The 144,179-nt window shown below is 37.2% G+C and overlaps 7 protein-coding genes across 10 annotated transcripts in view; 3 read left to right on the top strand and 4 right to left on the bottom strand.

Moving 5' to 3' along the window:
- The first annotated feature begins 43,138 nt into the window (after window positions 1–43,138).
- LOC121419914 (oocyte zinc finger protein XlCOF6-like) lies at window positions 43,139–48,862 on the top strand. The gene is made up of 4 exons (XM_041614404.1): window positions 43,139–43,335; window positions 44,472–45,127; window positions 45,514–45,640; window positions 46,492–48,862. The coding sequence occupies exons 1-4, from the start codon at window positions 43,320–43,322 to the stop codon at window positions 47,781–47,783; spliced, it is 2,091 nt and encodes a 696-aa protein (XP_041470338.1). The 5' UTR covers window positions 43,139–43,319; the 3' UTR covers window positions 47,784–48,862.
- A 9,504-nt stretch (window positions 48,863–58,366) lies between these two features.
- On the bottom strand, window positions 58,367–63,632 carry LOC121419913 (zinc finger protein 729-like). Of its 2 annotated transcripts, XR_005970656.1 has the most exons (3): window positions 63,580–63,632; window positions 59,444–62,469; window positions 58,367–58,396 (listed from the first exon to the last, which is right to left on the bottom strand). XR_005970656.1 is itself a non-coding variant. In XM_041614403.1 (2 exons), the coding sequence occupies exons 1-2, from the start codon at window positions 63,587–63,589 to the stop codon at window positions 59,723–59,725; spliced, it is 2,757 nt and encodes a 918-aa protein (XP_041470337.1). In that variant the 5' UTR covers window positions 63,590–63,632; the 3' UTR covers window positions 59,255–59,722. The 2 variants fall into 2 exon arrangements, 1 of the variants encoding a protein (XP_041470337.1); XM_041614403.1 differs by lacking the exon at window positions 58,367–58,396 and having other exon boundaries at window positions 59,255–62,469.
- A 5,496-nt stretch (window positions 63,633–69,128) lies between these two features.
- LOC121419912 (BUD13 homolog) lies at window positions 69,129–85,638 on the top strand. Its single transcript, XM_041614401.1, has 7 exons — window positions 69,129–69,271; window positions 77,970–78,160; window positions 80,011–80,901; window positions 82,616–82,732; window positions 83,748–83,868; window positions 84,354–84,544; window positions 85,080–85,638. Exons 1-7 carry the CDS (start codon window positions 69,144–69,146, stop codon window positions 85,253–85,255), a joined length of 1,815 nt encoding a protein of 604 aa, XP_041470335.1. The 5' UTR covers window positions 69,129–69,143; the 3' UTR covers window positions 85,256–85,638.
- Window positions 85,639–90,767: 5,129 nt separating this feature from the next.
- Window positions 90,768–96,115, bottom strand: LOC121419911 (coiled-coil domain-containing protein 153-like). The gene is made up of 6 exons (XM_041614400.1): window positions 95,975–96,115; window positions 94,758–94,829; window positions 94,033–94,152; window positions 93,424–93,516; window positions 92,483–92,613; window positions 90,768–91,351 (listed from the first exon to the last, which is right to left on the bottom strand). The coding sequence occupies exons 1-6, from the start codon at window positions 96,033–96,035 to the stop codon at window positions 91,223–91,225; spliced, it is 606 nt and encodes a 201-aa protein (XP_041470334.1). The 5' UTR covers window positions 96,036–96,115; the 3' UTR covers window positions 90,768–91,222.
- Window positions 96,116–97,415: 1,300 nt separating this feature from the next.
- On the bottom strand, window positions 97,416–107,185 carry LOC121419910 (electron transfer flavoprotein subunit beta-like). Of its 2 annotated transcripts, none has more exons than XM_041614399.1 (6): window positions 107,092–107,185; window positions 106,169–106,327; window positions 103,311–103,469; window positions 101,621–101,842; window positions 99,989–100,174; window positions 97,416–98,763 (listed from the first exon to the last, which is right to left on the bottom strand). In XM_041614399.1, exons 1-5 carry the CDS (start codon window positions 107,143–107,145, stop codon window positions 100,004–100,006), a joined length of 765 nt encoding a protein of 254 aa, XP_041470333.1. In that variant the 5' UTR covers window positions 107,146–107,185; the 3' UTR covers window positions 97,416–98,763; window positions 99,989–100,003. The 2 variants fall into 2 exon arrangements, with proteins under 2 accessions (XP_041470333.1, XP_041470331.1); XM_041614397.1 differs by having other exon boundaries at window positions 99,999–100,174.
- Window positions 107,186–117,453: 10,268 nt separating this feature from the next.
- LOC121420606 lies at window positions 117,454–132,675 on the bottom strand. The gene is made up of 8 exons (XM_041615269.1): window positions 132,619–132,675; window positions 131,104–131,264; window positions 128,926–129,157; window positions 125,991–126,314; window positions 123,666–123,905; window positions 121,838–121,978; window positions 120,306–120,415; window positions 117,454–118,548 (listed from the first exon to the last, which is right to left on the bottom strand). Exons 1-8 carry the CDS (start codon window positions 132,662–132,664, stop codon window positions 118,309–118,311), a joined length of 1,494 nt encoding a protein of 497 aa, XP_041471203.1. The 5' UTR covers window positions 132,665–132,675; the 3' UTR covers window positions 117,454–118,308.
- Window positions 132,676–138,560: 5,885 nt separating this feature from the next.
- Window positions 138,561–144,179, top strand: part of LOC121419909 — a 10,864-nt gene continuing 5,245 nt past the window's right edge. Inside the window, exons 1-2 of one of the 2 annotated variants that reach the window (XM_041614395.1) lie at window positions 138,561–138,720; window positions 141,885–141,949. In XM_041614395.1, the coding sequence (XP_041470329.1) occupies window positions 141,889–141,949 (61 nt within the window). In that variant the 5' untranslated portion in view covers window positions 138,561–138,720; window positions 141,885–141,888. The other variant, XM_041614396.1, reaches the window with a different exon arrangement.

Raw genomic sequence — 144,179 nt, 5'->3', positions numbered from 1 at the left:
CAAATACTAACTCTGCTAAAGATAAATCTCCCCAAGGCTTTGATGTGGCGAAAAACATTCGCCTTGTGCCAAAATTTGATGAAGAGGGAGTTGATACATATTTTGTGTCATTTGAAAAAGTGGCCAAGAGACTGAATTGGCCCGAGGAATACTGGACTCTTCTCCTTCAAAGTGTTTTCGTTGGAAAGGCTGCAAAAGTCTATTCTTCGCTCTCTGAAATGCAATCATGTGACTATGCTACAGTAAAAGAAACAATTCTCAATGCATATGAGTTGGTACCAGAAGCGTACAGACATAAATTTAGGAACATGCAAAGACAAACAGGCCAGACGTATGTTGAATTTGCTAGGGAACAAGAAATGATGTTCGATAAGTGGTACAGATCACTGAAAGTTGACAAAGATTTTGTTCACCTTAGGGAAGTTGTCCTCCTAGAAGAATTCAAAAAGAGTCTTCCTTTTGGCATTAAATCTCACTTAGATGACCATAGAGTTACTGAAGTCAGTAAAGCAGCCATAGTAGCTGATGAATTTGAGGTCACACATAAAGGTAGTGGAGATAGGCCTCCTTTCAAAAATTATTGGAAAAAGAAAGGTAAAGGGTCATTTGAATCCCACAATAAACCTAGTGAGGGAAAATATGCAAGCAAGGACAAAGACACTAACAAGAATCAGGCTAGTGGGGGCACAGAATCAACTAAAAGGTCTGAGAGTCGTAGTTCCAAAATTTGTACTCATTGTCATAAACCGGGACATTTGAAAGAATCATGTTGGAAATTGGTTGGAATGCCAACCAAAGTTAAGAAAGACATGGGTTTTGTCAAGCAAACAAGTGTTCCCTCGATGGAGTTTGTTCCATCAGAGCCCAATCGAGATGTTGAGAGTGTTTCTTTAGAATTTGCTGATAAAGTCAAACAGGTTGATGAAACTTTTAGAAGTTTTTTACATGATGGTGAAGTATCCCCTTTTTCGACTGGTGCTGCTGGTAGGTCAGTGGTGATCCTTAGGGATACAGGGGCTGCACAGTCCCTGATGGTGCCAGGTGATTCGGCTCTTCCTCCGGAGAGTTCAGAGATTTTGCATTGATTACCGAAAGGTAAATGCATTTACTAAGACTGACTCGTATCCAATTCCTAGGTTGGAAGATTGTATTGATAGGGTTGGAAATTCTGCCTATATCACAAAGATAGACTTGCTTAAAGGATATTGGCAAGTGCCACTGACTGACCGAGCCAAAGAGATATCAGCCTTTGTCACACCTGAAGGCTTATTTCAATGCAAAGTCATGCCTTTTGGAATGAAAAATGCACCAGCAACCTTCCAAAGGTTGACAAATCAAGTGATTGCCGGACTTGAAAATTGTGTCGTATACATTGACGACATCCTAGTATACAGTGATACTTGGAATGATCATCTGAATCATTTGCGAGCACTGTTTGACAGACTGGACAAAGCCAATCTAGTAGTGAATCTGATGAAGAGTGAATTTGCCAAGGCAAAAGTCACATATCTTGGTCATGTGGTTGGTCAAGGGCAAGTGCTACCAAGAGAAGCCAAGATACAAGCTATCTTAGACTTCCCAATTCCCACAACTAAGAAAGAATTGCTCAGATTCTTAGGTATGAGTGGCTTCTACAGGAAATTTGTTCCAAATTTCAGTACTGTGGTTAGTCCTCTGACAAACCTGCTGAAGGCAAAAGTGAAGTATGTTTGGTCTGACGAATGTCAAAGATCATTTGAGAAATTAAAGGCCATTTTGGTGAATGAGCCTATTTTGGCAGCACCAAACTTCACAAAGCCATTCAAAGTAGCAATTGATGCATGTGATGTTGGAGTAGGAGCAGTATTGCTCCAAGAAGATGAAGAAGGCATCGAAAAACCAGTGTGCTACTTCTCTAAGAAACTCAATCGGTTTCAAAAGAAATACTCAACTATTGAAAAAGAGGCCCTGAGTCTCGTACTAGCCCTTCAGCAGTTTGAGGTGTATCTAACCAATGGAGAGATTACAGTCTATACAGATCACAATCCTCTTGTGTTTTTGGAGAAATTCAAAACAAAGAATCAAAGACTGTATAGATGGAGCCTAATGCTCCAACCATTCCCTTTGAAAATTGTACACATAAAGGGAAAGAATAATGTAATTGCTGATGCTCTATCAAGAGTATAAAAAGTGAAAATTATTCATGATTTTGACCAAGTGTGTCATTTGAAGAAAACATCTTTGATGTTCATTTATTTTAACATGTTCGTTAAGTACTATATCTTTGTACACGATAAATGTAAATGATTTATCAAGATGACAGTTAAAAGAAAAGAGTAATCTTAAAGAAACCTTTACTACGGTAAAGCTTTCTTTTCCCCGGTGGGGGAGGTGTTACATATATGAATAATTGTAAAAGAATTTTAAAAGGCAATTACATTTATCTATTAGTTATTTCCCTTTAAGGATAGCCAAGAATTGTAAAGAACATTCCAGGATGTCTTTTTATTATGCAGGCCTTGCCTATTTAAAGGCCAAGGAGTTTTATTGTTGAATAAGGAAAAGCCAAACAATAGAATTGTATTGGTAGTGGAAATGAATAGGCTTAGGTATTTTGTTTACACTGTTGATTTCAATGAGGTCATTCAAGAGTGTTCTGGATTTTGACTGCTCCTGAAAGGAGAAAGTTCTTTTGGAAGACAATTCTAGAAGCTTGTAGATTAGTCGAAATTTGAGAATGATCTAGAACACTTGTAATTAGTATAAAGCTGCAGATTTTTCAAGATGATCATCACATCATATTAGATCACACCATCACATCATATTAGATCACACCATCACATCATATGAGAGCAGGAGATCACATCACATCATATGAGATCACTTCACCAGATCAGATCAGAGCAGTTTATGCATCAATGAACTGTTTGCAGTTATTTTGAGAAATTATCAGTTCTCATCGAGATCATCAACATCATCAACCTGTTCAATGAACACGCTTCAACCCATGGATTGCTGAAATTGACTGTTAATCATCATCAACATCGTCTTCACGGACATTTCAACTCGTTGCAGTGACTCTTATTATTCATCGGACTTCAACATCAGTTTCATCATCGCCATCATTGTGAATTTTCGCCAGTCAACTGGGATATTTATCATTTGGATTAATATTTGGATATAGCATCATCACGTCGGGATTTTACATCGGACACTTCAAGAGATTTATGTAAGATCATTATTTGTTTTATTTATGTATAATTATCTCCTGTAATAAAAAAAGAGAAAATTAAAAATCAAATTTACTTGTTATTTGTTGCAGTATCGTAACAGTACATTAATTAAAATATCAGGGTTAGGATGAGAGTAGAGTACATTTGAATCATCTGCAAAAAGGACATAAGATAATATTTCAGAGGAGTTCTGGATGTCATTTATATAGATTATAAATAAAAGAGGGCCCAGGAGGCTGCCTTGGGGAACACCCCAGTTAACATTTTGTAGAGAAGAATTTTGTTTATTTATGCTTACGAATTGTTTGCGATTTACGAGGTAGTTTCTGAACCACTCCAAGGCCTTCCCACGAACTCCATAATTTTCAAGTTTGTAGAGCAGTATCTCATGATTTATAGTGTCAAAGGCCTTGGAGAGGTCCAGAAAAACACCTATTGTATGTTCAAAGTTGTCAATAGCTTTTGTGATTTTGTCAGTAAATGAGAGAGTGGCATGAGATGTGCTATGTTTTTGGCGAAATCCAAATTGAAAATCGGAAATTATATTATATTTATTCAAAAAAATTAATAATCTTGTGTAGATCACCCTTTCCATAACTTTAGACAAAGTAGGTAATAAGGCTATAGGTCTATAGTTACATACATTAATCTTTTCTCCTTTGTGCACTGGTGTTATCTTTGATATTTTCATACTGTCAGGCACTACGCCATTACTTAAAGAAAGGTTGAATATGTATACTAATGGGTCAACGATGTATTCTATAACATTGTTTAATAAAATATTGTCAATACCATCGTGACCACAGCTTTTATTGTTTTTTATATATATTTATATATATATATTTTATATCTATTATTTCGTTTCTATGTACAGGTACTAAAAATAAAGAATTTGGATTTGGTTGGTGAATGAAATCCGTATATTTCTTTTGTGTTAAAGGTAAATGCTAGTTTTGGTAACGATATCAAAATGAGTTCGTACAGAATCCAATGAAATGACCACTAAAGTGTCTGTTTGTATAAATAAAACGCATGTGCCAAAGGATTCTGGAAGAAATTGTGTAATTGCTGAGAAATCAGCAAATAAGCACGGGATTCAGGTAGGGCGTCGGGCCCGACGCCCTAAGCAATAATTATACATTGTCCCACGTGCGCTTATCTGTGTTAGGGATTTTCGGAGTGAACATTTTTCAGCGTAGATTTCAAGATTTCACGAAGTCCAGTTTATGTAACTGTACCAGATCTAGATCCTCGATGATATACTGGCAATTAAGCCTTGTTTTACAGACTTTCTCATGAAATCAGTGTTAACTGCAACTACTGGAATTTCTCTTTAAAGGTATATTATCTGCAAGACTTTTTCCAATTTGTGTGAAGTATTGATTAAATATATCAGCTATACGAAAAGAATCGTGTATTTCAACATTATTGTGCTTTATTGTTTTTATGCGTTCTTTTGTGCTTTATTTATGGCAGTGTTTATTGTTTTCCATGTTTTATTGATGTCGTGTTTGAAACGAATTAATTGATTTGTGAAATATTTTCGTTTTTCACTCCGCAATAGTTTAGTGAGGATATTTTTATATGTAGTATATTTACGATGTGACTTTTCTGAGCGATTGATTTTATCAGCATAGTACAAGTTATTTTTGCGATTTATTGATCGTAGTATTGATTTCGATATTCAAGGAAGTCTTGGACTCTTTATAATTATTACATTTACTGACCAATGGTACATGTCTATCTAAGTGTGAAGTTAAAGTTTTCATAAATATATTATATGCTGCATTTGCATCTTGACCTTTAACGTCACCATCCGAAAGACGTGACCAGGGCTCGAACCTCGACCCTCTGCATCATTATTTGTAACTTCCCCACAGCTTGAATTACAGGCGCACGCCACAACGCCCAGTGCGATTTTTTTCAATGGGACAGACATGCAGGGAAAATAAAATGAAATCGAAATTCGAGTTTCGTTTTAAGCCGGCAATTAAGTGCCTTAAAATAAAATGTACTCGACTACTGTTCTAAGTACCAAGATCCGCCCCAGACAGCTGACAGCCGTCTGTTTCGAGGAGTTTTTTCAAACATTTTTTTTATTTTTTTGGCGTGCAATTGCCTACCGTAATTTAAGTGTAGGAATCATTTCACCTAATAAAAAAGTGAATGCTTCCAGATCGTTCGTGTTCCAACAACAATATTATCATCTTCGGCCTCAATCATGAATATCAATATGTCATTGAAGCCCTCGCTGGCACCCTCATGCATTGGATGATTTTCACCGACCAAAAATAAACAACAACACAGACATAAGAGATTCAGAGAAATTCAAGTTAGGTGTCAAGAGGCTAAGAGTGTCGAGGGAGCACGAAAAAGTAAAAACACGACTTGCACAAGAATATATTTGAGGATACTGTAGACAATTGGAAGTTCGTGTGTTTGCGACCAATAACTTGAGTACAGTGCCGGTACCAAATTGATCAGTGTGCAGAGAGAGAAGTACATGTTGGAGTAGGAAGATAACGATGTGGGAAGTACACAAAATCAACAGAAATCGGGTCAAATATGTGGAATGTGATTATGTTAAAACAGTAGTCAAAATTTGCTTGTTATCTTAGATCAATAGTCGATAACATTTTATCTAAGGCACTTGCAGGCTTAAAACGAAACTCGAATTTCAATTTCATTTTATTTTCCCAGTATATTTGTCCCATTGAAGACACCGTTAGAAAAAAAATCGCACCGAAATAAAAAAGAATCGCCAAAAATAAAGAAACGCGAGTGATTTCCAACGCGACGCGAGTGATTACGAACGCGAGTGAATATAATAAGCCCCATCATTTAGCCACTCCACACACAATTTTGATATCGTATGTTCATGGTTGAGTGAGCACAATATTGCAGGGGCCGCAGAAGCGGGGTAGGGGGGGGGGGAGGGCTGGGGCCCCCACTTTTTTTCCAAAAGCAGGTACAAAAATGTAAAAATGACAATACGAATGTGATTTTTTGCATGGTCAGCCCCCCCACTTTTGGCTAAGCCCCTCCCCCCACACTTTGAAAATCGTTCTGCGGCCCTTGTATTGTGACGTATCATCATAGGGGTTTTTGGTAGTATCCTCTACAACTTGCTAGGTCATATTAAAATTTGAAAATGTTGGTGGCTCTCCCGATTATAGGCCCCTCCCCAATTTTTTAAAGTCTGGATCCGCCCCTGATTTGTCCATAAATTAAACTGATCATGAGAAATTAATAGGAAAAGTATACATTTATGCAGTATAAAGAGTATTCATTCCTAAGTTTTCAAATGTGCTCGCTCAACCATGAAAATGTTAAAAGTTCGAAAAGTGTGTGTTGATAGAAATGATGGATGGTAAAAAAACAGCAATTAAAGTCACATTTGAAACCGAATTTGCCCCTAATATTCACATAAGTTCCCTTTTAAATGAGTCTGACATTGAAAATACACATTTTCCCACTTTGATCCGTGCTCACGCATGCATAAATAAACAAATCGATTTCATTTTTGCACAGAATTCTGCCCATAGGTTCATAAACATTACTGTCAAATGACATTGCTAAAGACAGCCTTAAAAATGTTCCACCTTATTGAATAAGGGTTACTTATTATATGTACCCAAAATGTACACAAGTCTATGAGAGAGGAGGTCAAAATTCTAACAAATGTGAAATAAGGGTTTGTTTCATGGACGGATTTTGTTACTTCTGCCATCATTTATTTCATGGAACTTCGCACATAGCTTCAGAGTAACACTATCCAAAATATAACAATTCGATAAGGCACAAAATTGGGCAAGGCCTTGAACTTTCTTATTTGCAAAATTTTCGAATATTGTGTGCTCACTGATGCATTAAACATCGGGATTTTCATAAAAATCAAATCAAATGAACCATGCAAGAAGGTTTGTGACAGATATCCATAGTTACAAATAATTGCATTTTTTCCAATACGTAAAATGGCGCTAATCACATTCCACATGTTCATTCAAGCATGACTGTTTAATTAAACACCTTTGAATCATTGAAGCCTGTTAATTGGTCAAAAACATCACGATAAAGTTTATAAAAGATCAGTGTCAGTTACCAAAATACTTGCCTATGATATTTGAAAATCGTATTTTTTGTTTTCTATAAATGTTCATTGAACCGTGAAACGATGAGTATTGTTGAAAATACTCTTCCCCAAAATAATTGTCATATTTCATAATTTGATTAAAATGTGTAAAAAATCAAATGACAGCAAATTTGGACTTATGTCTATTCAACCGTGAAATTTAGCCAAAAAAGTTGCATCGTATGTACCATATACATAGGCGGATCCAGGGGGGCCGAGGGGCCCTCCCCTTCTATTGGCGGAGCAAAAAAGGGTAATAAGGGGGTAAGAAAGAAAAAAAAGGGGAAAGAGAGGGGGAAAGAAGGGGAAATATAAAAGGAGGAAGACGAGTGAATAAAATAAGATGGGGGAAGACTTGGAAAATAATTTTTAAAATCTTTCATGTCGGGATATACAATTTTCGCTCGCGCTCGTGTTGCCTTTAAGTGATTTACATATCTTAATTGCTCAATATGGAGCTTAGAATATAGAATTTTGAAGTTATACGAAAAATATTTCAACTCTGAAATTGAACTTTCATTATTTTGTTTGGTTTACAATATTATTTTTAAAAAAGTGCTCCGTGAAAATCTTTGTTTTATGGTCTGAATATTATCATTATCTGAGTGCGCTGCAAAATTTGATTTGTCAGGTACCTATTATTTTCCTGTATTCCAAAAGTTATCAAATATCCCTTTAAAGTCAGATTGTCAAAACGTATCAGCTAGCGCTCCACGCTCGCATTTTGATTAGTGAGTTATGTATATCTCAATATCAGTTCTAAAACAAACTATTTAAAATCCCCATTTGATGACAACTGATCAAAATTTCGGCTCGCGATTTCTGCTCGCATTGATTTTTTGAAAGATATTATCTCATGCATCTTATTCATTATTACAAAAGGCTTTTTACTGTCCACTTTTCAGGCCATAATATTAACAGCTTTCGCGTTCTCATGCTTAAGAAGAGAAATAGGAAGATAGTTATCATTTCATATTATGACACAATTTCCTTATTCATGTAGAATATCCCGGTCCTATGTCTAAACTCAACGTAATAATAATGAAACGTATATCAGCTCTTTTTTTAACCGTGATCCATATCCATATGACCCCCTTTTCAGATCGGAATGTATATTTTTAGCTCAAGCTTTACGCTCACTTTATTGATTTTCATGACAAGAAGGGTATTTAAAATACCAAAATTCTAGGTAGAAATCTGAAACACAGGTTTATTCGGATACACAGCTTGTTCTTCATTTAAATTATTTTCCAGTTTCAAATCACAGTATCAAAAATTGTGCTCGCGCTTTGCACTCGCAATATTAATGTAAGAAAATTTCCAATTACTTATCCTTTTCATGATTTATAAGACATGAATAAAGTGTCCAGGAATTTTTTGCTCTTTTTCATAATTACAAAAAGCGCTTAGAATTTTCATTTTTCAGGTAGAAATGTCAACATTTTCAGCTCAAGCTTCGCGCCCCCATTATTCGATAGTTAAGATATGTAATATCTTCATGGCTAACAAGCAGCAGTTAAAAGATCCTTTTTTGATCAGATCAAAACGTTTATAAAAAATAAACAAAAATTTCTGCTCGCGCTTTGCGCTCGCATTATTAATATAGGAAGATTCCAATTACTCATCCTTTTCATGATTCACAAAATATGAATAGAGAGTTCCATTTTTAGGTTTAGATCACAAATTTTTCAGCTCGCGCTTTGCGCTCGCATCATTGTTTAGTTTATCCTTTTCCATTCTTCAGGTAAAAATGACAAAATTTTCAGCTCGCACTTCGCGCTCGCATTATTTGATAGTTGAAATATGTAACGTCTTCATAGTTAACAAGCTGCCGTTAACAGATCCCTATTTTAAATCAAAACGTGTATTAAAAATTTCGGCCAGCGCTTCGCGCTCGCAGCAATTATTTAGTTGGATACACATGTCGTTTGAGATCATAAGAATTGCCCAAATAGTTTAGATTTTAAGACAAAATACATAAATAAACAAAAAGCTCGCGCTTCGCACTCGCACTTTCTTAAAATAAGGCTTATGTTTAATGTCTATATATATATATATATAATATATATATATATATATACAGCTTAGAAGTGACTATTAGGACTAACCCATCTAAGAAACAAACAAAAATTAATTTCGAGTGCCCGATCGGGAAAATGTGGCTGAAAAAATTTTTCGAGCCCCCCCCCCCCCTTTCGAAGATTGGGTCCGCCCCAGCAAATATCACAATTCAGTTTAGCCTTAAAATAGTCCACATCAACGGTTCAGGTAGGCTTCGACCTATTGGTCATGTAAAAAGGGGAAAATGGATCCAAAGTAATAAAAAAATAGCAAAATAGTGGAGCAAAACAGAAGAGAAAACGATACAGCCGTATCCTTATCCGTAATGTGTAACATTAAGATTTTATTTTTTTTGTAATCTTGGATATAGGTAAGTTGATTTCCATCCAGAATTCAAGATCATGAGCAAGATCTAACACAATTTATGTAAATTCGTCATGTACTAATTTTTACCTACAAACCATTGCCTTTTGAGCTATTTAAATATAATACAGTAAATAATTGTATAAAAGACCGCTTTTGCATTCATGATTTATTGGTAGGTGGTTTGCAAGGAAAACAAATGCAAAGATCAACAATCTATCATGTTTTTATTAGATATATACATACCAAAATATCTGCTTCATATTAATGATTGTTCTATTATTTGCTACGTACTGTACATTGTCTGGAAGATTTGTTTTCTTCCCAGTCTTTTATGTTGTGCTGTGTATTTGTTGTCATCTTTGCTTTCAGAGTTGTCACCTTCGTTATATTATTTCTTTTATAAATGTGTTAATGCTTAATCTTTGGGGGATGTTGAATTGAATTGAACTATATGTATAGTATAATGAAAAAAATGGATGTCATAATTACATTTCGGTGTTTTTTTTAGGACTAGAACAGAGTGCAACAAGTTTAGAGACCAAACAGACGTCAAGTCAAAGAAGAGAGGGAACCTTAGGGTAAGTTACGATCATTTAATATACTTCTAATAATTTTATCATTGCTAAATAATTGCAGGTCATGCTGAAATATCAAAATCGAACCTCATAAAAATAATAAAAACATGTACATATAGCGCAGTTACTACGTGCATATACTCAACTGCGCTTTGATACTTTGTATCATATTATTACCCCGGCTGTGTATAGCTTATCCGCCATATTAATAGGCGCTAAACAGTTAAAGGAATAAATCCTACCGTGTACCCATTCACCTTACCTGGGTCGAGTGCAGCACAATGTGGATAAATATCTTACCAAAGGAAATTATGCCATGGCTGGGATTCGAACCCGCGAACCTCTGTTTCGAAGTCCGGAGACTAATCCACTGGACCACAACACTCCACACTGTATAACTATGAAAGAGGGATGGGGATTTTCTTTTCCATGTAAATTATTGGAAATGAAAATGGAAATGAATACGAATACAATTTAAGTAATTTATATCTTTCGGATGATCTTTAATTGCATTTATTCCCCTTTTAGATGACAAGAATGGTTCAATTATAAGACGAGCATAATCCGGAAAGACAAGAAAAAATATGAATTATCAATATTTTCGAGGGTAAAAACGTGAACTCACATAAAAAAGTTCACCCAGACAAAGAAGCTGATATAAATAAAGAAGAGAAAGAATCTCACAATCATGACGCATCCAAATCATTAAAAAGAAAGTTATGACATTTTAAAGTATCGCATAATTTTATAAAACAGTTATATGCACACACTGTTCGGTATGCAAATTAGGAAACTAATGACGTCACCCACTCACTCTTTATTTTGTTTTTCATTATATAAAGTACGTGACATTCCATTTTTTTCCTCATTTTTAAACTCCTCCTGAACATGTCCTATTACCATTGTTTAAATATTACATGGTTTAGTCCAGTTGGTCCCCATTGTGGAACTTGTAAAGAATGAAATATTGTACAATTCAAACATTAACAAACAAAAAATAAAGAATGATTTGGTGAGATATACAGCGTTATGCCTGTTTCTATTTTTCTCTATTGATTCAAATCAATATTTTCTTGGGTGGAATTGACTTTTAGAAAGTAAAAAAAAAATGATTGGAGATCATTTGGGAGTTGAAAGGCCGTAATAGAGGAAATCAGCAGAATTATAAGAATTTACACTCTGTAATAATTTATGAAATCAATAATCTAGGATCAATCCAGCTCGAGAGAGGGACTTTGATGACATTATGAAAACCGTTGCAAAAAAGGTTGTCTCACGGACGGAGATACATGATGTTGGAAGTGCTCTTGGCTTAGGACCAGAGGATATTGACCGTTACGTTGAGGTAAACAAGATAGAGGAAGGCGCATGGTCGTACATGGGAACTCTTTCAATGCTCCGTAGGTGGAGAAACAATCAAACAAAGAATACAGAGCTGAAAGACTTGCAGACTGCTCTAGAAAAGGCTGGTTTAATCCATCTCGCTGCTGAACTATTTGGTGAATGATTTAATGGATTTTTGTGAACTATGAACTATGTTTTTCAATGGAGGATTAGATAGAGGCAGTCAGTTGGCAGGTCCTCAAAAAGAGTAGCTAATTTTATCCTAGTGATATTCACGATCGGAGGGTGTTTGCACTATTTTCATGCAACCAAAGTTGTTGTTTTATACTCAATTTCTGTGCGAGCCTAGATGATCTTAAAATTATGATAAAGCTGAAGATCTAAGCTTTAATGTGATATAGGTTTCATAAGAAGAGGTGTTTTAGATGGGTCAGCAGTCAGCTTTTTATAGGCCAAGTTCATTTAGCAGCTCATAAACAAAGAATACTTCACTCTGATTGGTCAAAGAGACCACACACCCACGCAAATTCCAACGTTTCCACACTGGGAATCTGCAAGGTCACACTCACAATGTGGTTACCTCTTCGAATTGCCCGCGCCTGTTGTTTTGAAAACATTATTCACCCTATCAGAACTCTGGATTTTATGCTACTCTTGATGTAAAAAGATGGGTGCTGACCCATCTAAAACTGAATGAAATTTTCTTCCTCTCTTTATGTTGCACCTTTTAGTAAAAGGTGCAACATAAAGAGAGGAAGAAAATTTCATTTGAGGCATCAGATCAGACCTGAAAATCACTTATCAAATGATTTCATTAAAAAGAAACGACCCATATAAAGGAGTAACATTTACTCTTTCCTAAGGTACAAGAATAATCAACTATATTGGAGTAAAAAGTTGTTAAATTCTTTGATAGAAAGTCTGGATGAGGATGTGTCTGAGTGTGTGTAAGAATCAAATGTTATCATGGTTATTGATTAGTGGTGTTTATGGGAGTAGGGTAATGTGAGAGCGTGTGTGTGGGTTGTGTGAAAGGGCGTGCATATTCTAATTGACGCAGCTGATTTACAAGGTTTTTATTTGCATTTTATGCACTGTATCATGGGTCAATTCAGTTCACTAAAATAATCTGATATGAAGTTTATTAACATGTATTTGTTTATGTTAACGAAATTCTTGGAAACTCATTAATTCATAATTTATGTACTGTATTTGAGTTAATGAAATAAAAATTTGCTATTATTATCTGATTTGGATAAGTACTAAATTCGATAAAAGTAAGGAAATTGTGTTATTGATGTAAATGACTTGTTTTCATAAGTACTACGCAGAGAGGCATTGAAAGTTATAATAAATATTTTGTACTATATTTATTGATTTTTCTGTACCTAGTGAAATGTATCACAAAGCATGTCAATCCTGAAAATTGATAACAAAATAGAAAAGAGAACAAAATTTGAACTTTGCTCAATAGATCGAACTGCCTTTGTCCAAAAAGTACCTAAAACACAGAAATCCAAGAGAAGGATGAGAGGCAAGCTCTGAAACGTAGTTTCAATGTTATAATACGAAGTAAAGCAAAACAGGTATGTAAGCTGATGGAAATGACCGAAGACAATCTAAAAATGCAACACAAAATAATAACAGAGGGGCAAATAAAGAATAGAGGGAGAGAGAGAGATGGCAAGTGGTGCAGGTAAAAGTGGAAGTAAAGAGAGGGATAGGGTAGGCCTTTAACAAGTCATTAGGCATGTCAAATAATTAAAATATAATTACACACAAATTGAACAAATATACACATTGCTTTTATTTTAAAGTAAAAAAAGTGAAAGCCTATTATTTTATTTCATTCCAGTGGAGGGGGCATTACATTCTTATATCTATTTTTTTGCATTAAATGAAAGCAAATATCGTACATTTCCTATTAGGACATAATTTTTTTCCATTTCATTTTCAACAAAATATAAATCAAATAAATACAATCATAACAAGTCAAAATCATAAAAAATATACCAAGGTTATTAAATCAACTTGAAAAATACATATCAAAAGAAAGTTACATGCAAAATAATCATGTGTAAAGGATTTGTGATGTATGATTTTTGAAAATGGAGGATCCCACTGAAAAGCAAGGATGGAAGTGACTTTGATTTTGAGGCTCTTCATGAAATGCGAAACACGAATGGTCATGGAGAAAATAAGAAAAGCCTTTACCCATTGGATGTTCTGTTGGCAATATTTACATGTTGCAATAACTTTCTGAAGCAAACACTTGCTCAGAAGCTTTTTATTTACAAATTTGCAGTTCCTTTCTTGTACACTCTTGGATCAGAAAGGAAGATCGGGATGTCACTATGGGCCCTCCGAATGATAAATGTTTAGTTGCATACCAAGGCAAATGGAGCTTAAAAGACGCCAGTGACAGAAAGAATTTTCCCTGTGGTGATGTTCATCAAATAAGGCAGGCCACCATTGTCTAAGTCCAAGCTGATAAATGGTATCCTTAGGGATGATAGTCATGACACCTTCTTTCACCATGACTGCATGAATAGTACCATAGAAGAATTACTGATGGTTTTGTGGAGTGCTCCTGGTTTGATGGAAAAAAAGACCACCTACCAGGCACAACAATGATACTAAACCTAAGAGGCCACTGGTCAAGACCTGGAAAATATCAAAAACACCGACACAAGTGGGCAGGGCTCACAGACATCATCAGCATACCATGCTGATACAGGGAAATGGAGGATGGACCATCTCCGTGCAAGGCAGGAAGAAATATGCAAGAGCGGACTGACTTTCTGCACCACAGACTTCATGTCAAATCTGCAAAGATGTTGTTATGTATTTTCTAAAGAGGATGGACCTCTTATTGAATAATATGTCTAGAGCTAACTTACCAGAACTACGCAGGAAGTATCACAACGTATGGATCCAGTTTCAGGAGGTATCAGGAGAAAACAGACGTAAAATGCTTGAAATTGCAAGTGGATGATGCGGAAAATCTGCTTGCCAGCGCTTCGCTTGGACTAGGAAACCTTTTCAGAGAAATTTGGCATTTGGTCTAGGTAATGTAAACATGATTCACATCAAAGGAGACTCTCAGAAGAAATGACAGACGTCTTGCAGATTGTAGTGCATGCCTTCTTAAGGATGACTCTTGCAAGAAAACACACTCGAGGTGACAAAACCTGCATATTTCTTCATTAGAATATCCCAGAAGCTAATGCAGAGGAAAGGATGCACGGATGCCGGAAAGTGCAAGGTGCCTTAAACGATAGGACCAAAGAGGCAGCCCTCTGTGAGAACCTTAAAACATCTACCTATTCTCCCAGATTGTCAACTCAAACTTTGATATCCAAAAACATGTATGGTTCTTGCCTAATGTGTGGCATGGTAATCCACTCAAGGCCCATGCAAATCCAGTGTACTGTGAAAAGGTAGCCTTACGGTCGATCGTTTCGAATACATTCGTCATTCCGAAGGTTTGGATATTCCGAAGGTTTGTTATTTCGAAGGTTCGTTAGTCCGAAAATGATGTGAGGTTCGTAATTACGAAGGTTCGTTAATCCGAAAACGACATGAGGTTCGTAATTCCGAAGGTTCGTTAGTCCGAAAACGAAATGATAAACGAACCTTATTTCGTTTTCGGACTAGTGAACCTTCGGAACAACGAATCTTATTTTGTTTTCGGATTAACGAACCTTCGGAACAACGAACATTATTTTGTTTTCGGATTAACGAACCTTCGGCACATCGAACCTTATTTCATTTTCGGATTATCAAACCTTCGGAATAACGAACCTTAGGAATAACGCCACAAATGTTCGGATTAACGAACATCGAAGTATAGGCAATTTACGTGTTTCGGAATTACGAACCTTCGGAAATAAAAAACCTTCGGAATTACGAACCTTCAGAATTACGAAGTGTAACCGAACGTTTTGGGAGAGATTGCAAAAGGACAGAAAGCATTTCTGACATCTTAAGATTTGTCCGTTCACCTTGCTGATCTATGAAATAGGATCCTTTATGATGACTTTGTCTTGAGATTCCGCAACAGTCTTAAGATGAAATCCTACAATAGCTTGCAATCCAAATACTACACGTTGGAGATGAATTGAGATCTTGGTTATCCTCCATGAAGATCAAGACAATGTGTGAACAAGAACGCCGAGTGGAGATCTTCTAGTCGTAGAAGTGTGAAAAGAATGACGTAAATTAACAAAGCAGTTGAATTGGCAGAAAAAGTGAAAGGCAAAGCAACTTCTGTTGAACTGTAAAAACATTTGATATCATCTGGGTGTCAATAGTGCACGAGCTTGCAACAAAGACCACAAACGAGAAACTGAAGGAAAATGTGATGAAGGAGATTCTTCACCAACGATTTCATGTGCATAGAGCTATTTTTAGGAATGAGTTAATAAGTTGCCATCCTCTAAATATTCTACTTGAGGAGGCATTCTTGGAAAGCAGTATCTCTGAAGAAGATGTTGGAAAGGAACGCGTCAGTTTGAAAATATCCTCTCTGAATTACATGAAGAGCATCTATGGTTACAATAGCATACGTTACAGACAACTATACATTGGAAGTTGTACTGACAGCGAAATCCGTACTAATCTAAATGACATATTACTCCTCAGCATGTAGAATTTCAAAATTATCATGCCCAAGAGGTTATACAAAAGCTCATGCAGAAAATTGACACTTACAATGAGGTACGGACATGTGTCTGAAGATTGGAACTCCACGATTCGCCTTGAATATTTTGTTAAACTGGCTGTTGTAAGCCGTCAACTTATCCATGTATACAATTTGATGCAATCGGAGTATAATCAAAAGCGTGGCCTAAACATGCTAAAGGCAGGGTCTCAACACTCCAAGAACATCGCCTTCAGTCAGGTTGCATACTTTGCACACAATTGAAGAGCAATATATTCCCAAAGCAGTAAGGAAGGCGATTTGAAGAAAATGCAGAGATGATTTCTTTTTTTCAGAGATTTTCATATAACCAAATACTGCCTAATGGTGAAAATGATGGATGAATTGAAGAAATTAACCTCAAGGACTACGAACAGAAATCAGAAGATGATTTCGAGACAGGATGTAAGTGGCATGTTCAGGTGTACGGACTTAGTCAAGAGCCGTATTACAAGGATCATGCGATGTATTGCCAAATTGTTCAGTATGCAATAGCTGAGGTCGTGGGTTAATGGCATTGTGGATTGAAACATTCTGTCAGAGAGTCCCTGAGGAGATTGCTGTTCCAGTCAGTTCCCTGGCCTATGTGAGTGATCGATCAGTGGTGAATTTCAACAATTTGTAATTCAAGGTAGTCTGGATGAGGCTTTTGCCAATGGAACACGTTCACAATTACACTTCTGTTGGGATGGAACACCTCTACCACAAAGAATTCTGGATAAGATATAGGGATGTCCTGATGTGTGCTCATTCTGTAAGGAGCCCTGTGCAGAACACACCAAACCGCTATGAATTATCTCTCTGAGAAGTCACATGTGTGTTCAGCACAGACCGATGTGAATTGGTAGCACCAGCGGCTAGCTACAACGGCCATCTGAGACACGAGAGCTGTAACCGTGACTCCGTACAGTGGAACAGATCCATGGTTCAACTGCAGATACTGTAAATTCAAGTGTCGAGACTTTGAAAAAAAGAAAAACCGGCGTGAATAACGCCAACCTCAAATATACCGAATACAAGACTTACCTGCCTGACTGGGACAGTTCCTGATGCTACCAACAGCGTCTCCTAATGAACATGTTTTGAATAACTATATGATAATGGTATTTAGGATACATGTATGACCAACTACAGAGCCGAGGAAATACATGTGATAACTATGTATCCACTTATTTTGAAGAGTTGATATCGGAACAGAGTTCGCACATAAATTGACAGCTTTTCGTATTTTTTTATTCCCCCTTTTCCAAAGATTCAATTTTCTTGCTTGTGCACCTACAATATTGTCTATGTATGTGCATGACAGTGATTTATTGATAGTAAATTCATTAACAAATCCCTGCATAATCTAAGGCGTTCCTCAGGTAATTACAAAAGGATAAATTTATCAACTGATCCGATTAAGAAAAATAGATAAAATGTTAATCATTATTGTGCTCGTATTACTTTCTACAAGAAAGAATAATGGTGAATATTATTTGAATACATTACCCGACATGTGTACTTTTGTTCCATATATTTATACTGTCATCTTATTGCAAGTAATCAAATTAAGTCTGATACAAAAAAAAATGATATGGTGAAATGGAACCCCCATCGCCATAATGGTTGTAATTATAAAACTTCATATACCAGTTTGTTAGTTGGTGTCTAGGTGAAAATAATGATTGAACATTTATTTATTAAAGCGTACTGCCTTGTGCTTAAAATAATGTGTAAATGGAATTGTAGTTTTATATATTCTTTGCAGTGTCATTTCAAAGTTAAATTGTTTGCTGTGTCATTGCTGTGTTGATCTCACTTTACGCTTTTTTAATATTAGACTGCAACAAAAGACTGCAATATGGAAAACATTTAGGAAATGTTTACATGAAGCTATTCCCTAGATATTCATATCGTAGTATAAAAAGTCTTCTTGAACAAGAACAGAATATAGAGAGCAAAAATAAAATGTTAATTTGAATACAATACTCGCACCATTTTCTATTTTTACAGCAAAATTATAAAATGTAAATCTTGACTTGTAGAAAATAGACGCAAAACGAAATGAAGTGCATGGCATAATGAATCTGATATGAGATGTGATTTAGAGATTGATGAGGGTATAGAAATGTTCTCCTTGGCAGTCTATTCACCCATTTCGTATACTCTACATTTCATCTATTTTTTCATCTAAAGGCATGTAACTCAAAAACTTTTGTTCATGGCGTTTGTATTATATTTTATTCCCTCTGTTATTTGGGTGTTCAATCTGTATAGGTATGTATTAAAACATCATGTGCATTTATTCAATGGGCAATTTGCATTCATTTCTAGTTTCGTTTATATTTGTATTGTTATATTTTTGTTGATATTTATTTGTTTGGAGCTAGGGAGGGCTGTTGTACCCACAAATGTAATAACGCCCACAAATGTAATAACACTTTACCCACAAATATAATAACGCCCACAAACGTAATAACACAAATGTTATAGATTTGAAGGGATTTTTGGCTGGACTTATATTATAATTTTTGAAACAACCGGGTCTGGAAAAAAGACTTTGGACTTATATTATAATTTGTTAATTAACCGGGTCAGGAAAAGAGTTTTTGCACTTTTGTGTTATATGAACGCATTACTATATAGGATTTTAGTTTAGAACGGATTCGCCAAAAATCCCTTCAAATTTATAACATTTGTGGGTAAAGTCATTTTTACATTTGTGGGCGATCAAAAATTATTACATTTGTGGGTAAAGTGCATTACTACATTTGGGGTGAAATTATTACATTTGTGGGTAAAGTGTTATTACATTTGTGGGTGTTATCACATTTGTGGGCGATTATTACATTTCTGGGGGTAACAAGGGCTCCGACAATATATTCCGAATGTACGCGGATTGGAATAGCCATTATACAGTGCGTATCAAAAAAAGTTTACACTTTGAAAAAATTCTGTAAAATTATACATTTGTAATATCCTGAAGATTTTTCCACATTTTAACATTGGTACAGATCCATTTAAGCAAATGACGATATAACTGTCAAAAAATATTTCTGCTTGAGTGAGCACCACTTACTTTTGAAAAGTTAGTGAAAAATGATTTGCGCAGAACTTTGAAATAGTTATGCGAATAAAAGTAGACCTTAATCATGAAGAACACGTGGAATTTAGCTAGTTGAACTGATTTGAAGATATCTTTTACCTTTCTTGACTTGTTTCTTTGCCCAAAACACTTCTAAAAGTGCATTTCACCCCACCCCACTCCCCCATACACTGAGGCCATCGTGACGATATTTGCTTTACACTGAGCTGTGATTTACATGAAATGGCTTAGGCTTGATTTTCATTTTGTTAATCATTGTCAAGCTTGGGAAAAGTGTGGAGAAACAAGTATTAAGTGAAAATGAAATGTAAACCCACTTTAAATGATAAAAAACTTAGTGAAAAAATGCTGGAGATGTCTGATATAAACTTTTGTTCAGATTCAGTTATGTCCTCAGATCCAGCTGGCACAAAAAGTGTAAAGGTTGTGCTTACCAAGTGCTGAAATTTCAATTTGGGTGGCAAAATTGTTGCAAAATGCTTGAATGTATCCCTTTTATTTCAATTGACTTAAAGTGCAAGGGAAATGTATGAGAAATGTTTAGCAGGGAAAGTTTGATTTCACCCTTTCCCCTTGACACAGCGTGAAAACAAGCATTTCTGCGCAAACAGATTTCTGCGAGCTTTACAAAAATGGACAGTGCTCACTCAAGTGTAACATTCCGTCAAACCTTTTACTTTCATTAGATAAATGAGACCCAAACCCAAGATTATATGTGAAAAAAATTACCCACATATTGTATATTCTTTAATTCCCAATAGTCTGGTCAGTTAGCGGAATTATGTGGACACGGTGGACAAAAGCGTGATTTTTTCTCCAGACCTTTGTTTATGTATAAGAATTAAGAATGGGGTATGCTCCAAAAAATCTGGCTGCAGGAACAGTGAAAAAATGGGTGAAAATGTCAGAATTTATGAGTTCAGATTTGTCTGATATATAGACTAGCGCTAGTGCAAAACTCAATAGCAGTGCATTATTTTGCATTGGATTAGTTCTTGAATTCAGACCCTTTTTGAACAGATCTTCTGTTTGTCCTCGCATCTCAATCTGAATGAAGATGCTAACCAAGCCGAAGGGTGACGGTGGAGGGGGTTGAATGTTGGTGTGTGTGTACATATTTTGGTCTTGGGGTAAAGGTGTGCAAGACACATTTTTTGCATGTGTTGGAAATTGTGTTGCCATGGTAACAGTGTATTATTGCAAAAATAAGGTAAAAATCTTGCAGTTAGAACCACTTCCTCTATTTTTAACCGATTCTCATGAAATTTGGCACACACATTGGTCTTGAGGTGAAGATGTCTAAGACACACTTTTGTGTGTCTTTCAGAAATCTTGTTGCCATGGTAACAACATATTATATGGTGAAAATTGGGAAAAATCTTACAATTCAAACTGCTTCATCAGTTTTCAATCAATTCTAATGAAATTTGGCACACACATTGGTATTGAAGTAAAGATGTACTAGGCACTTTTTGTGTGTGTTTCAGAAACTGTGTTGTCATGGTAACAAATTAGCATATGGCAAAATTTAGGTAAAAAACTTGCAATTTGAACTACTTCATCAGTTTTGAACCAATTCTCGTGAAATTTGGCTCACACATTGGCCTTGGGGTAAAGATGTGCAAGAACCTTTTTTTTGCATTTGTCAGAGAGTGCATTACCAGGGTAGCCACATATGATAGCCAGAAATGTAGGAAAACTTATTGTGGATCAAACTCCTTCCCCTGTTTTTAGTCAGTGCTCATAAAAATTGGAAGAAATATTCATCTTAGGGTAAAGATTCATATTAAATTCTAAATGTCTTCTCTGCATTAAAATGTGGGGGTATTAATCACCTTCATTAATATTTCTGGGTTTGGGGGAAGGGGCAGGATTAGTCCTTTAAATCTGACATCAAAGAAGGTTAAAGGCAGTGGCCATTAGAAACATAAAAATGATAAACACTCTTAAAAAACGCATCCCCTTAAGGGCATATAGGCTGGAGGTACACTGGGTGAATATGAAACCTTCCGCTGAAGCAGAGGAGTTCCAACACTGGCAAGCAAAACAAAATGTGTACCCCTTCTACTTTCAACAGCTGATTTTCCAAACCTTAGTTCCACCTCCCCAAGATGTGCACCCCTCCCCATACCACTTTTAGTTCTACTTCCCCATGCTCAAACCAGTCTACACCTTTGTCCCTCAGGGGTCAATGCATTTTTAAAGCTAGACATTACTCTTTTTTTGGGGGTGGGGTCTTTAGAAAATGACCTCATTAAAATTACAGTTAAAGGATTATGACTAGGAACTTAACACTCCCCCCCCCCGAAAAATAGGGGGCTGATAATACTTTTTAGCAGAAAATCACCCCCCCCCCCCTTCAAAGGTAAGAGTCCTTTGCAGTTCAGACCATTCATTTGAAGCTTAATGCATTCTGATTTGATAAAAAAAAAATTATAGTACCCAATTAACCATTGTTTATTTATATTCTCCTACTCAGTCTTTTATTCATATTCATATTCCGTTCCTACTCTTTCTTTTTAACTTTCACATCACTCTTGATTTTGAGCTTCACCATGCCATCTCCTTCTGTTTCCTGTCTCTCTCTAAGTATATTTTTTCTGACATATTTTAAAGTGTACCTTTAATCATGCAACTAATTATTATAGAAATATAAATATATACAAAAATATCTGCACTTGTTTTAGAAATTCACTTGCAAATCCATGACTCAGTAACATACCATATCAAAAATATACCTATGTGCACAATAGATTTTAGCCTTATATTTTCTTTCATTTTTTCAGTATATTTCTGTGACAGCCCCTGCTTCATGCTTCAAATAAAACATTGATTAATTGGACACCGGAAACTTTTTTTTTTCAAAGCAGAATGTTTGAGGCTTTAAATTAATATGCTGAAGTGTAAAGGATTTCTCTTTTTTTTTTGGGGGGGGGGTTAAGTTCCTAGTCGTTATAATTTCATTTTAATCTTTATGTGGCAATTTTCTAAAGCCCCCCCCCCAAATAAAAAATGTAAGGGGTGTTATTTTAAGAGTGTTTAAGTTCCTCATGGTCATGGCCTTTAACCTTCTATATTTTTATGTTGTCAGTTTTTAAGGACCTTCTCCGCCCCCCCCCCAAAAAAAAGCCTATAAATATTATTGAAGGTGATTAATACCCTGCGCTATTATATGACAATATAAAGGGGAATCAAACCCAAATAAACACATGTTTTTAGAGGAAAATGAAAAATCAGACAAGTTTATAGGTCAAAGTTTGAACAATATCGGACAAACCATAACAAAGTTGTGAACATATTCAAGTTATAAACATTGGTAATCACTATACCCATGAAGACTTCAAATTGACCGCATATGTGATGTCACAGTGATTTAAGAAGGCAAGGACCACTCTTCCATGTACTGGAATAATTAATTAGCTAAAATTTCTTTTTTCAAAAGTTTTACTTCAAATTATATCTTTCTTTCATGAGGACACAAAACATACTACCAGGTTTATATTACGGCCCCAATGGAATAGGGATTTAGGAGAAAACCAAAAATCCTGATAACTACTAGTCTTATGGGAAAGTTGTCCTTGCGGCCCCACCCCTTGTCATAATTTACTTACCCAGTTGCCAATTTGAATTCTACATACTAGTAGCCTTAGGGATCTTAATTTTAAAGCAGCCATAACTTTATTTTGCTTGTCCGATTTCTTTAAAACTTTCACCATTCTTATTTTTCTCCTTTTCCATGCACAAAACATTATGACCAAGTCTTGATTCCCTTTTAATACTGAATATGAATCTTTACCCAAAATGAATATTTGTGTCAACTTTTATGAGCACAGGCTCAAAACTGAGAAGTAGACTGATCCACAATGAGTTTTCCCCATATTTCTGGCTAAATGTGGTTACCAAGGCAATGCACTCTCTGACAAAAGGTTCTTGCACATCTTTACCTCAAGGCCAATGTGTGAGTCATAATTATTTCATGAGAATTGGTTCAAAACAACAACAAAAAACTGATGAAGTAGTTTAAATTGCAAGGTTTTTACCTAAATTTTGCCATATAATATGTTGTTCCCATGGCAACACAATTTTGGAAACACACACAAAAAGTGCCTTGTACATCTTTACTTCAATACCAATGTGTGTGCCAAATTTCATGAAAATTGATTGAAAACTGATGAAACAGTTTGAATTGTAAGGTTTTTTTCCCCAATTTTCACCATATAATATGTTGTTACCATGGCAACAAGATTTCTGAAAGACACACAAAAGTATGTCTTAGACATCTTCACCTCAAGACCAATGTGTGTGCCAAATTTCATGAGAATCGGTTAAAAACAGAGGAAGTGGTTCTAACTGCAAGATTTTTACCTTATTTTTGCAATAATACACTGTTACCATGGCAACACAATTTCCAACACATGCAAAAAATGTGTCTTGCACACCTTTACCCCAAGACCAAAATATGTACACACACACCAACATTCAACCCCCTCCACCGTCACCCTTCGGCTTGGTTAGCATCTTCATTCAGATTGAGATGCGAGGACAAACAGAAGATCTGTTCAAAAAGGGTCTGAATTCAAGAACTAATCCAATGCAAAATAATGCACTGCTATTGAGTTTTGCACTAGCGCTAGTCTATATATCAGACAAATCTGAACTCATAAATTCTGACATTTTCACCCATTTTTTCACTGTTCCTGCAGCCAGATTTTTTGGAGCATACCCCATTCTTAATTCTTATACATAAACAAAGGTCTGGAGAAAAAAATCATGCTTTTGTCCACCGTGTCCACAAGTAGGGCATTTTTTACGCTAACAGACCAGACTACAAGGCTTTTTCAAAGTGTAAACTTTTTTGATACACACTGTATACAATATATATGAGTATTACCGACCAACTGACTAATGAGAATAACCCTTACAGGTCTACTGATAGTCCAGATTGGACCTTGTTGTTTGGAAGAGCCCTTTTCCAAAAGCTAACATAGAGGGCACATGTCTCCCAATCTCTAATCAGCGCCAATCTATTCATCTTGAGGAGTCAAGATGAATAGACTGGCGCTGATTAGAGATTGTGAGACATGTGCCCTCTATGTTAGCTTTTGGGAAAGGGCACTTCCAAACAACAAGGTCCAATCTGGACTAGTGTACTGATGATAAGTATCTTATTATAAACAAATTCTGCGAGTACATGGATAATAATATTCGAGGGATTGTTTTTTACAACGTTTTGTATTCAGAATGCATGATTTGGAAAACCCTGTTCCAATTTTGGTACGTGTATTAGGCCTTTATCTAAAACATGGTTTCGAGAAAATCATAAATCGCATTTTAGTATACCTGGGACCCGTTGCATAAAACTTTTTACTAAGGTTAGTCTGATTTCTGCCATTGACTTTAACACAGTGCAAAAACTCCGGTAAAAACAACCTGAGTTTTCTCAGGTAAAAAGTTTTATGCAACGGGCCCCAGATTTCTCCTAGTTATTAAAAAAAGAAGAAAAAACGTGATGGCTAAACAAGGGGTTGAGTTGGAATATGTCTAATATTTTTTTTAAGAATACCTGATCGATATTTTTTCAAAAAAATGTATTGGGTGTATCCGTAAGTCAAGTTCATCTGAAATCCGTATGTTTGATCATTTTCGTTCATGGACCTCACGCATGTTGTCTTGCGCAACATTTCCTTTACAACGAAGACCTCTTTGTGTGAAAAGCTTTGCATTTGTTCAGTAATTATGTTTGCATCAATATGATTTCTTCGTTCTCTCTTTCTTTCCTGTAATACACACATGTTCGCATATAAGAATAAGTCGACTATACTTTCTTCATTTCCAAGGGGATCCATATAGGAGCGCCTTGAGCACCTAACAAGGTGGATATGAGCGCAATATAAATACCCTATATTACTATTATTATCCACACTTTTACAAGCTTTGCTTTTTAGCGGATCCCCTCATTTTCATTTATGCTCTATATTATACTGTTTTTCATGTTTGCCCTTCTGTAAAATTGTACTTGATTTGTATTACTTTATATTACTTTGTATTATGTTTTGAATGGAAATGAAATAAAGAATTGAATTGAATTGAAAATACATTATTTGTCATTTCTGTTAAGCCCTGCTCGATTGATTTCACTGACCAATGCTGTATACTTTATTGTATTGCTTTGTTCATATATAAGAACAATGATAGATCGTGTAGATTGTGATTGATTAGTCAGGGGCCAACTGCAGAATGAGTTGCGTTTAAACGCAAGTCAAAATATCAAGCGCGAGTCTCGAATACGGGTGCTTCATTGGCTGAAAATCAAGTTGCGCAAGATTTTTTGAGCTGCGTTTAATCGCAATTCTTTCTGCAACGGCACCCAGATATAACATACTATTTCCTCATCTCTCTCCTATATTTCAGTTCTCTTTGTTATGAATTATATATTTTATGAATGTATATAATACTGCAGAGCCCTGTGGAAAACCAGTTTTTTTTATGAAATCTCAATTGTACATAGTGTGTAATCTGACATATTTTTATGTAAAGCTTGGCGGGGTACTTAGGATAAAGATTTGCAATATATAAATAGAATATTTTTCTTTTAATGTATTCTCTATTCCAATCTTTTAGGAAATAAAAACTGTATGACATTTACAGAGGCCTTTATTTGGTCAAAATACGTTTGCTACGTATATTTCCGTTATTGACTAAATCTATACAAAAAAAACAAATAAGTGACCGTTCTTTCGCTTTTTCTGATTCAAAGTTGTATTATAATGTCCACCCATGTTTTTTTTTATTCATAGTCCCATTACTATATTATTGTGAAAACAATATATGATAAAATGAAGAAAGGCTCATTCTATATTGTGATTGTTGACCATATCTTTAAAGAATTTATCGGAGTATCGAACATTTATCGTGCATTTCTTGATTGTGATACGTATCATTAAAGAGTAAACGAGCATCTGCATTCCAAGAAAAATAGTAATTTTGGTATGACTATGTTGTCTGGAAGTTATCTGCCTATGTGATCAATATGAATATATATGCATTTTACATCAGTATAAATGGATTCAGTTATTAAATACATGCCGGTGTAAATAATTCATATTTGAAACGAAGTCTTTATTTCTGTTTTAATTATTCATGAAACAATTAGAATTAATTCCGATGTTGTCTCGAATAATTGCATCCAAAAATAAACCTTCCAAAAAATGCTCATTCAGCTACACTCTCAAAACAGAGGGTAAAATTTACCTAATATTGGGTAGAAAGGGAACATGCATAATTGCTGGGTAATTTTTTCCTCACTGTTGGGCAAAATGCATGTTTAGAGGGCCAACTTCAACGCAAAATTGTGTAAAATGTACGAAATATTTGGTATCTTTTTACCCAACAAACATGCATGTTCCCATTTTACCCAATATTGTGTAAACTTTTTTTAGAGAGTAGCTCTTAACACCTTTGTTGCCCCTTTATATCGGTATCGATCCTCACCATCCTACTCACCCCTCTCCCTCTTTCTATTATCTTTATTTTCCTAATTCTGATTGTCTGACAAATTATTACAACCAGGAGGCTTCGTTTCAAATACAATTTTGGGGAAACAGTGATGGAGAGGGGGAGAGAATGGAGATTGAGAACGAGATGTATAGATTTTAACTTGAAGCAAAGATTTAGCTTCTGCTGTTATATGATTAAATTATAGCAACGCTTCCACTTCGGTTGCAATGATTAGTAAGACATTCAAAATTAGGAAAACAAATACATCACATAGAAAGGGGAAATAGAGAGAGTGGGGGGAGGGCAGAGATAAAGAGAGGCGGACGGTGGCTAGCTGCATTTTAGGCATGTTAGGGTTTTGTTTGAAATTAATCAGTGACACAATCAGAATTAAGAAAACAAAGAAATTAGAACGGGAATTGAAAGAGAAGTGTTGGGATCGATAACAAAATATGAAGGGGGGAAGGGAAAGTGAGGGGCAGAGAGAGTTTTATTTATGTTCTTGTATTTGAAACGAAGCCTCCCGGTTGTAATAATTTGTCAGACAATCAGAATTAGGAAAATAAAGATATTGGAAATTTCAAGGAGGGAGAGGGGTGAGTGGAATGGTGAGGATACCGACAGAAAATGGAACAAAGTTATTAAGAGCTACACTCTAAAAAAAAAAAGTTGACCCAATATTGGGTAAAATGGGAACATGTATGTTTGTTGGGTAAAAAAATACCAAATATTTCGTACATTTTACGCAATTTTTCGTTGAAATTCGCCCTTCAAACATGCATTTTTCCCATTATTGAGGAGAAACAAATACCTAGCAAACATGCATTGTCGCTTTCTACCCAATATTAGGTAAATTTTTACCCTCTGTATTGAGAGTGTAGCTGAATGTGCATTTTTTGGAAGGCTTATTTTTGGATGCAATTATTCGAGAAAAAAAATTGGCATTGGGTAATTAAGGAAATGGGGGAAAGGTTTTAGAGTAAGAGATTGAGTTATCTGTATCATGGATTTGTTAGATGAATTTTAAGTTTGGTTGCAATTATTCGTGACACAAACCTGATTAGGAAAACAAAGAAATTAGAAAGGTAAGTGGGGGCAGCTTAGAGCGAGAGGGGGCGTGAACGGCAACTATTCCCTATGATTAGTTTGAGTGTTGTGACAAAGCCTGCGAGTGATTGATCGCCGGGGCATAGTTCAAACTATAGCCCGGGTTGTCAGGGATTTGGCGTTCCCTAACAACCCACGCCGCATTTACTGTGGTATAGTACCCCTCCTCGCTTCAGTGTCTAACAATAGAAATGAGAATGCCTAATGGGACACCGCTATTACAGTCGGCCAAGAGTGTTATGACTTGGATTAGGCCGAATATACATGTAACTGTTCTATTTTGGCGACTCTGGATCAAAATGTACCGTCGTAGTTCATGATGAAAAAGGTCTATACTCAAGACAGGGAATCAATTTGAGCGAAATGAATATTGTGAACCAGTTGATCACTCAACGTCTTATCAGGTAGAGCCTGCAGCAATTAAAAGCTTTAAATTTGGACCATAAAACTTCCGTCTCTGAAATCTCTCCAGGCTCTTTCTTGCAACCATGGTAAGTATATACATTCAGTCTATAGATCTATATACCTTAAAGCAGCATGCATTATATATGTGACATAACTGACTCCTACTAGTGTAATAAATGTTAAGGTAAACCAGCTAGAAATTACTTTCGAAAAATTATTGTCATTCAGGGATCACGTGCTTAATTCAGGTTATTAGCGAAAATGGGTTCTTAATATAATCAAATCACATAAAATGGAAACCTATAAGATTATCGGATATATCACCTGAAATTTTACATGCAAAGTCTGATGGTGACGCTGTGTTTTCGTAAAATGAAAGAAAAGCCTTTGAAGTATTTAACATAAGAGTAGATAAATAGGCCTATGTTTTAGAGGATGGAGGGTGGAGCAGGGAAATTTCTAATTACCAGTCAAGGTTAGTCTCTTTTATCATGTTATAACTCCATTGACATATTTCAGGGGGGTTCTAATCACATACGATTTAATGTATCACATATCCACATGATTTATGACGCTAAACGTTATAGGCATGTCGTCTAATCTAAAAACACAATATATTTTATGCTAGTTGATCCAGAACTACAGTCCATTAGTTATCTTTTCTTTTTATGATCCATGGAAACATTATTGGCAGATCATACCCATATTTCCCCTGAACCACGACTCAATTCAGATATGCCTAACCGGAGAATTTAAACAGATTTTGTAGGGTTTTATTCCTCTCCTAATATTAATATATATATACATGAAAGAGAATGATACACTAACAAGATGTCACAAATATACAATATATTCAACTTGCAAAATATGTTTATTCTTTCGTTGGGATCAGCATAGAGAAGGTTGTATAGATCTTATTTCCTTTCATATGCTATGCAGGCAAACCTCAGACAATCTAAAACATTGCCAAGAGCAGTCATGAAAATTATGTCTGTGCTAACAAACATAATAACATGATTACATGATGACAAAAGTAGCAGTGGAATGATAGGCCTACTGTATCAAATTTCGAATTGGGCATCTGTTTGAGTGGATACATGTAGATAGTAGAAACGGGGAAATGGTAGGTGGGATTCGAGAAGTTCAAGTGAAAGTTTTCTGAAGTGATCTCCTGAAAAATAAGCTTGGGCTCAAAGTTGACCCCGGGTCATCATCGTCTATGATTGATTTTTCACAGTCACGAATTTGTCAAAAGTTACTTTAGTTACATTGGGTCTGCTGGGCATATCTTGATAAATAGTTATATTCACTATTTTCATTTGAAATGTCATGACTTTGTTTGACCATAGGCAGTTGGGGGTGCACCCTAGTGTGACTTTATTAAAACGTATAAAAGATGGCGTCTCCAAAGCTAGTTTAAAAGTCAGCAGTGATTAGAACATATTCAAACAAATCCTCACATTAAACTCATCTTTTTCAATACTTATATAGTCTTTTATGTTTATTCATGTATTTCTTTAATAAGTGGATTAATTGTTTACATTATAGTCAGCCGGCTTGTGCGCTTTGAAACCCCCGTATAAAGCGCTGTATAAATTCTATTGTTATTATTAAAATAGTAATCATTAAATAAGTTGTAATAAATTCGAAAAAAATGTGCACAAGCAGATTATACTTGTACTTTAATGAATAAGTTTGCAGAATTTCGTCGGATTTCTTGAACAATTCATTCGATGATCGCCTGCTATTGACAGATTTCAGTAATACGCTATTCAAATAGACGGTATCCTACACCAAAGAACATATCTTTGAATTTGGTAAAGGCCAAACTAGTAGTTATCTCGATTAGTCTGGATTTAATAGATAAAACAAATGAATCGTTTGTAGTCGTTTCTATTTTTGGCCACTTAAATGATAGTTTTCTTTCATTTCGTTAGTTAACAGTTAATAAGACATGTTAGAAGATGTGCCCACATGGATGGAGTTCACACAGTATTCCTTATAAAGTATGAAATATTGTTTGTATTCAAGAAAATAAATATTTGTTATTAAGATACATAGCCTTTGGCCCCATTAATGCCCATTAGCGTATGCTGCAGTCATTTGAATCGCTGGTGTTTGGGGTAGAAGAGGATTACTACGTATAGAGTTACAGAGAGTAGGTCTATATTGTTACATGAAAAGGGGGATGGCCGAATGGGTAAACGAGAGACTTTCTGGATGCGTGATGGTGCAAAACCAAAACAGAGACCCAAACATTTATTCTTGAAATATTTTTCACCGGTATCATTTTTTATTAGTTGTAAAGATTATAATATCAGCGGAAGTTTGCTATGATGTTTACTTTCCCCATATCCTCAGTACATTTATCTGAGTGTACTAGGCCTATTATATTAAAGGACAAGTCCACCAAAACATTTTTTTATATAAAAAAAATCCAATAACATAACACTGAAAATTTCATCAAAATCGGATGTAAAATAAGCTAGTTATGACATTTTAGAATTTCGCTTCATTTCATAAAACAGTTATACATGTATGCACATCATGATCGGTATGCAAATGAGGAGAGTGATGACGTCATCCACTCACTATTTCTTTTATATTTCATTACATGAAATATTCTAATTTTCTCATTGTCAAGTGAAACAAAGATGAATTCTTCCCAGAACAAGTGGAACTAGCATTGTTCAATACAATATAGTTCAGTCAAGTTGCCCCTTTTTGCCAAATCAGTCAAAAATGAAATAATGTATAATTCATACAATAATAAACATAACAAATAGTGAGTGAGTGAAATCATCGACTGTCACTGTTTCGTGAAAAATAAGTTAAACTTCAACATGTCCTAACTTTCTTATTTTACATCCGATTTTGATGAAATTTTCAGCGTTATGCTAGTTAAATTTTTCTCTATTTATTCAAATCAACATTTTTTGTGGGATGTACTTGACCTTTAATAATTTTACCAGGTCTAATTCCGGGGGTGGGTAAGGTTGGACATACAGCAGGAGAAAGACACATTAAAACCTGCCTTATGGTCACCTATCTATAGTGAAATCCTGTTTTTAGTGATCCCATAATAGTTGTCTACCATTTTTCTGCAGGATTTTCTGCATTTTATTCATAAATCGATAACAAATGAAATAAAACGGTACAATAACAATGACATAAATGAACACATTTTTGTGTGACAACAAAAAATATAAATGTATAAGACTGAAAACTACATAAATGAAGCATGTAAAATAGTAAAGTGGGTACAAAATGCAGGGGCCAGCTATAATAAGCAGGTAACTGCTTGAAACGATCATGAACAATAGCAGCCATTTGACAGGATATAACTTGTCTTTTAAGGGCACCTGTCTGTAGTGGTCACTTTTTTCTGTTACTTTGGATAAACTTAATACACAGGTCTGAACGTAGTTACAGAACTTAGCAATTTCCTTAATGGTGGGGATCTTTGACCCCCCCCCCTCCTTATTTGTATAAAAAAAATGAAGGCCATTGAAGATTTGGGTTGTTTTTAGAAGTACACGTAGAATTTTTTTTTCGTCCGCCAACTGCATGGCCAATCACCATTGATCTATCCCTATACCTTTCATGTGACTAATAACACAGTTTCTGAATCATAGATATTTTGGGCTGTTGTGTCTGACAACTTTAGGTGATCATTTTTTCCCCTTTTCTTTGAAGTATGCTTCTGTAATCCATTTCTTTTTTTTCCAGATTTTCTGAGCAATCGAAATGCTGCTGACTTCATATGCGGCACACCCCTAGACATCTCCAGACCTTTCTTTTACAGTTCAAGACGAAACTGAAGGAACAAACTTGTCGCCATGTCTCGTATGGAGAGAATCATGGGGATACCCCAGGAGAGCAAGAAACCTTCATCATTGAAGTACCCACGTGACCCGCCAGGCCCTCGACACATCAACAAGCAGGCCGCCATCGACATTGCCCGCAAACTCAAACTAACGACCATCGGGAAAGTCGGACTTCGGATCACCAACTCCACCAGCATCGACTCCGAGATGATGTCCAAGTACAACAACCAGGAACAGACCAAGGAAGTTTCCCAGAAGTCCTTGATGGATCGCAGGAAGGGCTTGGAGATGGCTAGGAATATCGTAGAGAGTCGCGTTGGTAAGTGCATCATGGAGACAAATGATTACGAGGTCAGACGCTTCAATCGCGAGTATGAGAAACTCTTGGAAAACGAGGATCAGACTAAACGACTGATGATCCAGAAGAAGCGAGAGTTTGTTCACCACAAGCAGAAGGTTGATCAGGCGATGAACGTGACCAGACGCGATGGTAGTCGATCGCCCATGGCCCCAACAAGCGATACTGATCGCCCACAGCTTCCTAATATCTATCCAGTAGGAGCGGTGCGTCAGCAGACGAGGGATGTTTCATCCAGAGAGGATCAAGTGGTAGAGTCTAGGAGAAGGTCACCAGGGTACATGCGCCCTCTGAGCTGCACCAGGGACAAATCGCACGATTCCGCAGTGGGTGAAACTGAACGATTCTTGAATAGCCCGTACATGAGAGCGTGCATCAGCAATATCAACGACGAGGAAGCAACGAACCGTGTTCTGGAAGGAATCGAAGAAGCGAATGAAGCGGAATCCCAAAGGGATTCGCATTCGCTGCCAAAATCGCGCGCAGCCTCGGCGAAGGGTGAACAAACAGCTCAGAATAGGTTAACTGATGCTCCTGATGATAAACCTGATACGCATTTTGAGACTAATAGATCACCCAGTCGAAATATGTCTTTCATGAAACATTTGTTGATTGAACAGGTTAATGAAATGAAAGAAACTCCCAGGAGCAAGCCATCATCTAGAGTCAATTCACCAGCACCTCCGCGACCAGAAGCTTCCGCAAATCGGGATCACGAATATCCAAGAGATTCTGTTGATAGCAGAGTGGCCCCAAATCCTGATCCTAATACAAGTCAGGAAGGTGGCGAACAGAAACCCCCCAGCCGTGGAAAGTTCTTAGTAGAACTAATCAAATCAGAGACTTTCACAAATCCCGAAAGTCCTGCAATATTAGTGGAAAGTTTCAGGGCAGAAGGAGACAGAAGCGCAACTCCCGGGGGCACCAAGATGGCATCCTTTTCGTCCATTGCAAAGAGACTCAAGGGCGAAAAAGATGGCGGTGCGGAATCTCCAGATGATGGTAGTAAGAAATCAAAGAAACAAGCCGCTAACTCGCTGACAGTTGCAGCTCAGATTGCGCTTCTGAGGACGCGGTCAACCTCGCGTAATAAGAAACGACGTGCCAAGAAGATTGCAAGCATGAACGCCCGCAACGTAAAACTATCGGATAGAACAGATTTAATGGCAGATCCGCGGTTTACCCGCCTAGCCGATTCACTCATTCCGGATTCCGGCGGATCTACTGACCTTTATCATTCCAAAGGAAAGTTTAGCTTACCTGACCATGTCGCTGCCGGTTTCAAATCGAATGCGTCGAGGACCAAAGACAGCAAGTTCAGACAATCAAGAAATTTGCATAATTTGAGGAGATTCGAAGAACTGTTAGATTCTCTTTGAAGGTAGTCGTTCCTTCGCGTTGATTCTGAGAATAGGGTTGCTGTCAACACAATGCTGTGTGACGATAACATCTGTCTCTTTCTAATCTTCAGACGGTTTGATGGAGATGTACGGCTGTGAATAACAGTCATTCTCACGGTCGCAAAGATCTCCCTAATCATCACCACCATCATTATCTTCGTCATAAACAGTCACCATCAAGATCACCACCATCATAACCATCATCCTAATTATACCCATTATCATCACCATCATCACCACCATCATCATCATCATCGTCAACACCAACATCATCATCATCGTTGTCATTCACCATTAACATCACCACCATCGTAACCATTACCATCATTCTTCATTACACCCATCATCATCACCATCAACAAAATCATCGTCACCATCATCATCATCATCCCCATCATTATCTCAAACATCTTTGCTTGTCTGAATCCTCTATCCATCTTTGCCTCACTCCTCCTCTCCTCAGAATATTAAACTACACGTATGACCAAGGGCATGAAGGGCATGCAAGAAATTTTAACGGCGATGACTGTCATTGAGGTAGAAATAATATTATGGAATTCATGCATGTTTGAGGCCGTTAACACAAATTTTGGTCATTTATCTTGCATATTTAAGATTGATTGTAAACAAGGGCCGTGGATTTAACGGGGAGATGGGGGGGGGGGTGTTCGGCCCCACGACTTTTAATGTGTAACCTACAAAACCTAAAATGACTAACTGATTGTGAACTCGTTGCATGCTTAGTCCTCCACTTTAAATCAAATCCATTCCGCAGCCCTGGTACATTATGTTCAATGTAATCAATCGTTAAAAAAAATAAGAACTCTTGGGCCCTGGCGGCAGACAGAATAGGAAGGTATGCTGAGACAATACCTAAAAGAAGGACTTATTGGGGGCATGGGTGAGAGTATAAGTGTGTCATATCGGACGCACGTTCCAGAGGTCTAAATTGGTGAGGAAAACAATTACGTTTGATTTGTTTGTTGTGTTTAATTGTGAAGGATACGGTCGTATATGCTACGATTTTTTTTTTAGATTTTAAATTAACTCAAATACGGTGCGGGAAGAATAGATATGAAAATTTTATTCGAAGAAAATGGAAAATAATAATGGTATATCGAAATTATTTAAAGGTAACCTGAAATGATGCATACATAGTTGGTTCTTAACTTCTTATGATCATAATCATAGTCGCCATCCGGAGTCACCATTCAACACGTTCAACGTCAAGCGAAAGAGGGGGAAATGCATTCGATTAAGCAGGAAGAATATTATAGAAAGGGGCAGTCTGCTAACGGTAACTCTGCTATAATAACGCCACCATCTAGGTAGTATAACACCCTTGCCGTTCCATTGTCAAAATATCCTTGGTCCTGTAAACTATGAATTTTGTATTGATTTGTAGTTTATGTGATCAATCGTATAAATCTGTGCTACAATCATTGCTAAGGTGTGTGTTACGGGATCCTGGTGTCGCCCTCATATTGTGTTGCTCGGAAATAAGCCAGTTCGTAGTTCATTTCTGCGCATGATCAAAAGTTTCTACGCATGATCAGAGGAAGGTCATTTGTACTAAAGGGACATGGTGGTTTAAAATCTAATGAGATAAGCACCAACTTTGATGTCTTGATTATTCATATATTCTTTTGAATAGTGGTTTTTCATTCACATCCACAAAAAAAAAACAATGCGTCCACGAACGACTAGTATTTCACAGTTTACCAAGTACATTGTGCAACTTGCTATGATATGCATTCAAAGTAGGAATGCAACAAATACCTTCATAAAGTGTTCATTTGTGTGCTATTCTAGTCACCTGGTCAATTTCTTCATCCTGCTATGTAGGGCAAGCTTACGTAATATCTTGCTTTGAAATCTGCCTATCATAATGAAAGAAATGAAAGGTCATTTGACCAAAATTGTCCATGAAGTAACTACCAACTGGTCTATTGCTTCAACAAGCTTTGTTCATGCCTTAAACTTGCTGACCAAAAAAAAATGTTTCATAATCGTCATTGAAATCAATTAAATAAGAATGACTATTTCATGTCTTGCATTTGTATGTCTTTAATAGAAATGGAAACGAGAGAGGGTCAGTTCGAGAGGGGTGGGGAATTGTAGCGAGGTGGGGGGTGGGAGATCGGGGGAGCGTGAGTAATGGGTGTGTTGAGTAAAGAGACATGATAAGGACAGAACGTGAGATAATATTTAACATGTTTAATTCAGAGTGAGAAGTTTCCCTGAAGAAATAGAGAATGTAGGTGGGAATGCTTTTGTGGATGTGACTGTTTAAACGTTCAAACGCTGTTTAAAATTTAAGCAGGTTGTTTAAGCGCGTCACTCTAAAATCAATAAATATTGGTTAAAGATAAAGAGTTGCAGCGGCGCTCGAAAGCTCGTGAACTTGTAAGCTAGTGAACACTTTTTGCGAGAGTGATCACGAATTTCCTAGAAAGCCAGTGAACACTTTTTGCGAAAGTGATCACGAATTTCCTTGTTGACCATATAGTAGATTGTGAGACAAGTTGTTTAATTTTTTTAACAAGATGTTGAAAACGTTTAAACAATAATTGTGTAAAGTTTAAACAATTTGTTGTTAGAGTGACGGGTTTAAACAGCGTAATGTTGTTTTTACTATGTGTATGCGTGCAAAGTGTGTGTGTGGAGATGTGCGTGTGTGAGAGGGTGTCTGTCTGTCTGAGAAGGAGAGAGGGAGCTGAGGAAAGTGTGTGGGAAGAAAAAAAAATATGTTTTTGCACGAGGAAGAAGTACGAGAGGTGAGTCGCAGAGAAATAGATTATCATTATTATAATAATGGAGCTTAACGGGGGGGGGGCGGATAGAAAGGAAAAGAGAATTATTATCATTATTATTGTTATTAATATTATCATTGTTATTATTATTATCATCATAATTATTATTATTATCATTATTTTGAAAGGGATCTAAATGAATGAAATAGGATAAAAAGCTAATCCGGGGGGTAAAAATTGAGACTGGGCGGAAAGAAAGGAGGACAAGAATGGATGTGATTGGTTCTCCATAGGCGGATATCAAAATAATATAAAGTGCATTTGAATAAAAGGAGGAAACTCAAACATCAATCAATGAATAGCATCAATGTGAAAATAAAGAAACGGCTGAATGGTTTGATCTTAAAACCAGTGTTTAAAGAATTTAGAGTAATTGAATTTAATTGAACAGGCCTAAAATTGATAAAGACAACACACTAGCATCCCCAGATCCCTCTGAAAAATAATTTAAGTTTGCGCAAACTAATTTGTCAAGAACATATCAATAATAGCCAATTCTATACTAATGAGCCTTCGCGCCATGCATGAGTAAGCAGGTATATACTCCATTTAACAAAATGTCACTTATTATTTTGTTTTACAGTGAGGGCCATTTAGGAGATTAGTAAGACATAATTTTGACTTATCCTGTTTAGGGGGAAGTTCTTCCTGACTAAAAAGTATATTGTCAAAATAGTAGAAAAGATTACGAAAATCATTGGTGAAGAATTGACGAAAATCCATCAAAGACTCAAAAAGTTACGATATATATATATATATATATATATATATATATATCAATATATATATAGTATATGCCCCATTATCTGATTATGTTGTCGTATAAGATGCATAAATTTCAACTTGTTAATGGTATACATTGTATATGCTGACTAATATTCTGATGGCAAAGACAATTGAATGAAAATAAGTTGTGGTCTGACAGGGGAAAATAAGGTGGAAAAATAGTTTTGAAGACCTCTTTAGTTTTCCTTTTGGAATAATGTAGAGAAGGGCTATTTCTATATTATTGCCGAGGGGGTTCCAAAATCTAGGACCATCGAACATAAATGTACTCTTGGCCAAAAAAGTTCTAAGACGGGGAAAATGGAATTCGTTAGATTGCCTAGTAGGGTTATTATGAAAAGACAGATTAAGAGGAAACGTAGAATCAAAGACACGTGGGAGGGTATTTTTTTCAAATTTAAACATAAATTGTATATATAGGTAGCTTAAATGAAGCAACCTGCGATAAAAATAGTGGGTCTGCATGTATGAACGAAAAGCTGAATTATGAACATTGATATTGATTGACTTTATTACAAAAAAGTGAAATCGAATATTTTTCTCTTAACAATCATGAAAACAGGCCTACATGTATATCTCCGTGTTGTATGAACAGAATCCTTATTCGAGAGGAGTGAGCACACTATATAAAAAATTAGTCAATAGGGTCAGCTGGGTGCAACCGTTATTCTAGTCATATTTCTGACTAGAATATAATTCAGAAGTGTGACTAGACCTATCGGTTGCCCCAGCTGACTACTTGTCTAGTCAATTTGTTTTCAGAGTATATTGTTGATGTCAGATGAAAGTTCCTACTATGTTTTCTTGTAATTCACAAAACCACAATTTTTGTGAGATTTAGAAAAAAATCAAACGTGATCATCTCGTTTAGCAAACATCCGAATAATTATTTTGTACTAGCTTGGATTCTAAAATATTGTAGGCCTACCTTAGCAAATTGAGCGTTTTTGGCAGATGATACTAGTAATCAATAATCCGTATGAGCCATTTCTCAATAGCGCCCTCTTCCGAATGAACTATCGAACGTGGTACAATAATTGATTGGCGAACTTTGTGCAGATGGCCGGGCCGACGCAAAGGTTCGGTTTGCAGGGATTTAACACAAAATTAATAAATAAACAAATCAACGAAAAGTCTGACAAAAAGTAGTAGATTATGTTGACATATAGCACTGGTGTCGATCCGTGACGTCATACTATTTTTTTTCAGATTCAGATTTTATTTCCAACAGAAATCACATAAATATTGAAACAAATAATTTTCATACAACAAAATATTTACGATAGAAATCAATCTATATACAACAATATCAATGATAATTAACATATAAAGATATATAAAAATATGGCACATTGTGTAGACAAATTTTAAATAGAAAAAGGGTATCTGTTGAACTTATGGGTTCCCCTTATTCAAGTGGGGGGGGGTCATGAAACAATAGATCACCCCCCCCCCTTGAACAATCAGAGATTCACAACACAAATCGACACCCATAGGATCACCCTAATGAGAGCCCAAAGTTTATAGTCTGCACCCCCCCCCCTTTCATATATAACAAGCGCCAAATAAAGAATAGAAAAAGACAATATGTAAGTTTTTTTTTAAAAAATAATGACATTTTCGCTGTTAAAAACGAAAGCATTGCCACCAATGAAAGTGTAATCGCTGTCAATTCCTTCCTTTAAAAAGTCTGATGACCTTGTTTTTTTATGAAAAATAAATGAAGCGTTTCCTTCCGGAGGGACGGTGCGGAGGTGCATTCATCGGGGTGAGTGGGAGGGGGGGGGGCGCAGCGGCCCTTTCCAGAAATGCTTTGGGATTAACTATATGCGCAGGACTATTGAATTAAGATATCGTGCCAAAGCATAAACCTATTATTTAACTCATTCAGAAAAAAAAATATATGTAATTGGTTAAAGCTACGACTGAACAGCGGCTTCTTGGAAAATACTTGTAGGACGGAGACACTTATAAGAAAATGTATTGTCTTTTTCATTAATTTTTTTTCTTTTGTATTAACGATATAGGCCTATGTTTTGTTTTGATCAAATATTAAAAGACATATACAGCCTTTAAATTATATGCTTAAACTAATCTAGAATAAATAATTTCCATGCATTTGACATATCATTTGCCGGGATTATTTTGACATTGATTAACGAATTTTAAGAAATAAAGATAACCAGGAGGAAGTATTTATTTTCAAATTTTTATTATTTTTTTTTTGTTCTTGTAAAAAATTAGATTCGCGTATTTAATTAATTCATTCTTATATTTCACTTTAATAATTGTTATCAGTTATGAAAATAAACTGGAGAGACACAAAAAAAATCAGCATTTCTTTTAGATTTAGTGTCATAAGCCGGGCCTACTATTATAGTAACAATAGCAATATTACTATAACAGAGGGGGCCGCGGAACGGTTTTCAAAGTAGGGGAGGGCGCTGAGCCAAAAGTGGGGGAGGCTGACCATGCTAAAAATCACAAACCTATGGTCATTTTTATATTTTTATACACGGTTTTGGAAAAAGTGGGGGTGAAGCCCCCCCCCCCCCCCCTTCTCGCCGTTTCCGCGGCCCCTGTATAATTATCATGTTATCATTGTTTTGTAGTAATGTAATTAATGCTAGTGATTGTTTGTTATGCTCATCACAAAATCAATGAAACATTTTATTATATGTATATGAAAACAGAGATTCGTAGTCTATTAGTTTTTTTTAACCTTATAATAAGCCTACCTACCTACTTTCGAATTTTAAATCATAATACTAATGTCTTTTCAGCCGATAGTTTCTGTTTGAATATCACTAAATATAGCTGTGCATAAACTGTACTTGTTTGTTTTTTTGTAAGTTTTCATTAAAAAACCTATGAAACTTAACTAGGTTTCTGTATATTAGTAAAGTAGAAGTATGGAAATTGAGACTATGGATTGTTGTCCTGATAAATAGGTCATAATCGATTATAATCATTCAAGCGCCGATAGTAATTCTCCTCGTTCACGCACACACTACATGTAAAAGGACGTTTATTCTGTACGGTAATTTTCCATCACGCACGTGTTGCTCGCTGTTGATCCAGACCTCCGGAATAGTTATTCTAATTATTTTGGTATCAATTATGTTTGAAAGACCAGTTTGTAAGAGTAATAACTGCAGAACATGAATCATCCTTGTGTATGAATATGATATTTCTTTAATAATTCACAATAATCTCGAATTAGATATAACTTGTAAACGAAAGCGTTGCTAGAAATATCAGTAAGGACTTCGTAAGAACTAGTAGGGTAAATATTGGGTTGTTTCAGCGTAGTCTTTGTTAGTCGAACACGTTTACGTTATGGGCGGGAGGGAGCAATGATGTTGAAGTGTGCGTTCCCCGTATGTCTCTGGAAATGATTTTGGCTTGAAAGAATAAAGACTACGAAGTAAGGCTACGTTATTATTCAACGTGACGTAGCGTTTGATGAACCAATAAGAGTGCAGTTTTACTTCGCGGCCCTGAAATCTATTATCGAGGGCTGGAGCTAACCAGTCATTATTTTTTTATCATCGGCCTTGGTGTCATATCCCATCTCAGAGCTAGAGGAGACCACATTTATTTTTTTAAATACTCTAATTCCAATGTTGTTCGGACCCTGGGCATAGTTGATGGTTGAATGATATTGCCCTGTCTAATCAGTAATCATTCAGATTGCTTCAATACCATGTCATAATATAAGTCATCCGTTTTATTTTTATTCCAATTTTGCAGGGATTATAAATCTCCTTTTCATGATTCCAGGCCTATTGTATGCATGTCAAGTAATATCCCAGATTTATTCGTTCAAATACATACAGGCCTATGTTTGTTTCTTTGTTTTTTTGTTCAGAATTACATTTTTCCCGGGTTAGATATCTACTTCTTATACTCAGATTCCTGTCCCATTAAAATTCTCTGCCTCAGTATTGTAAAGAATCCCCTGCTAATGTAAATATTTTCAAACACAAACTGAAAAAAAAAATGATTTTACAGTACTTACTAATGGGTCAATCTGATTAATTGATTTAACTTGACTCATTATTTTGCATACGTATGTATGATTGTATACATAGACCTATATATGTTTTTTATGTGTACATGTCATAGGCCTATGTACTGCTTCTTTTTAATACGAAATATGTAAGCGTATATTATATTTAGTCTTAAATGTAACTCGCCAAAGTACCTGCTCCTGCTGCTCGCCTTCACTGTAAAAACTGTGGTGTTACTAGAGGACCACACCCTGAGGTGTTAAAATAACACCCTAGAGATTGAACATAACACCAAAGAGTGTAAACCATAGGTGTTGTATACCTATAGGTGTGAAACTAACACCACCAATTTAACACCGGTGTAAAATAACTGGTGTGGTCCTCTATGTACACCGGTTAACACCACAGTTTTTGCTGTGTTCTTTTCCGTTATTATTCACACTGCGCTCGCCTCCCCCGCATCTCTCACACACACTCTCTCCTATTGTATTGTTATTAATATTCATTTTTTTTCAGATAATTTTAGCTTTGCGAAGTGTAGGCCTACATAGACAAATATGAATTCTATTGATACGAACTTATTCTTATTTCATTCTATTTTGGGGTTTGTGTGTGTAAATTAAACTAACCCGTTTAGCGGCTGCCTTTCATGCAAGCTTTGCTATTTTTGGCAAGCCCCTCCGTTTTACCCTAAGTTACAAAAGATCATCTGAGCAATCTAATTTTTGTAAATAGTGTTCACCAAATCTAGTTATGTTTTATAATGTCACCATGATCACTTTGAGTTACATTCACTCTTTTACAAAGTAATTGAATAGAGTGAAGTAAGAGGAACTTATTAAAAATGGCATATAGTGCAATCATAGGTTCCCAGTTAGATAAAGAATAATGATAAAAAACCGCTAACGCAATGGAGAAAGATGAATGAAAATAGAAAAATAAAATAAGAGGTCTATATGATAGAAATTACATATTGTAATATTCATGTTTACCTTATAATCTTCACGTAGCTTATAACATATTCATTCTTAAATATTTTACAATAGAGTCTCAATCATAATAGAACCTGGAAATCGAATTTGCTTGATCAAACTTTTGAACTAGAACAAAACTTGATGACAACCCAGCAGCCTTCCAAACCGGTCTCATCAAGCCTCGCTTCTACTCAGTCTACTATCCAGTACTAACCGGTTTTGAAAATGAATATACTGCCAAAGCTGAAGTCACCAATATATTACACTGAGTCTCGATTATCATATCACAAAGTTTCTGGACTGCATTACTGATGTTCTTGGTGATTACCTATGATAAATTATCTAAACGAACGTCGTAAAGGTGTAGATTTGTATGTTGTTTGTTACTTAGTTTATATATTTGATATTTTTGCGAGTAGTATATATAATAATTATATTCGCTTGTTATATTACACGTATTCCGTAATCGATGACATGCCTATTCGAGCGTACAGCTGACGGTGACGTCGGGGCCAGCTGAAAAGTTTGGGAAATTTCCGTCAGTCAGCTGTTTACGTGAGATTTCACAGTGTGTATTTCGCAATGTGAACGGTGGCCGGATGATCTATTTGTGTGTAGGAAATTATGGATTCCCGTGAAATTTGCCATTTTCTTTTGTTATGGATGTTGAAAATCGTGAGTCATGTATTTGATCTTCATTAAGGTTTGATTTATTTTGGATTATTTTCGGTATTTATGCCGCGATAGTGAAGGAAAGTGAGAAAGAGTGGGAAGTAAAACTGAGCAGCACTGGACGCTTGGCTGGACTCTGGAGTGGATGGAAGTGAGGTGGACCCCGCGCCCCGGGGCTCAGCTCAGCGAGCCTCGAGAGTCGAGGCTGAGGTGTGGCTGGCGGTGAGCAGTTCTCTGCTAGTGCTAGTTAGTTGCTTGCGAGAGGTGCATGTATAAGTGAACAAGAGTGCAGAGCTGAGTATGACTATATGAATTGCTGAAAATATTCATTTATGTAATCTTTTAAGTGTATGTTGCCTTGGTTGGGTGTTGAGTTTGTGTAGAATAGTGGCCCGTTGGCGTTGCAGAAAGACTTGTCATTTGTGACTGTGTGTGTAAACGCTAATCAATTCATGTCAATATCAATCGCAATTCAAAAATGCGCACTGTTGATTGGTTGAAAAACAAGTTGCTCTTGATTTTTAGAGTTGCGTTTGATTGCAACTCTTTCTGCAACGGGCCCTAGATCTAGTAGACCTAGGCTAGAATGTACCTAGAATCTAGAAGTAATATCATGATTGGCATGATTGGATAAAACGATTAACATTTCGTCTAATTTTTCTAACGTACATTTGTAGTTGTTCGACCGCCTAAGCGGCCTAGTAACCAAGGCTAGAGTCTGGACTCCGTGATGATATTTTTTAATGATTTTGATGTTGTCATATCACGGTGCATATGGGACTGTGCTTGGAGAAGATTGGAAATAATGTAGCAACCCTATTTTAGACTAAAATTTTATTAAATTGCATACCTTTTTATACCTAATGCGTATAAAAGTATGACAGTTTCCCCCTAAAAAATATAAGAAAAATGAGAGGTTTCTTGCCAGACCGATGTCCTGTATCCATTCGTAAACACTGCAAAGCTAGTCAATTGGCTTTAAAACCGCTTCGATAAGACGTAGTTTTGATGAGTCTGTTACGAAGTGCCGTTTTTATGAATAATTCATAGATTAAATTTATTTATTAATAATAGAATTTAGATATTGATTATAAATAATTATTATTGTTGCAATACTTATTTTTCTCTTATTCCTGCAGTAAATGATCACACACAGTCATCAGAGATTTCATCTTCCTGTAGCTCAAGTGACACTGACCCCAATTCTCCATACCCTGTGGAGAATCTTCAAAAGTCAGACCAATCCATAGACAAGACTTCGGAGCTTCAATCCTTGGATGTTGCCAGCACTCAGACTGTCCAGGACCAAGTAGGTGGTTGCGGGGCAAGCTCGCCCATCCGAGGGAATTCCCCTATCCCAGACAGAGGGAATTCCCCCATCCCAGACGGAAGGAATTCCCCCACCTTAGACGGAAGGAATTCCCCCACCTTAGACGGAGGGATATCCCCGACACCCAACAAGAAGACCCCTCCCCCTGACAGTTTCTTGGCAGATGGTTGTGAGTCACCACCTAATCAGTCATCCAAAGGTACAGCATCGTTGTCGTCTGAGTCCGACATCCCTTGTGTGGAGGAACCCAGAGAGACTGATCCAGAATTTGCAGCAGAGTCCACAGAGTCCCTGTCTCAAGACACGATGGTCCAGGGCCAGGCTGCTGCGTACTTCGGGAGGAAGTCTGTTACTTCAGAGGATGTGGTCAAGTACTTCGCCATGCCCTCTGTGAATAACATGAAGATGACCCTTGGCCTCAGCGGAGCTATCAATCTTGGATGCTCACCTGTCTTACCCAAAAAGGTAAGAGAAATTCATTGGTAATAACCTGATGTGAAATACTAATATGTGGGATTGGTTCCCAATATAACGTATTGCTCCCAGAATGACTCCCCCAAGTTACCCCCCACCCTTCAAAATATTACATGGGGAAACTTGAGCAAATTGAAAAGCCACCATATACTGATTTGCTCTGAAATTTCTTTCTCAGTGAGCTAATTTTCATTTGATTTAACTCTAGAAAGTAACCTCAAGACAGGAAAGATTATGGGGTTGTGACAATCTGAATAGAGGCTATATGTATCAAATAAAATAAATCTTGAGTTCCTGAATTTAATTAAATGTTGTTGTTATTTTTATGAACCTTTCCACTTCAACTTACCTGACAACATTTTTCTTTATCATTCTAGGGGAATACGTATGAGAGAGATTATAGCTGTGAGAATCACAATACGTCGCCCTCGGACAACTCTGACGATGAAGACGTTGATATTGTAGATGATATGGAGGAAGCAGACTGGAGCTTTGATGAAGAAGGTAAGGGAATAATGTAAAGCACAAATGTTTGCTCTGGCATTGATAAATCACTTACTACATTTTTCACAAATGACACAATATATGTCAAAATTGCTGTAATAAATCGTTGGAATATTTTAAATAGAATTAGAGAGAACTGAAGAAACTATGGAAGATAAAGATTGTGAGGCTATCTGTGTGTCTCTAACTTGGGCTGATTTTTTTTTATACCAAGTTAAATGGTTGACAGTGTTGTGAATAAATGTAACATGTTAAATGCATTCTTGATGGATGAAGCAATTGTCACTGACCTTGTGGCTTTTGATTTGATAATTCATGCCATGTACATTGTAGTTATAACTGTTCCATGCTAAAAGAGAGTTGACAAGAAATGCTGCCATGGTGCGTGTTGAATAATTTGATTATGTTCCAAAATGTTAGAGTCGAGGTCAGTTCACAATCAATTAGTGTCTTGGCTCATGCTTATATTCATAAACTTCTTTTACAGAAATGTGTTTTCTTCTGTGGGCCATTTCACAATGCTGTTTTGTAGGTTCCAAACGACTTTTAGCATGATTGGTGACCCCTTTTTGAATTCTTATGTTGCAGACTCTGCAGTGCACCAAAGACAGTGTTATAGTCTTTCAGGAAGTTGTGCATAACTTTATGAACAGCTTTATGACACCCCGCCCTCATACTAAAGGGTCAGGAATACATAAAGGACTTGTTCAGCTAAGAGTTGCTTTTGAATTATGTAATAACAGTGAATTGATGCAAATTCTCTCGAAATAAATCAAAGCTGTGCTGTTATTTACTTTACTGTGAGTGGGATTATTAATTGGTTCCCTTTTTCTCTTTCAAATCTTTTACAGATGATGGAGCAAAGCCAGGAAAGAAGTGTCCTTGTTTCTTCAAGACTCCTGCAGGTAGTGAGAGTGGCAACAAGACGCCTTTGCAGCGGCAGAACTCCAACCTAGATGCCCCTGGTTCTTCGTCTCTCCACTCCAATCCTTTCTACACTATGTCATCTCCTGTGCTTCACTGCCCTGACTGCGAACAAACCTTCAATTGCCTTGTGGATCTCAATCGCCATCGTTTAAAGCATGTCAAGGAGAAGTCCTTCAAGTGCACCCACTGTGACAAGTCCTTTGCCTTCAGCTTCAATCTGAAGAGCCATGAAAGACAACATACAGGAGAAAAGCCATATGTTTGTAATAAGTGTGGACTTTCTTTTGTTCATGCCTTTGACTTCCATGAGCACCAGAGGGTTCATAATGGACAGGGTCACTTTGTCTGCAGTATCTGCTTGAAGTGGTTCAGCCATGAGTCAAAGTTCTTGCTTCACATCCGGAAGCACAGCAGCATTAAGCCATTCAAGTGCAACATGTGCGGGAAGTCTTTCCACCGCGCCGCAGGGCTCCGTGCCCATGAACTCCTGCACTCTGTTCAGAAAGAAGACAAGCAGCTGTTCCCATGCCAATTCTGTGATCGCGTATTTGTCCGTCTGAGTCATAAACAGATGCACGAAAGAATCCACAGCGGAGAAAAAGTGTTCCCCTGCCTGCACTGTGGCAAGACCTTCACAGACTTATCAACCCTGAAGGGACATGCTTGCACCCAAACAAATGGAAACCAGTTCAAATGTAACGTTTGTAGAGAGGAGTTCCTCTCCCTTCCACTGCTTGCATCTCACTCCAAAGTCCACGCAACTCAGAAAGCATCAACGTCGAGGAACACGCAGTTCCCGTCCACAAAGTTCAACACGTTTAAGCGGAAGGGCCCCCTCGCTGACGCCAAGAGGAGATTTCCTTGCAAGCTTTGCAGCAGAGTGTTTTCCAACAAGCGACTGCTGGACGAGCACGGAAAGATTCATCAACGCGAGCACACACCGTTCATGTGCAGCGAGTGCTGCATGACCTTTACCCACGCGAACTATCTCAAACTTCATATGACAATGCACACGAAACAGGATTCTACACAGCGTGAGGGACAATCTGCCGAGAAAGCTCACGTAAATGGCAAGCCGTCCCCCTTGACGGTGAAATCTGGGAGTTCTTCCCCGCTCAACATGTGTCGATCAAGGCAGAGCAGTGGAGAGCAATCTGCCAGCCCCTCGCCTGTTTCTGTATGTCCCCCAATACAGATCAAAGCAGAACCCCAGTAACATTGTATAATCTTTAATATGTTAATTATAAAAATTATTGTACTCTGATTTAGTGATTTACTATTTAGACCTTCATTATGAGTGAGTTTTCTTTTCACAGTGCTACTGACCTGAAATTTATTTCTGGCCTTAATATGTAAAATGGTAGATAAATGTATTTCTACAGATAGAAACATTATGGCTTTACACTTGCATGATTTTTTTTTCCACAAACTCACAACATGGAGATAACTGAAGATATCATGCAAGATGGCAATACACCAGTATTGAAGAGAAACAAAGTTTCTCAGAAGCATTAATCATTTCATTATAGAATATCATAACTTGAAATCTTCACATTGCAACTCCCATGAACTTGTAATTCCATCAGAGATGGCTTCAAGAGTATTATGTGCTACATCTGTATGCTGCTTTTTGCACCAATTTGGTATTGTACTTATTTTTTTCTCTATTTAGTCACAGGGTTATCAAGTTGATATTCAGCATTTACAAATGTCCATTTGTAGCAGCTTCTTATCACCATTCAGCCCTGTCCCATTTTCTGTAATGTTTTTGTTCTTACAATACAATGCTATTTATGCTGCTGGTCGGCTAAAAGAAGGGAAGTTCCCTGTAAGTGAACTACATGTGTGATAATAGAAGATGAAAAATAATATGTTAATGGCAACTCATTTGTTTTGTAGAGTTTAGCATGATGACACCTTTTTATTTGTTGATAAATATCTTTTTTTTTATTTTTATTTTCTGGGGATACTTCTCACAGCTAAACTGCCTAAATCCCAAACATTGAATAATGCTTATTCAATAAGCATTTAACATTTATTACGATAAATCAGATTTTCCAGGGCTTTTTTTTTTTCTTCTGAGCATTTTGCACGCTAAATAGCCCCCCCCCACCCCCAGGCAATTTTTTCCCTCTTTTTGACCTCTCATTTATCATTGTTCAAGTTGAGAAACGAGGTTTCCATTGAAATTTTGAAGAGGGTCTCCATGCTGCCATGTCTACTGTATTTTTCAAAATGGAAAATCAAGAGTTGCCATGGAAACAAGTTGATTCAACTCTGAATATCGCTAAGTTATCCCCTTGTTATGGAACCCCCCCACTCCTTGAACTATCCACACTTTTTTGGGGTAGCATGCTCTGGCTGGTAAAATCTGAATATCTGAAATTTTCATTAGTGCTGAACTCTTAAATATGTCGTGGATGCCAGGTTCCTGTAGAAAGTGCTTGATCATATATCCATGAAAGTCAAAAGAGTCTGAAGATTTTAATAGCACATGAAATAATTTTATGCTTTAAATCCCTCCAATATGGAAGTCATGCCCATTACAATGCTGTCAAGGAAATTGATTTCTGAGGCTGACTGATTACCCAGTGTGATTTACATGTAGACATGTTTTGCATGGTTGGTTCTGTTTCCTATTTATACTGCCGGGAAGGAAATGGTTTATTATTAGCCAAAGAATGACTAAAATAAATGTGTTGCATGAATACTCGTCAATAGGCCATAGATTGTACCAGTGGCAATTCCTTGCATTGTACCAAATTGCATTGTGATAGTATAAATTGTTATGTACTTACTTAAATTGTTCTGGTGGGTGTTTCATAAAGCTGTTCGTAAGTTAAGAGCGACTTTAAGAACGACTGGTGATTCTTTCTTATGGTAAATGGTATATATTCATTGCCGATGGTTAAGCGCGTAAGAAAGGTTCACCAGTCGTTCTTAAAGTCGCTCTTTACTTACGAACAGCTTTATGAAACGGCCCCCTGGTATAATTTGCATGCAATTTCAAATTTTGTTTCAGACATGCACATTATCAACAAGTGCGATTCGTATCATAGAAAACTCCCTAATACCTACATGTAGCTCCCACTGTCGTGATTTGAGCCACAATTCAAGGGGCGCACTTAATAATCGTGGAGTAACCGGAGTGATCTTATCATACAAGATCAGTTGTGGCAATCATTGATCGTAGAAGAATTTTGAATGGTTAAAAAAAATTCGCGATCAGAATACGAAAGGCCAATCGTGGCTTTCGTAAAGGATCATTGGTGGGAAGGAGGTATAAGCAGTGGAGATGATACCTTGTTTAACTAATTGTGAAAATGTGTTCTAGGTTGGAGGATTGCCTGTAAGCACGGGGCCAGGGTAAGCTTTTTTAAATAATAGGCAAGGTTATATGCATGATTTCTGTACTTTACCAAGTTCTTAAGTGTTTCAAGAACATTTTTGTCAGTGGTTGTTGATGACAGATGTTATAAGCTACTGAAATCCTTGCATCTGATTGGCTGAGAGCTAATGACTCTGAAAAAATCACTGACAAAACTTTTCATGAAAAGCTCCCTCTAAGTCTACAAATTTCATCTGCATGTGCCACCTCTATTAGAAATATCTGCCCTGATGCACGAAAGATAAAATTAATACTATTATGATCAATTTTAGCCAAGTATATGTCAAGCCAAATGCAAAGTTATTGATCGTAAATATTCTTTGTATCTTATTATGTTACAAGGCCATCTGTGCTTTGAGATTGCAAATGATGGTAACTAAAGCAATTGCCAGGGAATTGATTGAATACTTATACATTTTTTTGCACATGGGGACATGCAATCTGCTACATGTATGTGTGATGTGCTATATGAGAACCAAGTATTAATACTACTTACAATTACAAACACATTTTCTGGTCTATCCAAATGAAGATTCTGTGGCGCATATATATCTTTCATCACTAATATCTACACTGTAGGCAATTCTTGAAATATTTTCTACTATTTTTAAAGGATGCACAGCATTTCGTTTTCTATTCCTATGTCAGGCTGCTATTACATGTACTTTATGTTTTGTATTACAAAGAGTTAAAAACTACATGGAAAAGGAAAAAAAGTTTGTGAATAAAAATGTCAAAATATATCAATATAATTTGTGTTTTTTTTTTTTTCTTTCGGAGTTAATGCGTTTTTTTCTATTATGATTTTTTTTTGGGGGGGAGGGGGATTTAGGTGTAATGACAAAGTAGGAGAGGGGGTGGGTTGGGAGGGATAGAGAGGGGGGGGGGGTTAGGAGTGAAAGGGAGAGGGCGACGAGGAGAAAAGAAAGTGTGAGAGACGATGTGAAAGCATGTGATGAGATATGGTGTGGCCGAATGGCCAGAAGAGGTATAAAACGTGTAAAAAAATATATCGTAGTACATAGGACCCAAGAAATTGAAAAGCAATTCACACGATTATTTTCACGAAATTCGTTATATCGGGTTTTGTTTGTAGGAGAGAGAGTGAGTGGGGTGGGATAATGAGATGAAGTTCTTGAAAACTCCATGTAGAATACATGTACATTGAGCTAACGATGAAGTCCACTGAGAAAGGGAAATGGGACGTTTACTTATCGAAAAATAATACAGAGAACCCGTCCTACCCCCCCCCCCCCCCTCATCCTCTCATTGATAGGTTTTATTGCCCGATGGTTTATATAGGCCGATATATTTTTTACAATGACGTCACACAAAAGTGTCAAAGTTCTAAAGGCCGGTATGGTCACACCGCCCGAGCGTTGTTGGAGCGGTATATAGGGAGAGAGGGTCGAATTTTGCTTACAAAATTGGGGGGGGGGGGAATCGAAAAAGAAAAAAAACAATAGAAATCGAAAATGGTGAACGGTAGCGAGCGGTGATGATTTTTTCTCTCCGCTCCACGACCGCTCCAACAACGCTCGGGCGGTGTGACGAGGCCTTCAGACAAGTCGGCTAATCCGCCGTACATTGAATGGGCAAAGAGTCTGCAAATCTTTGTGAGATTGTTTCGTTTTTCTTTTTAACTCTCATTATGTTGACCGTTGAATAGCCCTTTTGATAGTTTGCAACGAGCATGACGAAGTTGTCTTTTTTATGTAGGGCTAATAATTATCAATTGGACACCCTAAATTACTGTTGACAAAATAATCCCCATTGTCATGATGTATTCAATGGATTAAAGATGTTGTTTAGAAACAGTTCTAAACCGGTTCGACCAAGTTCAAAGCGGTTTCACGCTTTAGGCCTACATGCAACGATCACAAAATAAAATATACAAGCTAAGATGAACAAACGCACTAATTAGCAATTATATCAAGCAATTTTGTTTATTTATTTGCTTCTTTTTCGGGAGGTTCTTTTTCTTTTTCTTATTCTTCTTCTTTGCAAAGATTCCGACAGATTTAATGAGCCGTATAACTCTGATTTCTATTTTGCATAAAGATATTATATAAACGCATTTTAAAAAGGAAGAACAGACAGACAGCCGCTCAGGGAAGTCAGGCCAGGGGCTACCACCTCTATGTGCATTTTAAAAGTTGTCCTATATTGACACAAAAAAGAGGTGCAAGGAAAGGTACAAATCTAAATTAGAAACTGAAGAATTAAAAAAAAATATTAAAAAAATCGTCTTGCCCCCTCACTCAAATTTCCCTTGCATTGCCCTCCGGATCTCATTGCTTTCAATAATTAGTGAAAAAATCAAAGTTTAGTGATGAAAATCCCGATATTCAAGGATTACCATAAAAATATTAATTTAACATAAAAAATAACAATGATAACAACCAAAACTTTATATAATCTAAAGGCAACTCAATGTCTGAGCTAGTGAACTGAACTCCCACTCGAAGGAGCCAACAAGGACATTAATATTTGCATAAATCATAAATGCTATAGAAAAGAAATCATAAAACCCCATGCTATAACCGCTGGCCTGAGTGGCTATATAAACTTTTTTTTCGACTGAAGCAACTTAATTCAATGACATGATAATGCCACATGTCGAGCAAGTCACGTGTATGCAATTTTGGATTGTGAAATTTCATTTTAACATCAGATCGAGGGACTCTGTCTCATGATATGCTGTTCCAAAGTCCGCTGGTTTATTTTTATGAGGGCCGGGGGGGGGGTGTCTGCATCAGTACCCAATATTGCAAATAGAGCACATTTTGGGGTAGGAAAAGGAGCTATATAGGCCTACAGAAGATGTAAGCCATTTTTCTATTTTCTTTATCATTGTTGGAGAGTAGGCCTATCAGCCAGAAATTTTGAGGGTCGGGCACAATGTTATAGCATTTATCTTTAAGTCGCAAACGAGTGAAAATTTTTGGTCATTGATTTTATTTTCAAATGGAAGTATGATTCAATAGGGTTTGTCAGTATATCCAACACTTGTTAGTATATCACATTTTCCCTCTCCCTTTCGTTTTATTTCTTTTTCTTTTGTTTTCGTAGTCGTGCACTGTAAAATCTGTGGTGTTAAAACTGACACCATTTGGTGTTAATAGAGGACCACACCCTGAGGTGTTAAAATTACTTTTAGAGGGCGGGGCCGGGGCTTGTGTGGGCCGGGCCCTGTCTCACCCCCCCCCCCTGAAACCCATGCAGAGCAGACGGGGACCATCAAAACCCCGTCATCCCATCAATGTTAGATAAATGGTTCCTGTTTGCTAAAGTTCAGTACAATATTTTCACATTTATAGAGGGAAGGAAATGTTCAGAGTGCAATTTAAGGACAGAGTGATTCTGAGGGAGAGAGCTAGAGAGGGGGGGGGGGGCAGTGAAACCGGAAGATATAGTGAAGGGCATATTGTGGAGGTGAGGCAGGTATACGAACGAGAGAATGTTAACTTTTTCGGCTTTCTCACCACGTACCCTATCCGCGTTCAAATATTTCTCGGTCGTAGTTAATATATACATCCTTTGGCACATGCATTCAAGTCTTGCAGGAGTGAGCTAAAAGTGCACTTGACATCAATTATAAAGACTACAAACAAGAGTCAAGTCCAAAAACAAACAAGGACCTCGGACATTGTTGAGTTATTGATATGGGATGACTGCCAAGAAATTATTCATATCAATTTGTTTGCGCTCCTTTTTTGCAGTGCGTAGCGTGTTAAATTATTTCCCTATGGAGAATAATAAAAAAATACGCCTTTTTTGACGGATTTGTTAAGATATCTCCCAAACGCGTCAACAAGGTGATCTATCAAAACAGAATAGAATAGAGCAGATTCTCACCTTGAACATGATATGATTTTCATTTAATTTTAGTCAAATTAAGTTCTGTCACTTTTGAGGTTTTTGGAACCTTTCTTGATGATTTTGGAAATCCATTTGTACATGAGCCAATGGGCAAGTGCAGGAATCGAAACGTTTGGTGCGACTTCACATTGTTGTAAAAAAATATATACGTCACAATAGACCCTATCAAAAAAAGACATTTTTCAGAAAATGCTGTAGATTGCGAATACCTAAGAATTATTTTGATTGGATAAAAAAAACCTCTGTCACTTTTCACATTTGCAAAAGCTTTTGCAATAATTGGTCACTATAGTTTGGCGGGTTCAGCCGATGGCATTGTGTGTACACAGTACACACGCATAGCTAGGCAACGCAACGCGTGAAGAATTTTGCAAGTTTTCATTATTCGTACAGTGACGACTTACTTGAGTGTATGTTGGATAGGACCGTACCATTTTTGACTGGGGGTGTGCCAATGAATGCAAGTGATCAAGAAGAGTTACAAAACTGAAGGGAGTGAGAAAACAAGGAAAGTGAGAGGGAAATTTATGAAAACAAGTAATGCGAGGAAAAATGACAAGAAAAGGAGAGAAAGGAGAAGAAGTGAAAACACGCAGCTGAGTGCGCTCACGATATGTAAGTTGAACACCCCTGCACCGCAATGTAGCAGCCCGCCACTATACACGTAGATTGCCTGCACGATGCGAAGACAGCGGCGCGTATTAGTGACTGTGCGTTAAACGTCCCATTTCTATGCCTTATAAAAGGAGCGTTTTTTGTACACAACAAATTGATATGGAAGTTCAAACATGGGGAGTATTCTGGTAATTAAACCTGAAATGGTTTAACCGTAGTCTAGAAGCTAGAATTTTAAACCATACTTATGAAATTCTGCATGGTTTTATATTCGTGGCAATAATACACCGTCTTGTTATATATTTTTTCATTTTCTAACCATTTCACGACTCGATTAATTTTGTTGACAAAAATGATTGCCGAGGTAGGCCTAAAGTCTACACGAATATTTTTTTAATTTGTGAATAAAAATAAAGTTGACATGTAGCAGGTTCTCCATGACTGTAGTCTAAAAATCAAAGTTTACACAATATTGGGTAAAATAAGATGCATGTTGGTGGGTATTATAAAAAAGATAAATTTTACGCGATGTTGCGTTGAAATAGTCGATATGGGGTTAAAAAAATACCAAGCAAACATGCAAGTCCTATTTCTCCCGAATATTGGGTAAAATTTTGCTCAATGCTTTTACTTAGAGTGTTAACATATTTTATCTAAACCACATGGCTATCAGAAATAGATAGATTAACACCAATGGCTTTAAATCAGTAAGCCGAAACATAACAGGGGGCTAGACATTACGAAATTTCTACAAGGCTGTGATCGAGCGAGCTAAAACCCTTTTCACACAAAAGTCCAATTTCTAAATATCTCCATGATGGTATAGGGCCTCTACCCACTTTTTTTTTACTTCTTTCTTTTTTTTCTTCCCAATTTGAGAAAAGTTTGGGGGTCAAGGCACGCCATCTGTACGTATTTACCAAAATGAAATATTTAGTTGACCTTTTTCTTTTTATTTGTGGGGATCGACACGTTGATTATACTCATTTAGAAGAATGTAGTTCTGTGGGATATGCACGGCAAAAACTATGGTGTTAACTGGTGTACATAGATGACCACACCAGTTATTTTACATCGGTGTTAAATTGGTGGTGTTAGTTTTACACCTATAGGTGTTATTACAACACCTATGGTTGTTACATTTACACTCTTTGGTGTTATGTTCAATCTCTAGGGTGTTGTTTTAACACCTCAGGGTGTGGTCCTCTATTAACACCAATTGGTGTCAGATTTAACACCACAGTTTTTACAGTGTGTCCTTTTCAACTCCCGGCCGTTGAAATATTTTCATCTTCCCTCTCTGTTCATCACTTAAAATTCATGGGGGGGTCCTCCAAATATGTATATGCCCTATAAGGTCATTCATAGAAATATGGTGAAAAGTTGAGAGGGCAAAATCCAATCCAGTGTAATTTTATTGCCAGGCACTGCATGTCCGATTTAACATACAGAAGACTTACAGGCCTATCACGCAAAGTGTCACATTGCCACATAGCACCCCCCCCCCCAGAGATGGAGGGGGGGCAACCATATCATATTGGGAATTTTTTGACGGCGTTTAACCAACAAAACTACATTTCCTGTTGCCTGAGGGGGATTTGCGACCGAGCAAAAGGCAAAATTATGAAACGGTAATTTGATATTGGAATCATAGGCGGTGGAAGCAGGGTGGGGGAGGGGGACCCCCTAAATTTTATGTAGGAGGGACGGTCCCCCTAAATTGTTTTTTGATAATTTTTTTTTCTCTCAATTTTTTTTTCCTGCGTCCCCCCTAAATTCACGTGGACCGTCCCTGAAACGTGTGTTGCCCCCCCCCCTAAAATTCAGGTTGATAACCTTTTTTTTTGGGGGGGGGGCTTGTCCAATTTTTTACCGTGTCCATCCCCAAATTTCAGGTGGACTCCCCTAATCTTTTGGCTTCTGCCGCCAATGATTGGAATTGAGGGGCTTGTCAGCTCCCCCCCCTCCCCAGCATGAAAAATACTTTTAGAAATAGGGGCTTATCTATATACAATATCAACTGGATGTATATCTACTTATCTATCATAGAACTTAACATGACATAAGGTAATTGAAATAATTATACTTCATAACACAATTAAAGTTCCCTTTTTCACCTCGTGGGGGCATATACATGAGGCCTATATAATTCACATCAATTTTGATCAACTTATACACGGTGTGTGTGCATGCGTGCATATAGCTGGGACCGACCTCCCGCCGACCTCGGTCACCATCTGAAAGACGCGACAAGGGCTCGAACCTCGCATGAGCTTTGAAATATATTTCAGTGGTGCCACTTCATCGCCCAATATTACTTGATATTCCCAATAGAGGGCGATATACCAAATTCATCACTGCGAAAGAGAAAATTTATTTATTCATGATAATAAACGGGGGGGGGGACCCTTTTATCAGGCATTTAAGACTTAGCATGAGGAGGGTCAAACCAATTAATTAATATGTAATTGATAATGGAATTGTTTCTTCTGATCATCTGATGCCCGTTTTATTAAGACTTATAATAAAATTGTAGGCCTAAACTAAGCATGGAAACCTTGCTCGTTCGTGAGTTACAGGCGCGGATCCAGGAGGGGGCCGAGCCGGCCCCCCCCCTATTTTTTGACAACCTGCAGAAAAAATTGTACTCTTTACCTTGATAGAAACTACGAAAAACAGAAAGAAAGGTGAAAGAGGTATTTTACCCATGATGGGTAATTTACAGCCTCGTAACGACCGGCCCGACCCCGAAAGGATACCCCAAAAAAGGTGAGGGGACGAATTGGAAAATAGACTTTATATAAAAATTTTCGCTCACGCTTCGCGCTCGCATTGCCTGTGTAATGAATCCTATTCAAGAGGGTTAAATGACATTAATATATAACCAATATATATACAATATATCCGGTTCTAAATATCAATTTGCACACATTTTTTTAGCTCGCACATCAAGCTTTCATTATTTTGTTTGTTTTACACAAATTGTTAATGTGTATCAAAATGTTCAGCTTGCGCTGCTTGATTGATTTGTGAGAAACCTATGCTCTTTGGAAATTCTTACCAAAATTTGTCAAAATGCTCCTTTATCATGTCAGTATATCAAAAAATTAATCACTAAAACAGTCCTAATTGAGTCACTTTTCACGTTACTATATGATAAAATTTCGGCTCGCGCTTCGCGCTCGCATTGTTTAGTCGGATACTTATCTTTGTTCATGATTATAAAAACTGCTCTGAATCTTCAGTTCTAAGGACATAAAATATCAAAGATTTTTAGCTCGCGCTTCGCGCTCGCATTATATATTAAGACCACATGAGATACCTTATATTGTTTATAGCAATAAATACTAACATATACTTAAAACTTCAGTCTTTAGTTAGGACTACCCCCTAAAAAACCAACAAAAAAAGCTAGATTGTAGCGGCCAATCAAAAAAATGTTGATCAAAATATTTTTCGCCCCCCCCCCCCCTATTGGCGAAAACTGGATCCGCCCCTGAGTTAAGAGAGACTCTAAGAACGACTGGTGACCCTTTCTTATGCGCAAAACCGTCGCCAATGCATATACCATGTACAAGAAAGGATCACCAGTCGTTCTTAACTTATGAACAACTTTATTTAAACACCCACCTGGTTGCCAAATTCGGTGGCGTACGCAGGACTTTTGACAACTCCCCCCCCAAAAAAAAGTATTCAACATTTTTTAAGGGGTGGCGAGGTGGGGTATCAAATACATTTAAAGGGGTTTGAACACCTGTGTAACCAACCCCCCCCCCTCCTGTGTGGTACGCCACTGGCCAAATTTTTACCGTATATTTTTTCCCCATAAGCCTAGCTAGGCCCAAAATGTTCCGAGGAAAATAAAGTGCAGCCCAGTTACCATACGGTTATTGTCATATTAATGGTAAAGTTACAATTATTAACATTAATTTCCAACATAAAACCTTTAGTCTCATAGCCTGATTAGCTCTAGATTGAAATACAATCAGGAACAGAGATCAACCCCTATGACCGTTTGATTAGCGGAGAGAGAGAAAAAACATTGAGTCCAACTTCACAACATATATATGCGTAAAACAACAGGACACCACAATACTTGCCGTCTCTAAAGAAAAATCAGGCTAACAAACACTGAAAATTTGATCAAAATCGGACTTAGAATAACAAAGCAATGACATTCTAAAATTCTCGCATTATTCAATAAAATAGTTCTATGCACGTCATCATGAATTTTCAATGAAAAACTGCTGTTATATCCGACATTTATTTTGTTATTTATTATATGCAATTATGTGGTGGTCTTTTTTTCTTCAAGAATTGAAAAAAGTGGATTGAATTATCCAATAGATTTATAGAAATTGATTGCTGCAATTTTTACTATGAGGAAGACATAATACACACATGTATGAAAGTAAGAGATATTTATGATACTCATGTAATAAAATAAGAAAAAAGGAAAGTGGGGACATGATTTCATCAGCCCACCAAATGAATATTTATGATGATGAGCATAGAACTGTTTTCACAAAATATTGATAAAATTCATAATTCAACAACTTCAATATTTGTTATCAGATTTTGAAATTTACAGTATTTTGCTTTTATATTTAGAATTTATTTTAAATAAACAATTATCTTTAGCCTTGGTACCCCTTTAATTAATTTAGGGTTAAATCAGAAAGGGGTCTTTCATTAATTTGGGTTAAATCAGAGAGGGGTCTTAGATCATCAAGACCCCCTCCCCCATCTTCAATACAGCTCAAATATCAGTCCATTGAGGGTTGATCTTAATTACAATTGACATTAATCCCAATATTCATGAGTTTAAATGTCTAATAGAGTGGAAAAAATGATATTCTGTTATTAAATTTAGGTACCTTTTACATTCTTAAAGCACAACAGAATGAAAATTACCAGCATGGAAACACAAAATGGACATCTTTCTTTTATAATCATGTTCAATTCTTTTATTATTAACATTAATTTCTAACTTTAAGTCGCATAGCTCGTTTACTTCTGCATGTGGACTTGGAATACAATCAGGAGCAGGGATCTTCACCCTTATGACTTTTTGTTTAGCAGAGAGAAAAAAAACGAGAACGAAAGAAGACTAGAGCACTCAATCTAAGTAGACAGTAAGACAGGCCTTGCCTATCAGATTATAATATGTTTATAACTATCAGTGAGAAAAAAAAGCCTTCAAATTGTGAAGTCCCCTACCCCACCCACCATATGCAGAAATTTCAAAGGTCTGAAACTTTGACATTTCATTAATGCTCTCTTATATGGTTCACCATTTTACCGAGCCTATTAAAACTCTTCCCACAGCATCCACAGACAAACCCCGAGTCATTGATAATAAACTTATGCTCACTGAGTTCATGTTGGCGTCTCTTGCATTCATTCGCAAATCCAATGCCACAAACTCTGCATTTCCTGGCACTTTTTTTGGTGGTAGCCTGATGAAGATTGAAGCTGATTTGTCGCTTGAATGTCAACCCACAAAGAGAGCATTCTGATTCCTTGGCAGCTCTATGCAAGATGATGTGGCTCTGTAGGTCCGTCTTCAGAACAAACGACTTGGTGCAGTGCTGACATTGATAGTTCTTCTCTCCTTGATGCCTGGCCTGATGCCGCTGAAGGGCAGGCTTCTCAGAGAACAGCTGTCCACACTGGGGGCACTTATGTGTTCGCAACCCCTTATGACTGCGTTCATGCCTCCTGAGATTGCTGGAGTCCGCGAATCCTTTCTGACATTCTCGGCACTTGAAGGGTTTGTCTTGTGTGTGGGTACGGACATGCAATTCTAATCTGGTCGCATTGGGAAACGATTTCTCACAGAATGAACACTTGTGAACCTTGTACTGCTCACTGTGCGAGAACTGAATGTGCTCTCGTAAGAGTGGTCGTCGGCTATAGGACTTGTCACATAAATTGCACTTGTGGGGCTTGGAGATCAGGTGAGTTTGCTTGTGTCTCAGAAGGCATGAATTTGAGCTGTACATTCGTCCACATAATTCACACACAAAAGGTTTAACTGCAGAAGGTTTCTGATTGTCAATGGTTACATTATCAAGAGATACATGTAGCAGTGTTTTATTCTTATCTAGATCAGTTTCCATGCTTCTCCCTTCACCTGGGGAACCCGGAACATTCTCAATCTGGATCTGACACTCTTCAACGTCCCTTTGGGAAATCTCAGCCAGTTGCATGACATGGTCCAGGACATTCATTGTGTGGACGCATTCTTCATTGATTGGCACATCGCAAACATCCTGGAATGACACTATCACGCTTGTTCCCTCCATGATCTGCGAGCTTGGATGGTCAGGGGTATTCAGACTCTCCATCTGGTTATTCTCACAATCACTTTGTTTTCTCTGACCACCAAATTCATGTTTTTGTGTTAAGTCCTCCAGTTCATCTCTACACTTTCCTTCTTTCTCCTCTAGACTACTGAATGGTCTCTGATCATCAGACTCCATATCACTGCCACCACAATCCTCTAGTGATAACACACTATCTGGATCCTCATTCCACTTTTCAGCAGTTCCTGTCACGGACTGGGAGTCTGTAGCTTCCGAATTCTCTTTACAAGTATCATCACAAACTTTCAGTCTGCTGTCATCAACAGTGGAGTGAAGCTTGGAGACATGCCACTTCAAGTAGGACTTCTTGGTGAATGATTTATCACACATATCACAATGATACTGTTTGATACCTTTGTGGATTAAACCATGTCTCTTGCTGGATGCCAAGTGTCTGAATTGTTTCCCACATACATTACATTTAAATGGCTTTTCGCCTGTATGTCTCCTGTAGTGCGTTTGCAGCACTGCCTTTTGGGTGAACGCTTCCCCGCAGAGATCACACTCAAATCGTCTAGTTTGCACAGAATCCTTGACAGGTTCCCCATCAGTGTCAACAGTTTTGTGCAGCCTGGAATCCAACCAATGCTTCTTCTCATGACTCCGAAGTTCTTTTAACGTCCCAAAATGTTCCTCACATTTACTGCATCTGTGAACCTTCTCACGCTTGTGTAGCTTCTCATGTCCCCACAGTGTTGAACGCTGATGGAAACTTTTTCCACAGTAGCTACATTTATAAGATCTGGTGTCCTCATGTAATTTCATATGCTCAATTAATGTAAGCTTCTGAGCAAAAGCCTTTTCACATTTGTCACAGGAGAACGGCTTCTTGCCAGAATGGGTCTTGATATGTGCCTTCAGACTATGAAGTGTCAAGAAACTTTTTGTGCAGTGGAGACATATATGTGCCTTTTCAGAAGCATGTGAAAGCATATGTCGTCTTAATCCACTTTTGTAGAGAAAGGTTCGTTCACACTGCTTGCATTTGTGCGTTTTCTCCATAGGATGAGAACGAAAGTGAATACTTAATCTGAGTTTGTCAGGAAAATTCTTGTGGCAAAATTGACACTGATAGACACAGTCATGATTCTCAGTCTTCCTTTGTGTATGGCATTTTTCATGTTTCTTTAGACTCTCTTTATACTTAAAACCTTTCTGACAAAGGCTACAGAAGTAGAGAACACCTGTATGTGTGCGATAGTGCTTGTTCAGATTTGATGTGGTTGTGTAAGTCCGACCGCATATTTCACAACAGAAGTCCTTCAATCCTTTCTTGGGAACAGATTGTGAGTCTGAAGATTTTACAGAGATGGCTACTTGACTCGAACTCTCAACAGAATGGGTTTGACCGAGTCCTTGACATGTTTCCTCTGATACTAAATTCTCCTTGTACATGGAACACTTTCCAGGTGAAACATGGTGGTTAGAATCGGTCAAGCAACTGCTACCCTTGATGGTGTCACTTGCACTGTTGGCCATGGGGTGAGTGAGACCAAAGGCTGTTGTCTGGAGGAGGTGGTAGATTGATGCTTCCTGCTCTATGTGGTCCTCCTGGTGGTGGTCTTGCCAGTGTTGTGCCATCTGAATGCTGGATGAAAACACCTCTTCACAGAATTGGCACTGGAAAGAGTGAACAGCTTGCAGAGTGTCTGCAATAAGAAGTGATTTATTTTTTATAAACAACATTTAGTAAGTACAGTGCATGAAGACAATATTTAGGTAAATTTCTATTTGCACCTATGAATTATAAGGTTACACTAAAACCTCTCCCCTAAGGTTTGTACATTAACCTATAATCACCAATTCCCATCATCCAAGCTAGGAAAGGATGAGTAAGCTATCCTACTACAGCAATAAGAACAATTAAGTAAACACAGAACAAACATAAAAGTAACAAAAACTTCTACTAGTACAAGGCCTACAGATGAATTCACAAACCAACCCTACTTTTACTAATGTCGAGGCCTTCCAGATCTCTAATACTAACATCTAACACAAGACCAAGAAGCTTGTAAATTTTCAAGATTCAATCACAAATTATTATTGACACCTTTTTTTGCCACATTTCTACTCAACCCAGTAATCGTGCTAATATAGGCTATTGAAGCTGAACATTTTAATTGATATGCCTAACAGTTAGCAGATCATTAGGCCTATATGTCTACATCCAGGGGGGGGGGGAGGCACTTACATTGACGAGTGGATACCATGCGCGACCAAAAAAACACGCAAAAAGATGTCTTTTTCAAGATAGGGCATGTTGATACGTAATGTAATAAGGGTGTCAAAAACACTAAAATAATGAAAAAAGGGTATCTTTTTCGCGAGGAAATTTACGTGTTTAATTTAGGGTCAAATTTGCAAGGGTATAAATAATCAAGACTAAAATGTTTTATAAAGGATGTAACTTTTGCCCAAGGAGTCAACGCTACATGTTTAGAGTACATTTTGCGCCTGTTGGGCTTCACTTAACTTAACCCAATGATGTAGGTAAAGGTAAAAACGACGACAGACGTCCATATGTTTGAAATATTGCTGTACTTGTTTAAGGGTACAATACAGGGAATCCTTATTTAGTATCGATTCGTTTCCAATACTTGTCAAGGATAGGGTTGCACACGCCACTTAAGGGGTGCTTTTTCAGAATATGGAAAATACGTGTTTATAGGGTGCTTTTGAAATTTGAGATCCCATGGTCGCGCATGGGATCCACTCGTAAATGGAAGTGCCCCCCCCCCCCCCGGGGTCTACATGTGTACCTGATTCCATGGTCAACAAATTTTCCAGTTCACCACTTAGCAGCAGCACAGACACAGTCAGCCGGCGAAACGGGGTAGCTGTTTTGAAGATAGAACGGGCGCGGCCGACTCACGGCCCAGCCAGCCCGACCTACACGGCAGTGATCATCTGCTGTGTGCTTGCCTTGAGTCGCTGAGGAAAGAAAGTTAATAAGAAACATTATGTTTCAGTTGTAATGCTACAAATATCCATCGACACTCCTTTCACATTATGATCTCATTCTCAACGATTTCAATTATCAATACCGGTAATCTCACCAATTAATTAGAGAAAACTCAGGCAGTTCCGACGAACAACATTTTGTGTTTTGATCTACTGTAGACAGCAGTGTGGCTTTGGGATTGTCGTCCATAACAATATCAGTAAATAAGAAAAAAATCGACCCCCATTCTGGATGCAATTTTCAGTCTCGATACGTTCAAGCCCATCCCATATCATGGTTTTGTATTGTAATGTATTTATTTTCCATTCATAAAAAAAACATGCAAAACACAAACAAAATACATCAGATATAATTACAAAATAAAATGAATAGGCTACATATGAATAGCTGGATTGCCCATTCAGAGTGGTAATTATTAGGCCTACCATTCTGTTCTGCCTAGGGGTCCAGAACATAATAAAATAGATAAAATTGAATTATAAACATAATTAACAACTGAAAGGAACATTAAACAAAATATGAAGTAATGAAAACTATTCAACATATGCTTTTATGGACGACCATCCCAAAGCCACACTGCTGTGAGAGCAATGCTCCCGATTGAAATATTTATGGTTAAATAAACAGAATCAAAGTCCATATATCAAAATGCTGAAAAAATCATCAAATTCGGATAACAAATATGAAGTTATTGAATTTTCAATATGTGCATGAAACAGCGTGAAACAGTTCGAAGCACGTCTTTTTTTTAAATATCTATTAGATATAGGGCTATATAGGCTAGATGATATCACATCCCCACTTCCCTTTTTCCTTTTTTCATAAATGTGTAAATGTGTCTCCATTTTCATAAAATTACAGCAAGAAGTAATTAATTCTCTTATCAGTTGTCAATCCCATTGTTTCATAGGGAATTAGTAAACCTAATTTCATATACTAAAATAAAAGAACAATATGACATCATCAACCCACCTGGCAAATATTCATGAACATAATCCTTAGAACTCTTTTACCGGAATACTGGGCCGGAATAATGCAAATATTTGAAATTCAATAACTTCGTTAATTATTGTTATGGATTTTGATCAAAGTTTCAACATTTTGCTCTGTGAATTTTATTGAAATATAGCCCGGAGCACCCTGTAAGTTTATTGGTAGGTGTGCGTGTGGTTGGTTGTTTGTTTGTGTGTGTGTGTGTGTGGGGGGGGGTCATTCCAGGCCGTGGAACGTATTTTCGTTGGGCCAGGCAAATCGGCCAAAAGGGCATTTTACCTTTTCACCATTCTGTGTTAAGAAGTTGTGTTTTGTAGTAATTAAGTAATTGAGCAAAGCATTTTCTGATGACAATTATCCAGTGCACGAGCGAGCGGTTTGGACAATTTTCAAATTTGAAGTTGTGAACTATATTTTTTGGTCAATCGCGCAACTAGACATTTCGAGAATATAGCAGTGTTGTAGTCAAGGCTCAAACCTCCAAAGCCAAGGCTAAGGCCAAGGCTTTAATACCCAAGGCCAAGACTTCAATACCCAGGGCTGAGGCAAGGCATGGAAACCCAAGGCCAAGGCCAAGGCCTGAAAACCTCAAGGCCAAGGCATTTCAAACTTACGATATACAGAACAATAACAACGCTTATAGGCCGCTAGACATCACACATGGCAAAAATGTATGTGAGCGAGCGGACTGAGCGAATAAAAAATTTCACCCTTGTACATTAAAAACAAAAATAATTTCATGATAAATTTAGACATAATATATTGTATATAATTTTTTTTTTTTGGGGGGGGGGGGTGGTTCAGAGCCAAAAAGGCACTTATATACCAAAATGGGAATTTTTTGTGCTAACAGATACATGTATTTTCAAAATGAGATTATCAACTGCGTGAAGTACTTAGTTGTTTGTTTTGTAGAAATTAAGTTGAGCAAAGCCTTTTTAAATTTATTTCTTATTGATAAGATAGATATTTTGATTTAGGTTTTACTTCTCAGCGAGAAAGTGTAGCGAGCAAGCAGTTTTGAAAAGAAAATCAATTCTGAAGTTGTAAAACTCGATTTTTGGTCAATTATGGGGTTAATGACTGTTAAATCACTAAATCACTGTTGCGTGATGTTGCCGGTACGAACCACGATCTCAAACCTGTGTAATAAGACATGAAAATTAAATATTCTGAGCTGTTTTTGTAATCATGAAAAAGATGTGTACATCTAATTAAAGAAATAATGCTAGATAATGTACAGATCAGAAAAGGAAGCATTTAAGGACTGCATTTTAATAGGATACATAACTCACCAATCAAAGTAATGCGAGCGCAAAGTGCGAGCTATATTGTGATATTCCAACCTGAAAACTGGACATTCTAAGCATTTTTTGTGTGTAAACAGGAATAGAATGAGTACAATAATTGATTCGAGTGCAGAAAGCGAGCCAAAAATTTGTGATATTCCAACCAGAAAACACCATTCTACATTTTTGTAACCATGAACAGGATCTGTAGTACTGTACTAAACAATAACTGATGTAAGCATGATTCAAAATTTGTGATTTTCAAACCTAAAATGTATCATTTTTACTATTAAAGAAGGTATTTCTTTTTGAAAAAGGGCAAAATCATTCTGAAAAAAGAAGGCATTTTTTACTTTGGAAAAAGAGGCATTTTTCCTACAGGATTTTTTTTTGTGGGGGGGGGGGACAAGACAGCACAGAGCTCAAGCTGAAATTTTCAAATGCTGACTTGAAAATGTGTCATTTTTAGGATTCTTGACAGTTTTCATGCTTTTTTCTGCTTACAACCATTTTCAAATTTCAATTCTCATTTCTTGTATCTTCTACACATATTTTGCCTAAAAAACCAGAATAAAGAATACTTACAAAATAAAGTTTGATTCAAAAGGATACAAAATAAATGGGGCGCACCCCATACCCTTAGTTGGGGGGGGGGGGTAAATCTTGATTATATCCTGAAACATTTAATTATTAATAATTATTAATAATATTAATAATTATTCATTATATATCATTATTTTAATTAATCATTATTTCTTGAACCCATATTGACACAAACACAAATATGTTATTTCATTGATTTTTTTCCCTTTGTTTTGTCAATCTGAGACACTAGACCCAAAACAAAATGTATACAATTTAGAAAAGATGTACTGCCTATCATCATTAACTAATTCTGCAGTATTTTCTGCCCAACCAGCCACGCCCATCTTTCTTACCCCCTTACATATTTCTCTCCCTTATCCCCTCTCTCTCTCTCTTCCCATTCCTCTTTCTCGTCTGTTTAAAAATATATCAGACCCCCCCAAAAAAAATTGAGAGAGAGAGAGGAAGAAGTTCCACCACCAAGAATAAACTTAAAATAGGGGGATAAAGGAAAGGAAAATGTGGAGTAAATTTGATATTATTTTCTAAACATACTGTCAGTCTTTCAAAAAAAAGCTTTTCTTATAGCAAAAGGGTGACAATTTTTTTTCGCTCGCTCGCTTCAATCGCTTTCAAATTTTTTGGCAGAAATTTTGTTCTATATGCCATGCTTGGCCCCTCTAAATTTTTGGCTCATCATGCCATTGACATAGCCAATTTGGATATTACAAAATTAAAGTCTGTGTACAAGTTTTCCAAATCTTTTCAGAATATAATTAAGACTTAAATCATTCTTGTTGGCTAAAGAAAATAATACAAGGAAAATCCTAATGGAATAGAAATCAACCTTGTTATAAATCATTCCTTAGAGTTAGCTTTGTTAAAGTATGAAAGTTGTTGTCAAAATTGCAGTCAGATCTGTCAGAATTATCAAAGCACTATGATCTTGATCATAATCATTATTACTGTCATTATTATCATTATTAATATTGTCATTATCATCATTAGTCATGATTACAACACATTACCAATTAATAGTTATTTTTCATTACTGCTGTTTTCTTTGTTACAATGTGATAATTCTTAATAATGATGATTTAACAATTACAATCGATGACACAGCTATTACACTCTTAAAAATATTGGGTAAAAATGCTCCATGATGGTAATTATGTATCCAACCAACATTGGGCATTTCTTTTGGGCATTATTATTTATCCAGTGTGATGAAAATTTTGCTCATTCTTAAGTAATTTCTGCTTATTTTTTAACCTTACTGGACAATATGCTTCCCGCATTGGGTAAAATACCGCCCAAAATTGGTTGGATACATAACTACCCTCGTGCTGGTTAAAATTTTGCCCAATATTTTTTAGAGTGTACACTTACTGCTGTTGCTCTGGTGACTGGTAGTTTTGACCATTAGTGTCATTACAGAATAATTGAAACATTTATAATTACTTATATAAAGCAAATGAAAGTACAAAATACAAAATGCCTTGAAAAAGCCTTGAAAATGCCTTGAAATTTCAAGGCTCAAAATCCTCAAGGCCAAGGCCCTCTCAAGGCCAAGGCTTGAATGTTCAAGGCCGGCTTTGAAAAAATAGGCCTTAAGGCGCCTTAAGGCCAAGGCCGAGCATCAAGGCACTACAACACTGGAATATAGAGCTCCTGAACTTTTTGGACATTAACCAATAAAAATTAAACATTCAAAGAAGGTTTTGTTCGATCACTGTGAAGATTTGTCTAGATGCGATGTTAAGCGCGCCAACATTTATACTGACCAAAAGAAAAGGGTAATTATCTGTGACCGGATGAATAGCATAATGCGAGCGTGTGTGTGTGTGGGGGGGGGGGGTCATTCCAGGCCGTGGAACGTATTTTTGTTGGGAGAAGGCAAAGCGGCCAAAAGGGCATTTTATCTTTTCACCATTCTGTGTTAAGAAGTTGTGTTTTGTAGTAATTAAGTAATTGAGCAAAGCATTTTCTGATGACAATTATCCACGAGCGAGCGGTTTGGAAAATTTGACGTTGTGATCTATATTTTTTGGTCAATCGCGCAACTAGACATTTCGAGAATATAGAGCTCCTGAACTTTTTGGACATTAACCAATAAAAATTAAACATTCACTAAGGTTTTGTTCGATCACTGTGAAGATTTGTATCTAGATGCGATGTTAAGCGCGCCAATATTTATACTAACCAAAAGAAAAGGGTAATTAATAAGGTCTGTGACTGGATGAATAGCATATTCCACCAATCGAGGTGCGTGGGGGGTCCGGCGACAGGTAGTACTAGATCTATACTGGTATTTCAGATGAATAGAACGAACGAAAGCCTAATCATGATTAAGTTTTGTTATGTTTATTATTTTGTTCTCGTAGAAAAGTTACTGACCTAGCTCGACGCCCCTCGCGCGCCAGACGAAAATAATTATAAACGGACGAGTTTCCAAGAGCCGAATGTACCGGTACCAAATCGCAACAAATCAGTCATGTCATCAGTCATCGACCAAAAAGAATACCTGAAAAGATATCTTTCAGGAGGTGATACTGAGGAGAAAAAGAAGAAGCGAAAGAAAAAACATGGAGGACATTCAGGAGTAGCTGTGAAGGCTGCTAGGTAAGTTCTCCTTTATAATTTCAAATGATTCAGTCCAGCTTCAAAGCCTTCAATGCAGGCCCAACAAGGAGAGGCAGCGAATATCCGGAGCGTCATACGCCGGACCATCCGGCGAACATGCAAGGGGCTTCCTACCATACCAAGACAAGAGCTCGAGCTTGCAAGAGTCGCATGCTGCTGCTGATATTATCAAACACTCTTACCTCTTACTCTACATAAAATTAACCATACCAAACGCAATTTGTTTTAATTCATCAATGTTTTATCATGATTAATTCTGGCCTATCTAGGCATAGACAGCTGGCAGCCGTCTGTTTCGAGGAGGTTTTAGATTTAACATTTTTAAAAAAATTTCTTTGTACACAGACGGCTCGCTATCGTCAGACGGCTCGCTATCGTGCAGCCACCATTAAGGGACTTGCAATGCAAAATCCCCCCGTCAGGGCTTTTCTATTTTTGTCTTTAATGAATAACAATTTGAATATTATTATTAATGCGACCAAAATGCAAATTAATATTCCCTCTTGGCATTAAAGGGGAATCCAACCCAAATAAAATTTGTTTTTAAAAGGAAAAGAAAAATCAGACAAGTTGATCGGTGAAAGTTTGAACAATATTGGACAAACCAAAAGAAAGTTATGAATTTTTAAAAGTTGTAAATATTGGTAATCACTACACCCATGGAGACTTAAAATTGGCCGCATATGGGATGTCATAGTGATGTAAGGCAAGGACTACTCTTCAATACATATTATGGCTAATGTGTAATTTTTCCTTAAAGTTTTATTTTAAATTATATTTTTCTTTTCTGAGGACATAAAACAATATACTACCTGGGTTATATTTAGATTACTGCCCCAGGGGAATGGGTACTTAGGAGAAAACCACAAATCCCTGATAATAAAGTACATGGCCTATGGGAAAGTTGTCCTTGCCTCTTGTCATAATTTACTTTCCCAGTTGCCAATTTGAAATCTACATAGTATTAGTGATCTCAATTTTAAAACAGCTATAACTTTCTTATTTCTTGTCTGATTTCTTTCAAACTTTCACCATTCTGTTTGATTTATTTTTCTCCTCCCCAACACAACATTTTATGGCCAAGGCTGGATTCCCCTTTAATTGCCAAAAAACAGAGAAAAATCAAGTTAAAAGGAACAAAAACAGTGACTTACCTCGGCTGTCGCGCAAATTCACTTCCCCGTTTTATCCAATCTTAAGTACATAAACATATGGCCGTTGAGTCCCCTGTACAGATCGCGCTAGAACTTTGGTCTCTGTATTTGGTGAGTGAAGCCAACGGAGTTCAGCTGAACAACCAAAATAACAGAGACAGAAGCTTTTGGTCTAATCTAGGCCTACATTAAAATTAGACCAAAAAAAGCTTTGGTCTCTGTTAAGGGTTACCGGTATGTTGGTTGCTCAGCTGAACGCCGTTGGCTTCATTCACCAAATACAGAGACCGAAGTTCTAGCGCGATCTGTACAGGGGACTCAATGGCTATAGGCCTATGTTTATGTACTTAAGATTGGATGAAACGGGGAATTGAATTTGCGCGACAGCCGAGGTAAGTCACCTGTTTTTTTGCAATTAATGCCAAGAGGGAAATTAATTTGCATTTTGGTAACATTAATTTTCAAAATTTTTATTCAATAAAGACAAAAATTGAAGAGCCCCGATGGGGGGGATTTTGCATGATAGCAAGCCGTCTGTGTACGAGGAGAAATAAAAAGAAATGTTAAAAAACTTCTCGAAACAGACGGCTGCCAGCTGTCTACATTAAAATACGAAATGTAGAGTCTAAATATTTTTGCATCGATCAGGGTTTTTTTTTATGTCCATGATCGATTCGCTTTGCCAAGGCCAAGCCAGCCCAGGCCACTCACAGTACGTATTGCGAGGTTAGTATTAGTATACTATTAAACCTGGCACCATGAACCTCATTTGGCAGTGGATTTCTAACTAGTGGGTCGCGCATGCCAGGATCCCACTTCTGGTGTCCACAACACACGACTTCTACGCGTTGATTTTCTGTGCGTGGCAGCACGCAATGAACCCTTGACTGAGTGAGCCCAGGCCCTTGGATTCGGCTTCAGTTTGGTCAATTGAAAATTGATACGTTTTCTGTAAGAAAAGTTGGAAAATAAGAAGAAAAAATCTAATAAATTATTGAAATCTACAATCTAAAAATAAGAAAAATCTAGATCTAATTGTTTCAAGGAAATGATATCAGTGACTGAAATTATTTTTGTTTGGAACAGTTACTAGATTTTTCTAGTTCTAAGATTTTTAGATTTCAATTTTTCAAAGATTTTTAAAGATTTTTTTTCTTCAAATTTTCCAACTTTTGACACAGAAAACACAAGTCCATTTTCAAGTGACCAAAAAAAACGCAGTGCAAACCGAAGCCAAGCCCAAGGGCGAAGCAAATAATTGGTAGTGCTGCCACCATGCGGGAGATTATACTGAGACCGCAACTCAGAACAATTTGGAATAAATTCCAGGAATGAAAATATATCAAATACAACCATGTACATGATGTACTCAAATCAAATCGCTCTTATTAGTTAATTGGGTTCACGGGTAGCCTATCCGATCTCAATGGGGGGTAAGTTGTCTCAAATGTTGTGCTGCTTTGATTAATCAAATAGATTAATATCAATCAATCACATTACGACAGTCTTCATAAATTACCATCAACCACATGACTGCAAGTCTGCAACCAATTTAACAATTTTCCCAGACAGAAGGAAATTAGCAGAAAATGTTGAGTTAAAATTAAAAATAATGCCTCCTAAATGGAAAGTATTTGATTATGTACAGCTGAAATATCCATATTTCTCAAGTACGTACATAAATCTATATCAAGGTTCAAATCAAGTACATGTAATTTCCTGAATGCATTAAATAATCCCAACAATGATTGACAACTCATCCAAAAATACACCAATTTATGAAATTCTTTATTTATGCAAGGCTCGACATTAGCGGATGCCCGGGGCCACCAGAAATTCATCTCGGGCAACCATTATTGAAAAAATGTAGTTTTGGTGGCCCGAATCGGGCAACCAATAATTTTCAAAGTAGCGCAATTTTTCTCCTGATTTTGCATGCATTTATCAACTTTCTACAGTTCAAAATGCAAGCCAATTCGTCATGCGCCTTTTTTGTTAATCTACACACAAATACACACACACACAAATCGCATATTCATGACAGTATGTAGGCCTACCGCTATAGCATACAGTAACTATTATTCAGCCGGCCGCACCGGCTGTCTGGCTGAGCTTTGCATGCATGAAGCCACTGCAGCTAGCTGTGCATTAGCAGACTATTCAGACTCAGGGAGCTGCGATACGAAATGTAACTGCGAAGAAATCTTTCCCAGAACTTTGAAAATCTACGTCAAAGTCACATTTTACACCAATGAAATGCCCTTCTACAGTCCATATTACTGAAACCTGATTACTTGCAAGCATTAAAAGGAGGAATTATGACCTCTCTTTTGACTCAAAAAGACCGATTTCCAAATGCATTAATACACATAAAACACATAGGTGAGTACATCACAGTCCCACGTGTGCATTTGTATGTATGTTGATATTTGGTTTATTTCGAAGCTGTGTCTCTTCTAGCCAAAAATAAATTGACAGCTTCTTTCTTTCTTGTTTATAAATGACTTCTTAAACCACTCTTAAGGAAGTAAATAGTAATACTTTGGGAAGGCATTTCATTGATATGAAATGTGAAATTTTTTCATCATTTTGTCAAATATAGGGAAGGAATTTTCTCATTTTTTTCAGATATAACTTTTGCCGTTTTCTTATTTTTTCTTTCATTTTTTTATAGTGATTAAACCATTTATACCCCTTCCCATTAAATATGCCTGATTAAAGAATATGTTTCTACTGAATAATAATAGTTTTCCCCATTTTTGTCTCACCTGCGAAGCAAAGTGAGACTAGGCGCCGCTTTTCCGACGGCGGCGGCGTCAACATCAAATCTTAACCTGAGGTTAAGTTTTTGAAATGACGTCATAACTTAGAAAGTATATGGACCTAGTTAATAAAACTTGGCCATAAGGTTAATCAAGTATTACTGAACATCCTATTAGAGTTTCATGTCACATGACCAAGGTCAAAGGTCATTTAGGGTCAATGAACTTAGACCATGTTGGAGGCAGGGTGACCAGATTTCACATGAAATGAAATACGGGACACTCGACAAAAAAACATCAACAAAGAAGGCTACACAGTGTTACACCCAGTGCCGTATCTTGAGTCACGGCATTGGGGGCACCAGCAAAAATTTTGATTCACCTAGTGAGCGCGCGAAGCACGCTCAGTTGCTAGGTATACTGACCTATAGAGACATAAGGACAGTGTCATTAAACGAATATGTATGTTACTGATCACATAATGCGAGCGCGAAGCGCGAGCTGAAATTTTTGTATATATTGACCCCAAACGGACACTTTAAGGACTATATTGTAGGAATCTATTAAGAGTATACATATCTCACCATAATAATCTAATGCGAGTACCAAGCGCTTGCTGATTTTTTTAGAATTATATGCATCCAAACACATAAAGCACCTGTAGTCATTGTAATCATGATTAACATGCACTTCTCACTAATCAAATATTGGGAGCGCGAAGCGCGAGTTAAAAATTAGGAAATTCACACCTGAAGAGGGGCATTCTAAGGCTTGTTTGTAGGAATTCACGTAGTCCATGCGTATTTCACTAACCAAATGATGCGAGCGCAAGCTGAAATTTTTTATATTCAGATCAGAAAAAGGGACATTTTTTTTTTTAGGGACTGGTTTTAGGAATTCATGAAGAGCGGACATATCTCACTAATTCACTAATGCGAACGTAAGCGCGGACGTGAAATGTTTGATATTAGGACCTTAAAATGATATGTCACTGCATAAAACAATAATAATTCGTAGTGCGAGGATATATATTTCGTGTATATTGACTTGAAAACGGGAGGTTTTAGTACAACAGGATTATATATCTCGTTGAACAGACAATGCAAGCATCAGGAACAATAAAGACATAGGCCCTGAGCAAATTATGTTTCATAAAGTTATAATATCTTTTTTTATTTTTATGTAATATAACATAATAATATAATATAACATAATAAACAATAATTTTTCCTTCCCACTACGTTTCTCTCACTTTCTCCCTCTTTTTCTCTTTTTCCCCCGATTTTTTTGGGCCAGCCGATTGGGGGTCACGTGCCCCCCATGCCCCCCGTAGTTACGCTACTGGTTACACCTGTGAAAAATTATAAAGAATTGGAAGGGTGGGTGAACGAAAGAATGAAGGAGAGAAAGAAAAGACAAAAGAAAAGAGATGAATTGATAAAAAAGAAAGAAAAAATTAAGGGGAAAATGAAGGAAAAATGAAAAAAGAATAAAAGAAAGAATAAAAGAGCGAAAAATGTTACCGTCATTCTTTGAATTGAATACAGAAAGAAAGAAAAAGAAAGGAATGGCAGAAGAATACAATGTGTGAAAGACAACAAAAAGGAGAGAAAGAAAAAAAAGTAAGAAAAATGAGGAGGAAAGAAAGAATGAAAGAAAAATGTTTCCTTCATTCTTTGAAAGAAAGAAGCAAACAGAGAAAGAAGGGAGGAGGGAAGGAAGGAATTAAGAGAGGGAGGGAGATAAAGAATAAGGGAAAGAATTAGAAGGAAAAGTAAAATGAAGAATGAAAGAAAGGAGGAAAGAGAGGGAGAAAGAATTTAAGTGAGGAGGGAATGAAAACATAATGGAAGAAGAGAAAGAATTTAAAGAAAGAGGAGAGGAAGGGAGGGGGGAGAAAAAAAGTTTTAAGAAAGAAAGAATATAAAAAGGGAAATTTGATAAAGAAGACGGGTAAGAAAAAGGGGGAAAGAAAGAAAAATGAACAGAGAGAGAAAGGATCAGGAAAGACAAATAGGAAATAAAGATAGATGGAACAAAAACGGGCAAGCAGGAAGGATAGAAGGATGAAGAAAGAAGGATAGAAAAGAAAGAAAGAGGAAAAAAGTTCAAACTTCAAGCAAAAAAAATCCAATCATCTAACAAAAATCATAATGATATTTGGTGTTTTTCAAATATAATTTTAAAATTAAAAATAATGTTTTAGAAATGAATAAAATTTCAAAGTGATTTTTTTTTACTTAAAAATTAGATGAAACATCGCGGCATCATACACAACAAGACTCAAAACGAAAGCTGAAACAACTAGATCTAGTTATGAAAACTCAATAACTTAATTGTTCCTCCGAGATTACATCTCCAAATCAGTAATCTGAGAACCCATAATATAGTCATACAAATTTCCCGCCGATTTTGTGATTATTTTGGCATGTTTGGTGGAGAGAATCTGCTCAGATCCTACATGCCTAGCTAGTAGCCTGCCACACAATGGCAGGAGGCCAGTTAGTTTACGACGTATTGTGTTAGCAAGAAAATCACCGTAGAACTTGCAAATCGATTTTATTGTTGTCTCTGCTTCGTCATCTGTTGGTTATTTTGATGAAAATTCGTCACTTTTAAATATATTTTGTTCAATATTCTGAAATACGGGACAAATAGGCGTCCCGGGAAGGGTTTGTCGGGACGCCGGGACAAAGAAGCAAAATACGGGACAATCCCGGGAAATACGGGACGTCTGGTCACCCTGGTTGGAGGATTCAACATCGAAATCTTAACCTGAGGTTAAGTTTTTGAAATGTCATCATAACTTAGAAAATATATGGACCTAGTTCATGAAACTTGGACATAAGGTTAATCAAGTATCACTGAACATCCTGCATGAGTTTCATGTCACATGATTAAGGTCAAAGGTCATTTAGGGTCAATGAACTTTGGCCGAATTGGGGATATCTGTTGAATACCCATCATAACTTTGAAAGTTTATGGATCTGATTCATGAAACTTGGACATAATAGTAATCAAGCATCACTGAAAATTTTGTGCAAGTTTCAGGTCTCATGATTATGGTCAAAGGTCATTTAGGGTCAATGAACTTTGGCCGAATCGGGGGTATCTGTTGAATTACCATCATAACTTTGAAAGTTTATTGGTCTAGTTAATTAAACTTGGACATTAGAGTAATCAAGTATCACTGAACATCCTGTGCGCGTTTCAGGTCACATGACCAAGGTCAAAGGTCAATGAACTTTGGCCGAATTGGGTGTATCTGTTGAATTACCATCATAACTTTGAAAGTTTATGGATCTGATTCATGAAACTTGTACATAAGAGTAATCAAGTATCACTGAACATCCTGTTCAAGTTTCAGGTCACATGATTAAGGTCAAAGGTCATGTAAGGTCAATGAACTTTGGCCATGTTGGGGTTTTTTGTTGAATAACCATCATATCTCTGTAAGTTTATTGGTTTAGTTCATAAAAAGTGGACATAAGAGTAACCATGTATCACTGAACATCTTGTGCGAGTTAGAGTAGTATTCAAAGTCAGCACTGCTGCTATATTGAACCGCGTGATGCAGGTGAGACGGCCAGAGGCATTCCACTTGTTTAATAATTTTGTCTTATTCATTTTTCTTTCATTTTCTTTTTTTTTTCTCTATTTTTTTTTCCTGTTTGTTTTTTCTTTCTTCATTTTTTATTTCACTTATTCATTTTATCATTTTTTTTCAATACTAGTATATTATTCTAAAAATTATTTTTGTTTATTTCCCCCTTTAATACATTGTTCTAATTTACAGCATATTTTTCTGTGATTTCTCCTGCTATAATATGCTGGAAAAGAGAAAATAAACTGGAATTGGGGCCTGCATAATCTAGGTTTTAGGATCAAAAAGGAAGAAAGGAAAAATAATTGTTTTCTAAATCTATCTGAGTTTGCTATATGCACTATTTATTTACTTTGCCATTATGAGTGTGTGTCTAAACGGAGATTAAAAGTCCACACAACCTGGGAAAAATACAATCCTTTTATTCTCTTTCAATCATTTCATATTTACAATGATAGAACAATTTATATACTGTATTACCACAAAATAAGCAAAGTAAAATAACAGCAAGCACGATTTACATACAAGATGTACAAAGAATAGTGGTAGTGGCTGCAGAATATTTCAGAAGTTTGTTTTATTCATTTTTAATTAATGTTTTTCTTTATATTTTTCGGGCCACCAAACTTTACTAACGGGCCACCAAAAAAAATTATTTGAAGGTTCTGGTGGCCCGAACGGGCCACCACCAAAAAAAGTTAATGTGGAGCCTTGATTTATGTATTCAAAATTGGCATAAAAAAGTTGACCAACTAAATTGATATCTTGAATACAATAGGCCAATCTGTCCTATCTGATACTGACAATGATGACAAGTCAAAATTGCTTGAATTGTGATTGGAAGTCTGGTTGAAAAAATGGCTGTCGGCACCTGTTGAATGTAGAATGCATTACTCTAACAGTTCTTCCTTTTTTTTTCAAATGCAGCGTGCGTGTATTAGATGATGTGGACTTTCGAAGGAAGAGTGATAAAGTCCAGTGTGCTTGACCTAGATAAGGACCCTTGTCCCATCTGATACTGACAATGACAAGTCAAAACTGCTTGAATTGTGATTGGAAGTCTAGTTGAAAAAAATGGCTGTCGTTTCTCGGCACCTGTTGAATGTGCATGTAGGATGCATTACTCTAACAGTCCTTATTTTTTTTTTCAAATGCAGTGTACGTGTATTAGATGATGATGTGGACTTCCGAACCCTTGTCCGACCTGATGCTGATGATGACAAGTCCAAATTGCTTGAAGAAGCCGATGAAGCTCCTTTGGTTGCGGGGTTTGTCGACGAGAGACCCGAAGAAGAAGTCAAGCTCGAGCAGTACAGGAAGAGTGATAAATGGAAAGTCATAAAACAAGGTATGTTGTTCTTCAGCAACTTTGCCTCTTGCCTTGGTCTACACCCACTTTGTCTATTTGGGGGGGGGGGTCTTGAGCACTCTCACCCCAATTAGTCTAATTCCACTTGGTCTCCAACTAGATCCATGGAGCGTTGTGGCCCAGTGGATTAGTCTTCTGACTTTGAAACAGAGGGTCGTGGGTTTGAATCCCAGCCATGGCGTAATTTCCTTCAGCAAGAAATTTATCCACATTGTGCTGCACTCAACCCAGGTGAGGTGAATGGGTACCCGGTAGGAATAAATTCCTTGAATGCTTGAGCGCCTAGGCAGCCCAGCTTAAGCTGGGGTGATAATATCCAAGTCCTTTGGAAGTGCATCTAAGAAGTTATTCATAATGCGTTATGCGCTATACAAGAACTGACTGTTATTATTAGATTGTCTCGTATCCATTTGGTCTGATTGCCAAAAGGTCCATTTACAGTTCTTTGTAATTTCCATTTAAGATATACTCACTTTATCTATTGTACAACGCCTACTTAGCTTGTTATACGCAATCAAATGGGAGGCTGAATGTCACACATTCGTACCGTTGCACACAAGACGTACCATCCAAAATGTACCATTGCACGGCCTTAGAAGGTGACGTCACAATGCGATTTCATTGAATAAGGTGATAATGCGCGTACAGCCCGCTGGCTAAATGCGCAATGCTGTCCAAGATCATGTGCGCTTGTGGGCCCGGCTTGTGGGATTTTGCTTTTCGCTTTCAGTATTTTTGCTCCCTTTTCATAGATTACTGGAGGGAAAAACTCTTGTTTTTTTCATATTTCCGCTAGATTCCGAGGCGTTGTACAACACAAATAGCGAATATTCTTATTCGTGCAATGGTGCGAGATTTCGCATTCGGTGAAAGAAAGAAACGCTCTATTCAACTCGGCTAACGCCTCGTTGAATAGAGCATCTTTCTTTCACCTCATGCGAAATCTCGCACCATCGCACTCATGCCTATTCGCTATTTGTATAATATCCACTTGGTGTAATGTATCAGCTGGACTGATTACGGAGCACAGTTTTATTTATTTGAATACGGTAATAACTAGACAAAAGTGAAAGTTAGAGCATCTGGGGCCCATTGCAGAAAGAGTTGCAATCAATCGCAATTCAAAAAATCATGCGCAACTTGATTTTCAACCAATCAACAGCGCGCATTTGGGACTTGCGGTTGATTTTTTGACATGCATTTAAACGCAACTCTTTCTGCAACGGACCCCTAGGCAATATAAGACCAAGTGGTTGATTGTTGGATCAAGCTCACCAAAGTAAAATTTCACCATCTGCTAGAATATCCAAATCATAATATTTTTAGAAATAAAAACAGTTTTGTTTTATATTCTTCATGTTGTGACTGTTTACACATCTACTGTATTGAATTTGAATGGCAACATTCTCTTTTGGGGGGATTTATTAAAACTACAAGTAGGATTTTACTTGCTTTTCACCTCTATTGGTTAATTTGCAATCTAGAAAAAGGAAAAATGCTGTATTGGTTGTTTTACTTTGTCAGGGCTCGAATTAAGAATTTAAAGGGGCAAGGCCATTTTTTAAAAGGGCACTTAAGGGAAAGGGCAGGCAGTTTTCACTTTATGGGACATCCAAGGCCACCAAAAAAAGGGCATCAATAATAAATGCACTTTTCAATGGGGCACATGCACTGGATTACCGCAGGGCACCAAGGCCACAGCAAAAAAGGGCAGTTATTTTGGCCTTAAGTCTACAAATATTTGAAAGGGCATCAAGGCCATTTCTGAGGGCATCTAAGGCCATGGCCTTGGATTAATTCAAGCCCTGCTTTGTACTTCTTTTTCACAGATGAAGAGGAAGAACCATCTAGGATGCCATCAGGAAGTCGAAGACCCCGCCATGATTCCTCATCAGATGCTTCTCCGCCTAGGAGACGACGTCATGACTCTGATTCTGATCTATCCCCTCCAAGAGGCACGTCAGGAGAGATGTCCAGGAAAAGGCATGATTCCGATTCCGACTTGTCCCCGCCTAGAGGAAGGCCAGAGCGGACATCGAAGAAGAGACACGACTCTGATTCAGACCTCTCCCCTCCAAGAGCCAGACAGGGACAGGCGCCCAGGACACGACACGATTCAGACTCTGATATGTCTCCTCCGCGGCGAAATGGCACGGCTGAACATTCCCGGAGGGGTCGCCATGATTCAGATTCCGATTTATCCCCTCAGAGAACTAGGGTCAAAGACTCAAGGAAAAAGCGGCATGGCTCGGACTCTGACCTTTCACCTCCAAGACATAAAAAGTCCAAAGATTCTAGAAGTCGTAATGATTCAGACTCTGATTTATCACCAGTGAGGACTAAGACGAACAATGGAGACAGACTAAAGCAAAGGAGGAGACATGATTCTGATTCCGACATCTCCCCTCCTAGGAGAAGAAAACCTAGTCCAGTTCAAAACTCCAGGAGGAGGCATGACTCTGATTCTGATCTTTCACCTCCAAGGATATCAAATTCTAAGAGGAAAGACCAAACTCGATCAAAGTCCGGTAGGTCCAGTCGGGACCTGTCTCCAGTCAGAAGGAAAGGGCGTGGCTCTGATGATGACCTCTCTCCACCCAGGAGAGGGGGAGAAGGGAAGAGGAGAAGGATGGACTCTGATTCAGACCTTTCACCTGACAGACAAAGACCAAGCAAATCTGAAGATGGGATGAAGCGGAAGCCAAAGACAACTCTGTCAGGTATTTACATTTCCATCAAGAATACAAAATTTCAAAATTTAACTCTCAGCTTTCGTAGAATTAAAGAATTTGGTTCAAAATTATGCAGTGTGTACCTCCACCAAATCGAATGTGTGAAAATTTGATTTTTCAGTAGTTTGTAATGGTTACCGCATGTTTAGTTTGACCCCTGAATTTTCCCCCTTTTCCATTTATGCACATACAAACAGATGCAAGAACACTGCAACAGATTGTTTCATCATTGGCAATTATGGTAATTAGTATTCAATCAAAATAAAAATTTCATGGGAATTGATCCATGATGTATAATTTCATGCAGCATCTGTTTCGTGGAGAAGGCTCTACAGGGAAGTTATGACCTGCCCACTCACCAATTCATTAAATTTTGATAAATATAGACATCGAAATGTAAGCATTTGAGTAGAGCTACATGTATGTATTATGCCTCTTTCTTTTCAGAATATTAACCCCCCTACCCCCTCTTCAGAATAAGGCTCTACCTTCCAAATGATATTTGACAATTAGTAAATTACAATACACTGCAAAAGTTGATCTTTGAAATTTCGATATATATCGCATACTTCAAAGCATTATTTTAGACCAGAATATATTTGTTAATAACATCTTCGAAGCTGAATTTAGCCTAAGTCAATTTCAATGCCTAAGAAGACTGGGGGGCTGAATCAGCCCCCCCCCCCTAGTCCAGTTTGGACCTTGTTGTTTGGAAGTGCCCTTTCCTCAAAGCTAACATAGAGGGCACATGTCTCCCAATCTCTAATCAGCGCCAAACCACTCATCTTCCCTCTTCTGGTGGGGAGGGAAGATGAGTGGTTTGGCGCTGATTAGAGATTGGGAGACATGTGCCCTCTATGTTAGCTTTGGGGAAAGGGCACTTCCAAACAACAAGGTCCAAACTGGACTACCCCCCCCCCCTTATGATCTCGGCTGTCGATCGCGCGATCGCGACGAAAATTGGCACGCATTTTACCCGTGGCATTATCTACAAAATTATAAATAAAATTGTGCGAAAAATCTCATCGCTCATTAATTATTATGCTAATTTATGCGTAAAATCATAAGTTTGCTCTAATTAATAAAATAATGCCCCTAAAATGCTAATTTTTGTTTTACATACTCTAGATTGGCATCTGATCAAATTTATTCTTAAAAAATTTCAACATCACATTTATTTTCTTATGTATTCTTTTGTTTTCTAAATTTCTTATGTATTTCTTTGTTTTTCGAATTTTTGTTTTTTATTATGTTACAACGGAAATTGTCAGGGACTTCATTTTTACTATAAAAAAGATAAATTTAATTGATTTTAAGCAGTAAATGGAAAAATAATGATACATTTATGAATTTTGGCTAAAAAGACTATTTGCATCGGATTTCTACACAAATTCACGTTTTTGAGTAATTTTGGGTCTGCATGCACTTACGAAATGTTGCGTAATTTCAGATCCGCGTACCCAGGGGTCACAATTTTGGTCTCAAAAGTTGCGCGAGACTTGAAAGTAAAAAGTCAGCGAGCGACACGGTCAAAAACATTCAAGCGGCGGATTTATCGCGAAAAATGTTGAGGGGGGGGGCTGAATCAGCCCCCCAGTCTTTTCAGGGTTAATACATGCGCTCTAGGCAGAGTCGCCTGTGGTTTGAAAAACTAAACTGTCTTAATTTTTGTGTTCTATTAACTTCTCTTTGTAACATACAGGAGCTAAGGCCGGTTTATCAGATGCAGCTGCCCTAAGGAGAGAGAATGAAGCAACAAGACGAAGAACCAATGAGGCTTACTCAAGGCTTGATGATGATATCAGTGGTAAAAATGCAGGTCAGTGTGACTTGAGAGAGACTAGTTATTAATCATAATAGTAATAATAATGAGGAAGGAGGAGGAGGAGGGGGGGAGAGCCTGGAGAGGAAGGAGAATATAAACAGAAGGAGGGGTGGAGGAGGAGAAGAAGGAGGAGGAGGATAAGAAGAAGAAGGAGGATAAGAAGAAAAAGAAGAAGAAGAAGAGGAGGAAGAAGAGGAAGAAGGAGAGCCTGGAGAGGAAGGAGAATATAAACAGAAGGAGGGGTGGAGGAGGAGAAGAAGGAGGATAAGAAAAAGAAGAGGAGGAGGAGGAAGAAGAAAAAGAAGGAGGAAGAGGAGAGCCTGTAGAGGAAGAAGGAGAATAAAAAAGGAGGGAAGAAAAAAGAAGAGGAGATCACAAGGGCAGAAAGATCACACAAAGTTATTTCAAAATTGTAGTACATGTAGTAACTTGTGTAGTATATATTTTATTCATGAACTGTCACTGGAGGAATCATACATTTTAAGACGTCTAGAAGCCTTATTTTTTGTTCTATAAACTTACGACTTGATTTTGCTCATTTGAGTATAAAATCAACCTTTAGCTCCAAATGTGAGAATGAAAGTGTTTTCAGTTATTTTTATGCCAGTTTTTCTATTGTTTATTACTGAACCTTCTCTTTGCACTGTAAACAACCTTTCCAATTTAAACTTTTTGAAAAGTAGAATTGAGGATATCATTTTTGTCTCACCTGCATAGCAGAGCAAGACTATAGGCACCGCTTTCCTGACGGCGGTGACGTCATCAACATTGAAATCTTAACCAAGGTTAAGTTTTTGAAATGTCATCATAAATTTAAAAATATATTAATTTTGAGGTCAGAAGGTCAAAGGTGAAGTCGCCATCTTCCACTTTTCTTGCTTGACCAATAGCTCCATTTTCCATGTTACAGATGGGCGAATTATGTGCTCGCCTTAGTGACACACTTATTTCCTTTGTTAGAGTGGTGGTCAGGTTTTCTTGTATTGTCCTATGTTTTGTCTTCCTACAGAGACTGTTTTCAGGGATAAGAGTGGTAAGAGGAGAGACTTGAAGGAGGAGAAACGAATTAAGAAAGAAGAGGAGGCCAGAAAAGCTGAAGAAGATGAGAAATTCTTGGAGTGGGGGAAAGGGTAAGGTCTGTTTACTATTTGGTACATGTATGGAGTTTTCTTGAAAAGAACACTTTCAATACTTCGAAAAATTATAAAATCTTACTAATTCAAAGGATTGTTGTCTGAGGAGAACAAAAGTTGAGAAATAAACAAACCACTTGATATGTTTGGGCCTCTCCAAACAAAAATTGATTAATTCACAAACATGCATATGTACAAGTTAATAAGTTTCTAGTCTCTAGCTAAAGAGATGTGAATTAAGTCATTTCTTGAATTGACCAATAGAAAAGGAGTTCTGCTTAGTAGCAGGCACCCATTTCTATAGTTACGCGGCAACCAATTTTGGGAAAAAATCAGTTGTACATGTAGATTTCTTGGAAAGATTCTAAAAAGCCAAAATGATGACAGTGAGTATTTAAGCTGCAGCATTCAACAATTGTGTGAAATCAGTTGAGTAGCAGTGCACTTGAATGTGAATAAAAATGTCTTTGTGACCCGTACAGAGTGGCCCAAGTCAAGAATCAGAAGAACAGCATTGAAGATACGATGAGAGAGATGGCCAAACCTTTAGCGAGGTACAAAGACGACAAGGACCTGGACCAGATGTTGAAGGAACAGGACCGAGAAGGAGACCCCATGCTGGCGTTCCTGAAGAAGAAAGAATCCAAGGCCATGGCGAAGGCTGGGATTAAAGGTATCCATTGGAAGAGTTCCATTTCCTCCCCCTACCCTCCGTCCCCTCCCTTATTATAATTTGTGCATAAACTCATGCGTAACCTTCGAACAGCTTAATGAAACCCAAACTAGGGGAGTGGTTGAGAACATGCTTAATTCTGATGCGCATGTGATATATAATGCACGCTCTTATTGATTAATACGCACTAATTTCCGTCCTCTTGCATGATTTGACCAATGGGACAGTGTTTTTATTTGGCATGCCACGGGACATTTTAGTTGCAACTCTTATTAAAGTCATACTAAACTCTTCATAAAACACCCACTGGAATTTTCCAGAAAGTGTTGCTGTTAAATCACAAGGTTATAGGTCACATCCCGTTATGTGTCAATCTAATTGGCTGAGTTTTATATCATTTCTTAGAATGTGTTTGATCATGTGTCTTTTTGCAAAGGACCCCTAATGATGATGTATGTTTTGTTCCATTCTAAATAAAATGAAGCATATGGTTTGTTGATCATCAATCAGTCATCACTTTTTATTCTCTGTACAGAGAAACCAAGGTATCGAGGACCGAAGCCACCACCGAACCGCTTCAACATCCAGCCAGGGTACCGATGGGACGGGGTCGATCGATCTAGCGGATTCGAGAAGAAATACTTCCAGAGAATATCGGACAAGAAGGCTACGTCAGAAATCGCTTATAAATGGAGCATTGAAGATATGTGAATGAAAATGATAAAGAAGAGCACAACCATTACTAAAATATTGGATTCCGTTGTTGGAGCAGAACTTTTGGTGTAAGAAACAGAGTGGCTGCTTGAAAATGAACAGAGGACTGTTTCTTGAGGCTCAAATTTACACACACCTTGCGACCTAGATAGCATGCCATGACAAGTTTTGTCAGTGACTTTCAAAGACAGAATTTACAAGCTACTGCAAATCCTTGATTTTGATTGGCTGAGAGCAATGAGGGAAAATCACTTTCAAAACTTCTCACGAAACGCTCTTTGGTTCTTGTGCATTTGGGATAACCCATTTTTCGTCAAGGTCTCAACAAAGTAGAGCTGAATATATTTATTATAACTCTTAAAATGTTTTTAAAATGGTCTCCATTAGGCCCGGTTTGAAAGTCCATTTTTGATGCACGTGTACACGGCGTGTTTTTCGGTCGTGTACACGTGTACACGTTGTAAACACTGAGAGTGAGTTACAGTATGTTTTCAGTGTTTCCTACATGTAGCCTAAGTCACGGTTTTAAAGCTTACCTGAGAAGTTAGAAGTATCAATCCACAAAAATTGGTGCAATTAAAAAGTTTACTCAGCTTAGCAGCGCATTAAATTAATAAAGAATGCAAAAGTAAATCAGTGCAGGGCCCTAGTTAGCGCCGACGTTCGTTGGATGCGCATTTTGCATACTGTACCGTACATGCATGCACAGATCGCTGCAGAATTAAGTGTAACTGAAGTTATCGATTGATTTTCATTATTTTATTGCCAATTTGAGGAGCGTGTGTTTGTAGGCTTGTAGCATATGTTTATGAGCGTATAACACGTAACTGGAGCAATGATCGCTGTCGCAATTGGTGATTCTCAAATTGGCTCTAAAAGTGATCGAAGAACGCTTTCGAGAGTCTCGTTACGTGTTATACGCTCATACACATGCTACAAGCCTACAAACACACGCTCCTCAAATTGGCAATAAAATAATGAAAATCAATCGATAACTTCAGTTACACTCAATTCTGCAGCGATCTGTGCATGTATGTACGGTACAGTATGCAAAATGCGCATCCAACGAACGTCGGCGCTAACTAGGGCCCTGCACTGACCGGAGCATACCCATTTCGCTGGTACAAAAACTTGAGTCTCCAGAATTAATGTGGATTAAATCGGTGATTTTGGAAGTAAACTCACTCTAGATTAATTGAAATATATTGACATATTAGTGATTAAAACATGTGCAGAGTCTTAGAACTATAGAATTAATGTGAGGCTGTGAGCTTGTTCACTGACTTTACAGTCCCACGCAAGCTTTATGCAGATGCTACCGTGTACACGGTGATGGAATTTAGTACACGTGCACTGACTTGACCGTGCGTGTACACGTGTACCCGAAACGGGCCTAGTCTGCATTAACTTCAGATGCTTGTCAACAACAGGAATTTTCATCTTAAAATTTAACCTAAAAAGATTGGATTTTAACTTTATATGATGGGAAACATTATAATTGAGAATGTAATTCGACACCCAAGAGCAGGGGCCAGTTTCATGAAATTTGTTATGACAACAAATTTGCAATAACAGTTAAAAGCTATTGAAATCCATCAATCTGATTGGCTGATTATAAGTCTGTTATAGAAAATTGTGCATTTGTTTCTATAACATGTCTTGATGAAATGGGACCCAGGTTGTTGGGTGTGTGTCAATTCATGCATAACTAACAAACCTCTTTGAATTGAATCTGTTGCAAGTATTTGTTAGACAGGGCCCAAGACAGTTCGGTCAGCACATGCCAACAAACGTAAGGCAAGCCGTTTGATGGCATAAAACTGATTGTAAATTCAAGCGACTTACAAACAACTAGTGATCCTTTCTTGAGGTAAATTGTGCACACCAAATTTTCATTGGTGTGGATTTAACTTGCAAGAAAAGATCGCCAGTGGTTGGTAGTCGCTCATGACTTACGATCAGCTGTTCCAGGTGTGGTGGCTTCTTCAGGATGGGCAATTCTGATGTGAGCAAAGTTGCAAGATCGAAGCTGCTTTTCATACAACTTGTTAGATTTCAGGAACTGGTTCAAGCTCAGATTATTGCTTTCATTGCATCTCCCGAAAGACAGTCCCTCCAATGTCCCATCTTGAAATTATGAAACAATAGTCTGCAATGTCAAAGTCGTACAGTGTATTTTGTTAATGATGTAGATATTAAACACTATTTCTAAAGAAACATGTGGCCCATGTGATTACATGTCTGGGAAAGGAGCTGAAACTTGGAAGTCCGAGCTGTTTCTTTCTTGCAGGAATCGTGCAGGCATAGACAAAAGAGTGGGAATGTTTGGGAACTGCTGTGAAAAAAAGCTTGGTTCCTTTTCTGCAGGATTCCTGCTGAAAGACACAACACAGACATTTGGTTTAATAATGGTGGCTACTTACATAGCGCACAAGTCCACCTTGTGGTGCTCATGGCGCTTCAAGGAAATTAACACAAAACAATAAATAGAAAACAAAAAAGAATAGAATTTAAATTCTCCTGAATAAACACACTATTAAGCAGTCAATGGGAGATCAAATAAGATTTCAACTGAGATTTGAATGTTTTTGTTGATGAAATTTGGCGTAATTGGATAGGCAATTAATTCCAAAGCTTTGGTCCTGTAACAGAGAATTCATGGTCCCCCCATTTGTGTTTTGTTCTGGAGTAATTGTCGGGGAGCCGATCAGGGAATAGTAGGGCGATTCCATACGTGTCGTACAGGACATTTTAACAACAGTTTCTAGTTTCCTAGCCGAATGCTTGAGCAGTAAAATATTCTTTTTTTGTCAATGATAAAGCTATAGTGGGTAGTCATGTGAAAAACTAATAACCAACACACAAAAAAAATGATTATGGGTAAATTATAGGTGGAAATGTTGTCTTACAGGACGCAGAAATGTCCCGTATGACACGCAACATTTTAAGCTCTAACTCAACTTTAGACATTATATTTTTGTTGGTTGTCGTTTATTTGCGTGTTTACCCAGTAGTACTTTGATATTACCACAAAGCGAATTGAAGTTCTTTGTTAGTTTTGACAGCAGGTCGAAAAATGTTGTGAAAATGGCTGATTTTTCTACCATGGAATCGCCCAGTAGACGAAGGAGAATACCATGGAGAAGAGCAAGAAATACAGAGGAGAAAGTGACTTATGTTACTTCATGTGAGTGAGATGGATAAAGTGTGGGAGAGAAAGGGGGGGGGAGGGTAGAAAAGTAGAGACAGATATAGAGGAGATGAAAGAAGGGTAGTCACAGTCAGAGAGGGGTAGGGTTGAGAGGCAAAGCAATGGAGGAAAGGAAGTGGTTATAACAAACTGAAAATAATCCTATTCATTAATATAAAAATATTACAAAATGAATGAACAAAGAAGGCCTATCCTATTTTCTTTTTCATTTTAATATAAATATATACAATCTACATTAAATACAAATCGATTTTAGATATCATTGATCTACAATATAAATTACATTGGCTGTATGAGGAGCATTGAATTACATGTAGGCAAAGAACAATTAAAACACAATTATAAAAATACACACACCTCCCAACCATGACTAAAGGGCATAACTGACATTTTGAGATATTGAGGAATGTTTCATGGGTTTTTATAGATGGTGTGTCCCTGTAACTTGAAACAAAAGGACTCTTCTCATTATCATATTGTCTGCATGATATCATTTCCTACGTTCTCTACAGTATAATTCAATTTTGAAAAAAAAAAAAAATGCTGTGCCCATTTGTGATGTCTGGTTGGGGGACAGTATTCTAGAATTGAATTTGGATCAGTTTTATAAGTGCCTTGATGGATTCACAAATTGTTAATATTGATATGAATAAAATAGTTTAAATTTATATCAATTTATTCTTTGGTTGATTATTGTTATCACAAATGTTAAAGATGGAGGATGAAACATATTCCACGGAAGTTTGAACCCAAATTCTCCTTTCATATGGGTATTGTTATGAGTATACCTCAAGTATCTGCATCGAAATGCTTCATTCGATTCACCTTTCATTATATAATCTAAACCTGAGAAAGTAAAAATGCATAAAAATAATTATGGAAGGAGATCTCAGTCACTTGTTCAAGGTGAATTATGATACCACATACATGTACAATTTGCATATCATCATTTGTTCGAAAACAGATTTCATCAATAATTACAAACATGATTTAATGGCAAACAGAAAAATAATTTGTCTCTTTATCAAATGTATATGTATATATATAAAATATATATGAAATATCATATATCAAGTTCTTGATTCATTTTTTGACCTAGTTCACTATAATTTGCATAGCAACAATTTCCACGGAACATTGATTCCACCTTTCCACTATGCATTGATCCCAGTATGTAAAATAATTCAATATTCCATGCCCTGCTGGAACACAGTTTTTCTACAATTTTGATATGATTTGATGACATTTGGCCTGGTGGGTGTTTCATAAAGCTGTTCTTAAGTTAAGAGTGACTTTAAGAAAGACTGGTGATCCTTATGTGCTAAATAATCACCAATGAACATTTTAATGGTGAATGATCATTTACCACAAAGAAGGATCACCAGTCATTCTTAAAGTTGCTCTTAACTTGCAGCTTTATGAAATAGCCCCCGGGGGGGTGTTTCACAAAGATTTAAATATTATTCAGAGTCGCACCTAAATGTCTAGTTGCGTGAAGTATAAAAGGCATAACAGCTTTGGTCAGATCATGCCAAGAGGACGCACACTATTGCGTATTGATCAATAAGATTGCGCGTTGCATATCATGTAGGCATCAAAATTTAAGCGCGACCCAAGTCATGCTTAAATATTTGTGAAACACTCCCCTGGTGTGGTACATTCATATTGTCCTAATTTATCTATTATTGTTAGTTTCACCCTAGTAAGTCAATACCCTGCTAAAATCATCTTAAAACAGTAATCTGGAAAATATCCTATCTCTGTATTACCACCAATATTTCATCTCTGACATCCACCTTCTTTTATCATCATTCAATCATTAATTTTTTTTTCATGATTAGGTTCACTAGTGGTGTCTTCTGCCAAAACATTTGTGCACTGGTGACATAAGGCCATAGGTGACATAAGGACATAGGTTCAGTAATGGTGTCTTCTGCCAAAACATTTGTGCACTGGTGACATAAGGCCATAGGTGACATAAGGACATAGGTTCAGTAATGGTGTCTTCTGCCAAAACATTTGTGCACTGGTGACACTAGGCATACAATTGTGCCTTGTGGCCTATAGTATTATATCCACATAATACACATGTCAATTCTCCCTGAAATCCAATTTGTGCCACAACACTACACTTGTACAGTGTGTTTGAGGACCGAAAAGGGGTATTGCATTGACCCCCTCCCCGTCACCCAGTTTCATCACATTTTTCTGTGAATATTGCGATATTAGACAAAGAAAATCATGGAAAATCCCTTTTCCCACAAAATAAGTAGTGTCATGTATTTTTGTTGAGGGGTGGGGTAGGAGATTTTGGATATAATGGTGTTAAGGTTGTGACAAAGCTATGCACAAACAATCTTCGTAACACTACTTGACATTTGTTTATGTTAATAGTATTAACATCAGGGTTCTAGCCATACCAAGCCAACAAGGCAAATTACCGCTTGGCTCTTGGGTTAAAATTGGATGCGCCACCCGGCACAAATGTTCTGTAAAATAGAATTAAAATTTGCTGAATATGTACCAATTTGATCACATTTCAAGCTAGCATAGTTTTTCATAGTTTTTTCACACATGCAAATCTGGCATGCAATATTTTGCCAAACACACTCACAATGGATCTCAAGGAAAATTATTTCATTGTAAAATGTCCGCTTCGCAGATTCAAAATTTTTTTCGCACTAAACTGCTCCTAGCTAGAACCCTGATTAACATAAAAGGGTATTTTAAGACAAATGGCACGTGTTAAGCATTCATATATCTAATGGGTTCAAACCAAACTCTAATAGCTTTTGTTTGTGTTGCATGTGAATAGTCTTGGATTCATCCAGCCAGCGTATCTTGGCATCGTTTAGCTTTTCCACCATATTGTCCATAGCTTCCTGTAGGGGAAAGGGAAAAGGGAACAATTACCAATTGAAAAAAAATTGAGATACCCTATGAAGTAACAAAGTTATCCATGTGAGATGATTTCACTTATGCAATATAAATCAGAATCATGTCATTTCTGAAGGTTTCCATGGCGAAGCAAAAGAGTGTACATGTAGTAGTTTCACTGTACACCATGTATTTTTTCATGGGATTATGTTGGTTTTGAAAAGGACCACCCAATCTCGACGTTTCAACAAATATATTTTTGAAATAATCTGTTGTCTCACGATGTTGCAAACCGAAATTTGCGACATTTCAACTGCAACTGCTAGTCTTTGCCAGGCAATGAGGTGGACAATCGCTGCGTGCACCTCTTATACCGTAAGCTGCGTGCCGTCAGTGCAGGAACCGCCGCGCTTACGGTATAAAAGCCACACGCAGCGATTGTCCACCTCATTGCCTGACGAAGACTAGCAGGTGCAGTTGAAACGTCGCAAATTTCGGTTTGCCACATCGTGAGACAACAAATTATTTCCTTAATACCGATTCTATACTACCACGATGATCAACATCTTCCGTACTCAATGTGTTTTTGCCGTCTTCATTCTCATAAAGATGACAAGAACACACTTGTCGAAACGTCGAGTTTGGGTGGTCCTTGTCAAAACCAACATATACCCACGACAGATTACTTGGTGTACCGTGAAACCATTAAAGAAAAAATTCAAAGAAACATGATTTGATTTCTGGGGCTGATTTTATATTAGATTACATTAATCATTGTGAAAAATCAATCAGAAAATTACCGACTCAATAATGATAATTTTATCCAGGGCATCCATGGTAGCCACTCGAGTTTATAGGCACGAGGGTCACATTTCACAAACACTTGTTATGCAAAATTTCTATAACAAATTTACTATCAGCCAATCAGATTGAAGGATTTCAGTGGCTTATAACTGATATTGCAAATTTGTTATTATATCAAGTTTTATGAAAGAGGCCCCAGGTAGGCGTTTCATTAAGCCGTTAAGTCAGAATACCACTTAGCACAAAAGAAGGATCCCCAGTCGTGCATGAGGTCATTTGTAACAGCTTTATGAAACATCCACAAGAACTGGTCAACGGTGTTCTTGACTTACCTCCAGCATATTTTCATAGGAATATTCCATTGTTTTGATCTTCTCCTCCAACTCTCCTATCGTCTCATTTTTCTCTTTTGTTATCCTCTCTTTCTCGGCCGTTGTTGCCTTCAGTTCTTCAGTGGTTTTTGCTGTGAAAAAAAGAAATGGAAAGATGGAACAAATGGGTAAATTAATTAATAAATGAATGAATAAAATAAATAAAAATACCAAACAAATAAACAATGCAATAATACATAAATAAACTCATTAATGAAAAATTAATACAATAACACATGGAAAGAGCTATTTTTATAATATAAAATATATATAAATGTACAAAGAGCAGCAGTCTTTCATGTATCCACAGGAAAATACAATTATCAGCCATTATCACTTTCATCATCATCTTTTCCCCTAACAAGAAGCAGTCAAGAGATGATGCACTCACACCAGCGGATTACGTTGATATACTTGATACATCATGCTAACATGATTATGAGCAAAATATTGCCGATTATGAAAAGTTTGTCCCTATTAATTGCCCAAATATGCGGATCTGTACTGCTTTAAACCGACTATGAAGATCCTAAGTTGATACGAAAATGCCTGGTTTTCATGGAAAAGCACTGATAAAAGGGTTTTCATGGAAAAGCGCTGATGAAAGCATTACTTACATATCCTCCTTCTCTGCTCATATTGAATTGCAGTTCATAATGAATGTATTTAATGAACATTCGGACTCCGGGATAGTTTGCTGGCAATAATCAACTACCATTAAAATCAAATATTGGCCAGCACTAATGCAAAACCAACCAACTAATAAGTGTATGATTCAAAATAACGGTAACAGAATAGTCCGTCTGGAATCGATTTTGGCAGTGTGACTCTACCATAAGCCCTTTTTTTTAAAGCATTGCCAGCAGTCTAGGGTGCAGCATATGTTATTGAGAACTACTTACTTAATGAACTTGTGACCTTCTGCAACTCAACTTCTAATCTCCTTACATGAGCATCCATTTCAGTTTGTTTTGTCTTGTATTGACGAGTCATGTCTGAAAAAAAATACAACAAAACTTGCATAGGTCAATCGTCCAAATGTTAAATATTTGTATTAAAGTTTATTTAGACAAGATTACAGAAAACATATTCTGCATGTAAATTTCATCTTACAGTAAGCATACACCACAAAGATTTGTCATTGATCAATCAATAAAATTTCTAGGGTGGACTGTGCACATGCATTGGTAATTAATCCAACCAATTCAGTTAAATTAAATTAGGTTTATCAAAAATTCAAATGAAATAAAATTTCTGCTTGAAAATTAAAATTGTTCATATTACCAACAAAATATAAATTTCTTTGGAGAGTAAAACAATGTTGTTGAATTTAAATATTTTTATATTGAAATCATGAAGCCATTTGATCAAAAACTAAGCTCTTGCGAAACAAGGTTCTGTACATCCCCAAAGAACCTCTAAAATTGGCAAGAGTGACACTTTAAATTTATAATCATGATTTTATTTTATCAACTCTGTGGAAACCATGCCCTGCTGTGGATATTACTTACCAGCCATGACATCTTTTTGATCTGATTTTTGCTGCTCCACGTTTCCTTCTGCGTCCTTCATGCGTCCCTTCCATTCTTCTGACTGGGCCTGGGAGCGGCGAGCAATCTCCTTCCTATTCGCTGCACAAACAAACATGACGTAAAGCTAATTTAAATATTCAATAGCGTGCTTTCATAATAATATATAAGAGGTGTACACAGCCAAAGTGGCATTTCATCATTTGATCTGATAATTTTTGAGGCAGAGTTTAGAAATATCATACACATAATAATTTTTTTTAAGTCATACATTCTGTCATTCTCCAATATTTTCCCCTCCGTATCTCAGTGAAATGAAATGATCTTTAAAAAAAAATAAATTAGAAATGAGCAATTGAAACAGTATCATCATCTCTCATGGCATATAGGCAAATTTTCATCTGGAAAGGTTCTCAACTCTGCCACTACAGTTTACAAGATTTTTTTTCTTCCTACCAATAATTTATTTTCCTAATGAGTTGTTAATTACAATATTCCAGTGTGAAGTGCATTAAACATGTCTTCACAGATAAGTAAGAATTACTATGTACATACCAGTACCTAAATTCCATTGTGTGCCTAAAAAAGGGAGCCCGTAAAAAAAGAATCGAATTAGTTCAATAAAACCCACAGACCTAAGTGAAAATAGCCCTTTAATGATTAAAATGATTAATTACGCCCAATTATATCCTGCTCGGTGTACTTACCTAGATGATCTTTCAAGGCATCTATCTCGAGCAATGTCTTCTTGTATTTATCCTCAATGGTCAACTCGCCATCTGTATAGAGACAGTATACAATTGTTTAAATGTAATGTACATATATGACTACATACATGTTTATCAATATTCAACACACTTTTAGTGTTATTGTGCTTTTGTAGTTGTGTTATATACATGTAATAGTTGGAATATGTCACTTGTTCACTGCTACGTGCTACCACCCTGCCTGAGGCTCTGCTCCACTCACCAATTACAGAGACCAAAGTACTAACTCGATCTGTACAGGGACTCAATGGCCATATGTTTATGTATTTAATTTGGATAAACCAGGGAAGTGGGAGTTGCGCGACAGCAGAAGTCCCTGTTTTTTTTTTCATTTTAAGTTAATTTTTTCCTGTTTTGGTGCATTTCAGGCCAAAACGGAATAATAATTTTTTTTTTTGGTACAGTATTTTTATGAAATAAAGACAAAAATCATTGAGCCCCATCAGGGATATTTTACACTGTTAACCATCTAATGGCGGCTACACGATCGCGAGCCGTCTGTGTATGAATAAACAAATTTTTAAATTAAAAAAAAACTTGTCGAAACAGATGGCTGACAGCTGTCTAGGTTATATCATAACCTTGCTCATTGAATGAGTGGAATTTGTGCAATATTGTACAAACTCTTGCCTCAGCAATTCCTCCGAAATACCAATTCAACAAAACTGACAATTTACCATATTTATTTGTGGAACCTTCCAATGCATCATCATTACCCAACAAAAGGACTTGAACAAGGGAGGTGGGGTTAAAATACTATTTTGTTTTTTACTTGAGAAAAATTAAGAAAATTGGAATCAGTTTTTTTTTAATTTAATGATTTCTAATTAGTAATACCTTCTTCTGATCCTCCTTTTTAATCTTCCTCCTATTTTCTCTCTTTTTCTTTCTTCCTTCCTTCTTTCTTTCTTTTCTTCTTCCCCTCTTCTTCTTTAATGTAATTATCATTATTTATTTTCATCGTTTATGCTCGGCAACAAGCAGAATGCAGAGCGCGCCCCGCAGAGCAAGTCAGTAAGCACCGAGTCTCGAGCTCACGCTCACGGCAAAGTAGCGGGCACGATAACCTGAAAATCACGCTGGAGAGCACCAATAAGCTTGAAGTGTCTCGCATCTAAAATCGTTTAAAAATAGAAGTTATATTAAAATATACTTACCATTCTTCTTCTTCCCTTTCTTCTTGCCCTTTTTCCCTTTTCCTTTCTTCTTTGGAGGCATGATTTTGAAGTGACAATATCGTTTGTCAGAATGGAATAGGCCTACGGAACTTTTTACGGGAGTTACGGCACGCTCACCAGTTAGCAACCAAATATGCTCGAATGCGCATGCGCAATTCAATTAAGTTGGACACCGGAACAGGTGCATGGCATAACCTCTATGATTTACGACCAATTAATATTTTTGAGTTTTTTTTAAGCCATTTGAATTTGATCAAGCTTGCTAATTACGCATGTATGAAAGGTAAAATCATGGATCTATGGTAAATCAACCCCAACAACAGTTTTCATTTTAACAATATTTAATGCTGGTTTTATCTCGCTTCCCTCATTTTCGTTCTTTCCTTTTCTTCTCCAATAATTCATATCTCTCAATTTTTCAATCACTTCTCTTTTTAGCTTATTTCCCTCTCACTCTCTCCCCTCCATTTGCTTTCTTCTTTTCTTTACCTCCTCTCTCACTTCTCTTGCATTATTCTTTCTCTCATTCTTTCAGCTTCCTGTATGTAAATCCCATGGCCTGAGAAAAGATTTTTAAAGAGAGGGTGTTGGTTTAAGAAAAATTTGTCGCCCCTAGCTCCCCCCCCCAAAAAAAAAAGGGAGTCTCCATTTCAGAACGATTAAGACTAATTTCACTTTAAAAAAACACTAAATAAATATAAAGGTTTTCACTGCCAAATGAAGGTGATTTTCGAGTGGAAATTTTTATATCAGTCAAAAAGGTTATTTTGAAGAAGTTTGAAGGTTACTTTGGTGATTAGACGAAGTGATGATTAGACCAAATGGTTGTTAGACAAAATGTTGACGGATGGAATGGCATTAGACATGAAGGTAGACCATTTGGCGAGAAGACGACTTGGCAATTTACCATTTCAACCCCCGGTTTCAACCCTGGTGATAAGTTTGTTTCAATAAAATCAGAAATAGAGAACATTATTGGTGAAGTATTATCAAAATCCATCAAATAACAGAGTTATACATGCACTTTGTATGTTTTTTTTTTTAATTTGAGACTCATATGTGAACAGCTTCCCAATATATCATGTTCACTTTATTCCAAGATATCTCAATTAAAAAAAAAAAAAATTTAATATGAGAAATACAATTTTTTTTTAGACGAGGGGTGTGGAATGATATGTCTGATAATATAACCTGCACAAACAAACATGCTTCAAATTTTTAGGGATAATGGTGTTTGGAGAATTCTCACGACACATCACATGGAAGAGCTGCTTGCCAACTCTGTTATTTGATGGATTATCATCAAACCTTCAAAATATTTTTTTCTCTATTTTTCTGTTTTTATTAATATTAACTAATCAGAAGGGGAAAAAACATACACATTGATATGTACAGGAGACAAATACAGCCACATCCATGCTTTTTATGTCAATATATTTATTCAACATTTCCCATGGAACATACAAGAACATTTGGAACAATATGGGCCATGAATATTGAAACAAATACATATAATCACATATATGTCTCTGAAGGAATCTACTATTTTCATATTAAATATTGTAATTCGTCTCAATATTCACATAGCCATCGACAATCCCTTTGCAAAGGAATAACAAGGATGCTTATCACCTCAAAATCATTCTCAATCATTTCCAAATTTAACAATAAAAAAGGATCATTTCATTACATATTTTTCCTGTTGTGATAAAATATTAATCATCGCTCAGGTGTACAGAGTGCCTGTTTATTTCAAAATGATGAACTGCTCAAGAAGTTCCAAATAACTTGCTTTGAATACGATAATTAGACTTTATTCAGAAACCACTCTCCACGTTTCATAAGAAATCAATGTATCGAGTGGAGTGGGTATATGTAAACAAAAAGGCTTGAACAGAAAGGAAAAAGAAAGGAAATAGAGAGTGAGAGATGGAAATAGAGAGAGAACGAAGGATTGGAAAAGACGAACAACATGAAGAGAACATCAAGCAGTAATACCTCAAGTCACATTTCCCCTGTGGCAGCAGTAGTCTAAATACAGCCGTTTTATCTTATTTCATTCAGACCACCTGTATGAAGCTGGTGTAAAAAATGTTAAAACAGTCATTTTCGACTAGTCGTATGGTTGCTGTCAGGTAAATGTGACTGAGGTATGCGGGAGAATAAAAACAGAGGGATTAGGGGAAATACAAAGTGGAGAATAATGGGGGGACAGAGAGAAATGGAAGAGAGATGAGATAGTAGGGGAGGGGTGGGAAGAGAATATTACACTATAAATGAAATAATGCAATAAACTTTGTCATCAAAATCATGTTTGTACATAGAATGATTTGTTGGATAGGTGATCTCAAATTGCTTCTTTTTTTTTTTTACTGATCACACAAATTGACAAATCAGAGGAATGATCCAGGGAGCATTTCATGAAAAGCTTTGTCAGCAATTTTCACCAGTAGATGTTGCAAGTTACACCAAATCCTTGCATCTGATTGGCTGAGAGCGTATCAATCCGACACAAAATTGTTCATGAAATGCTCCCCTGACAGTACGCTCCATTCATAACTCCAAGTCCTACATGTAGACCCATTGGATCATATTTCACATATTGCTAGGTATTTGCCTTGTATCGATTGGATATCTACAAACAAATTATTCCATTGGTGGGGCTGGCCATACTCCTCATCTTACACCTCATTTTTCTTGCGTTCACTTCAACTGGGTCTAAGAGCAGGAAGGCATGAAGCTGTACAGAGTCTGATAATTTGTCAAGCCTGGAGAAAAACAAACAAAATTAGAGCTGATGACAGCACGACTAACATACGACCTATTTGTGCCAAGCTTTTTTTTTTTAGGGGGGGGGGATAAATCAAACTCACTTATGTGGAAATACAGAATATTAAATTTCAAAAAGAATCCCCATGTAATTTTTGGGAAGTGACATCTACACATATGTCAGTTATATATGTTTGTCAATGTAAAAACATATCAATATTTCAGCAGAACTGACATTTAAATGCATAATATATTCTACGAGCAAGGAAAAAATACTAAGAAGAATATGAATTATATTACAAAAAGTAATCAACCCAAAGCTCTAAGATTCTTATACTTTCATGGACAATTGGGAGAATGCCCTTTAACCCGAGTACTTATATTTTTATATTGCTGCATGGTCTCAAGGAACACAAAATCTGGATAACTAGTATTCTCAAATATGAGCATTGTCCCTACCACTTGTCACAATGACCAATTTCTTCTTCTTCTTCTTCTCTCTCTGTCTTCCTTTTTTTCTTCTCTTTATGGCAATCTTCTTCCCCTTTTTGATCTTTTTGTTGTTCTATTTTTCTACTTCCCTTCTTATTTCTCATATTCCATCTTCTTAATTATTCTCCTTCTCCTCTTCTTCCTTTCTTCAATATTCACAAGACTAAGAGGGAAAACAACTATGCAGTGCACATTTCACATAAGATGACATCATTTTCATATCACCTGCACATCCATTAATCCCCATTCAAAAGCTTCTCATAATTCTGAGGATTCACAACACGGTGTGTGCCACCAACCATTGCAGCAGACAGGCCAAAATTTGCAATGCCTCATGGAAAAAAGGTCAAAATTAGTGCTAAGGCGTGCACTACAAGCATGTGACTATGCTGTGCTTGTTGACATGGCTCAACCGGCTTGCAAATACTTTCAGCCATGGTCTAGCAGTCGGGAGAGAAATTTGCTGCACATTTCTATATGAAATATGATCAGTTGAAATAAGCTGGGTCCGGCTTTTTTCGAAAGGAGACTAGGCAGTGCAGTGGATGGTAAAAAAACACACATACAGTAGAGTATTCTGTGCTCTGCCTGTGCATGTGATGTCAACCACCGAAGTTAGAAATTGGCCTGTCCACTATAACCGAAAGGTAGCACACTGAATTGTGAATCCAACAAATTCAACAGTGGGATTGTAGCCATTTCCAAATTCCCTGGACCTTATTACATCTATACCAATACTAACCAGTGTTAGCAGAAGCCAGCTTCTTTGAGTTTGCCAACAAGTTCCTCCACGTTCTCAACCTTCTGCCCTGCTTCTCTGACCGGTGGATCTTCCACTCTGACCACTTCTACCCTTGGGGTCACATCAACACCGAGGTCACCGGGCGTCTTCTTGGCAATTGGCTTTTTCTTGGCTTTCTAAATGGAGAAAACAAGCGAATAGAAGATTGGTTTTGTCTCTCTCTTTTTCATAGCCTTTTGTAGTCCTTTTCAAAAGTGGCTCGAAAACTGTGAATTCATTCCCTCGTAGTGATGAAGTTGTTGCAGTGTAGAAATTCTAACTTGGTATACTTACCATTTTGTCTCATGCAACATGGTCTGATCCTGTAGTTCATCTACAACAACTATGATTATACCCATTGGCTCGTATTCTGAAGTCGGGTTTAACTTAAATTAAGGTTTAAAGTTGTGGTTCAACAACTTCAAGTATGGACAGCCAATTGTTACATAAATCAGTAATAGTAGAGATACAATATTTCAGCTCATTTGGCTCTCAAATCATTCATAATTGTGTAGGAAGTATAAATAGATGATTGTCTTCACCATCGATGAATCAGGAAAGAGCACAGTGAACATAAGAAACATACAACTTAATGAAGATGATGACACTTTTGGCTTCCCATAATTTTAGGCACAGAGTTAGACCATGTTCTAAGTTAAACCTAACTGCAGAATACGGGCATTTTTGTTTAATATCCACTTGGTATAAAACCACTTTGTCTTCATTGTTCAAAATGCGGACTGTTTGTGATTATCAAACGTTTGATTGACAAAAATCAACTGATTTGACATTGTGGAGAATAGACCATATGTGCATGCATTACACATGTGAATTAGATTTAGCAGGTATTAAACCAAAAGGTAATGTAGACCAAACGCCAATTAGGTAACATTGATTGTAGACCAAATAACTAAAGCCCACATGGTATTAACCTATCTAATGAGTTGACAATCTACTTTTAGACCAAGTGAATAGAAAATGGTAGAGCTGTGAATGTGCTAAGTAAGCAATTCGATCAACAATAGGTTTAGCATATAGGTCAAAGTACAGGTGGCAAGGATTATAGTACTGTGTAGGTATTGACTGAGTAAACAAGCTCTATGGTGAGTATTCTATCATGAAGTTTAGTTAAATTTAGTTGCAGCAAACCACTTCATGAGAGAGTCTTTGAAATAAGGTTATTGTGACCATATCATCATGGATCTAGATCTGATTAAATTACCCCCCTTTCACACAGTAAAAAAAATCATAAATAGAATGATTCCAGTGAAAAATAAGGCTAATGACGAATAATTAGCACGTGTGAAACCAAACTAGAACATTATTAGAATCACGAACGCTAATCACATTCGCAAATGCAATAGGCAATCATCATTACAATGATGATTCAAGATTCACGTGTGAAAAGGCCCTTTATAGTACTGTAAACCTAATTTGGGAAATCTGGAAAGCATTTCATGAAGGGATTTGTCAGCCGTTTAATCTGTCAAGTCCCATTTATCAAACAGTTACCATAGTAACAGTGCTTCTCGGCTGATCAAAATCAAGGATGAAACACTTCCCCAGTAACCATTATTACTCACCATGATGTTTGGTAGCGTTGCATACCGGGGTTCATTTAACCTCAGATCTGCTGTGACAACGGCTGGCAATGAGACCTCGATCGTCTCTAATCCACCATCGATCTCCCTCGTCACTTCCATCTTATTGTCCTCAACTTTGACCTCTGAGGCAAAGGTCGCTTGAGGCCAGTCCAATATGGCCGCCGTCATTTGACCCGTCTGATTGCAGTCATCATCGATTGCCTGTGAGAGAGAGATAGTAACAGCAAGAGAGGAAATAGAAATAGGGTAAAAGAGAAGGAAAGGGAAAAAAAGACAGACAGATAAAAGATAGAGAAAGGAAAAGAGGGGAAAGGTAAAGAAAAAGAGACGGAGAGCATGAGAGATGAAACATTATTTTCCACCTGAAACATTTGCTTGATTCTCAATTTCAAGTTATGATATTCAATTCTTATTTTCATGAATTGGAGTTTCCTTTCCAAAATACATAATTTTCAAAAAAATACGCAAAACATAGTGCATTAGACAGTGGCTAACAAAAATCTGATTGTAAATCTGATTGTAATATGTTTGCATATTCGGCCACCCCCCCCCCCCCTCCCTACTTTCTAAACTGTTGTGTAGCATTCCCAGCTAAACTTGGGGTAATCATTACATTTTGACTCAAAATAGATTACACTTGAATACTAGTACATGTACATGGCACTTTATAAATTCTAATAGTGAATACTAAGTGAATTAATCAAATGTACCCTCAACTTGCTCAATGTTAATCTCACTCATGCATCCACAGTACACATCACAGTTTACCACTAATACTTCCTCTAAAAGTCTGCTGGTAGGCACTGACGCCCTATAGGAATCTAGATTGGTCAAAATTACCAAATATAACCCGACATGATACTTCACTTTACAGAAGTGATGTTTTCGCAGTGCTCTTCATTTAACAGGGAAGGGGTTCAATTGCCCAACGACCCATCAGCCCTTCATTATATCATCAATTTCTTCCCGTAATCATGTAAATCAAAAACATTGTTTGATTTTTTCATGGAAAAAATTAAATTAGTCATAATTATTCATAACACATTATCAAATCTACATACGAACATTAACATATTTGATATTACATTGTATAAAAAATAGATAAATAAATAAATACACCTCTGCTCACAAAATCCATACTGACCAGGATATGCAGACCATCATTTTTGAAAAAAAAAGATTAATTAAAAAAAATTCCATGACTCCCTTGTATCCGATTTCTATGATATATCTAGTGCTCATTAAACTTTTGTTTGGAGATTAAGTTGTGAACATAGCTTTTAATAAAAGGCCCTTTTAAATGAGCAGTAACGTCATTTGAGATACTGACATTGATAAAATGCTCCTATGGTCTATACCAAGCCTTTCTTTTTAGGAATTTGAATGGGAAAGCTTATAAATATAATGCAAACTTCTTCACTTGAAAGTGTAAGTGTTCATGCTAATGAAATATAGGAAAGGTCATGTATGTATCGTTTTCTGCATCTTATGTATTTGTTATTTGTGATACTTTTCCCATGCACTTTTCTGTTCAATGTATATAGAGTCAGACAAAATATGCATGCTTTTTTTCAACAAATAACATGAAAATAGATTTATTGAATTGAATTGGAGAAATTTTTATCACAGCTGCAAATTGGCTTACAATATCAAATTTCATTCTTCTCACCTGTTTGCCTAGAATGACTAAGTTTGCATCTTCTTCTTGCGCAAGTTTTGCCATGATCTTGGAAACATGGAATGGACCGAGACCCTCGTATTCTGCTCCGCTGACCTCGACATGAATACCTCTGTCAACACCCATGGCCAGTGCTGTACGTAACGTTTCCTGAATGGATAAAATATATCAAACATACAATTGCATTTAAATGCTAAATTCCACGTAAGACTAGAAAAGTAGGCCTTACAGTCACGTGATCTTTATATTTTATGTTATAGAAATGGTTACTAAACCAATTAATTTGATGAAATCGATCAAGAAATAGACTTTGCTGTGAGCAGCTTGCTGTTTTCTCTCCCTTTTTTAAAAGCCATTTTGAAGCCTCCAGTGGCCCCAAAATGGCGAACTTTGTTCATTTACTTTTAGATTTCTCCATCTGACTTTAGTAGATGAAACAGCTACAAAACTGTGAATTTTGTCCATTTTGCAAAGCCACAGCTTTGCTCAATGTGCATTTACCTTTACCTTTAGATCAGAATTTAAATGAAACTTGAGCTCTGAATATGTGTAAATACAGTTTATAGTCCAGTCATTTTAGCCCAAATTTTGACCAAACTTGGAAAAAATTGCAACAGAATTTTTTTCACCACAATGCATTTCTGTGAGGACCCTAGGACAACATACTAAAAGTCCTCAACTATCCGAATAGGGGAAAGGCATCTAATTTGCATGAATCCAAGATGGCTGCCAAAATTAATTGACATGCCTTATCCTGAATATTTTTTGTACAGAAAATGGGAAAATCTTGATATGAATACGCAGTTCACTATGATTTAGAAGATATTATAAATCGATTGCAATCGTTTTCGGGACTGTCTGGTTAGTATTTCTAAAAAAATGTGAGAATTTATGCCAAAATGTCCATGTTTTTGGTCAAAAATTTGCATGAGCATTTTCTATTTAAATATCTTACGCATCAACAACTAATGCAAAATATCGGTTTTCAACAGGAAAGGGGATATATCAACGAGAAAACTGATATGCTTCATAACAGTATTAATGTCTTAACTTTCTTAAATTAAGGGCAAATACAATCCGAATGTATTACTCGATATTGCAATAAAGTGACATCAAAGACCAACCTCCGTGTCTTAGTCACATTTTTTATATAGACTACAATGCCATCGCTGGCATGCCTATAAAGAGAGTACAATAGATTAAATCAGTCTTGCCATGCCTTTGTTGGTGTGACTAACACGCATAGATGCATTGTGTGCATTTAGCGGTAGAAAGGTGTATACTTAAATTGATATGTGGGCAAGGGGCCTTTTCTACATGTACATATTAAAGCAACTTTTGTGTTAATGAAATCTCTTGGAAAAGTTAGAGGATGCATTGCTCTGCATACGGCATGCAATTACGTTCAAGAACATTAAAGCATAGTCCCGCAATAGCCTGTTGGAGTTACCCCCTTACCCGAAGCTTAAATATTAAAATATAGTGCTTTTTGGAGCCCCCCCCCCCATTCACTTGGAGGCAAAAGAGTAGGCTTTTCTCTATCAGTTACATATAAAGGAGTGATGGCACAACAAATCCTACCACCTCAGGCGTCTGCCAAAATCACAAACCCTTTTCGTATTTTGCCCATTTCTTGGAAAATTAGCCATTTTTAGCCCCATCTAGGCAAAAGGTGTTGCAGTAGACAACTTATTTTGTTTTTTTACTACTTGGAGATAACAAAATTAGATTTTCCTCTATCAACTTCATACAAAGAAGTGCTTGCACAACAAAACCTACCTCCCAGGGGTTTGCCAAAGTCACCCACCCCTTTTCCATATTTTGCCTCTACATGGAAATTATATCTACCAATTCGGAGCCCTCATTGATGCAAAAATGTTTTTCTGATATATCATAGCAAACCACTTTCATTGTTTCGTAACCACTTGGAGATAAAAAAGTAGATTTTCTTCTATTAGCTACATAAGTGCTAGCTCAGCAAAGCCTACCCCCCTCAGGGGTTCACTAACCCCCCCCCCCCACCTTTTTTACCTATTTTCCCTCTTTAAAGTCGCAGTTTTTGACCCCCCCTCCCTTTCAGGCAAAAGGCATATCTGCTATATGTCACTTTTATTATCACTTTTATATCTGAAACCACTTAAAGATGAATAGGTTTCGTTTATCAACGCATCAACCTTTCCCTCTCCCGGGGCTCCAAATTGACAGATTTTCCCATAAATTGGCAAAATACTGAATTGAAGGGGTGAGTGACTTCGGTAGTTTAATAGTAGTATAATAGGATGTGGCAGGTCTTATAGCTACATTTAATGTTTCTTTTGAACTCCGAGATCGAACAGACAGAAAATGTCATTATTTTGGTGTACAAAGTCACATGACTAGCATATGATAGTTTCTGTGCCTAGACCCTTTCATGTCAAACAATAATTAATATGGTCCAAACAGAATGTAATTTATGCATTTAATGTTAATAGTAACAATGTTCTTGTAGTTTAAATCTTTGCTTTCTGATATTTATAATATAGCTTTATTTTGAGGAAGCCAATTTTTATAGTAGTATCGAGTCAGGAATAGATATGATTTGTAATCGGGTCTGAGTACAAAGTATACACTAGCGTTGCCAGCTACAGAGCAAATATGACTAAAACTAACCACTATGTTTATGCAAATTAGAACACTTTCCCCTATTCCGATTTTCTGGGAGTTCTAGTTAGTATGGTCTTCTATGGACCTCAAAGAAATGTTCTGCATTGAAATAAATTCTGTTGCAATTTGTTCCAAAGTGAAAAGTTAAAATGACTGGACTATTAATGAAATGGAGTCAGATTGTGTTGTCTGTACATGTAGCGTACCTGAGATTGTTGTGGTCCGCAGCTGACAGCGATGATTTCCTTGACAAGTTTTTTTTCCTTCAACCTTACAGCCTCTTCTACGGCTATCTCGTCGAATGGGTTCATGCTGTGTTTAACACCCTCTGTAACCACACCCATATTGTCTGGTTTGACACGGATCTACGGATAAAAAAGCAAAAAAAGTTATGTCCAACAAAAATCCTAACTATAGCAATTAGCCTGGCTAGAGAAAATGGATGTCTTCATTCAATTCGGCGAGCTTTTTCTATTGGGTATTGCCTTGGATTGGAAGGAATTGGAATCATCATTCACGGGAATAGAACATGAACATGATCGATCAATGAGAATGATTAAAACAGAGTAACAAAACGAAAAATAAAATGACCTCAACTAACGCTTTATTAAATTGCTAACTTGTCTGCCGTGAGTGCACCAATTCAACTGATGTTTTATTATTACTTTCCCGTGAACATCCGTTCATTTGCACACAGAGAGTGACACGTTCAGTCGTGGCTCATGCACTTGCACAATCATGACAATTAATGGATGACGATCAAGGTTGAATATATAAATCAATGCGTGTGTGACTGAATATTGCATGCTGTACCAAATGAAGAGCTATGTCGTTAGTCTCGGGCTAGATACAAATGCCAATAAGGCAATACCGCCATGTTGCTTTGCCCTTCACACGTCCTTCGCCCGGTCTCGTCTCTGCGGCGGAAAGCACACTTTCTCAGCCGGTGGGCGGCGGCTGGGCAGGGCTCGAGCAATCCGATAGCCGATATGGCCACATCCCTGTGTCCGAGGCATAGGAGCTGCTCAAAAATTGGGACAGAAAGTAAACTAATTGACTCAAATTAAGTACTCATAAACTACTTAGTTGTCTTCTATCGATACGTAATCTTATACTAGTTTAAACTTACCTTAACTGCATAATCTATCACTCTTTTCACGCCGACAAGAACACGGAGTGCCATCTTGATTTTTGTCTGATCCTGTGTGTTTCATAAAATCTGTTTTCGCCCTCTAGAGTTGAAGTTGCGGAGATCCAGACTTTTTTGGTTTGAACATGACACTTTTTTTCAGAATTCATAGTACATAAACATTTTATCTTGATTATTCCAAATGGGAACTTAGAGTCAATCTGTACATATTTTATATTTTATATCATTTATTCAATGTTGAATTTTGTTCATGCTTTTGTTTAAATTGAATCAATTTATTTTGTACTTATTTGTATTATGTTGTTTGAAGAATGAAAAATAAATTGAATTGAATTGAATAGTAATATATTTCGATGGATTAGACGTTTTTATTCATTAACAACTCACGGAGGTCTTTAATATAATCATGGATTGTAATCAGCTCTTAATTCCCTCTTTCCTATTTTCTTTCATCAATTCTTTTTCTGCTTTTATTTTCTTTCCTTCCTTTCTTTCACCACTCTCGTATTCGTTTTCTTATAGATCTTGATTATTTTTTCCTTCTTTCTTTCTTTCAGTTTCTTTCTATCTTTCTTTCTTTCTTCTTCCTTCCTTCCTTTCTTCCTTCCTTCCTACTTCACCCTATCCTTGTTTTTGTGTTTTTAGTTGTTTTCTTTTTTTTACACTTATACTTAAATGGAAAATGCATATCAATTTGTTTGCGCTCCTTTTTTGCAGTGCGTAGCGTGTTAAATTATTTCCCTATGGAGAATAATAGAAAATAAAATACGCCGTTTTTGACGGATTTGCTAAGATATCTCCCAAACGCGTCAACAAGGTGATCTATCAAAACAGAATAGAATAGAGCAGATTCTCACCTTGAACATGATATGATTTTCATTTAATTTTAGTCAAATTAAGTTCTGTCACTTTTGAGGTTTTTGGAACCTTTCTTGATGATTTTGGGAATCCATTTGTACATGAGATGTGGGCAAGTGCGGGAAACGAAACGTTTGGTGCGACTTCACATTGTTGTAAAAAAAATATATACGTCACAATAGACCCTATCAAAAAAAGACATTTTGCAGAAAATGCTGTAGATTGCGAATACCTAAGAATGATTTTGATTGGATAAAAAAACCTCTGTCACTTTTCACATTTGCAAAAGCTTTTGCAATAATTGGTCACTATAGTTTGGCGGGTTCAGCCGATGGCTGTGTGTAGATACACAGTACACACGCATAGCTAGGCAACGCAGCGCGTGAAGAATTTTGCACGTTTTCATTATTCGTACAGCGAAGACTCAGCGACGACTTGAGTGTATGTTGGATAGGACCGTACCATTTTGACCGGGGGGTGTGCCAGTGAATGCAAGTGATAAAGAAGAGTTACAAAACCGAAGGGAGTGAGAAAACAAGGAAAGTGAGAGGGAAATTTATGAAAACAAGTAATGCGAGGAAAAATGACAAGAAAAGGAGAGAAAGGAGAAGAAGTGAAAACACGCAGCTGAGTGCGCTCACGATATGTAAGTTCAACACCCCTGCACCGCAATGTAGCAGCCCGCCACTGTACACGTAGACTGCCTGCACGATGCGAAGACAGCGGCGCGTATTAGTGACTGTGCGTTAAACGTCCCATTTCTACGCCTTATAAGAGGAGCGTTTTTTGTACACAACAAATTGATATGGAGGCCTAAGTCCGAATTCTACAGATGAGACACCCGGTCTTCATCTTCCACGGAAGACCTAAATCTGTATTTTTTTATGCGTTTAAGTTTTGTTCCATTTGGCACTATTTAAAAGGCGATTATAAAATTCATACTCATAAGCTCAACTGACATGACTTTCTTTTAAAAAAGGTCAAGTCCACTGCAGAAAACAAATTTGATTTGAATAAAAAGTGGAAATTTAAACATGTTAAAGAAACATTTTTATCACAAGTTATTTCACAACTCAGAGACATCAAAATCAGAAAGTCGAAGATATCCCTCACTCAAAATATATTTTTTTAAATTATACAATATTTCAATTTATACAGATTTGAAAATAAGGACCCGCTCGTTTGAACCCAAAATAACAAAACGAGGAAAATTACACTCGTTCAGTGAGGAATAAAATTTCGTTTCACGTGACAATGAGGAGAAAATGAGAATATCTCATAATTCATATCATAAAATACAAAAGAAATAGTGAGTAGATGACGTCATCAGTCTCTGTGTTTGCATACAAACCATGCAGGATGTACGTAGTTTTGTGAAATTAAGAAAAAATAAAATGTTATAAGTTTTTCATTTTGCATGTTTTGCATCCTATCTTGATAAAATTTTCAGTGTTTCGCTTTTTTGATTTGTCTCTTTTTTTTTCAAACGAACTTTTTCGGGTGGACTGTTCTTTAAGGGATTACTCTAGGTTGAAAATAATCATATGAATAAATAGAGTAAAATGCTCGGTTTCATAGCATTATTCTAGATCCACATCTACCGAAGATACAAACTGCCATACAGAATATCAATCTTACAGAAAAAAAAATCATCTCTGTAATTATTTCAAATGTAGGTCTCAATTTACAACATATACCAAAAGAGTGATCTGGACCCGGTCTTACAAAGAATTGTGATTTATCCGATAAACCACAATTATGGAAAGCAAACAACGGCAATATTTAAAATGCATGTTTATTCAAAATATTTTCAAGAGAATGTTGTAAATTCATACATTCATCGTTTTCTTTTAAAAGTCCGTGGGCTTTTTTTTGTTTACTAAGGACATTGTGCAGATTTCCTTAAGAAAAAAATTATGACATCATTGGATTTCCATATGTACAGATGATGTTGACGGATCAATCGCAACTCTTTATAAGACGGGGCTAGGGCTCCATTTCATAAAAAAAGTTATGATAACAACTCTTGCTGGAATATCACCTTGCATCGGAAGAACCAAGCAAAATCAGAATTTTCTCTGTTGTCAGGCTTTGATATTTCTACACAGCAAAAACTGTGGTGTTAACCGGTACACATAGAGGACCACACCTGTTATTTTGCACCGGTGTTAAATTGATGGTGTTAGTTTTACACCTATAGGTGTTATTACAACACCTATGGTTGTTACATTTACACTCTTTGGTGTTATGTTCAATCTCTAGGGTGTTATTTTAACGCCTCAGGTTGTGGTCCTCTATTAACACCAGTTGGTGTCAGTTTTGACACCACATTTTTTACAGTGTAGCAAGACTTGCTATCATAGCAGATTTTTATGAAATGGGGGCCTAGGTGGTAAGTTGAGAACTCATGTAGAGTAAAAATGAATCACAAGATTGCTATCGGAATGTGCTGTATCATGCATGACTGTGTGTCATTTTATTTAGAGCGAATTTACATGTTGTATCAATATCGTACAATTAAAAACCTACACAGCAAAAACTGTGGTGTTAACCGGTGTACATAGAGGACCACACCAGTTATTGGCCGGTGTTAAATTGGTGGTGTTAGTTTTACACCTATAGGTGTTATTACAACACCTTTTGTTGTTACATTTACACTCTTCAGTGTTACGTTTAATCTCTAGTGTGTAATTTTAACACCTCAGGGTGTGGTCCTCTATTAACACCAATTAATGGTGTCAGTTTTAACACCGCGGTTTTTACAGTGTAATGTCATAAACAATGTCGACCAATTAGATAAATACCTGTAACAATGGAGTGACGATATAAATATACATGATATAAAATTAATATGTGGTTTTCATAGAAAATACACCAAAACCTGTTATAAATAAACTGACTCCATAAAGAGTTACAACTATTAGTGGGGTATGGTGTGTCATCCCGTAGGACTAGCGTGCCAAAATTGATTTTTTGGTTGTTTTGGCTTCAATAGGGTCCCCTTAGACCAAAAACGATGGGGGTCAAATTTTCAGACCCCTCCTTCCCTTTGTGGGGGGTCCTTTTTGGCGCCATATTGGTCTGTACAAAGCCCAATAGGATAATCCATTGTTTTCAACCTTATTTCTCACTTTTCTTCGCCAATTTTATTTTTAAGTTGTCTGAGGTGTAGAAGAATGAATATTTGATGATGTTGTGAAGTCAGTATTTTTTCACTTTTGCCATACGGGGGGCGGATTTTGCGAAAAATGCCCCCAAATTGTAAAATATTACCCCAAAAATGTAATTTTCCCACTTTTTGGCACTAGAATTAGAACAAAAAGATTACAAAATGAAGTGCATATGTCTTCTTGTACAGTCCAATAACAGAGGAATACATCACACGTAATTTATATGATTATTATTAATAAATTAATGTAAAAGTCACCCCCATTTCAGGATTTTATGCAGTGAAAACCTAACTACAACACTAGAGGGCGCCATAACTTATCATGATGATATTAGTGTGGTACGGTATATCATGACACACTTCCTGCAGGATTTTTGTGCCAAAATTGTTTTTTTTTTTTGATTCACTTGGGTCCAATCTATCACGAAATAATAGGGTTCCAATATTCCCCACCCTCACCCACTGCCTGAGGGGGGGGGGTCACCTATATCGAGACCCACTAAAATCAGGAGTATCAGTAATTTGCGCCCGGTTAAACAATGGATTATTTTATGGAATTTTATCATCCCTAGACAGCTAAAATGCCTATATCTGAAGGCTTCAAGTTGGACGAGCATCCTACCAACCATATTCCCTACTCCCCCCCCCCCCCCAACTGACTGGCATACAACTGTCACTATTCGGCCACTCGTTCTGGAGTACAATAACGATTAAATTATTCTATTCGAATTGTCAATTATGTACTTCTCGGCTAATTTCCAATTACTGATAGCCAGAAAAAACACATAAAATATTATTTTAGCCCCCCACACACACGCACATATGCACATATTCATTATTGAAATAACAAGTGATGTATAGAGAACTTCCGAACTTACATTGTTTTTCAACAGTTGTTAGTACTAATTGACCTCAGGAATAATATACTAAAAATCTACCAAAATCTGCATCAGGGAAAGTGGTTATTTTCAAGATAGTATCCAAGATGGCCACCATTCACTTAAAATTAATGAATACGACTCTCTCATATCCACCCTAGAATCTTAATTAGTTTCATACTCCATGGTCTAGGAGTTAAATAATTTGTTGACACAGGGTAGAGTGAATATAAGGACCCCAGAATACCTGGAAAATATAAGATGGCATCAAAAAAGCCTGCCGTGTGCTAAAAATCCGCAATTTGGTTTTGATTCAATGATTTTAAGGGTGAAGTAGTAAATTGGAAAAAAGTTACAAGGACAGTGAGTGGTCTGGTGGGTCCAAAAATCCATGATGGCTTCAAAAATTTTATTCTGAAATGGCTGCTAAAATTAGAGCAGACATAGCTGATTTCATATCGTCCATGGAAATGTGATTTCGATATTTAATTTTAAACCACTGGTTTGGGTTAAGTAATATATAAGGATATATCATAAGTTACAAGGACAGTCAGTCATGTCAGTGGTCTGGTATGTCCAAAAATCAAAGATGAATTCCAAAAAATGATCCTAAAATGGCTGCTGATACTTAAAGCGGACAAAGTTCATTTCATATCGGCCTGGGAGATAAGGTGTTTCATAAGGCTGTTCGTAAGATAAGACGACTTTAAGAACGACTGGTGATCCTTTCTTTTGGTAAATGGTATACACCATAGGGGATGGTTTAGCGCGTAAGTCGTCTTATCTTACGAACAACCTTATGAAACACCTTACACCTTTATGAAACGGCCCCCAGTTTGGTGTCTAAACCAATGGTTTCAAGGGTCAAATAAGACATTTGGTTAAGTAAATAAGGGCTGTCAGTGGTCTGCTATGTCAAAAAATGCGATATGGCCTCCAAAATGCAGGGTCTAAATTGACTGTGGTTCTTAAAAGTAGACATAGTTCATTAGAAATGCACATTGTGGATTTGATTTTGGTGTCTACACTAGAGTTTAAAGGATCAAGTATTGTTTCAAGTAGAAAGAACAGTCGGATGTCGAGTTTATAAAAAATCCAAGATTGCTTAAATGACTGCTATTACTTTAAAAGTGGATATTAAACATATACCTGGGGATATTATTTTGGTGTCTACACTAGTATTTCAAGAGTTGAAATTAAAAATACATATTAAGGACTGGCTACAATGACTATGCAGTTATCCATTTTGCCTTGAAATCCAAGTGGGCTTTTAAAAAATGGGTTCCAAAATGACTACTGTTACTTAAAAGTGGAGACATTATTCAAACAATACCAACCTGCGAGAAATATTTTGGTGCCTACACTTATGGGATAAGTTATCATATTGATTCATGAGTTTGTAATAGCACCCACTTGATGAATTTTTTTAATCTACCATGGATTTTAGACGAAATGGAAAACTAAATATCCTTGTTATTTGTTGAATGTATTATCTAACCCTTTATACCACCATGTAGACAACCAAATTATTCCTCACATATTAATATTGTATAAACTGATCATTATTGAGTTTTAGGAATCATTTTAGATGCCATTTTGAAAACTTTCTTGGATTTTTAGGCAAAATGGACAAGTGCATATCTTTGTAACTAATCGAAAGTATTATTATAATCATGAAACCATTGAGTGGACACCAAAACCCTATGTCCTTAGTGAATTTTAAATGAACGATGTCCATTTTTAAGTAACAACATTCACTTTAGACTCAGATTTCTTCACGACATCTTGGATTTTCCGACATAGACCAATGACTGTCCTTGTTATGATATAGTAATATTAATAATATAGGTATAATTACCTAGGGAAGCCACTTCAGTTCTAAAAACTGTTCTCCCAGCGGGCCTTGCCATTATTATTACCCCTGCCTTAGATGGGCTGCCTAGGCGCTTTAGCATTCAAGGAATTCCTTCGCGCATTCAGGGAATTTCTACCGGGTTCCCATTTACCTCACCTGGGTTGAGTGCATCACAATGTTGATAAATTTCTAGCATAATGAAACTATGCCATGACTGGGATTCGAACCCACGACCCTTTCAAAGTCAAAAGACCAATCCACTGGGCCACAACACTCGAACAGTTGTAACTAATTTTCTGACTTTAAAAATCATGGTTTAAACATGAAACCATATTCTTGATGGATATTACATGTCCACTTGTAAATAACAGTGGCTATTTCATACTCTATTGTTTAACATACTCGACCAACGCCACTCTCCTTGTTACTTATTCTAATGTATTATTAGACTCACTTTTCCATGGTAGTCACACACATTCATATTCCCGGATATTGAACAAACTATATCGGTTTTTCAAGCAGCAACAGCAATTTCAAACTCCATTTTTGGAAGCCATCTTGGATTTTTTAACATACCGGACCACCGACTGTCCCGGTATGTTGAGTCCAAGTTGGCCTCCAAAAGTTAAATGAATAAAGAATGGAAACGGTATATTCTTGTCCCAATTATGATCGTTGAAACCATGGTCTAGACACCGATTTCATCTATCTCAGGTATATAAAATGTGCTATGTCCATTTAAAGTATCAACAGCCATTTTAAACTCCATTTTTGGAAGCCATCTTGGATTTCTGGGTCCTTGTAACTTTTCCCGATATACTTCTTCACCCTTAAAAATCTTTGAATAGAAACCAAATTAAGGTCACTTAAGTAACAAAAAAAATCCAGGATTTTTTTTTTATTTTAGCCCAAGGCAGCCATTTTGTCCCCCCCCCGTGGGGGGGGGGCGAGAATCAAAACAAATTAGATGCCCATACTATGAATCGGCATTGGAAATAATTGCTCTTAAAATGTGTCAGCTTTCAAATTTATTGATAAATTTCAGTGCCTAGAATTTGATTTTTTTAGGGAAGTGCTTATCATAAGTTATGGCGCCCTCTAGTGTTGTAGTAAGGTTTTCACTGCATAAAATCCTGAAATGGGGATGATTTTTACATCAATTGACCAAAAATAATGATATACATTACATGTGATATATTCCTCTGTTGTTGGATTGTATAACAAGACATATTCATTTCATTTTATAATCCTTTTGTCCTGATTTTAGTGCCCAAAAAGGGAAAAATAATATTTTTGGGGGCAATATTTTACAATTTTGGGGCATTTTTCGTAAAGTCCGCCCCCCTATGGTAAAAGTTAAAAAACATTGACATCACAACATCATCAAATATTCATTCTCATACACCTCAGCCAACTTTAATAATTAATTGGCAAAGAAAAGTGAGAAATAAGGTCGAAAACAATGGATTATCCTATTGGGCTTTGTACAGGCCAATATGGCGCCAAAAAGGACCCCCCACAAAGGGAAGGAAGGGTCTGAAAATTTGACCCCCATCTTTTTTGGTCTAAGGGGACCCTATTGAAGCCAAAACAACCAAAAAATCAATTTTGGCACGCTAGTCCTACGGGAGCTCTGTCAGTGACATACCGTACCACACTATATCATGACTATTGCAACTTTGCCAAAATTACAACTACCATGGTAACAGGGCTCAGCAGCCAATCACAATCAAGGTTGGCATGGAATGGCAAATTACATTACTGTTTTACATGCAACTGAGCGAGCCCCTTTTAATTACAATCAATAAACCAACTTTGACACTCTCTGAAAAGGCTATTCAAAATTTTCAGAGGCCGAGCAACATGAACTACATACCTAGGATAACTGAAAAAAAGACTCAAACACTTTTTCCACCTGCCGTCCAAACAGACAAGGAAATTCATTTTGTTTTGTGGTAAGCAGGGTACGTAGACAGGTAAAATAATTACTACCAACAAAAATATGTTTTCCATTGATGAATTAGGGGTGAAAATATATTTCTGAGTCCTGTAGGAGATACAACACTTACATCTTTAATTCACCCGTACTCAAACACTTTTTTGTTCGTCATCAGTTTTACATATCACTTTCCGCTTGAAGTTAATCATTGACAAAAAAGAAAGTTTAATTGCTTAAGCATTCAGCTAAGAGATTATAAATTGCTGTCAAAATGTCCCATACGACACGTATGGAATCGGCTCAGAACATTCTCAATAAAATTCTTACTTCTTTCTTTTTTATTTATAATTTTAGATACATTTTTTGTTCACTTGATAAGTCACTGAGAGTGATCGCCCCGCATCCTGTGACACCACCCTGAAGGTTATAATAAATTAGTGCTTTACATTTGTACAGTAATGTGCAAATCAAATATACATATATATTTCAAACAGTTATCATATATCTGTACATAATACATGTATCACACACTATATAAAACCTGAAATATGAAAAAATACATGCATGTCGGATAATAGTCATACATTACATTAATACTCTCAGACAAAGACAGATATTGTTAGATATGCTAAATAGTGTCATATTCGGCATTCAATAATTTTGTTCAGTAAAATTCACTTCCCCAGTTTCTCAATTCATTGAAAATCAAGGATATCATAATTTACCATCATTACCACTGATTACTATTAATATACACAACAAAAACTGTGGTGTTAACTGGTGTACATAGAGGACCTCACCAGTTATTTTACACCGGTGTTAAATTGGTGGTTTTAGTTTTACACCTATAGGTGTTATTAGCAACACCTTTTTTGTTACATTTACAATCTTTGGTGTTATGTTTAATCTCTAGGGTGTAATTTTAACACCTCAGGGTGTGGTCATCTATTAACCAATTGGTGTCAGTTTTAACACCGCAGTTTTTGCAGTGTAACCATTTAATCATGTTAATTATTAATTATTACTCCAACGATCTCTTGGATTTCTTAGACCATTTGTAAGAGAACTAGAGAAAAGTTAGAATAAGCCGAGGCGATGTACAGACAAATTGAAAAATGAAACCTTCCGACAATATAGACGGACTGGAAAAAGAATTAAAGGGGAAGTTCACCCTGACAAAAAGTTTATTGTAAAAATAGCGGAAAAAATAACAGAAAATATTGCAGAAGGTTTGAGAAAAATTCATCAAATAATTAAAAAGTTATTAGAATTTCAATTATTTGATTTGTGACGTCATATGCGAGCAGCATTCCTACATAGCGAATGGTAAAAAAATCAATGAAATGTCATTTTCTCAGAAAATTGAAAATGGTTTTCACTGGAACTTTTGTATATCAATAGACAAATCATTTCACACCCGATCATGAAAAGAAAACAAAATTAAGTCTTCAGGAACCATACAAAATTTGAAATTCATACATTTTATATTATATAACACATGGGGCAGCTGCTCGTTTATGACGTCACAAATCCAAAATTTTGAACTCTAATAACTTTCTTACTCTTTAACGGATTTTCCTCAAACTTTCACCAATATTTTTGACTATTTTTTCTGCTATTTTTACGACAAAGTTTTCTTCAGGGTGAACTTCCCCTTTAAAGGATAATTTGCTAAGTGATAGTTATAGAAAATCAAGTAAGTGGTACAATGAATCAAATTTTGAATAGACATAGTATATAAAGACTTATATAAAAAGGCCTACCATGGATTTGCTTTCATTTGTGTTTTATTTTAAATTTCTAATAATAGCAAATTTGAAATTTAAAATTTATATTTAGAAAAATTTACATTCGGAGACCTACTCGTAAAAGACAATATTCAAGGCCAGAAGTAAAAAAAATAAGCCATAGTGCCGATTTGACAAGTGATCAATAAACAAATAGACAGAAAGTGGACATCCGGATGTTATTAGACCATATCATGTTCAGGCCTATAGCCATGGCCGTATGTATAATTTTTTTTTTGGGGGGGGGATCCGGGAAAGACACCTACAAATAAATTTGATAAAAGTGAGGGAGCAAAGCGACCGAGCTTGTCATGTCATGGGAGAGCTTTTGCATTTGCTAAAGTGAAATAGAATTTGGTTTTCTTGCACACTTTCGGTGATTTTTGTGAAAATTTTCAATAAGAAAAATGTAAGTTCTCAAAAGTTTCTCGCAGCGTATGGCAATGGTAAGAACCTCACACTCAGATAAAATGCAACCATGGTTCGGAGAGTCTGGTTAAAAAAAATCAATTCTGGCCTCTTGCCCTGCATCTTCATCCTAATCAGGGACTTCTATTAAAATGGAGCTAAAAAATCATCATCGATAACACTGAAATTGGTGCCAGAACATGTCACTGGATGCGAAAAAGATGCCATCGTCGACAGCGCCCGCAAAGTCTGCACCGCAGTCCACCGATTCTGTTTGTTTTGCATAAGAAAACATCACAACATCAGAAGTAGGACCATCCAATCGCTTTTATCCGCGAAAGAACATTTGTGAATGGAAAATTGGCGTAGACCACTTCAGAGTCTCGAAGCCCCCGCCGACTGAGTGTCGATATCGTTCGGCTGAGAGAGCGGTGTGCTCCCGGGGCGTGGCCGGGGAAGGTGGTCGAGAGCTCTTGCAGTTCGTCATCCCTGATCGAGTTGCATTCTTCATATGACGTCATAAAGGAACCATCTTCGTCTTCCTGTGATGGGATGAGAGGATTGAGACGATATAAAGATATTATAATAAACCTATAGACAGACATTCATAGATATCAAGAGAGGATAAGACGGCTTACTTATTCGAAATAACACAGCGTACCAGAATGTGACCCATATATGTTTACAGTGTATTATATTAACAGTGTCTTCACACTGTGTTCACAGTGTGTTTAGTGTTAAACAGTGTGTTCAAAATGTTTTCACAGAATGTTCACAATTTGTTCACATTAGGTTTACAGAGTGTACTCAGTGATTTCACAGTATGTTCACAACGTGTTCATATTGCTTTCACAATGCGTTTACAGTAGTCCTCTGGTCACAGTATCAAACGGTGTCCACGGTGATTTCACAGTATGTTTACAGCGTTTTCACACTATGTTCAGTGTGTTCAAAGTGTCAAACACGTTATTCCTATTGCTTTCACAGAATGTTCACAAGGTGTTAAGAATCACAGAATATGTTAATAGTATGTTCAGTGTTTTCACAGGATGTTCACAATGTTTTCACACTATGTTAAATGTGTTCACAGTGTCAAAAACTGTATTCCCATGTTTTCACATAATATTCAAATTGTGTTCACACTCACATATGTTTACAGTGTGTTCACAGTGTTTTCACACAAGGTTCACAGTGTTTCCACAAAGCGTTTACAGTAGGCCTATGGTAACAGTATCAGTTACAGTGTGCTTACACTTATTTCACAGTATAATTATGTTTACGGTGTTTGTTCACTGTGCCAGAAGACCTGGGTTGACACTTCACAGTATCAAAAAGTGCTCACAGTGATTTGACAGTGTGTTTACATTGTCTTATAAGGCAGTGTTTTCACTGTATGTTTACAGTGTTCACAATGTTTTCACAGTGTCCCACAGTGTGACCCACATGTTTACAGTCTATTAACAGTGTGCTCATATTCTCACACTGTGTTCAATCATTGTGTTCACAGTGTATTCAACATTTTACACAATGCGTTCACAGTAGGCTTATGTTTGGTGTCAAACTGCGTGTTCACAGTGTTTTCACAGTGTGTTAACAGTGGGTTCATCGTGTTGTCTCAGTAGGGCCTGTATTCACAATGTTTTCACAGTGTGTTGTTCACCCAGTGGACAATGTGAAGATGTGTTGCACACTTAAAGTACTCAAATTAAAAAAGGTTGAAGTGATTTCACACTGTGGACACCTCTGTGGTACAGGGGTCGCAGAAACGGGGAAAGGGGGATCTGGGTGGGCTTCAACTCCCCCACTTTTTTTAAACAAAACCGTGTACAAACACGTAAAAAATACCATCTGATTCTGATTTTTTGCATCGTCAGCCCCCTACTTTTGGCTAACCCCCCCCCCCCCCACTATCAAACTCGTTCCGCGGCCCTGCAGCGCGAGCTTTAACAGATTGATGAATGAATAAGCAGGATACAATTTTAAAACTGTAAAGATTATTTTCATATAGTGCTCCACACTGTAAACGCACTTTGAACACACTGTGGTGAATTTCTTCACAGCAGCTAGACTACAGGCCTATATGCGACGTTCAGAAATTTACCAAAACCAGCAAAGGCGTGTACACAAGAACAGTTTGTTCTCATTTCTTTTCTTAATTAAAGCACATCATTCATCGGCCATGCTCGTAAAAATCTGAGACAAAAACAACTACTGAAATATGTGGAACGGGGCGGGCTGTCGTAAGCCTAGAAGGGGGGGGGGGGGGGGGTGGTCGACAGAGATTCTAAATGATACTTACGTATTCAATCCACGATAGAGGAGGAGGCGGTAACGATGTCACTCTTGCCGGCAGGTCAGGGGGATCACAATATACATGTTCCTTTCGACACCTGAGAAATCCTAAGAAAACTGAGAGTAATTTGGAAAATTAAGTTACCGCACATTGTATTAATTAACATGCGACCAAATTTTGAAGAGGAAGTTCGCCCTGAGGAAAAGACAGGTCGTTGTAAAAATACCAGAAATAAAGTTATTGGTGAGTTCACGAAAATTTCAAGATTTTGATTTTAATATGTTTTATGTGCACTATATGTTATGTAATATAAAATGCATGGATTGGTTCCAAATATAAAAAAAAACACTCATTAGAGGGTGTGGAAACAAATATAACCGCCCAAATTAAATAAACCCTTACCCTTTCATTTACATGATTCTGAACCAAAAACTCTATTACAATCCTGATACCATGGTCACATTTGCTCTACGGCGGCCGTACGGCGAGTCGAAAACAGCCGTTTCAACATATTTTGTACCAACTACATACAGGTGGTTTGAATAAAAATTAATAAAACGGCTGTTGTTGACTCGCCGTACGGCCGCCGTAGAACAAATGTGACCAAGGTATAACTCTATCCCTATGCCCTTTGAAATATCAAGACCGGAGCAAATGTCGCCGGAGCAATTGTCGTGTCACCTCGAATCCATCTCCTATACTTATTCGTTTTTTTTTAATTGCAAGCTCATTCTAAATTTACTTTTTGAATGCCAGCGTTAACTGTAATAATAATAATATGCATTTATATAGCTTCATCTATCTAGAAATATGCTATTCCGAGGCGCGTTGTTATTATTATTACCCCGGCTTTAGCTCGAGCTGCCTCTCAGCGCTCATGCATTTAAGGAATTAATCCTACCGGGTACCCATTCACCTCACCTGGGTCGAGTGCAGCACAGTGTGGATAAATTTCTTGCTGAAGGAAATTACGCAATGGCTGGTTTACATGAGAATATCTTTATTGGGTATTCGTTCCCTATGCGACCGATATCAGTGTTTATTTCATCTAATTCCCAATGGCGGATCATAATTATAAGCATGATATATTGCTTACAGTTTCGATTACATAGGGAACCAGGATACGGCTTGGAACGATTGGAAAATTTACTTACCGGAACATAAGAATATAAAAGTGTAGATGACCATTTTGATATAATTTTGCAACTAGTCATTTTATTCGTTTTCCATTATCTTTCTCCCCTTTTGTTGTCTTGAACAAAACAATAATAACAACAAACAAATGAAGCGGCAGACAAAGAAGAAGGAATAAGGAAGAGAGAGAGAAAGAAAGACAATTCCCCGCAAATTTTCGAAAGTTGAATCTTATCTCATCTTTCTTTTCGAGAGGAAGAACAGGAGGAGACAGGTGGAAAATAAAATGACGAAGAAAAAAGGAGGATAAAAGGAAGAAGAAGGGAGAACAAGGAAAGCAGTAGCAGCAAAAAAAGGAGACAAAAATGGAGGATAAGTTACTGAATTTCTTAATTTATTCTCACCTTTTCTTCTCCTCCAGATGAAGACAGATAGAATGATAAGGATACCGGCTCCAATGATTACATAAAGCGAGATGGACATAATTGTTGCTATGGTATGACTGGACTGACTCCCCGTTTGCTCTGCGTCAGACTTGCTATCTCCTGAAAGACAAAAGAAAATTAAAAAATTAAAGATGACTTGAAAGAGAAGGAATGGAAGAAAATGAAACTTGACACTACAAGAGAATATGTATGTGGGGCGTGTGTGAGAGAGAGGGAGAGAGAGAGAAATGGTTAGAAAGACAGCTAGATCATTAGACAAAGATAGACAAGGAAGGAAGAGAGAGAGAGAAAGAGAGAGTATGCACTGTTTTGAATACTAAATTTACCTCAGAATAAATTTAGAACAAAATAATTTAGATATAAATAGATAGATTAATAATTGCACTGCAGATCAAAGTTCCAGGTAAAAATTGAGAGTCATGGCAAATTTAAAATCTTGTAATGTTTAGACGTTCTCATCCTGCACGTTTGATATTCAAAGAAGGGGGCTGCTCGGGGCATTAAATCCCAACAGTAATCAAAGACGATTAGATATTGATAAATTCAAGACTAATTTTCTTCATGTCAATCACTTTTCCAGAAAGTTCAGATCCGGTTGCGGTATAAAAGTAGCCGATGGTAAGTCTGAGAAGCGGAGGTGGTAAAGTGGGTGAAGGAGTGGGGGGGGGGGGGGGGGGCGATGATCGGCTAACAACCGCTTTTTTCTACTTTCACTTTGGTCTAACCTCAGTTCGTCTACTGACCAGTAGGTCTAATCGCCATTTATTTTCCATTTTAAGTTTTAAGTTCCTGCTAGGCTGTCCTTATCTTTCCTGTCCTGCATGCCAGGAGGCATAATGGGCAGTAAGTAAGTCAGTAAGTAAGTAAGTCAGTAAGTAAGTAAGTCAGTAAAAAAAGTCAGTCAGTAAGTAAGTCAGTCAGTAAGTCAGTAAGTAAGTAAGTACGTCAGTTAGTCAGTGAGTGATTAAGTCAGTAAGTAAGTTATTAAGTCAGTAAGTAAGTAAGTCAGTACGTAAGTAAGTCAGTAAGACAGTCAGTAAGTGAGTGAGTAAGTAAGTAAGTAAGTAATTAAGTAAGTGAGTAAGTACGTAAGTAGGTAAGTACATAAGTAAGTATGTAAGTAAGTAAGTATGTATACATATATGTATGTAAGTCAGTAAGTAAACAAGTATCCTATCCACTTCGTCTAACACCAGCTAATCTTTGTTGTTAGATGCACTGTTTATGGATCACATATTACATATACATTTAACTTTAGTTACAACTGATGACTACACGAAGTGAAAATTAGACGAAATGGGCACTTAGAATACTTGGCGTGGGTATAAATCTAAGTGTAGACTTTAGACTCAACCGAAATAAGGCCTCATTGATAATAGCCAAAATGGTTGTAACCCATGTGGTATTAGACTAGCCCTATCTGAAAAGTAGACCAACTGCATAAAAATCAAGTCAATATAATCCATTAAGGTTAGGAGGGGGGGGGGGGAGGTTATATCTGAATGGATATTTCATATCAATTTTGGCGGAAGGGGATCCAGTAACATCATATCGGTAAACAGCTTGGGAAGTTGCCCCCTCCTGAATTTTGTTACAACAAAAATTCACAAAATTCGTCAAGAAGTGTCCAAAAAGTCTTCAATTCAGGATATGAAATGCATAAAACATCCTATAAGGCATAATTCGCTCCCTCGCTAACAAGTTTCTTCAAGAATGTTCACGCACCTTGCGTCCCCCCCCCCCAGGAAGAAATGTCTGCGTACGACATGAGTAAAGTCATTCTTACCAGCAATGTTGAACTGTAGAGAGTGGCATGACCCAACCTCACGCCCTGTGCAGCATAAAATAGCGATATCCCCATTCGGTGAAATACTGGGCAGAAAGACGATATCTCTTGCCTGGCAACAGGTATTGTTCCGAGAGGAGTTATTAGCCTTCCGACTTTGGCGATGAAAACATACCGGGCTTGAAGTTTCATTGTTTATGGGGATAAGAGGGTTACCCGTTGATGACGTATCTGTTTTATCTGTCCAATATGAAAAATGTAAAGAATAAAATATGCCATCGGATTATTGCAAGAAGCTTCTTGAAAATGGAAACTATGTTATAAAGAGATGAAAAAGAGTGGTAGGCAAGAGTGGTACTGCAGGCATGGCAGGGAAGCCGTCAATCTTGGTAGCAAGATGTTTTTTCAGACATTCTTTCTTCAAGCAGCTAAAAAAAAAAAACAAAGAAGGGGGAGAAGAATAAAAACAGAAAGAAGCATGAAGAGAATAAAAAAGAGAAGTCTTGGAGTGTAATTCTATAATACCCCTAAAATTAGTTTGTAATTCGACCACATTTTCGTCTTGCCCCTATCGCAATATCTGGGCAGAGCCCCTGAGTATTTTCTAAACCATGGACCAAAATATATCCTGACGAAACTAATCGGCATCGAATGTGATACCTAGTTACACATTAAAATTACATTTCCTTGTTTTTAGTTAAATCTTGTGTAGAATTATACCCCTTAAGTTCATTGTTCGTCTTTCTACCTCCATGATTATATTAAGCAACATGGAAGTGAAAAAACTACGCTATCGTTAAATTTCAAACTGTGAATCACATTTTTAACACAGTCCACAATGCGAACACACTGTGAACAACACTCATGTGGCGTGGTAGAAATACCCACGGTGGTAACTGTGTTCACACTTCATTTCAACAGTTTCGGGTTTCTCTGAATCACTCGCATCTTCAGATACTGCATTTTATGTGAACATACTGTGAACACAAACACGGTCGAGATGTCCACTGTGTGAACTTATATCCACATTATTGAGTATTAAGAATTTTAACATAATGAATCACATATAGTCCACTTTGTGAACAGACTGTGATCCCCCACACAGTCGAGATGTCCACAGGCCTGGATGTCCACAGTGTGAACCTACCTCCAGATTATTGGGATTTAAGCATTATATGGTCCACTATGTGAAAGCACTGTGAGCATACACACAGTCGGGATGTCCGCATTGTGACTGTTTGATTTTAGGCATTTTCACACTGTGGATTACATACATTCTCCTATGTGAACACACCTTGTGATAATGTATTCCACACTGTGGTCTTTCCAGCAACAATAACCAATATATTGGGACAAGATGGATAAGAATTGTCACATGAGGATAGAGCTGACCCAGTTATAATTGCCTCATTATTTTAAGTATGTAATTAACTATTATTCAATACTTTCATTATTTTAATTACGTACTTGACTATTATGTAATACTTTCATTCGTGGGGTCAACGATTTACAAGCAAAGCTTCACAGTGGACCTTTCCATTTTGACAAGCTATTTTCAGCTACAATTTTTTCATGATCCATCTAAGCTTAAAATCTATCATGTTGTGCGACATGATTGTTTTTTATACATCAATTGTTTATTATCATTTTATTTCATGGCTTTTGTTTACTGTTTTGCTGGATATCATAAAAAAATGAAACTGAAATAATTAAAGCAAGAAAGCAGAAAAAGCAATTGTAGACTTTCCGGAAATTCCCGACATGCTAAATACAATCAGTGCCAGTCTCTACCGTGACAATTTGAGCGATACTTGATTAATTACTTTCGAATCAGTGACAATTCAGCAACAGAATTCCCAGAAATCCTTCTTTTACATGATGGCGTCATATAAGCCACGTCCAAGTTATAAATGTCCACTTTCATTCTCAGTGAGATCCTGCAGGAGATCTGTGTTCTCCAAATGCTACAGAAGGACTTTCACACAACTGAAAGTTCACTGTGATTTGTCTTGTTCAAGAAAAGTGAGCAATAGAATCGAAATTGTATCTATTCATGCAATTCTGCATAGGCCTGTATTCAAATTTATTCCATTGATTGCGTTGTTTACAATTACAATTACTTTCAGAAGTGTATTTATTTATTAATTTCATGTCATTAACCATTTTATGTCGGCCCACCTATATATTTTGTTAGTTTTGCCTACGAATGGCCTGTGAATATATTTGTTCTAAACATACTGATTTCAGCATTTTAACTCTGAATAATACACTGGTTTTCATACGAAATACATTTACACCATTAACTGAAGTGAAAATTCTAGTTACCTTTAACCACCAACTGGACTCGTCTCGGTGATTTTTCGCTTTCCCTGATTCCACATTCTATCCATTTACCATTATCAGCATGTGTTGGGTGAAACGTCACTGATGACGTCACATAATCTTCGTCATCGCTGATGCTAAACTTCTTTTGAATTTCCTCTTGCAAATTGAGATCTTGGGCTTTCCAGGTGAGTGTGCCGATGGAGCCCTTTTTCACATAAGCAGAACATTTTAGTGTTTCACTGGTATTGGCCGTGACAATTACTTTGCCTGGATCGTCGGGCGGATGACCGCCCGATGACGTAATGCGTACTGATGCATCGGACCCTGTGCCAAATGAGAAAGAGAGAAAACAAAATCACTAAATTGACTATGAAGGAAACTGGGAGACAGTTACCCCCAAGAACGCCGAAACGACAATGAATTTTTGCTTGAAACGATCCGGCGACACTTCCATAATCACACGATGAGTACGCACACACACACACACACACAACCACCCACCCTTGACATCCAAAGCACATATCCTTAAAAAGAGATTATTTCTCACGACCGATATAGTAACTAAAACGGTCACAAAATTGGGCCCCCCAAAAATCAGGAAAATGCATATATCTCACAGTTTCATGATCGCAGAATATTTGAAGCGTTGATGCACTGTATTTCTTTTTTTGCATTGGATTGTATTCATTCTCCATTCATAAAAACATGCAAATGCGAAAAAAGAGTAAATCAGGAATAATTAACAGCATATACGAACTGCCGGATTGCTAATTATTTGGGATGGAGAAAAAATGGCAAAATAATTCTAGGAAGTCTGAGAACATTCTGTCATCAAAGTCTGATTACTTGTTTAAGGTGTATTTTGAAATTTAGTGTATGAGCATTATGAGGGTGTCCGTCTTACCATGGTAGTGCTACCCCCCCCCCAACCGCGTAGCCAGGATATGATTTTGGAGGGGGCGGTAAATGCACGAGAAGAGTGCCAAAGGAGGGGGAGTTTCCCCCTCCCGCGCGAAGCGCGAAGCTTTTAGTGTACGTTTCATAAATTGAAATGAAAAGGAGCCGTTTCTCTTGTCTCTAGTACCTCCAATTCGGTTGACTATATTGCGATTTTGAACCGTGTTTTCAAAAGTGATTGTGAACGCACAAAAGAGGTATACAATGGAGGAAATTAAATGATAATATCTCCCGCTAAGCGCGGAAGCTAAAGTGTTTTATCAATTTTTCTTGCCATAAAAAGGTCCCGAGAAAAGGGTATTCTCAAAGATATATTGAAACTTTCTTTGGAAAGATCAGATTTGATTACAAACAATTTAGCATCAGTGCATATTTTTAACTCGCAAAACAGAGAAGATATTCCTCCCCGCGCAGAGCAATGAAACTCTGAAATTTCAAAGGGCGGACGTTTCATCAAATGTAGATATCTCTAATACCCAATCGGCTCTAATTCAATTGATTTGAACTTCATTACAAGGAAAATAGTGCGCAAAAAGTTGAAACTTCTGTGATTTATTGAAATTATCTATATAAAAAGGATGCCTATTTTTTTGACTTATCCTGAAGCGCTTCATTTTGAATATAAAGAAACTTAAGTGTCATTCAAAATTTCAAACTGAGGGCGCAAAACAGGACAGGAGATGAATTTATACAGGGAAATGACATGAAGTTTAATACAATTTGATAAAAATATTGTACTTTTTTATTTAATACAACACGAATTCCATACCTTCCTCTTTTTAAATTAGGAACCTGTTTGCCCCCAAATTATGGTTGTTTAGTAATGAGCTGAAAAGCGGGAGAAGTTGACTTTATGGAGGTAACGGCAGAAACTGATATAAAGATTTTACCCGCTCGGTGCCGACCAAGCCAGAAGTTGCGCGATCAATTGCAAAAAAGATAACTTCATATATTTACTTCGGCCTAACCTTACTCAAATTCATGCCCTAATGTATACAATTTTAACTTTAACTGGCAAGAAGCACATAGCTGAGGTGGAAAAACAGGGTTAGAGAAAAGGTGGGGGAAACAATGGAGAACTTCAATATTGTCATTTAACCGCGCGCAGCGCGGAAGCAAAATTCATATATGAATTTAGAGCAAGAAGAGTGAAGGGGTTTCTCTTTTGAGAAAAAATAAAGAATAGAAAGAAAAAAAACAAAGCTACCTTTCTTCCCTTTCCTCCCTTCCCTTTTCCTTTTCTCCTCTCTTTTTTCCCCTTCTTTTTTTTTCTTTTTGGGGACTTTTTTTTTGGGGGGGGCGACCGCCCCACCGCCCCCTGGCTACGCGCCTGCCCCCCCCCCTGCGACGCTACCGGATAAACGAAATGGGATGATCATATTCATTTGGTCTAATGCGATCATACGAGCCTAATTTGGCCGAGAAGATAGCTGAAAGCTACATTAACCTATATAATGTTCAGTAGACCGTTTCAAGGAAATATATTGGCTTTATGTTTTGGAGGAGGGAGGTGAAAATACAAAATAAGAATGGTTATTTTTGCCGGTGAAGGATTTGTGTATTCTTCATTTTATTTATCTATTATTATTTTTCATATATTTCTTAATATTTTCACCACTTTTTTTGGGGGGGGGGGTGGAAAAGGGGATTTCCCAGCTTCTCCATTAGCGTTTCCATGCTGAGTTCTTCAGTGCGTCGCACGCTTTTAGGCAGTGGCGTACCAAGGATTTTCCAAAGGGGGGGGGGGCAAACTCGTCCTTCAAAAAATTTGACAAGCAAAAAATTCATAAACCAAAAACAAAGGATTTCGTACAAGAAAAAAATGCCTTTGGGTCTCCCTTTAGCATCAACCCGCAACCAGAGCTAGGAGATGACGAGATCAGAAAACAATCAGCGTAACTTTCTCCGTTAAAATAATCTCCTAGCAAGACTTAATTAAACTGGTTTTAGGTTTGATAAAAAGGTTTTCATCACTTACCACGAACAGTGAGCTTGACTGAGGTTTGAATGATACCATTGACGGTCACTACCAAACAGAAATACACCCCGCTGTTCGTACTCTGGACATTCGTGATGATGAGATTCGCTGTCTGGTTCTCGAAGTCAAGGTCAAGGGAGACCTGACTATTTGATATCCTTGTCTTACATGAGTTAGGGTTATCATCTGGACATTCGTGAGAAGCGACAGTGTGATCAGTACGGTCTGGATTCTGTTATGTTAAGATGACGATAATGACGACGACGATGATGATGATGATAATGATTGCGAGGAAGAGGAAAATGAAAACAATGATTGTTGTAATATAATAATAATAATTATGATAATAATAATGATAATATGAATAATAATAAACATAATATCAATAATGATATATATAAATTTTGAATAATAATTCTTTAAAATTAAGTCTTTTTAATAATGACATTCACTTTAAAGGGGAATCCAGCCTTGGCCATAGAATGTTGTGTTGGGAAGGAGAAAAATGAATTAAACAGAATGGTGAAAGTTTGAAAGAAATCGGACAAGCAATAAGAAAAATATAGCTGCTTTAAAATTGAGATCACTAATACCATGTAGATTTCAAATTGGCAACTGGGTAAGTAAATTATGACAAGGGGCAAGGACAACTTTCCCATAGGCCATGTACTTTATTATCAGGGATTTGTGGTTTTCTCCTAAGTACCCATTCCCCTGGGGCAGTAATCTAAATATAACCCAGGTAATATATATTGTTTAATATCCTCATGAAAGAAAAATATAATTTGAAATAAAACTTTTGGGAAAAATGACATTTTAGCCATAATATGTATTGGAGTACATGGAAGAGTAGTCCTTGCCTTACATCACTATGGCATCACATAAGTGGCCAATTTGAAGTCTCCATTGGTATAGTGATTACCAATATTTACAACTTTAAAAAATTCATAACTGTCTTGTTATTTGTCCAATGTTGTTCAAACTTTCACCTATCAACTCGTCTGATTTTTCTTTTTCTTATAAAAACAAGGTTTCATTTGGGTTGGATTCCCCTTTAACGCGTTATCTATCCCCCTCAGACATAATGTTGGAATATGTATACCCGATAATAAGTCGTATGATTAATGGTCATGATGATAAACATATCATTAACAGTCATAATAATGTTGACATGGTGATGAATGAGATATGAGATGGCCTGAAAAAAAAGTTTACTTCCCTATACGACCAGAAACAGGCATATTTTAAACTACGATCGATTGTTCAATATACATTTAATACCATACACTCTGATGTTTAACATTGGATAATGATTCGATATTAAAAAAACATCCATATGTATTTCATATACGATAAGCATCCCAATGATAATGGACCTAGATAACAATAGAATGGAACATAAATCTGTCGAATTTCGTTTGAAAGCAAACTTGTTGTCAAAATCGTAATGACGTCACATATTGCTACGAATCTGACACATGATTTCACTTGATTTATAGGTTTCTTTTCAAACTAATGCAGTGACTACCCTTATATGCCATACTGAAATGCATGACTTTGTAAACTTAGCTAGTGAATATGCATAAAACTTTAATGTTAAAACAATATATTAACGAAAACCTTTATTTGAAAATACTTCACACTGTCACGATTGAAACCGTGATCATAATCGTGGAGAAATCTTAGTGATCGTATCGGATCATATCAGATCTTGAGGTCACTCGTGATAATTGTTTTGATAGAATTTTTTGGAAGGCTCAATAAAATCTCTCGCGATTAGCTACAAAAGGTCAATCACAAGACGATCGGAAGGAGGTATAAAGGAGTGCACGACATTGGAAACGAGGTGTGAGTTATTGGCAAATCACAAAGTGGCACTAAATGCGGAATCCGTTGAACACCTTATGATACAGTCACACCAATTAAACCGAATACAATCCGACCGAAGACCAATCATTGGAAATAACGTATTAGAATTGATCGGTCTAGGGCCCGTTGCAGAAAGAATTGCAATCAATCGCAACTCTAGAAATCATGTGCATCTTGATTTTCAAACAATCAACAGTGCACATTTAGTGATTTTTTTACTTGCGTTTAAATGCAACTCTTTCTGCAACGGACCCCTGGAGGCAGTTTCGTTGGTGTAACTAAACATTACCAGAAAGTTTAAACACTCACAGTTAAGTACCAGGTGGCATGATCCAGGTCTTTCCTGTCCTCGACTCTAGAAAGATTCCATCCATGGGAGCATGGCAGCGTGACGCTCTCCCCGTTCTTGGCAATTATGGGGGCGTGGGTAGTTGCAAGCAAAGTATTGCCGAACTTGACCATCATTTGAACTACATGCGGACAAGAATAGATATAAACTTTACTGCTGCAATTTTAATGGGGATTGTGGTGATGGTGGTGACGGTGCTGGTGCTGTTTGTAAAGGTGACGATGATGGTGTGGTGGTGCTGGTGGTGATGGGGCTGGTGATGGTGCTTTTGAAGATGAGGATAGTGGCGCTGGTGGTGTTGGTGCTGTTGCTGGTGATGATGACGATGACAATGATGTGGTAGTATAATGGTGTTCATGGTGTTAGTTGGTGACTTTTGCGGTGGTGGTAGTGATGATGGTTGTAGAGCTGATGGTGGTGGTGATGATAATAATGGCGACGATGGTAATGGTGGTGACGGTGATGCTGTTAATGAGGATTCTGATGATGATGATGATAATGATGATGACGATGATGATGATGATGATGTTGCTGTGGTGAGGATGATGGTGGCTATGGTGGTCATGGTGGTGATTGGAGATGATGTTAATCAAGATGATGATTCCTGGTTGTAGTGATGGTGGTGATATGGTGATGGCAATAATGGTGATGGTGGTGTACGTGGTGATTATAGTAACGGAGATGGTGGTGATGGTCGTGCATAGTATTGTGGTGATATTGGTGGTGGTGGTAGTGGTGATGATGGTAATGGTTATTGTGGTGGTGTGGTGGTAATAATGATGATGATGATGATAATGATGGTGCTACTGATGGTAATGATGATGACGATGGCAATGACCTGGAGGTGATGATGATGATGATGGTGCTACTGATGGTGATGATGACAATGACCTGGTGATGATGATGATGAAGATGAGCATATTGATGATTTTGGAGGTGACGTTTGTGGTAGTGGTGATGGTGGTCGTCGTGATGATGATGGTAATCGTGATGATGGTGGCGGGTTGCACGTTTTACCATTTATAGAGGTGCTCTCAGTGCGTTCCCGGTGCGACAATGGAAGGTACAGTTGAAACCTTTTTTTTTTCCTCTTTGAGGTTAAATTCTTATAAAGTGACGACTCCTACAAGAACAAAAATAATTACAGAAAAAATAATTATATTTTGGTGGCATTAGATCTACTTTTTCAGCTGGCGGAGAATTTATTACATATCTTATTCTAGTCATTTCTCCATCTGTCCACGTTGTCCATTTAGCTTGTCTTAATACGTCATCAATTTATATACTTTCACAGAAAAAAAACTCAACATTTGCAAAAGATGATAGGCTTGCATCTCCTTTGACGATAAATCATATAAATGTGGTCATCGATCAGCATACGTCTGCTCGTAATTCGTTAAACAAGCGTGTTTTACTTTAAGGCTTTTAACGAACATTTGGTACATTTTAAAAACACACTCCAAAGAAATTCTTACCAGAAATGGCAAATAAAACCAATTTTGCCATCTGCCGCATCTTCATGATGTAATATATCCAGTATAAAATACGAGCTGATCCTAATTGGCACAGTAATCAAGATGAGGGATTCCTAAAGTTCTGTCACTTCTTTTTCATGGCGTTTGGGAGAATGAGAAAGGATATGTTGCTCTCAAAACAGCGGACACACTTTCAGAGAATACTTGTGAAGGGCCATCGACTAGTTACTGCAAGCTGCTACTTCACCCAAGAGATACAATCATTCATACTTCGATTGAGGATATGAGGGGAGGAGCCCTTTGTCCATTTACTTTCGGTTATGTGAAATCATAATTATCACGACTATTTAAAAATACATCGGCGTTATACCTATAGAATAAAGAAAGTTTCACCCGGTTACCTTCACCGCATTGGACGAAGAGCCTATAAATGGATGGCTAAATACGGAAGGAATATTGGATATGTCTGTGATCTTCGTTTTTATAGATTAATAAATCATTTTACAATCTAGAGTTTGAAAGGTATACCTTTCCCTCCCAACAAAGAAAATATGTAATTTATTCCGTCTTCTACCTTCCCCCCACCAACTAAGTATAAAAAACGCTATATTTTCCTGAAAACAAAAGTCATAAAACCACTAATGCTACACTAAGAAATATTGGGTAAAATTTTTACCACCACGAGGGTTATTATGTGTCCAACCAATTTGGGGCAGCATTTTACCCAATGCGGGAAGCATATGTACAGTAAGTATAAAAATAAGCAGCAATTACTATAATTTGGGATAAATTTTCATCACACTGGGTAAATAGAAATGCCCAATGTTGGTTGGACATTACCCCTATGGAGCACTTTTACCCAATATTTTTTAGAGTGGGTATACACTTGCAGATTTTGTATCACAATAGTTAAAGACCACTTGCAGGTAAATAACTGAATAACTAAACCCACTAAAACCACTTTTATCTTTTCCTTTTAATTTAGGTAGGTGAAAACACCATCGGAAGTTGTTTAAAATGATGGGGAAAATTAATTATATCCACACCCACACACTCATACATGGTTGGGCAATGGTAAATGTGAGATATCATTTTTCTTTTTTAGGGCAAATCAAAATTCGGACCGGATACTTTCTGACATTCGTAATTTGTAATCGTAAATCTTAAGTAGGAAGTTTTCAAAGCTATATTTCATTTCATGTAGGTTTTATTTCCACAAATCCGTAATGGTACAAAACTTTTAAAAACTTAACTTACATAACTAAGCTGAGCAACCATTACACACGTAGACTATATAAGTATGAATAGCAAGCATTTTAAATACATATTAATACATGTTCAAGTACATAAAACGGAGGAAGTGCAGGAAACCTTAGAAGCAGAATGCTTGTAGATAAGGTTCCCTTTTTTATACATCACTTTTGATATACCTACTTGATGTGATAAACAGGAGAGGAATATTACCATACTCCTAAAGTTGCTCGTTGAAATGGCATGTGTTTCCTGTGTGAAACCAACTAGAAAAGTAATTTAAATCGAGTTTTCTAAACCAAATGTCTTCTCCATAAAAAATCTTTGTAGCTATCAAAACCGGAAACGTGGTAAGGTGCCGTTTTATATATATGCACCTTTACATTTTGGAGAAGACAATTTTAAATAATTTAGTCAGAGATGTAAGGGGGTGGAGATCCAACAGAAAATACACAAATTCAAGGGGCCGAGAATTGAATACTGTGTACTCTTTGGAAAAAAATTATGAGTAAGTCGCAAAATCTTTAGATTATATTTGGCGTGTAAAAATCAAATCAGCAAGATGACAGAAAAAAATCGATGAAAATTATAATTGAACTCTAGCTGTTCCATAAGAGTGTTTTGACAGAGGGGGCGAGGGAGTGGGTAAATTAATATGCATTTGTTTTCCTGTATGAAAAACGTAAGAGTGTTTTCGTATAGATACATAACTCATTCTACCCTTTTAGTCATGGGCATAAACGATCTGCTCCCCCCTTCTGCATCCTATCACTCTTCTTTTCTACCTTTTCTACCTTTTTCTATATTGAAATAATCATGAAGGAAGTCGCCCCCGCTATTTTATTTCTAGAAGGCATTGCAATGTTTCATGTCACTCTGTACTTTGGGTTCGTTAAAAGATCATTTGTTATTAGGCTTTGGTATTTCATGGTCATTAATAACGAGAGTCGGACAGTGGTTATCATCCAGTCCGTGGTTTGGTTTTGACCACAATATTAATTAATGACTATATGCAATCTCACTATTGCTCTACTACAGGTTATATGCTAAGGAAACATAGGACACGCACGTCTATTCAGTTAATAACAAATCCCACTTCCTCCTGTCATATTGGATTATTATATATTATGCCTGATAACCATATTTTTTTTCTTGTAATTTTGTTAATATGTACATGTATGGTATTATTAAATGAAACTATTCCTTTCGGAAAATGCTAGATACAGATGGATGGGGAAGGTAGAGAAATAAGATAAAAATGTAATATTTATGCTGTCACAGATGACACTTTTTTTACTTACAGCCTCCCCGCGATCAAACAAATGGGGTGTTCCCCGTTTATTTACCACCCCATTTGAATATCAGCTCATTTTCGTTAGTATTCGTTATTCAGGTTTATTAGGTAAAATATAAGTGGAGAGGACATGAAATACACAAGAACTGAAATAAAAAGAGGCAATCAAAGGGAAATAACCATGGAATCTTGGACCATTTTAGGTCAGTAGGCCAATATCAAAATATCAGCTCGCGCTTCGCGCGTCCATTGTTTATATAGTCCTTACGAATTACGGAGTCTTGCTGTAAAAATAAAGCTAGTATGCATATATCTAGTACTGAAAACCGCCGACTCGAGGATTACCACTAGCGTATCCAGCATCAACTATGACAAAGAAATTTCTGGGCCCATGCACAAGGATTATAGAGTGACTATTGTTCCCAGAAAATGGGGCCCATGGCCATAGGATCTGATGCTGGATACGCGCCTGATTACCCTACTCCAACTCACGTAATAAAAAGGAGTTTAAGGCCTGGTCACACCGCCCGAGCGTTGTTGGAGCGGTCGTGGAGCGGTAAGGAGAGATGGTCGAATTTCGCTCACAAAATTAGGGGAAAAAATCGAAAACAAAAATCGAAATCGAAAATGGTGAACGGTAGCGAGAGGTGATGATTTTTTCTCTCCGCTCCACGACCACTCCAACAACGCTCGGGCGGTGTGACCAGGCCTTTAGATTTGATTTTTGTATCAAAAAGGTCTAACAATTTTTTCGCTCGCTTCAATCTCTCCTTCGCAGCTTTTTTCCCAAAAATAAATGGCCCCACATATTTTGGGCTCATTACGCCACTGACCCCCCCCCCCCAATAATAAATAAATAAATAAATAAATAAATAAACAAAAATCAAATACAATAAAATGAAATGAAAAATAAATAAATGAAATAAATAGATAAATAAAAAAAAATCCATAACAGAAAAAATATTTGTATCAGTAATCCCCAACCATGTACACCAATTGACCCAAATATTCAATTGTACATTTAACTTGAAGATTGCAGATCTATGTTTGAACAAAATCATCCCCCCCCCTCCATCAAAGATGTCAGGATACGACGCCCCCCTTACCTGCACAGGAATAGTGGTCTATAGTGGTTCTGACTCTTGCCTTTAAAACAGAGGGTCGTAAGTTCGGATCCTAGCCAGGACGTGTTTTCCTTCAGCAAAATAAATATGTGGCTACCCTAGGTAAATATACCGCGATTATTATTTTATTACTATTATACAATTCAGAAATTTGACTCATCATATTGAAAAGTGGGGCGGCAGTGGGGGGACACCACTTTAAAAAGAATGGTGGGACCATTGATCCCTATAGTCCCCCTCCCCCCGGATCCGCCGCAGCTGAAATTGAGAGAATGTTATTTAGATGACAATAACAGCCACATTTTGGAATGAACTCATTCACCAACCGATGAATGTCAATCTATTAGCAGGTACGAACGACACCATCTGCCGTCAGTGCATGTACAATTCTGTCAAAAGCCCATCAGGTTTCACGGGCCTAATCACTAGTGGCAGGCCATAGATATTCATTCGAGCCAACCCATTGCTATTTTTTTTATTTTGATATGGCTGATAGACAAAGTGTATGCATGTGATTGTCCATCTAACACTGATTCTATTTTTGGTAATTACTGAACTTCCTTTTCCCAAATTGGGAAGAAATATCACCAATTTTGGACTATATTTTCACTGGCGGAAGGATTAGGGCTATTTTGCTGTTTGAGGTGATGAATCTGCTCCCCCGAAGGTGTCTTCAAACACGCCAATTTATTTTTAAAATGAGCCGGTCGAGGGACCCTTTTCTGGTCAGATATTGGATTGCCAGATATAAATCCTATCCACTGGTAGAAAACATTCAACCCCCGAATTTCATCCTTATTTTTTATGAATTTTTTAAAGTGCCATGAGTCTATAGGGAATGAATTAAGCCTGTGAAACCATCAATTACAAAATAGCCTTCGTCGAAAATCGGTGAATCAAAATAGCGTTGCCGTCCTGGGGAGCGTTTCATGAAAGTTGTCAGCACTGACAAGTTGGCTTTCTCCGACAGTTACCATATTAACAGTCAGAGGCAAGTGCTCACAGCCAATCAAAGGATTTCACTGAAACAACTTTCATGAAACACCCCCCCCCCCCGAGCTCTGGACAAACGACATATTTGGATTTTTTTCCGGTCCAATTCTTCGGACGATCATCTGTCCTTTGTGATTTAACTTGCATTTTTAAAAGGATTTGGTGCGTTGTAGAACGCGTCTGCGTCTGGTTATGGCCTGGTCACACCGCCCGAGCGTTGTTGGAGCGGTCATGGGGCGGTAGGGAGAGAGGGTCGAATTTCGCTCACAAAATCGGGGGAAAGGATCATGTGCCGGATGTAATCGATAACTAAAAACAATCGAAATCGAAAATGGTGAACGGTAGCGAGCGGTGATGATTTTCTTTCTCTCCGCTCCACCACCGCTCCAACAACGCTCGGGCGGTGTGACCGTCGCAAATCAAAACAGCTGTATAGAGTTCAAGTCTAACCGCTCTTTCACACGGTAAAAAAAAATCGTAATTTGATTGATTCCATTGAAAAATAAGGCTAATGACAATTTTTTTAGCACGCGTGAAACCAAACTATCATCACGAACGCTAATCACAATCACGAATTCAAATTCTACTCCGGAGGTGAATTTCGGTTAAGTTTCACTCAAATTACGGTACGAATTTAACGTGTGAAAGGATTGACCTCCAGAACATCTTTGGGGGCGGAGCTTTCAAGCGCTTTCGTAGATAATACAATTGTCATGCACTCATCGTATCGATGCAGTGCTTTGATTGACAAGTCACCAAGGACACATACCGCCTTCGCCCGGGAATTCGAATTCAAATCAGTGACAGTGAGAGTGTGAAAGGTCCGATGATTCTAAAGACGAATTGCAATCATCATTGTCTTTTAGATGTAGGGCCTTTTCACACGTGAATCTTGAATCATCACTGTAATTGTGACTGTGATTCGCGTTCATGATCCTAATTATGTTCTCATTTGGTTTCACACGTGCTAAATATTCGTCATTAACCTTATTATTCACTGATATTATCATTTGAATTACGATTTTTTTACCGTGTGAAAGGACAACAAGCCTATATAGGGACTTTTTCACGCGTGAGTCTTGAATCGTCATTGTATTATTATAACAATAATACTGCTAATAATAATACTAATGATAGTGGCTAAAAGTTAACATAAAAATCTTTTTCCTCCTTTAAAATCTGGGTGATTATTTTACACTGCATCGATCCTCCCCGGCTATCAACGCCCCTGAATGCAAACGCACGGATTCGTTTCTTAAACGGCCTCGCTATCCGTCCATAATACTATATGACCTTTTGGTACAGGGTAGGCTAACATAGTTGAAGTTCGTCTGTGTTATCATCGTACCAGTTGTCCTAATTGAAGTAGTTACAAGCATCCATCGTCTCTCCCGTTTTAATTTAGTGCCACGGTTTCAAAGAGAGATCTTGATTATTCAGGTACGACTTTTTTACTTGTATGTATTTAGATCACGTTTGTAACATTTATTGTCACTTAGGAGTCTGCTTTTGATGATTGTTTTGGATCATGCTGTAGAGGAATTGACAAATTGGGGTAAGTTGATTGGAGACAGCTATAGAGGATGGTCATGATCGTTTAGAAAACTCATTTAGCTGAACCGTCAAGATTGCGCCTATATACACTACTCAAAAAAAGTTAAGGACCACTTTTTAAAACGTATATATTTTTTTATACAAGGTGTTTTATTTCTGGAAATACCTCAGTACAACTGTCCTGAATATCCTTAGACACGCTGTAATCAATTTCACGCATGGGTGGTTTCAGTTGTTGCACACTGTCGCTCTCATCACTGCACATCCTGAAAAGTGGGTTCACAGGGGTATCAACTATCGACATGAAGAGGAAAAAATGAATGTCTGAGTGTCTTTCAGGCAGCCTAGTATCGCGTATGACCTCCTCCTGCAGCAATAACGGCTTCACAGCGCTGTCTCATGGAGCTAATGAGGTGATTAATGTCTCTGACGACCAGTGCATCCCATGCAGCCTCCAGAGCCACACCCAGCTGCTGCAGTCCAAGTGGATGGGCTTCGAGCTGCTGGATACTTCTCCCCATCATCCCCATCATGTCCCAGACGTGCTCTGTCGGGTTCAAGTCCGGGAACCTCGCTGGCCATTCCATACGCTCAATTCCATGGCCCTCAAGGAACTCGGTCACCACCCTAGCTCGGTGGGGACGGGCATTGTCATCCATCAAAATGAAGTTTTCACCCACATTTTCAGCAAATGGCACCACAATAGGTTCGAGGACTTCATCCCTGTACCTCATTGCTCTCCCTGGGACCACGTAGAGACGAGTACGGTTGTCATAGGTGATGCCTCCCCCATAACGGTCATGTTCTGCAATACAGGGGTCAGCAAATCTCTCTCCTGGTCGCCTCCAGACTCTCAAACGTCCATTGTTGTGGTCAAGGGAAAATCTGCTCTCATCTGTGAACAGAACTCTACGCCATTGCTGTCTGGTCCATCTGACATGCTGCCGAGCCCAGTTGAGATGAATTCTTCTGTGAGCAGGGGTGAGTAGGACACACTGAGCTGGCCGTCTGGCATTCAAATTTGCTCTGTGAAGTCGGTTACGGATTGTTTGAGTGTAAACAATCACTCCAGTTGCTGCAGTGAAGTCATTATTGAGGCGGCGTGCACTGTGAAAGCGGTTGCGGAGACTGAGATTCGTCAAGTAGCGATCATCTCTAGGGGTTGTTGAAACTGGTCGGCCACTACGGGGTCTCTCAGAGTATAGCCCTGTCTCTCGGTGTCTTTCACTTGCTCTGCTAATGACACTGCGTGACACGCCCATCACTCTGGCTACTCTTCGCTGACTGAGGCCAGCTTCGAGCATCCCTAGGGCTCTGGCTACATCTGTTTCACTTAGGTGGTGTCTTGGCATTGCTGTTGTAGGCAATTTGTTGATTCTAAAGACAGTAATTGCTTTGGAAGCCACTTTTATACGGGCCCACTGCAATGATGTGAGAAACATCGTGAAAGAACTGCATGTTTGAAATTGATTTCATTGTGTTTGAGGATATTCAGGACACCTGTATCCTGGCATTACTGTTGTCAGCAATTTGTTGATTGTAAAGACTAAAGACAGAAAATGCTTTTGAATCCACTTTTGTACCACTTCACAATGGGCCCGCTTTTCAGGATATGCAATGATGTGAGAGACATCATGCAACAACTGAAACCAATGCCCATCCCCACCGAGCTAGGGTGGTGACCGAGTTCCTTGAGGGCCATGGAATTGAGCGTATGGAATGGCCAGCGAGGTTCCCGGACTTGAACCCGACAGAGCACGTCTGGGACATGATGGGGATGATGGGGAGAAGTATCCAGCAGCTCGAAGCCCATCCACTTGGACTGCAGCAGCTGGGTGTGGCTCTGGAGGCTGCATGGGATGCACTGGTCGTCAGAGACATTAATCACCTCATTAGCTCCATGAGACAGCGCTGTGAAGCCGTTATTGCTGCAGGAGGAGGTCATACGCGATACTAGGCTGCCTGAAAGACACTCAGACATTCATTTTTTCCTCTTCATGTCGATAGTTGATACCCCTGTGAACCCACTTTTCAGGATGTGCAGTGATGAGAGCGACAGTGTGCAACAACTGAAACCACCCATGCGTGAAATTGATTACAGCGTGTCTAAGGATATTCAGGACAGTTGTACTGAGGTATTTCCAGAAATAAAACACCTTGTATAAAAAAATTATATACGTTTTAAAAAGTGGTCCTTAACTTTTTTTGAGTAGTGTATATCTTAGCCGAAAAATATTTTATAAAGAATTTATACTTTGATGTTGTATTTCATTTTGTGTATATTTATTCGACTGCAACTCTAACTGGACCATTTTCATTTATTCCTATTCCTTTTAATCTAGTCTTTTTTTCTTTGCCGTCTTCTTTCTACTTCATCATATCGCCATCTCGTTTTGTACTATCGTATCTTTCCGTGATTCAACTTGCATGATTTCTGTAATTTATCAAGACTTTTACTCGCCCCCCCCCCCCAGAAAAACCCAATTTCTCCTGTCGTAATTTTCCAAGACCCATTCAAGAATATCGGTAGCTTCTAGGTTGGTTTCATATCCAGCATAAATACAAATAGTCTGATTAATAGTTTTAATGAAAAAAAACATGGTTATCATAAAGTTAAACAACCAGTTCAGCTTCTTTAAGTTGGTGGACCAGGACAGCATCGGAATCTCTTGACTCTGGACAACGACATAATATGCAATTGTTCGTCCGGTGCAAATCTTCGGATGATCTGCTGTCCCAGACTCCCAGTCAACCAACTTTTGACACAAGCCTCTGAGCTTTCCATTGTGATTTTAATTGCATTTTCAAAGGAATCAATGCGTTGTAGAGAGTTTCCCCGTAGTAAATGCGAAAGCTGTCTTTGTACGAATAATGTGGCACCTACTCGTTAACGCATTTATGCATAAATACTTAACAGGGCGTCCTATACATTCCAGAAACACGATATGATCACTCAAAATATTCTGTTATTCTTACAACCAAAATATTACAGTTGTGTCAAATAGAGACATAATCCCTCATATTTGATCTTTCTCATATGATTTTCTTAGAAGCATGAAGTGCATCATCGTCACACTCCTTATTCTGGCAGTTGCAGGCCTGTCTTATGGAACTGGTAAGAATCTTTGATTTAACAAATCCTAAGTCTGTTGCAAGACGGTTTATTAAAACCGTTTGGAGTATCCCGCAATTAGTAACCATCTCGAATGAAGTTATTGGAAATGGTTTTTCAATTGATTTGAGTAGGTATGGGTATCGATATTTTCCCCCCCCCAAAAAAAAAAAAAGTTAGGAAGAATACGGGGTGCATGGGGAAAATGGTTTTTCAAGGTCAATGACCTTTTTAAATATACTGTATAATGTTATCTCCCAAATAAAATATTACAGGTTGGTGATCGTGGTGTCAAAATGCAGAGGTTCTTACAGGAAGATCAAATAAAATGAAATTAAGCACCACATGTTTTACCATTTACCCGCGATAATTCATGCAAAGATTTTGTGGATCGGAATCTAAAACAAGGAAATGATATGTTTTTTCAGTGTCCAAGTATATATATCAAACCGGATGACAGGAAATGTTTTTAAGTTATGTCGGATAATGATATCGCAAGGTATATTTTTCACAAAATGTTAACATATTTTATGATTCAACTCGAAACGAGGAAGTTTAATTTTCTTCAAATCTCCAGACATCCGACCCACATCCTACATGAACATAATCCTAATACAAACAGTGAAAGGGGAACTTCTAACCAAAATTAAACGTTATTTTTAGAGAGAAAAGAAAAATCAGACAAGTTGATAAGGTTAAAGTTTGAATAATATTTGACAAAACTCAAGAAAGTCATGAATATTAAAAGGTGTAAAAATTGATAATGGAGACGTCAAATTGTCCGCATTGGTGATGGTGATGTCATAGTGATGTAAGGAAGGAAATGAAATAAAATTTTCATTTTCTTTTCAAACGTTTTACTTCAAGTTATATTTTTCTTTCATTGTATAGTAAAACAACATTCTACCTCAGTGTATTATATTTTGATTACTTCCCCATGGGAGTAGGTACTTGTTTGGAAAAAGCACAAATCCCCCATGATAAAGTGCATGGTCATATTCTTAGGGAAGTCAATTTTAAAACAGCCATGACTTTTCTTATTGCCTGTCCGATTTCTTTCAAACGTTCACCATTCTGTCTTATTCACCCCCCCCCTCTCAAATAATATTCTATGACTAAGGTTGAGTTCCCATTTAAAGCAGATACGAACCAATAGCGCCATCTCGAGTCTTCAACTACTCATACCTGGCCAGTTTCCTAACCCATAATGCGAGTGTAGTCTAGTAATATAGACCCACTTGAATGATAACTTTTGTAACTGCAACAATTATGTTACCAAGTAGTAAAACAATTACTTTTCCTCTCAAAACATTTTAGTTTCTCTATACAAATACAATGATAGGTCAATTTATTCTCTGTAGTATTAGCAAATATCTGAAAACGTATATTTTAAGACTATTTTTTATAACACACAGTCAATGAGAGACCACTCGCAGTTCACATCCCCTTTAAAACGTAATTGTGTCTGTTATAAAACCTCTAAATCCTTTACTATATTTCGTACTGGTTTTATAACTCCCTGGGACGACAGCCCACAAGTCGCTTGGCAAGTTCCTTCCTTCTGACTCACTTTATTTTGCGTATGTTCGCTTAACATAGCCATCTTTTTTATCCCCTTTTTAAAAATCTTTTTAATGCACCCTACCCCCATAAATCCGAGTTACAAGGGCTGCTATCTTCAAGCCCGGCTTGGAAAAAACGTACCCTCCATGCCGAACCAAATAGCCGGCTATACATTATGAATTAATGTGCACCACTTGCCGTTCACGTATCTGAACAAAATTGATTGTGAAATAAAAAATTATGCAAATAGAACAATATGGAATAAAAATATGAGCATGTACTATACTTGATTTTTGTGGTTTGAAGCCTAACAACGCAAATCTGTATGCCTTTTTTTTTAATTATATGAGACTATTAAGAAACTATAGTTCTCAAATAAAAACAAATTATCATATTTTGTGGAAAGATAACAGTTTGTTTCATTTGTGTTTTACAAATAATATGAATCTCTTTACGGAAATTATAGCGCCCGTCTTTGCGTTCTTATCCGAGGTATAGATTTAAGACTGTACATGAAGTATATTTATGACCCGATCTTTCGAAAAAGAAGTACAACTGTCAGTCAATTTCACATGCTTTAAACATGAGGGTATATCTTACTCCATCACAGGGGAGACGCGGGCATATTCTGATATGGGAAGAGGGGGGGGGGGGGGGGGTAACGCGACCC

The sequence above is a fragment of the Lytechinus variegatus genome, chromosome 8 (genome assembly GCF_018143015.1).
Source record: "Lytechinus variegatus isolate NC3 chromosome 8, Lvar_3.0, whole genome shotgun sequence".
NCBI classification, from domain to species: domain Eukaryota; kingdom Metazoa; phylum Echinodermata; class Echinoidea; order Temnopleuroida; family Toxopneustidae; genus Lytechinus; species Lytechinus variegatus.
The sequence above is the reverse complement of the archived record's forward strand: the minus strand, read 5'-3'. Positions and strand labels throughout refer to the sequence as shown.

Excerpts from the sequence above, each read along its gene's own strand:
- LOC121419914 (XM_041614404.1), top strand. Across the intron at positions 45,128-45,513 it reads CACCTGTCTTACCCAAAAAG|GGGAATACGTATGAGAGAGA; the intron begins GTAAGAGAAATT and ends TTATCATTCTAG. Across the intron at positions 45,641-46,491 it reads CTGGAGCTTTGATGAAGAAG|ATGATGGAGCAAAGCCAGGA; the intron begins GTAAGGGAATAA and ends AATCTTTTACAG.
- LOC121419912 (XM_041614401.1), top strand. The coding sequence starts at position 69,144 with ATGTCATCAGTCATCGACCAAAAAGAATACCTGAAAAGATATCTTTCA. Across the intron at positions 69,272-77,969 it reads GTAGCTGTGAAGGCTGCTAG|TGTACGTGTATTAGATGATG; the intron begins GTAAGTTCTCCT and ends TTTCAAATGCAG. Across the intron at positions 84,545-85,079 it reads GGCGAAGGCTGGGATTAAAG|AGAAACCAAGGTATCGAGGA; the intron begins GTATCCATTGGA and ends TTCTCTGTACAG.
- LOC121419911 (XM_041614400.1), bottom strand. The coding sequence starts at position 96,035 with ATGCCTCCAAAGAAGAAAGGAAAAGGGAAAAAGGGCAAGAAGAAAGGG. Across the intron at positions 92,614-93,423 it reads GAAGGTCACAAGTTCATTAA|CAAAAACCACTGAAGAACTG; the intron begins GTAAGTAGTTCT and ends TTTTTTTCACAG. Across the intron at positions 91,352-92,482 it reads CCTATGAAAATATGCTGGAG|GAAGCTATGGACAATATGGT; the intron begins GTAAGTCAAGAA and ends TTTCCCCTACAG.
- LOC121419910 (XM_041614399.1), bottom strand. The coding sequence starts at position 107,145 with ATGGCACTCCGTGTTCTTGTCGGCGTGAAAAGAGTGATAGATTATGCA. Across the intron at positions 101,843-103,310 it reads TAGTCATTCTAGGCAAACAG|GCAATCGATGATGACTGCAA; the intron begins GTGAGAAGAATG and ends TCTCTCTCACAG. Across the intron at positions 100,175-101,620 it reads CAACGCTACCAAACATCATG|AAAGCCAAGAAAAAGCCAAT; the intron begins GTGAGTAATAAT and ends TTCTCCATTTAG.
- LOC121420606 (XM_041615269.1), bottom strand. The coding sequence starts at position 132,664 with ATGAAGATGCGGCAGATGGCAAAATTGGTTTTATTTGCCATTTCTG. Across the intron at positions 126,315-128,925 it reads AGTCAAGCTCACTGTTCGTG|GGTCCGATGCATCAGTACGC; the intron begins GTAAGTGATGAA and ends CATTTGGCACAG. Across the intron at positions 120,416-121,837 it reads CATCTGGAGGAGAAGAAAAG|TTTTCTTAGGATTTCTCAGG; the intron begins GTGAGAATAAAT and ends AATTACTCTCAG.